General features: G+C 36.4%; 4 protein-coding genes, 1 long non-coding RNA gene and 1 pseudogene across 5 annotated transcripts; 5 read left to right on the top strand and 1 right to left on the bottom strand.

The window, feature by feature from the left end:
- The first annotated feature begins 5,235 nt into the window (after positions 1–5,235).
- Positions 5,236–19,358, top strand: LOC127634536 (leucine-rich repeat-containing protein 74B-like). The gene is made up of 10 exons (XM_052114142.1): positions 5,236–5,573; positions 7,868–8,066; positions 9,257–9,399; positions 11,277–11,409; positions 11,873–12,079; positions 15,261–15,370; positions 17,760–17,875; positions 18,274–18,352; positions 18,534–18,629; positions 18,714–19,358. Exons 1-10 carry the CDS (start codon positions 5,424–5,426, stop codon positions 18,825–18,827), a joined length of 1,347 nt encoding a protein of 448 aa, XP_051970102.1. The 5' UTR covers positions 5,236–5,423; the 3' UTR covers positions 18,828–19,358.
- Positions 19,359–20,612: 1,254 nt separating this feature from the next.
- Positions 20,613–27,133, top strand: LOC127634544 (protein NipSnap homolog 1-like). Its single transcript, XM_052114153.1, has 10 exons — positions 20,613–20,753; positions 21,928–22,055; positions 22,781–22,826; positions 24,206–24,300; positions 24,480–24,550; positions 24,988–25,128; positions 25,444–25,475; positions 25,568–25,662; positions 25,882–25,965; positions 26,793–27,133. Exons 1-10 carry the CDS (start codon positions 20,674–20,676, stop codon positions 26,855–26,857), a joined length of 837 nt encoding a protein of 278 aa, XP_051970113.1. The 5' UTR covers positions 20,613–20,673; the 3' UTR covers positions 26,858–27,133.
- Positions 27,134–29,581: 2,448 nt separating this feature from the next.
- LOC127643224 (cytosolic arginine sensor for mTORC1 subunit 1-like) lies at positions 29,582–59,906 on the top strand. Its single transcript, XM_052125863.1, has 9 exons — positions 29,582–29,860; positions 42,783–42,853; positions 47,529–47,722; positions 51,454–51,589; positions 51,884–52,007; positions 52,390–52,500; positions 52,586–52,668; positions 53,790–53,884; positions 56,331–59,906. Exons 1-9 carry the CDS (start codon positions 29,745–29,747, stop codon positions 56,397–56,399), a joined length of 999 nt encoding a protein of 332 aa, XP_051981823.1. The 5' UTR covers positions 29,582–29,744; the 3' UTR covers positions 56,400–59,906.
- Positions 59,907–72,839: 12,933 nt separating this feature from the next.
- LOC127640869 (SREBP regulating gene protein) lies at positions 72,840–84,105 on the bottom strand. Its single transcript, XM_052123563.1, has 5 exons — positions 83,568–84,105; positions 79,641–79,797; positions 78,942–79,093; positions 77,072–77,185; positions 72,840–74,070 (listed from the first exon to the last, which is right to left on the bottom strand). Exons 1-5 carry the CDS (start codon positions 83,658–83,660, stop codon positions 73,987–73,989), a joined length of 600 nt encoding a protein of 199 aa, XP_051979523.1. The 5' UTR covers positions 83,661–84,105; the 3' UTR covers positions 72,840–73,986.
- Positions 84,106–85,163: 1,058 nt separating this feature from the next.
- On the top strand, positions 85,164–86,235 carry LOC127637110 (RING finger and transmembrane domain-containing protein 2-like; annotated as a pseudogene).
- Positions 86,236–107,226: 20,991 nt separating this feature from the next.
- On the top strand, positions 107,227–109,978 carry LOC127643149 (uncharacterized). The gene is made up of 3 exons (XR_007970461.1): positions 107,227–107,656; positions 107,750–107,856; positions 109,523–109,978. It is a non-coding gene; the product is annotated as an uncharacterized LOC127643149 (long non-coding RNA).
- The last annotated feature ends 13,618 nt before the right edge of the window (positions 109,979–123,596 follow it).

Genomic DNA, 123,596 nt, shown 5'->3' with positions numbered 1-123,596 from the left:
TTTCGCCTCTAAATGAATCTTTTTAGCTCTGTTACATCTTATAACGACTTAACAAATATATGGCAATTTTATCAATGGAGTAGGTAAGTCTGTTAATGTATCTAAATTAGGGCTGTCAATCGATTACATTTTTTTATCAAATTAATTACATGGTGTCCAGATTAATTAATTGCAATTAATCGCATATACAAATATCTGCTGAGAAAGCCCCTCATATAACAATAATTAAATATGTAGTTATCTTTAAATATTAAAATTGTATATAGATATATATATATATATATATATATATATATATATATATATATATATATATATATAAAATGTACACCTGCATCAGACATGCTTGTGTAGCGTCTCGGGTGTGTTGCGTCATAAACATAAAAGTTTTAGGTCACTGTGTCAACTTAAATATAGTTTAATACTTAGAACACATCTTGAGATCTCTTAGTTCGAATTTGCGCTCCTAGTGTTTTGAACGCAAGAACGTAACTCATGTTTTTGTTGTGCTATCTGCTGAAGTGTTTTTGTTCTCTGTATTATCTGCACGTTGCCCACACAGCTGAAGTTTCACTTACTGCCCTCTGGAGTAAACGGGTGGTACTACAAGATTGCATTTCTCAGGACTCTTCCTTATTACTGTCCGGGGGCATTCAGATTAATTGCATTAATTTTTTTAACACATTATTTAAAAAATTAAATTAATCACACTGAATTAACGCATTAAATCGACAGCCCTAATCTAAATATTAGGCTATATATTTAGTCATAAATTTAAATGTAATTATTTTGGAATGGTTAAAAATTATTTCAAATTATTTTAGGGATGTTATTGCAGGGATGTTTGGCACATGTGTGACTGGACATATAAATAACCCAAAAAATGATGCTAATGTTACATTAATTACTCAGCCAAAATGAAAAGGTCTGTCTGACTTGATGCAAACTAACAAATAGATGGTAAGTAGTCTGTTGAATATGCTTAATACATTATAATATAATCTCAGAGGAACTGCATTTAACCAATAATTGAAATATAAAGATATAAATATTTTTATATCAAGCAGGGTCACAGATTTAACAACTTAAAGTCATACGTCTATAACACGTGTTATGAACAAACATCTCGTGTAAAGGCACGTCACTGTACCTTTTCATGTGTATTCTCCAAAAATTCAATAATTTAGCTTTTTCATAAGCAAAGAACAACAGTGAGCTAACAGTATTTTGCTCATATGGGAGCGTGCAATTATGAATAATGATGCAGAAATTCGAACTCCGTAGCATAGACCTTCATATAGGCATATGCACACCCTGGCACACCAGGGGACAGTTTGCTTACAGTACATGCGACTTCTATTTACACGGTTTTGGTCCTTTTAAAATATTGCCTTGTGAAAGCAAACCAACCCAAGAAGATAATGCAATATTGTAGTAATTTTATCCCGTTTCGAAACAAATAAAAACAAGCTACATGTCTGAAAACGGTATAAAGAGGTACCCCAGTGACAGCCTTTGTACATTAAACAGTAGCACAGGTGTTATTCATCACATTCACCATGGACATGTTCCACTACTGTTTAGCATTCAGAAAGTGTATATTATATAACATCTAATATAATAATATATAATATGATGAATAAAATCTATTCTTGTTTGAAGCAAGTTCTTGTGTGGTTCTAAAAGTGTGACCTCTTTTATAATAAATGACACTTGACTTGATATTTTGTCAGCTATTCAATGGCATTCATTTTTAAGTGTGGCTTATGTGTACAAATACTTTACAAAGACCAGTTTATATTGAAGTACCTTAGAACAATAAAGGCAGCGTCATCTTATGTTTCAGTGGTGACATTTTTTCTCTTTAAAATCAATAAAAGTGTGATTTAAATAACTATAATTAAATTGATTTAACTTGATAAAATTTAGAAGAACCCACTCTCAAATGTTAAGTTCTGCACTTGTCAAGCTGACTGTATGAAAAGACTTTTGAGGGATCTGTAAGTCACAAAACTCTCGCTGGTTCTTGGGCTTTCAGGCAACGATCTTTTTATGAAACATCTTTGAAACTCTGAACGTCAGTATCCAGAATGTATTGACAAAAACGAGAGGTTGTACACCTGTTAGCTTCATTCACCTTTATTTGTGTTGTCTGTATTTTGTACTAAAGGGTAAACACTTGCAAATGTAATTGCTGATTCTTACAAAGAGCAAAAAAATGCTAAATAAAAAATTATAAATGCAACACATAGGTTATCTTTTGTATGCAATGCCTTTAAAAAGTCTTTCTGGGACTGAGTCATTTAAGAAGGGTCAGTTTTTTTGCTTCCTAGCTTGCTTTGGATTTGCTTTGAATCCTTTTAATGTTGAGTTTGTGTGGCCTCTGGCATGAATAATATTACGTAGAGTTATTCCATTTTGAGACTATGTATTTTCTGTTGGTTTTCTGTGGGAGAGTATTCTTGTATACTGTTAACACTGAATGTTGCCCTCCCCGGATTTGGGTTTTGCACCGTTTCAACTCAAAACATTTAAATAATCACACACATGCATATGTTTAAAGGTACAGTACATATCTAAATATTCTATGTATGACATTTTTTTTAAGAATGTATTTTGATTATGGATATTAAACTTGTTTCTTCCATCTGAGTTGCTTGTAATATATTACCGTGAATATAACGTCTGATCTTACCTATTGGTTCGGATTATACTGAATGCATGATGTCACCATGTCCGGTTTTGCTCTAAACATCCACTGTGTCGGTTTAACTCTTGTGATCACATCATTCCTCTGTGGCTGGATGGGGAAGAGTTTACAGAATTTTCTTTTCTTTTTATTTGTGTTTGTCCTTTGCTGCTGCTAACAGAAACTGTTCCGATCAATCTCCGCTGTTAGTCTTCTATTGTAGATCTTCGAAACATGAGAACATTTGCCACTTTAATGCATATACTGCGAAGACTTTGCATCTACTTAATAAAAAACATTTGTATGTCAAGACATTGAGTTCTTTGTGTGTGAAGAAGTTTATTTTTTTTATCTAATTACTGTCAAGTTCATTTAAAGCATTTATTATGGAGTAAAGCATGTATGTGAATACCCAGAGGAAACATGTATTGCTCAGAAGATGCTCTTTTATAGCTCAGAAGACATAATGGAGTTCTCAGTTAAATCTCATTAAAGTATCAAATTTTATGTTTCTTCTAAAATTACTTAATTTGATAAAAATAGACTGAAATGAGACCATTGTTGGCATACAGGGACAAAAATATATAGGATACAAATCTAAGCTCAGTTTGTGACATTGTTTAAATCTCTTCTTAAACTCAAGAGGAGTCACGTGATATAACTGGGGTATTTATTTATTTATTTTTTCGGGGAAGCGGATTTGATCAAAAATCTCCATTTGCTTTCCACTTTATCACACTCACTCAAAAAAATACCACTTTGTTTTCTTAAATTAAAATGACCATATAATTTCAATTTAAATACTTTAAGTAGAGGAACGTTACAGACAAAAGTATTTAACATTTCAAAATATCCCAAAAGAAACTCATTTTGTGAGATGCTACTCCAGCTTGTGACATGAAATGTTAGCATGCTAAATACATGCTAATGGCAAGCACTACTAATGCAACCTGGTCACTATGTAATGATTCTGCTATTGCTCAATGGATAGAGCAATATGTAGAATACATAACTGTATTGGTCTTCAACCTATGTTGATAACCCCCATAACAACAACAACAACATAAAACTCTTAACACAACAAAACATTAAACATTAATAAGTCTTCCACTTATAACTAACTGTAATTAAAATGTAATTAACAGGAACACACCATCAGTCCCATGCAAAGCATGCTGCAAACTAGAAATTCTCTGCCCAGTTTCAGTGAACACAATTTTTTTCCCAATGCAAATAGCTTACACAAGAGTCAAGACACTTATTTTAGTTGAATCAGCTCAGTTAATTTAAATTCCCTCGGTTACATTATTTTTATTTTTTTTTTTTTTTTATTAATATAAACACGTTAGGATTGAGTAAAACTATAGATAGTGAAAGTTATTTTGTGTGTGTGTGTGTGTGTGTGTGTGTGTGTGTGTGTGTGTGTGTGTGTGTGTGTGTGTGTGTGTGTGTGTGTGTGTGTGTGTGTGTGTGTGTGTGTGTGTGTGTGTGTGTGTGTGTGTGTGTGTGTGTGTGTGTGTGTTGCTGCCTTGGAAAAACAAATGAGATTTAAAAGAGATCACTTCTTGTGATTTTTCTTTTCTACTTTCTTTCCACTATAAAATAATATCTTAACTGTAAAATATGTAAGATACATATTGAAGTTAAGTTTTATTTTTCAAATGTGCAACAACAGTACACAGCAGTACTTGTTGACATTTGTATTTTATTCATGTTATTTATTGAAAGTATTAAAAAAAATTAAATCCATTTTTTAGATTTATTTATTTGAATGTATATAGTTATAAATAGTAAGTATAAAATAGGTGGTAAATATAAAGATTAAGTAACAAGTCAAAGAACAAGTGGTAATATTAAAAAAGAGATCACCTTTTGCGACTTTTCTACTATTTCTTCATTATAAATCAATAACTTATCTATAATAACAAATCAAGTCAAAGCTTTATTTGACATATGCAACAACAGCACACAGCACTTGTTGACAAATTTATTTTTCTACTTGTTCATCACTGAAATTAAATTGTTTAAGGTTAAAATAAATTATTTATAATATATTAATAATATAATATATATTAATATTATTTTATTTATATCATTATTAATAGTTAATACAAAAAATATGTGGTAAAATTAATGTGCAAAGTAAAGGAACAATTGGTATTTACATTTGTTTATATATGTATATATATATATATATATATATATATATATATATATATATATATATATATATACTTTATATAAGTAAATAAAAAAATTATTAAAACAAATATAGAATGTTATAAAAAAGATTTGAATGAACATTCAAATTATATGAAGAGAGTGGCTGATTATTTGACTTCTATGTTTCTTACACCGGTCACTGCAGGAAAGGATTGTGTGCAACATTATGAGAGGGACATGAAACCATGACAACCAGTCAACAAAACAAATGAGTTAAACAATAAGCCACCCTCGCTGTTCAGCCTCCCCTGCTTATTGGATAATCTGTGCTAAAATGCAGCTGAGTGAATGTCATTCAAAGATGATCCTCCCACAGAGCAGGTTAGTCTGGGGCAGCAGCAGCAGGCGACACCACAGCACTGATTTTCTTTCTATTTGATTTTATGAAAGGATATTGATTCTGTCTGGCTTGGGGAAAACAAAACAAAACGACAACAATAACAAAACAGATGTGATTTACTTGGATTACAACACAGTCCTACATTAGGTTTAACAAACACACGAATACAATATGGTTGTGGGCAAAAAAGAGACAGAAGAATGTATTCTACCATCAGTGTGTGAAGATGAAGGTGAAAAAGAAGAGGATTTGGGAGGAATCCCAAGCAGGCCTGTCAGCAGACCAAGAAGTCTATACAGTAGAGGGAGTGTGAATGGCAAAGTGAGTGTCACTGCTTATAGTGTTGATGACTTAAAGGAAAAGGAAAATTCTGTCTTCATTTATGCACCTTGTGTTCTTCCAAACTGACTTTCTTTTGGGTATCATGAATCCCATTTAAATTTTTTTGGTCATGCTTTGAGAATATGAGGTGACTGGGCTTAAAGATCCTATTAAATGGCTTCACGATTGCAATTTCCTGTGTTGATATATTTCCTATTGAAACAGGGGGGTAGAGTGGGACATTCTCATTCTAGGCTTAAACAAAAATCATTACACACTCCTGAGAAAAGACGTACATTGTTGTTCAGTTTTCATGGAAGAGAAAAACATTTTTTATGCATATATGGGTGTGTCTTCAACTTTGGGCAACTTCATGTCCCAGGGCTTGATTTCTCCTAAAACCAACATATTTACACTTTCCTTTTTGTTATATGAATGCTTTCAAATGCCTTTAAATGTACAGATTTGACTGATTTAGCCTTGTCCCAGACCCAGACTTTCAATGGTAAACTATGAAAATACAAATACAAATTATTAAATGTTTAAAACAATAATTATTAGGCCAGTTCCCCAAAAATAATTTTTTAACAATTTTGTGAACTTGTGGAGTCTTGGTGAAGAGCATGCTTGACATGTAATATGAGACTTCAAGTGATATGTGGAGAAAATATGGAAAAATAAAACTAGCATTGTGCATCATTTCCACTCTAGCTGCAATTTTGCCAAATTTAGCAAAAAGTGTTAAAATATAATTTTTTATTTGTGTGTATTTAGGATAAATAAAACATTAGCAATACAATTAGCCATAGCAAGACAAATGAGTCTGCAATTTTATTCCAAAAATGTAAAAAATGTCATTTCCATCACTGTCATTTCCACCACTGAATTCCACTAAACACAATACAGAATTTGAGATGTGCGTTAAATGTCGGTTTTCAGACAAAAATGACATTCTGTAAATCTCCTGTGGTGCATGTACATGCAGTACTCTGTTGGATATTGTTGGTAGACAAATTACAAAAACAAATTGTGAGAGTGTGACTTTTTTTTTTTAAAGAATTTGCAGTCTAGAATCTACAGAGCTAAAAGTACCAGAAGTTAAAGAAACATCTATATATAAGTTTTGTCAACTTTAAAGGAATATTCTGGTTTCAATACAAGTTATAATTTCACCACATCCCACCTTTTCTTTTAAAAAAGCAAAAATCGAAGTTGAGGCGCTTAAAGTGGAAGTGAATGGGGCCATTTTTTAGAGGGATAAAGGCAGAAATATGAAGCTTATAATGTATAAAAAGCACTTTCATGAATTCTTCTGTTAAAACTCATGTATTATTTTGTCATGTTCTCTGTTGTCTTTTGTTTTTGTGCTGTTATTTTGAAGTTTAGTTTAGTTCCTGTTTCCTGTTTGGTTTTTGTAGTCCTTTGTAGTTTCATTTTATGATTGGTTTTCCCCTGATTAGTTCTCATTCCCTGATTATTTCACCCAGGTGTTCCTTATTCCCTTGTTTGTTCCTTTCTGTATTTAAGTCCTTGGTTTCCCTGTCTCCTGTGTTAGTTCTTGCATGTTTTGATGCTCTGTGCCAGGTCTCCCCTGTTTGCTTGTTTCTGAGTTTTTCTTTATGTTTTTGAATAAACCGCTGCGTCTAGATCCTCATTCTCCGCCTGTCTCGTCACATATTTGAGCAGTAAACTTGTTTAAAAGATCATTTTTACAGTCGTTTTAGTGTTTTGTTGACATTACATCGTCATGCCAACGAAGTTGTAAAACTGGCTATAACTTTACACAGAAAAGGTTAATAAGTGATTTTATCACACAAAAATAAAGTTAACACATATATTGTTTACATCTTTTGGCTATGCATTTGAAACAACAGTATAGAGTATTTTAATGTTTAAAATTTTAAAAAAGTTATTTTTGTGGTAATCAACGTTATGCCACACATGCTGTCGATTTGGCATAACTTGTATTGAACCCGGAATATTCCTTTAAAGAGTTTTGTCTGTGTTGTAAACTTGTACATAGACACTCATATAAACATAAATTAAAAGCCAACATTTTGAAGTAATGGGGTCTTTAATGTTGTTTATCCAAGACATGTTCCCAGATCAACAACCTTATTGGTCCTGGAGCAACCATTAGATTTGGATTAGGATAAGGAGCCTGTGTTTGAATGAAGTAATTAAGTAACCCCAATGGTTGCTTGTAATGAGCTTAGCTATAGCAAGAGTATACAGCATGTCTATTCTTATTTGAGTATAAGTGCACCCCTGAAATTTTGTATCCTTTCTCTTAGAGAGTGCCAGTGGGTGAGAGATCACCCAGCCAGCATCGAACCAGAGTGGGGCTTCAGAATGACGATTATACAAATGAGGAGAATGATGAGCTAGGGGAATGTAGAACTAGCCGCCCAGCTGACAAACCACGGAAGGTGGCAGAGTGTGTCATCAGTGCTGAAGACTATGACATAGACCTGGAATTCGACTGCTTTCACAGTGAGAGTTCTTCTTAAAAGTGAGAGTGCGAACCTAAGCACATAGAGAGAGCGTGGGCAGCCGGGGCTTCGTGGGTGATGCACCTTCTGATAGAGGGTGTCAAACCGCTAAGGGCCACAGAATATGATGTTGCCACTCAACAGGGAATAAAATAGGCAAACGGCCATGAGTCATGCTTGTAATTTCAGACAAACCTCTCTCTCTTTCTCATTTTTCACCTGCTTGTTCTGCAGATAGCGAAACACCTACACACTCTCCTGCATATACATAAATCATGACTCTATCCATCTCTCACTGTCTCTCTATTTATTCAGCCTATTAGAGGTGGCCATCTGCTAGATTACTGCTGTGTGCCTCCGCATAGCTTAATGAATGGCTTGGGAATTTTCCACATTCATGATAATTGCGTATCTCAACGAGAAATGATGTATTGTTGTTGCATTTGGTTTACAAAGTGACACCAGCTCATTTCAATTGAGGTGAGGGGTTGCATGTGTGACTATACATTGGTAATCTTCTGTACTGACTGTGGTGTTTGCCAATGTATGCGTCATTATTACTGTTGTGCATACTCAGGATTATGGATTTGAACAAACCCCTGAACCTTAAGTATTAAACCCTGGAGCATTGCTCCCACACCATTTGTGCTACCTCAAAATGTGTTCCTTGTTTAGGAGAGGGGTGCCATCTAAGCGATCAGACTTACGATTTTCTCCTGCTAAATGATAAAATGGGCAGAAAACTCTCTTAAAAATATTATGGAGGTGGGAATCCGAGGTAGGGCTGTGCCAGCTGTATGAAAGGTCTCACATAAGTTGGGATGGTAAGTAACTTACTACTAGTTAATGTGTCAATGCTTTACTTGGTTGCAATAACACATAACTGAAGTCTAGCAACCACCCAGAATATCCTAGCAATTATATAACAATGCACTAAAAACATCCAGAACACTAAGCAACTGAATGGCAATGCCCTGGCAACTACCAACAATGCCGTAGTATCATGTTGGTAAGTTCTGCACAGGCAAGCACCATTCACAGTTTCTGCAGAAAATGTAAAGATCTAGTTGGTTTTACCACTTGACTGTATAGGCTTATAGATTTACCTATTGTGTATATATTTTAACAATTTGCATTGTTGGTACAAGGGACATTCTATTAAACTAAAGAGGTATTCTGATTGTGTTGTAGATGAAAGGCCACTATACGACCCTACAGGCCAGACTCACTACAGAGAGGCTTGTAAGATGCTGAACGTTATTCCAGTGTCCCACTTCCTTCGAAATATAAACCAGAGTGAGCTCAACATGATGCATTGTGGGTTGGGTCCACAGGTAATTGCAATGAAATGGAAATTCATTAACAAATGTACCTGATTTCATACTTAAAGGTGAAGTGTGTAATTTCTGCAACACTTGTGGCACCAAACGTAATTGCAAAAATTGTGCATTTCCCTTTTCTGCCACTGGTTGGAAAAAAGATAGTCCCCCCCAAACTCACACCATAGGTTGAGCTACTGTTGCTGTTATGGGCTGGACAGGTTGCTCAAACTGCTAGAGCAATGTTTTGAAAGTGCCACAGAGCCACAGCGTTTAAAGGGGTCATGACATGAGAAACCAAATTTGCCTTGATCTTTTGGTATATAAGAGGTCTTTGTATCATTAAAACGTCCTGCAAGTTTAATATTTTAAGACGTCCTCCCCATTCTAAACGAATCATTTATTTAATCAAGCTCAAAATACAGCTCGTTCTGGATTCATGGTTAGAAGTGACGTGTCGGTTAGAAGTGACGTACCAGCGTTTGCATATGACCGCCTCCAGCACAAGATAACTACGCTTTAAGCGCAAGACAACTACGCTCATTTCAGTATCGCCGTCGCCTCACAAGTGTTCAGTCGATGGACAGCGAGCTCTGACAGAGACTACTTGTGCACAGGAAAATTACGATGCCACACAGATGTGCTGTTCCTGGCTGTGGTCAAACAAAACCTCTGAATAAGCTGCCGAAAGATCCAGACGTCAGGGAAAAATGGATGCAGTTTATTTTTTCGGACGTCCCAGTCACGGCAGTGTTAACTTAAGCGTTTGTTCTGTACATTTTAAGGATGACTGTTTTGAGAACAAATCTCAATATGATGCTGGCTTTGCCAGAAAACTGTTGCTCAAAGATAAGTCCGTGCCGACTATTCTGGGAACAACGACGACGCAAACTGTAAGTAATCTATTTTAAACTTTAAACTACTTTTTAAAGCGCAATTTCATTCATTATGAATAATCACAGTGTTTTTACTTAGTTTACTTGCATATTGTTCTGGCTGGGGGCGTCAATAATTGATACATAGGCACTGACGTTAGCCAATCATAACAGTGGGCGTTAACACTGAAGTCTTAAATGGAAAACGCCCCAAAACAGACTGTTTGAATCAGAGGATGAGAAACAGGGTGGGAAAAGGTCATAAATCACTAGATTTTAAAAGTTTTTCTTAAAAAAAAATATATTAATACTATAATTGCACCTAAGGGAACATAATAATACAATAAAAAAAACCATGTCATGACCCCTTTAAGGACTTTTTTTTTTGCATAAATCGGCATAAATCTTTGCTTACCGAATTGCGAAACACTGCCCTAGTTGCCAAAGTGGTAACTGTTGTTGAGCGTATGAGCATGTGCGAATGCCATTTTCCAGTTGAAATGTCCACGAAGGGGCACCCAAAGTGAGTTGTTTTCAGCTGTACATGGTGTAATACAGTAAAGAGGAATGCATATTTTAAAAACTGTACCCCTCAACCCAAACCTGCACAATCGGTGGAGTAAAAATTAAATGCTAGGGGGAAAATGCAACGTCTGAATCGTGCTCGTCACTGATGCTAACGCAATTACTTCCTGATTTCAAATTCGGATCTGAACCTAGGTCTCCCATGCTGCTGTCATGACGTGCTTCCAGCTGTGCCATAAGGGAAGGTAAATGTGGTGGAGCCAATGCAAAAATGTATGATTGGGTACTGGAACTCTTGGAAACAATATGCTGACTTTTTGGGGAAATCAATCTACAATGACTTAGTTGTCTCTGCATATTTAACTGGGATAGAAGTAGGCATTTAAACACACACACGTACACAAACAAAACACACTTCACCTTTGAGAACAGAAATTAAATAAAGAGAGAAATAAAACAAATATTACACATTTTAACAAGTCTCCTCTATAGGGCACCAAAGCTCTGGCCATTTCCTTGGTAAACAACACCTCTATCCTGAAGCTGAATTTGCGAGATAATTGGATGGAAGGAATGGGCGGGGCTGCCATTGCTGACATGCTCAAAGAGAACTGCTACATCACAGGTGGCTTTCTACAACGGGTGCCTCACCGTCCCATAATAATGTCTTGTTTGGTACTTGTCTTTGAGGTTTAGAAGTGTTGTGAACTTCAAGTCTGTTTGATCCAGTATGTGAGGCATGGTTGTCATAGTTTTGTAGCCATGCCTTGGCCAGACTTCAATGTACTTTCAATGGGTTTTCTTGTACTACCGCCATTGTGAAATCTGCTAACATGTGTTCCAACAGTCAGAGAACACAAGTGAAACACAAGAGATAATGCTTCAATTTTGTATTATTTTATCATTTCATATTTTCGTTTATTATTACAAAGTGTATTAACAGCATTAAGTTTTGAATGTAAAGTAGAAAAGGTTTATGTTACTTACAGAATGTCTTATTAAGCCTATTTGTTTTGTGGCCCTTTTGCTTTTATTATGCATGCTGTGAAAATAATCCAAATGCAAACTTTGACCTTATTTCCATTCAGAAATTGATCTGTCAGAAAACCGGATTGGTGAGGATGGATCCAGGGCATTGGCCAGCATGCTGCTGGAAAACACTGTCCTGCTTTCTTTCAACCTCTCAGGAAACCATCTGGATGATCGGGCGGCCAGACACCTGGCTCCAGCTCTGACCGGCAACCAGAAGCTTCAGCACCTCGACTTGAGCCACAACAGATTCGGAGATACGGCAGGTGTGAAATGATGTTAAAGGCTTCCAATAAATGTCAATCCTTTGATACAATTGCTGCTGACATAACAATAACTAAAGTGGTATTTACATAATTTGGAGCATTTTCCTACCACATGTTGAATGGTTCCACAAAACACTTGCACTAAGAGCATCAAATCTTTGGATGACTTTTCTGAAGTACTGTCAATTATAGATTGAATAACAAAAAATAACATTAGCCTTGACTGAAATATTCCATAATGTAAATGAAACAAAAATATGTGACTTTTGCTTAAAATGTATTGATCTGTTCACTTGATAGTCTCTATTATCAAAAGTAATTTTTTTTAGTTTGTGTGTTCCCTGATTCAAACCCATGGCATTGTTAGCACCGCTCTCCACCAGTTTAGCAACAGGAACTATAAAAAATATATAATAATTATAATTATAATTTAGCCTTAATTTTCAGAACAAAATTGAAAAGAGTTCTATACTGAGGCCACATCAACACTGATATGTTTTTGTTTAAAAATAAAAATTAAAAAATAAAACATTAATTTGGCTACATTTATGCCTCCCATCCACACTAAAACGGCGAGTATTTTGAAAATGCTCGTCATTAGCATATACTTAGGAAAAGAAAAATGAAGAAATTTCCCAAGCTCAAACAGATTAGTAGGGATGTTGCCTGTGAGTCGATATAAAATGTATTTTTAAACAAACTTTTACTCACACTGTTCAACATTTTTGACAAAATACTTTTATTAAAGTAATTTTCTAAAAACGGATAGTTCGGACCCCAAACCTGTGACGCACATTCTATAATGCGCCAAGACACTACATTGCTTGGCAACCGCAAAATTCTTCAGTTATGATAAAGTAACAAGGAATGAGAGGCCATGTTTCAACAGTTCTCCTGAGCAACCACTGGGCGGCGACATGATGATTCTAATTCCCTGTTTTCAGTTCCTGATCTCAGGATGCGATGTAAACACTAACGAAAAGAACAATCCAGATGGAGAACAACAACCGTGTATGTTTTTAGTGAGTAAAATTTTATTTCAGGCTCAACTTGTGCAACTGTTGCCTGTCATAACAATTCAAAGTATTTAATGATATCAATGTAACTAACTCCGGACCATCACTTCATGAAATCTACTCTCTCAGCTGAGGCAATGTCAATAAAAATGGTCATCTCGAATCTGTGAAGTCTCGGGAATATACAGCCACATGTTTGTTGAAAATTTCTACAAATATAATACCTTAAACATTACATTACCCGTTATACGTCGATGTGAGTGAAAAACACTGGAGACCGGAAATTGAAAACAGTCGAATCATGGAACACTTCCGCGTTCTGGGATAAGTTGGATATTGTGAATATAGTCATGGCTGAAAGGTGTTGTGAGGCACAACGGGAACAGAGTGTCTGAAACACTCTCTGACGTGACGATATTCACAATATGGCACAGCCTTGAGTGCTTTAATAAAATGGTCACCACAAAAAGGACAGAAATGTTCATTAAACTTTTATAGGCCTACTGTATTTTGTAAGTAAAATCATGAAATGCCATCCTTCCGCCCGAAAACATCCCTGGCAATTAACAGTAAACTTAACTTAACTTGCTAAGTAACCTGAATAACTCTATATATTAAATATTTAGATGAGACGGGTCACTTCTATTAAAATGATTGGGAGAAATTGGAATGCCCAACGGTCAACGGATGTAGATAGGAAGTCCCAGGTTACAGGTTAAAGAGCCAATCACCTCTCAGACACAAATCACCTGTCAATTAACTCAAGAGTAAAGAGTTTTTAGTGTGATCTGAGGTGAAGATGCACAATTTATGATACCAGTGTTGTCAGATTTTACTGCTAATTTGAAAAATGTTCTTTGATCGTAATCTTGACCAACTGTTTGTGAGATTTCAGTCTATCCCCATTCAAGTATATCGGAGCTGCACTGGCATGCCACTTGTTTAACTGGAAAAATAGCTCCACATGAGTGTTACAAAGATGGTCGCCAATTGAACTGACTTGCTGAAAAGACTTTGGTGCTGCGGAATGATACAAATAGAAGTTCCATGAAGAGGTCAGAGCTGTGCTTTATCATGGATAAAGCACGGCGGTTGACCATTTAGCATCCAGGACCAGAACCATCCGTTTTGTAATTAACTATATTATGTGGCGCAACAGTTGTTTATTCTGATTACTATTGATTGATAGAACATCCCTAAAAAGTGGTAAAACACACTTGGTTTAATGCTTTATTAATAAATGATTAAACACATACCGGCCCCGAGTGGGATTCGAACCAGCGATCCCAGGCATGGCAGTTGAACGCACTAACAAGGGGGTTATAAAAGCCATGGCCCTAGCCTCAGTCACTAGTGCATCTCTTAAGGCCAGGAGAGTGAGGTTTTACACACTGCACAGCTATCACATACCAGCAGGCTACCATTACACAAACACACCTGCCTAACAAAAAGCATGTGGACAGAGTTTTTGTTTGTTTGTATTTATATCTTCCTTGGAGACCACATCGAAAAACAATACTGTAAAACTTTAACACAATTTTTGTATAGCTATATGCTCTCTTAATAACTACAATGCAAATCAGAAATGATACTTGGCTTCAACATTCAGGCACAACATCTTTATATTTGCAAGGCGTCTGAGATATCCAGAGGGCTGGATCTCATATCATCAGAAACTACAGCATGATGATGAGGGATATGGAATACAGTCCTCAGCCCCCACAGCTGTCAACATGAATGACAGAGTGTGAAAAAGGAAAATTGCTTCAATAATCCAAGAGGAAAATATTGCAAGAAATCATCAAGAGGAACTCCTTCATGACCCACTATGATTCATACACCCTTAACAGATTCTGTTGGCACATCTCCATTCATTTTACATATGGCAATGGCTTTCTTTCTGTAATCCTATGCAACTGATTATAATGCTTGGTATTGTATCCTGATGACCATTGAAAATGTGTTCAATAAGGCCTGAAAATGTTAACCTAAAAATGTGGTAACGTCTTAATTAACTGGTTTTATTCTAGTCAAAATGATCATTTAATATTACAACAAACAAATGAATAATACAAATAATTTTATATATATATATATATATATATATATATAAAACACAATCTCCCTTTCTCTTCCACTCTTTTCAATTTCTCTCCTTCCCTCAGGAGAAATCCTGGGTGCTGCTATTGCCGAGAACACAGCAATGAAGTCACTCAATCTGGCTTGGAATTATATTCGAGGAAAAGGAGCCATTGCATTTGGGAAAGGCCTGGGGGTAAGAGGGAAATGTTTTTCCTCTGCCAGAGTCAGTCACACATCCAAAAACTTTCTCTGATCAACTCTTAAACAATTCAGATGCCATAAGCAATTCATATTTTCCTTGATCATTTGAGATAAAAGAGTTCATTGTGCTCTTAAAACATACTGCAACGGTCCTAGAAAACCATTTATTGAAATTGAGCTTAATGTCATCTGTCAGATGAAGACATTTTAAAGCAAGAATTTTGACTTTTAAATATATATGAAATCAATTCGATATTCAAAAAAATTGTCACGGCCAGTCACTGTGAGCTAAGAAAGAGAAAATATGAGAGATACTCATAATAATTCATCCGAGATGGCAAAACCGTAAGATATCATGCGACTTAGCTCATAGGAAAAGGTAAAAATGTTTTACTTCCCATAGAGACCATCCAATCAACAAACAAATTTTCAATTTAGTTTTTATTTTTATTTTATTTTGCAAGGTTATTTGCTAGATTTTGCACTATTTTTAGAAATGAAAAGTCTATGAACACATTTGGTTTGCCATATTAATACAACTGACTGATAAATCGCCAATAACCTGTAATACGCTTCCCTCTTCATTTTACAAACCCCAATATTTTATTTTTTTCTGTGGTACACAAGTTTTTTTCCAATTAAAATCATGCAAATAATGGGCTAGGGTTAGGCTTTGGGTAGACTTTATGGTTATGTTTAGGTTTAGGGTAGGTTAGGTTAGAGATTAAAAAAATATTCCAGGTTCAATACAAGTTAATTTCAATCGACTGCATTTGTGGCATAATATTGATTACTACAAAAAGGTATATACTCTTTTTTTTTTTCTTGAACAAAAAGCTAAAATCTGGGTTACAAATGCTGTCAATTGAGCTTATCTTGTATTGAACCCGAAATATTAATTTAAACTTCAAAACCACGATGTTCTTTCTTCCGTTGTACTGTACACAACAATAATTTTCCTATGAAAATCATGGTTAAGTTGAAAGTTTTGCTAAAGGGTCAGACTTCATGGTTTGGATTAGGTTTCGGTTAGGGGTTAAATTATTAAATTAAGAGCCGACTCGCATATTTTCTTACAATTTCACCATTTCATGAGACTGGGTTGAAAATGATAATTAAACTAAACTGCAACTATTTTTGCCTTAAAAAATTTGTATATGGCCCCTTTAAATAATAGGAGCACTTCATTTCTGAATATACTCTGATCAGCCACAACATTAAAACCACTGACAGGTGAAGTGAATAACATTGAGTATCTCATTAGAATGACACCTGTCAAGGGGTGGGATATATTAGGCAGCAGGTGAGCAGTCAGTTCTTGAATTTCATGTGTTGGAACCAGGAAAAATGGACAACCATAAGGATCTGAGCAACTTTGACAAGGTCCAAAGTGTGTTGGCTAGACAACTGGGTCATAACATCTCCAAAACAGCAGCTCTTGTGGGGTGCTCCCAGTATGCAGTGGTTAGTACCTACCAAATGTTGTCCAAGGAAGGACAACCGGTCAACCGTTAACAGGGTCATGGGTGCCCAAGGCTCATTGATTCGCACAGAAGAGCTAATGTAGCACAAATTGCTGAAAAACGTAATGCTGGCCATGATAGAAAGGTGTCAGAACACACAGTGCATTGCAGCTTACTGCATATGGGGCTGTGTAGCCGCAGACTGGTCAGAGTGCCCACGCTGACCCCTGTCCACCAATAAAAGCTCCTACAATGGGCATGTGAGCGTCAGAACTGGACCATGGTACATTGGAAGAAGGTGACCTGGTCTGATGAATCACATTTTCTTTTAGATCATGTGGATGGCAGGTTGCATTATTTTCCTGGGAAAGAGATGGCAGCAGGATGCACTATGGGAAGAAGGCATGCCGGCGGAGGCAGTGTGATGCTCTGGGCAATGTTCTGCTGGGAATCCTTGGGTCCTGGCATTCATGAATACCACCTACCTAAAGAATGATGCAGACCATGTACACCTCTTCAGGGCAATGGTATTACCTGATGGCAGTGGCCTCTTTCAGCAGGATAATGCGCCCTTCCACTCTGCAAAAATTGTTCAGGAATGGTTTGAGGAACATGACAAAGAGTTCAAGGTGTTGACATGGCCTCCAAATTCCCCAGATCTCAATCAGATTGAGCATCTATGGGATGTGCTGGACCAAGTCCAATCCATGGAGGCCCCACCTTGCAACTTACAGGACTTAAAGGATCTGCTGATTTTATCTTGGTGTCAGATACCACAGAGGTCTTGTGGAGTCCGTGACTTGATGGGTCAGAGCTGTTTTGGTGGCACAAGGGGACACGATATAAGGCAGGTGGTTTTAATGTTGTGGCTGATCGGTGTATATTGCTGTAATCCAACTGCTGGGGTTGATTTTAAAGGGAAACATCTTCCTGCGGACCCTGGATTTGTCGTACAATGGCCTGGGCAAAGAGGGAGCCATTGCTTTAGAGGAAGCACTCAAACTCAACAACACACTTGAGGATCTGAATATTAGGTATTGTTGTCCTTACTGTTTTTATTGGCTACAGGACATGCTCACTTATGCATCAATGTTTTGAAGGCACAAACAGTCCTCACCTCTGTTTTTAAGACAACAGACAGTTTGATGTTTGTTTGTGAGAGTATGACAAATACTTTGAACATTTACACCATTTTAGGAAGCGTTGTCCTTAATGTATTGCAGCAATTATGAGGTGGCAGTCTGTTTGAATTGCTCAATGTTTGTCTCTTAAATTGGTTTGAATGTTCACAATGAATATGATTTATTTGCAATGGTGAAATTAACAAACACAAGCCTCTCAGCAAAGTAAAAAGAGCTGACATTTACAGTAAAAGTGCTTACTTTTGATGTTTCTTAAAATACTTACACATTGTCCTTGTCTATTTCTCTAGCAATAATCGCATGCCTCTTGAAGGTGCCATACATGTTGCGCTGGGCCTCAAAGAGAACACAACTCTACGAATTCTCAAAGTATGGCTCTTTAGACAAAACATCAATATGGTAGCAGCAGGGAGTTATTAGATCACGTAATACAAGTATTAAAGTGCCTTTTCAAGCTATTTTTAAGCTAAACTTTCAAGTTGGTGTCATAGATTTATGGCATTTCTTTGTTTTTATATCACTAATTGTATTGGTTTTCTGTGGGATCCAGATGTCTCGGAATCCGATGCAGTCAGCAGGGTGCTTCGCCATTCTAAAATCAGTACAAGCAAACCCAGAATCTGCAATAGAGTTCTTGGACTTCTCTGTAAGTGCCTCTTCATCATTCATTTCTTATTTTTCCTTCCTTCCTTTTCTAATTTCAGTATCTCTAACCTGAGCTTTCTTGTAGGACATTGACGTGGACCGAGAGTTTGAAGACTTGTTTAACACCATGAAAGGCCAACTCCCAAACCTTCAAGTGAAACATGGTGGAAAAATTAAGACTGCACTAAAAAAGAGCTGAACTTTCAGTTACATTTTCTGATGTTCAGAAACATCTGGACAATCTACTTGTAATCATGTGGTCAGTTAAAGGGTTAGTTCACCCCCCCAAAAATGTAATTCTAACATTGTTTACACACCCTCAAACCCTTATGACTTTCTTTCTTAAGTGGAACACAAGAAGAGACATTTTGAATAAAGTTGACGCTGCTCTTTCCCTTACAATGAAAGTGAATGGTGACTGAGGCTGTAAGTCCCAGACTTTCTCCCTAACATTTCCTTTTGTGTTACACATAGTCATACAGGTTTTGAGTGACATGAGGGTAAGTCAATATAATGTCAGAAGTTTTATTTTAGAGTGAACTATGTCTTTAACTGAATTGCAAATATATTTTTAAACTTGTCAAAAAACGATAAATAAAAATAGACTTATCCCAGAACCTTCCACATGGTATTTACTTTAGTGGTTAAGCACAATTAGAACTGATGACAGCTTTAGTAACCTCATGTATAGTACAATCTGCACTTCTTATTTAACTCTACATGATTTTCATGAAAGGATGATGGCTGAAAATTAAAAAACAAACAAAAGTTGACTTTTGATTGCACAGTTATTAAAGACTGCATGCATTGTCTTGACTACATAAGCGATATAATTTCATAGACTATATAATTTATGAAATACCCTTCTCCATTCATATTCCACACAAACACAGGAGTGTATTATATCCCAGCATTTCTGTTATTAATTGATCATTCAAATAACTGCATGTAGGCCTAGGTTTGACATCAAGGTTTGAACTTTTAAAAATGTTAAACTCGTAATACAATACGAGTTGATATTCGTATAATGAATACGAAAATAAGATTTTCAGAAGAATATCTCAACTCTGTAGGTCCATACAATGCCAGTGAACGGTACCAAAAGGTTTATGCTCCAAAAAGCACATAAAGGCAGCATAAAAGTAATCCATAAGACTCCAGTGGTTAAATCTACAATGAATTCTCCTCCCTGTCATGTTGGTTGCGATATGCACGAAGAATGTTGTTATCGCCAATAACAAAAAAAGAAAGTGAATATGGAGATTTATAGTATAAAACACCCACATCTATCATATCTCTTCTGAAGACATTGATTTAATCACTGGAGTCTTATGGATTACTTCTATGATGCCTTTATGTGCTTTTGGAGCTTAAAAATTTTCATACCCATTAACTTGCATAATGAGGACCTATAGAGCTGAGATATTCTTCAAAAATTTCTTAGTTTGTGTTCGTGAGAAGACAAAGTCATACATATCTGGGATGGCATGAAGGTGAGTAAATGATGAGAGATCATTTTCATTTTAGGGTGATCAGTTCCTGTATAAATGCTCAGATTTCCTTGATTCTATTGATGCACATAAGATGCTCTTTGGAACATTCTCTAATAATGCTGGAATAACATAGATCATCAAGTATTGCAAACTTGTGGAGTCCAAGCTATCTGGAGTGCATGCTGTCATTTAAGTAATTTTTTTATTATTTATTTTTGTATCTTTTTTATGATGACTGTGTTGTTTAAAAGCACCAGTTTGGTGTGTTTGTTTCTTTGATTTTTTTTTTGGCCGAAGTTTTGTCATAATGGTTTTATAAGGGTTATCTGTTTTGACTCTACTTTAATTAAATCAGCAGCCAAACCAACAGATAAATCATTGTGATTAATCAGTTTGTAAACTTCAGAGCGCTTGAGACAACTGAAGCTGCACATGGACCTGCAGTCCAACAGTTCACGCGCGTCAAACATTAACCCAGCGGGAGAGTTGCAACTCCAGGAACAACATAACATACAGCATAAGTCTCAATTCTATGAACATCGAGCGAAAATAATGGCGACAGCGCGCTCTCTGCAAATCCTCAAGAGACAGCAGCAGTTATTTAACAAGGTGCATTCAGCATGGGCACCCAGGTAATTTTCATTAACAAACTTTTTGAAAACCATTACATGATCAAACTGGCAAATGCACGTGGGTTAACTAAACACATTTAGTTATAACAGAAGTTCAGCAATGAACTATATTCAAGTATGGGGGTAGTAAACAAATTGCATGGGCATGAACATTGAAAAAAAAATTCAGATATTTTTTTTAAGATTTTTAATTGCATAACAACGTTCTGCCAAATTGAAGTGAGTAACCTTTAACTAAATAAAATAACCATAATATCTTAACTTTTATAAATTAATTACATTTTGTTCAAAGTTACACAGTTCACACATAAATCTTATAATAGGCTAACATATGTTTTAGTCAACATTTTAGGTTTAAAATGCAGCCTATGTATAAGGGAAAGTGTAGGTTGAAGTTTAGATTTAGTAACTGTTCACCATTTCCTTTAACTTGTTTTTTATTACCATTTTTAAGCACTTAATTTTAATGATTAAAATTAAAATTAAGCTTGTCAAAGTATCTTTGACCATATGAACTAATTATTTTCACATTTAAAGTTAGAGTTATTTATTTTTATACATAGGCCTCAGAAATTTTTTATTGAGGTTGTGTGACACTTTAAATGAGTTTATACCCCTATATTTCTCATATGGGTCAATTATTTAATTTTTTATTTGTAATTTTCCATCTATTATCCATATATACATACACATAAGCAATGTTTAGTAGCAAAATGTTCATGCTCAGAATTATGAGTAATATATATATTAAGAATAATTATATCCATAGTGCTTTACAGTGTACTTATTACAGTGACAGTCACTTGAGAAACCTGAGGTATAAATTAATATTAAGATTACTTTTTTTTTCCATTGACAAAACAAGTAGTGTTATGAAATGTATGTGTGTTCATTTTAGGGATAAAAGGATAGCTATGCGTTATTGGGATGACATGATATGAGGAGTTTATCAAAACTGCATATATAATAAGTATACAAGAATTATAAAGTGCTGTTAAAAATATGTGTAGATGAAATATAGTATGTCACACTGCAGGGCAAAGCTTGAAATGTCATCTCAACTACCAACGTGCATGATATTGGCTTTTTTAATATTGTGCATGTCAGCCTGTGATGCATCATACTGTATATTTATGAAACACTTTCTGAAACAGTTTTTCTGGTGAAACTCTAGAGGTTTTGCAAATAAAACTGATGAAGGCTGGTTGAGTTCCATGTTTGCACACAATGTGGATGCCAGGAAAGATGCCCACTCCAATCTGCTCTCCAAGAAAGAAACCAGCAACCTCTACAAGATACAATGTGAGCCAGTCCATATAAAAGCTTTAAGGATGTGCTGAAATATTTTGCCCTTGAGACAAATTGTGCATGCACTATAATTGATAGGAATTGCCTAAAATATTCCACTACCTATAAATGGTTTTTTCTTGTGGATTTGCTCCAATCAAACAGCTCAAAACTGTTTATTTTGTACTAATTGCTTTAATAAATCAGGCATGTGTATTTGTAGATTTCTTTGTTTTCACAAGACCAGCTGTGCAGAGTATTGTAATGAAAATTGCGTTTAGAAAAATGAGGGTGATTTTTCTTAAAAAATCTGGTATAAGTGAAAAAAGGGAATTTAGATGATTGAAAACTCTTCGAAATATAAGGTTCTAAATGTTAACATCAGTAAATGCAATCATGCATTATAAACTAACAATGAACAATCGTTTTTACAACATTCATTCATCTTGGTTAAGGTTCATTCATAAATATGTTCATTGTTAATTCAGGTTAGTTCATTATGCATTGACTAATGTTAACATATACAACTTATATTGTTAAAATGTATTAGTATATGTAGAAAAAAAACATTTGCAAAGGTTAATAAATGTTGTAAATATATTGTTATGTATAGGCTAAATAACCGTTTACCTTATATACAAAGTTAAGATTAAATTCTGTTTTTAACACATTACGATGCCACTGAACTGGGACCATTTGTCTTTCCTGACATCTTCAAATATTTTTTTTTTCTCTTTCAGTTCACAATATCAAGCCAGAATGCCTAGAGGCATACAACAAACTGTCGTAAGCTCCCTTTTGATTTTGCAATAATGTATTGCTGATTAAGTCTTTCAGCTCACTTGTCACCTGCTTCTCAGAATATTTGCTTTGTATGTTGTTGTTGTTTCTAGTGTGACACTAGCCGGCCTGCATTGCCTTGATTCATCTTATCCCCTTTTTAGGGATAGTTCACCCAGAAAAGAACATTCTCTCATTGTTTACTCACCCTCATGATATCCCAGGTGTGTATGACTTTCTTCATCAGAACACATTTGAAGAAAAACAGAAATATTATCTTAGCTCATTAGGTCCTTAAAATACAAGTGAATGGAGATTACTCATTTGAAGCTCGATTGGATTGGATGTGAAAAAGCTTAATATGAAAGTACTTTTTTCCCCTCTAAATCATGCTTCCGGTCCGCTGCAGTATGCATGTGTGACGTAATCACACTGGTATTTGAAACACACGAGAACTGCTGTAGAGCAGCGCTGTTTACAAGTGAGAAGGAGGAACACTGTACAGTAGCTTGGTTGGTTTCGGTTTAGATCTTTATTTATCTGTTTCTTTACTCACGATGGTGCATTTGTGTGCTCATCCTGGATGTCTCAACCGAGTGGAGAATGTGATGTTACGTCGGTATCATTGCAACGTGAATACGTCACACAAGCGATCACTTGGACTCCACTCTCTCGTGAAGCGTTGGATTATATAAAAAAAATACATAAATATTGATCTTTTTCTATTTTATTTTTTTTCGAATGTGTTCTGATGAAAAAAGAAACACACACACATCTGGAATATCATGAGGGTGTGTAAATAATGAGAGAGTTTACATTTTTGGATGAACTATCCCTTTAATAAGGTTTGTTGATTGTCGCCGTTATTGAAGTTTGTGTGTTAAGGGTTGAGGTCTATTGTGTGTCTGTGTCAAACAATTGTACTTTCTGTCTTGCCTTGGAAGACAAACCTTTTTTCATTGGCAAAAATTGCATTAACTTCATGTAAACGTAATTTAAAACTAAGCATAGATTGGAATGGTGACAAAATTAAAGTTCTCGTATTGCTAATTGATAGTTGGCTGAACAAGAAATGAGTAGATCTCTAGACAAGAATTTTTGCATTTAGTGAACAAACATTTTCAAATTGACTAAAAGCAATGGTAATCTGGACATTTAGGACCATTGTGGAGAGAACTAAAACATTGTACTGCATCATATTATCTTGATTTATTTATTTTGTAACTTTTTTAACTCAACAACCTTTTTTTTTTTTTTTTTACAGTGTTTTTCTCTTTGTGATGCGAGCGATAATGTTAAAGGTTTCCTCTGTTCCACTAATTCAACACAAAAACACATTAAGTTAACGAACAAGACAAAAACATTTCTAAACTGTCTTATTTTAGAGCTGAGGTGCAGAAAGAGCTTCATCGTGATGCGGACTATCCATGTGAAGTCGTGGGAAGCTGGAACACTTGGTATGGTGAACAAGATCAGGCAGGTGAGATAGGAATGTAAAGAAAAACATGTTAAAAATCTCGCACCTTGGGTTCAATGTACCAGTTCTGCTCTGATGTTTTTGCATGCAGAAAAATACACGTATACTTGTATTTCTGAATTGTCAGAGCACTAGATTCTTTGCACGGTACTTGAGTGACACATGCTGTTTTGTTGTTGTAGTGCATCTCTGGAGATACTCTGGTGGCTATCCTGCTCTGACGGAGTGTTTACGCAAACTGAACCTCAATACGGTATTCAGCACATTTCATTTTAGGAACAGTTTGGATTTAAGGGGCCATTCGCACAGCATGTATCACATCCATCTGTGTTATTTATTTAATTGGTTGGTCTATTCAAACATCCATCAGACAGATGACAGTATCAACCACTCTAGATATTTGCCATGAACGCCATGTTTCTTAAGATGCTGTGACAAGTTGAAGATTTAAAATGAGTCTTGAGGCCCCTGTGTTCTTTTCGATCCTGCTGCTCTGCATCTAGCTGTTGTGTGAACGGCCCTTAAGTGTGTCAGAATCCATATACATAGCAAACAAGGAACGTTAGTATACAGTTCCCGATTGGTATTTTATTGGGGGGTTCATTTTTTTTAACATTCCCAGTACATTCTGGAAACCAAAGATTGTTAGCTAGGTATTGCATGCCTTTTATCCAAATGTTTCCTGTGCAGGCATATCTTGCATTTCGAAAAGAGAGGAGTAAAATGCTGATCTCTCGACGGAACCAACTTCTTCTGGAGTTCAGTTTTTGGAACGAGCCGGCACCAAGAAGTGGACCCAACATTTATGAATTGAGATCATATAAACTAAAAGTAAAGGCCATTGCATTGCTCTTTTTTTTATATACATTACATTTTACATATCTTACCATTCACTCCAAAGGAGTGGTGGTGGCATAGTGGGCTAATGCACATAACGGTTAATCAGAAGGCCGCTGGTTCGATCCCCACTGCCACCACCATTGTGTCCTTGAGCAAGGCACTTAACTCCAGGTTGCTCCGGGGGGATTGTCCCTGTAATAAGTGCACTGTAAGTCGCTTTGGATAAAAGCATCTGCCAAATGCATAAATGTAAATGTAAATGTTCTGGTTTGTATGTCCTGAAATGTTTGTGTTTCCTCCATTCAGCCTGGCACGATGATCGAATGGGGAAATCATTGGTAAGTTTTGAGTGTGATTTGAGCAGTTTAACATGGGAACTCATGTTTTAATACATCTTGTTGCATATTTGAGCTGTTTTGTCATTTCACAGGGCCCGAGCAATTAAATACAGACAGGAAAACAATGAAGCAGTGGGCGGCTTCTTCACTCAGATTGGTGATTTGTACGTTGTTCATCATTTATGGGGTGAGCAAATAACGTTTTCTTCATCTAAATTTGCTTATACCTTTCACATTTACACTTAAATGTATTCATTTACACTTACAGATAAAGTAATCAACAACATAAGTGATTGTCTTGAGGATATAGTAACCTAAGAGCAAATTAACTTCTCCTGGTTTTAGTGTATTATTGATCACGAGCACTTTAAAATCTATAAATCATGTTGAATATGTTTGATTGTAGCTTATAAAGACTTGCAGACCAGAGAAGACACAAGGAATGCTGCATGGTTAAAAGAGGGCTGGGATGCCAATGTGCACTATACAAGTGAGGAAATACAATATTTTTTCTGTTTTATTTCGCCATCTGGTGGATCTCAATAGAACTTTTCACATATGTCACATTAGTAAAGATCAGTGGTTCTCAAACGTTTTAGGGTCCCAGATTTACATTGGACAGTGTATGGAAACCCAGCACAGTACCAATCAAATTGCTTATTGTAGAAATGTAACAAAATGTACCTTAAAATAAAACAGGAAAGTTGATACTGCATATTAGCAATAGCATAGGCAAAATAGGAATTTTGAATCTTTTGTAAATGCATAAATGAGAGATTTTACTAGTCTAACACATGGAGCAAACACTGCTTAAAATATTGTATTAGCCATATTACCAACTAACAGATGAATTGTCCTCAAAATAACAGGATTTGTTACGACACACCCGGACCGTTAGCTATAAGCGGTCAAATCGGCCGCTTAGGTCCGCTTAGCCACCAGGGGGCCCCGCTAAAGAAAGTAATTTTTTTAATGTATTTTTAAATATACAAAAAGCTGTGAGTAAGACTCAGGCAGCTGTTATGGCTCAAGTAGACAGTTGTAGGGTGGCCCCTTGTGGCCAGAGAGGGAAGGGAGTATGTAACTACAAGGATAGAGTTGTAGTTAGATGTGACGCTCAAAGGGCTTTTTGTCATTATAAAGTGCACCTACAAGTTGGAAGTGGAAAAAACTAAAAGGAAGCAGAGGTAATGCAGCCTGACCACTTGTAAGAAATGAATGTATGCCAGCAACCTGGCTCACAAGTTCAGACCCACTGGTATAGAACAATATTGATGTATTGTTCAGAATCTCACAGCTTAAGTTATGTTTTCACAGTGCCTCTGATCCAGAGAATGGAATCAAGAATTATGATCCCTATGGAGCATTCACCTCTGCTGTGAATTCAGCACTGTTGCAGCCGTGATGATACCAGAAGATCACAATCCTCTCACGTAACCTGTCAAGAAGGCCCAGGTCACATTTCACCCAATAACCAGAAGAAAAAAGAAGAAGAAAAGAAATCATATTTTGCATATAAAGAACATAGTCAACTAAGACCCTTAGAATGTTTTGCATTGTTATAATTACTGTAATGAAGTCATTTGTTTTACTGTATTAATTTATAATATAATATATAATCATATATTGTAAAAATCAATAAATTAATTAACAATTAATTAATCAATTGGTTATTTTTTTGTCATTTCCTGTAATAGGAATTGGGGGGATAAAATGTAATTTAAACAATAACATAATGCATCAAATCTTAAGGGTCCTAATAGTAGATTTTTTTTTTTTTTAATTACGCAAAATATAATTAATTGTTTTCAGTGATTTTTGGGGTGAATTGTAACCTAGACACTTCTTTGTGTGATTCACCCACTATCTATTTTCCTGCAGTGCTTTGTTCTTCTACTCTCCAATCTTTAGGTATATTGAATAATCACAGACAGTTGTGTTTGAGCAGGGCTAGAACTGCATGAAAGAAAAGAAAAACTTTGCCAATGTTGATGCCCAAACGGGGCTTCAAATTACAATGACTGACAAACTGACTTTATACGTGACTAAGTGTAATAGTAGAACAAGGAGAATTTTATATATATATAATAATTCCTTGCATTTATGTAGCGCTTTTCTAGGCACTCAAAGTGCTTTACATAGTATAGGGAGAATCTCCTCAACCACCACCAGTGTGCAGCATCCACCTGGATGATGCGACGGCAGCCATAGTGCGCCAGAACGCCCACCACACACCAGATATTGGTGGAGAGGAGAGGGTAGAGTGATGTAGCCAATTCAGGGATGGAGATTAATACAAGGCCATGATAGATAGGGGCCAATGTGGGGTATTTGGCCAGGACACCGGGGTTACACCCCTACTCTTTACGAGAAGTGTCCTGGGATTTTTAATGACCACAGAGAGTCATATATATATATATATATATATATTTAAGGAATTACAATGTTGTTTTAGTCATTTTAATCTCAGATGATCTATAATTTTTTTATTTTTTTTTTGTATTCAATTGTATGCGATTGTGACAATATTTTATTTAAATGTGTCTTTAGTTGGAGCACAGATGTTAGAAAGGCAATTTTAGGTGAATAATAATAAATTAATATTTAGTTTGAAATAATGAAATGTATTTAACTAATGTTTTAATATTGCTTAGTTGTATGCTAATAATACGGTACCATAAGCAAGAAAATATGTGAACAATATTAGGAACACTGGTGAAAAAATTGTACCATATAGGCCTACTGTGATTTTACATGCCGGGTGATAACGTACTTTATGAAGAGAGGTTTTTAAATGGGTGCACTTAGTCACTAGATAAAAATATAGTTTTGAACAATGAGCACAGTATAGAGTATTTGATAAAATACTCTATATTTATTTAAAATTATTTATTTTAATACAGTGATGTTTTTAATGAAATATTTGAATGGAACATACAGTATTGACTTAGTTTAGGCCTCTGGTACACTCCAAAAAATATTTAAGCCTATTGTTAGGATTTACGCATTTCAATTTAATAACGATATTCAATTGTGTATTTTTTTTTTTTTACTAAATTTCATTAATACAATTTTTTATTACTCTTTTATTTTGTTAAAGTTTACTCAATTCCATTTGATGGAATTTTGTTAAGAAATTTAAATGCGATGTCTAAATCTTAAGATAATTATTATTATTACTACAGTATTTTAGTACAGTGACGATCAGCAGCACCTGTTTATGGGGAAAGCTGAGCTCATCCTGCATGCAGCTGTCCCTTTAAGAACAAGGGGGCGTGTGACACAACTAGGACGTCTTCAGTTCGAACCATGAGTTGAACAGAATAAGCGGGTAGAATGGCAATTCGTATGAAACGTTGGGTCTTAAAACAGGCGGGGTTTAGCGTCCTCGACGTTACCTCATATTGGGCAGATTCAATGTGTTTAAATAGTACTATATTTTCCTATTACAACTCTTGTTTTTATTCAATAGATTTGTATGTCCTATTCAATCGCTAAAGGATTATATTGTTTCATTAATTGGGTGTAAAAAGTTATTCAGAACGCTGCACCAAATTGTCACATGGTACCTGTTACTTTTCTCTTCGCTTGTCAGTATGGACTAATCACAGTCGTTTAAGATGACTAAATAAGGTCTGTCCGCGCTGTTTTCAATTTTTTACTATATAAACCTGCTCTAGACGGACGTCTTTTAATGAGCTGTTTTATAACGTCTCGTGCAGTAGCGCCGCGTTTTTTAGACGCCATTTCGAGTTAAAAAAAAAAAAAAAAAAACTTTAACAATGAAAACGCGTCTCGAGACAGTGCGTTTAGCTCTATTCTTGGCAAGGACGCGTTCTGTGTGAACAAGGCTATTATGTAATAATTGTATAGAGGGTTCTGCGGCGGATTTCCATACGCATGTCAGGTGTCAATCCTTGTAATAAAGATATGTATATGTTTATAGTATATAAATGTTTCCAATAACGCGCCTCAATGGAGGATTAGACGTCTGAGCCGCCAAGCGCCCTCTGGAGGAAGACATCTTTACGTCTGATTAGAAACAGCTATTAAATCTTAACTCTTGCCCCCCAACAATTACCATTCTTGAATTGAATTACATAGAATGTGTCTGTCCCACCAGCAGCCAGAGTGCCCAATGCATGAGGATGACACGCGTTTCGCGAGCGCTGGGGTATGTGAAATCTAAAAGGCGGACCTCGGTTTGCGTTATTTAGCCTGCTTTGCCAAAAAAATAAATAAATAACGGCGTCTTCCGGGGTGACTCAAATGATGGATCTGCACATATTGGACCACAGATTAAGGGTGACATGTGTCAGCAAACTTGGACTGGAGCTTTACACACACCCCCTGATCAAACTGATATTTTTAAGAAAAAGGACGAGGTAAGAGAATTGTAAATATGTTTAAACGCTTTTGTTTGATGGTACATCTCCTTATTCATGTTATGAATGCCTGTTAAAATTGCATCATGCATCCGAATGCTAGTGAAACGAGTGATTGGGAGCCTCACCCTGTTTTGGTTAGTTTGAAGAGGTGAAAAATGGCAAAAGAATGTCATATCATGTACAGACCAACGGGCCCTTTTACACTAATTTATGATAATCTCATGACGGCACATTGCAAGTGGTCGTGAAAGGAAGCGGTTGCACTATGATGTCTATAATATAGTTTTGTTATTGATGTGCCTTAAAACCTTGTAATCTGCCTACCTAGGCAGTATTTTTGTGATTCATTGGCAAAAATGCAGTCAAGGTACTAAGGTAGGCAGCTCACTAGGCTTTAAAACAGATAATAATTTACTTTTCCTCTAAACTTCTTTGCACTAGACTGCACTATAACCCATAGTTAATTTTAACTCACAATAAGACAAAATGGTCATTAAAATGAACAAGTAAATAATATAGAGTAAAGTCCATCTAAACATTTGAAATGGCTTATTTAGTGTTTGTAATTAAAGGAATATTTCACCCAACAATGAAAAATCTCTAATTTATTCACCCTCATGCCATCCGAGATGTGTATGGCTTTCTTTCAACTACTGAACACAATTGAAGATTTTTCAAAGAATATCTCAGCTCTGTAGGTCCTCACAATGCAACTTAATGGTGGCTGGAACTTTGAAGCGCCACAAAGCACATAAATGCAGCATAAAAGTACTCCATACAACTCCAGTGGCTAAATCCATGTCTTCAGAAGCGATATGATAGATGTGGGCGAGAAACAGATATATGTTTTAAGTCCTTTTTTACTATAAATCTCCACCTTAAACCAGCTCCGACCAGTAGATGGCAGTAGGCACAAAGAATGTGAATTGACAAAAAAACAAAAGAAGAAGAAGGTAAAAGTGGAGATTTATAGACCTAAATATTAATCTGTTTCTCACCCACACTGTTCATATTGCTTCTGAAGACATGGATTTAACTTCTGGAGTCTTCAAAGTTCTGGTCACCATTCACTTGCATTTTATGGACCTACAGAGCTGAGAAACTCCTCAACAAATCTTTATTTGCGTTCTGCAGAAGAAAGAAAGTCATGCACATTTGGGCTGGCATGAAGGTGAGTAAATGATAAGAGACTTTTCATTTTTGGGTAAATTATCCTTATAAGGTAGACTTTTTTCAATGCACATATATGCAGTGGCTTGCAAAAGAAGCAATGTCACTGAATTAAATAACTAAATTTCAAGCCAAACGGACATTTATTTAAAGAAAGATTACACAAGCACACTTTTTAAGCAAAACATTACTCATTAAGGACACCTGTTTGAACTTGAGGGGAACTGACTTCATACATCCACTAAAATGACCCTGCTACCAGTTGTTTAATTGCAGAAATGTGTTAGAAAAAAAAGGTCTAGCATTGTTTGTTTGTAGATGCCACCTACTTTTATGTTTTGTAATCTAATTCAATGACATTACTGTATTCGGTGTGGCTTAAGTGTTCAAATACATTTTGGAGGCCACTGTACCTCAACACATTTTTAGTAATGTCATGTTAAAGCAAGGACAATAGGCTTGACATACAATAAACCACTTCATTAAACATTTAGATGTAATGACACACGTGCAGTATTGTACTTTTGTTAATAAATATGACAGACATGTCCCAACAGCACTCTTGAACAGTGTTCCTCAACCCTAGTTTTTAACTGGAATGTTCTCAAGCTGTTATAAATAATGCGAGGGCTAGAATCTTCTCGAACAGTTTTATTTTTAAGAAATTTTCCAGGTTCAATACAATTTGAGCTCAACTGAGAGCATTTGTAGCATAATGTTGAATACCACTGAAAATGTATGTTTATTTAAAAATAAAAGAATCAAGGTTGCAGTAAGACACTCGCAGTAGAAGTGAATGAACATACGTCCATAAACATTCAAATACACACTGTTTCAAAAGTATAGACACAAGGCGTAACCATTATACTTGTTCACATGATTTTAATGTGGTAAAATTGCTAGCAGGGTTTACAGGCACTTTGTCGTCATGGGAACAAAGTTGTAACATTCCATATAACTTCACACTGATAGGATTAGTAAGTCATTTTACCACACTAAAATCATGTTAATACTTATAATGTTTTATATCTTTAGTTCAAATTTCTTTTGAAACAACGCATATTTTAAAGTTTAAAGACTGGCCCCATTCACTTCCATTGTAAGTGAATTGTGACAACAATTTTGAGTTTTTATAGAGTAAATGAGGGTCAAGTTGAAATTGGTAATATTTGGGTTGTCAACATTATGCCACAAATACTGTTGATTGAGCTTAACTTGTATTGAACCTTGAACATCCTTGTAAAGACTTCCCAGCTGTCCACACTGTCAGCTGTCAGATGGTTTTGGATTTTAACCAACTGTTGAGAATTTCATTGTAGAATGAAGGCTGCAAACTCTTTTGAGGTCTTTTCTGTTCTATTTAAATGAAGATGTATGTTTCACTCTTCATATCCTGTGTCTAACAGTGGGATATTGGGCAATTAAATGTCCTGGAAATTAAAATGTGTCTGATTTGAGTGGTTTGTTGGGCTTAATGAGAAAATTTAAAGTGGTGCTTTTTTCTCATGCACATTAGTGTGTCATAATATGCAATGAAGACAGTGATGCTTTCTGCTTAGTTGGTTGATGGTCTATGAAAATGTTCTACAAAGCAAAGGGAAATGTTTTCAGAGGTTTTGTCTTTTGGGCAAGTGCTCGTCGTACATGCATATAAAAAAAAAATTAAAAATACTCTTTCATGCCTGATCTCAGATCTCTGGTTAGTTCAGCCATATCTTGTTGAACTTTCTTGAACCTTGAATCCTCCAGATTAGTTTCATTATGATGTTCCAGAATCCAGATTCTAGCATAATGAGTGTTTTGTTGAATTCTATTAGAATGTAGCTATATAAAGGCCGGGAGTGTCTCAAGTCTTCTTTGGCCATACAATAGCTTTGTGTGCGAAACTGAAATTTAGGATTGGGCATTTTGGTCATTTTGTGTACTCAAAGTAATTACTTGAGTACTCGGACGGAAGGGGGTGGGGTGCATAGATGTTATACACCTTTGGCTGCTGCATTGCCTGTCATTGTTCCAATGTATATACATTATCATTAGTGATGTGTACGAGTAATCAAATATTCGTTATGCAATAATTATTCGAATAGTAAAAATACTATTAGAATTTCGCAAAGTTTTGCTTTGCTGGCCATATATACAGTGAGATCCATGTTAAGTCCTGAACACACAAACTAAAACTGGCAGTTATAACAGAATGCACTAGGTGGCGCTGTTGAGTTTGGACAAGTTTATTATAGTTGTTGAGCAAACGGTTCTGTCAGTACGTTCAGATGGACACCAAAAAAGCGGCTATTGTGAGAATGTGGCTTACTATGAGAAACCTGGGTTCCTGTTTAAATGTACAGGATAAGTGGTGTACACTTTACTCTCGTATATGTGCAGCTCCTCAGAAAGCAGCATCCCCATAGCAACGTAATCCCTGCAATGCTTCTGTAAACAACAAACATGGCATCCAAGAAAGACTTTGCTAGCTGAGGTAAGGGACATCCTATCATTATACTGGTGTGTGTATTAATGAGTGTAGTTTACTGAGCACGTGGATATGCTTGTTTTTCTCAACAAAAACATTATATGAGATACAATATAAACACGATAAACTATTATATGCCGAGTGTTTATATTCGTCCTGGATGTTAACTGTATCGGTCTACTTCATTAGCAGTTTCTTTTTCTTCGATTTGAATGAGCTATACATTTATACTTTTTTGGATTTCATGCATTACTTGTTTATATATATGTATGTATAAACACAGGACATGATATAAGCTTGTTTTGAATATAATTAAAGCTAGAACTAAAAAATATATATATATTTTTAATCTTTCTCATACATTCATTTAAATAATAGAATATAATTTTTTTTATGTGCTTAAATATTCAAATACCAAATTATTGATGAATGCCCATCCCTAAATATTATAGGCTGTTATAATGTAGTGTTTTTACAATAAGTACAAAAGAGGGCATAATCAAAATGTAATGCATGATATTTTGCCATTATGTAAATACTTGCTGGCCAATTCATTGAAACAATGCTTAGAACGCGTGTCTGTTCTCCCTCAGATTACCGTAATAAGCTTAGTAGGTGTGCACCACTGTTTCTGAACCATGTATCTACAAACCGCGGTTGGCGTGACTGGAGATGTCATAACCATCGCGTTTTAAAATTTTCTATCCCTTTTTCGGCCAATTTGGAATGCCCAATTCCCACTACTTAGTTGGTCCTTTTGGTGGCGCGGTTACTCGCCTCAATCCGGGTGGCAGAGGACAAGTCTCAGTTGCCTCCACTTCTGAGAACTTCAATCTGCCCATCTTGTCATGTGGCTCATTGTGCATGACACCACGGAGGATCTGCATGTGGAGGCTCATGCTACCCTGCGCAATCCAAGGCCAACTTTGCTGCATTGAGAGTAAGAACCACTAATCGCGACCACGAGGATGTTACCCCATGTGACTCTTACCCTCCTAGCAACCGGGCCAATTTGGTTGCTTATGGGACCTGGCTGGTGTCCCTCGGCACACCCTGGATTCGAACTAGGGACTTCAGGGGTGGTAGTCAGTGTCAATACTCGCTGAGCTACCCAGACCCCAACCATCGTGTTTTTTAAAACACTAAAATGTGTTCCGTTACATTCAGCTGTGCTTCATCTAAATGTTTGAAGGAAAGATTTCGCGTGTGTGTGTGTGTGTGCGTGTGCATTTCTGTAGAGCAGTGGTTCCCAACCCTGTTTCTGGAGGCCCACCAACACTGCACATTTTGTATATCTCCCTTTTCTGACACACCCATTTCAGGTCTTGGAGTCTCCACTAACGAGTTGATGAGTTGAATCAGGTATGATTGATTAGGGAGATATCCAAAATGTGTATTGTTTGGGAGCCTCCAGGAACAGGGTTGGGAACCACTGCCCTAGAGGTTAGAGCGCTGTCTTTGCCCCGGATAGAAAGTCACACTGCTCTCTTTTGCAGTTTGTTGCTGTGATGATTCATGCTTCCTCCCACTTAACTCAGAATTTTAAACTTCATGCAGTGGAATGCCACTTTATGTTAGACTAGGTACTTCATGCCACTGCACACACTCAAGTACACGCACACTTTTTTAGTGATTTTAAATACTTGAAAGATCGGACTATGAGTTTATTATGCCTGAATCCATTTACTTATACTACAATCAAACTATATAGTATGTGAATTAATTGTCGATATCAATTGGTAAATGCTGCTTGGATTTGTTGACAATGCTGATATATATCTGTCTATTTATTTTTTAACATATAAGGTTATCTTTATCTTTATTTGTACTAATCTACGGGTCTCGCAATTGCCCCATGGGCATAAAGTTTTTGAAATGAAATGAAATGATTGCAGCATTGTTTGTCAGTTTGGTTGCTATGAGACATCTCTGTTGACTGTCAAGTTACCTCTGAAAACCACAACGTAATCAATCTAAAAAAAGGCCTGTCTTTGACACATTTGTGTATAGTTGTCAGTTATTTGTCAATGTCAAACATATACATTATCGATCATCATTTTCATGATTGATCATTGCTGTCACTTCGGAGTATACATGGGTATTCGTGTACTTGTGCCCATCGCTACTGAAAGTCATTATTTGCAGAAAATCTTCCTGAAATCTCATTCATGTATCCGTATTTTCAAACATGCCTTGTAATGATTGGTTACAAGTAGCGACATTAATAAATAATTGATAATTGATTAATTTGATCGATTAAGCGGATCGATCGCAGATTAAACAATTTCAGAACAAATGCATTGAAGTTCTTAAAGAGAGCATCAGTAGACTGATTTCACAATCCTACAGGGCTTCACAATTTATCAAAGTAACATCAAAATGATGATATGGTCATATGTGATTATTAAAGGGATAGGTCACCCCAAAATTAAAATGCTCTATATTTTTTTTTACTCACCCTCATGATATCTCAGGTGTGTATGACTTTTTTCTTAACCAGAACACATTTAAAGAAAAAATATCTCCGCTCAATTGGTCCTTAAAATGCAAGTGGATGGTGAACTGACTTTTGAAGCTCCAAAAATCACAGGTAGTTAGCATAAACGTCTTCCATACGACTCCAGCGGTTAAATGAACATCTTCTAAAGCATTACGATTGCTTTTGATTCGAAAAAATATAAATATTTAAGTACTTTTGAACTATAATCCAATGCTTCGGTAAGCTTGACGAGAGGGTGGAGATCACGCAGTCTCTCCAGTGACATATTCGCGTTGCCATGTTACAGATGTAATCTCACGTTCTCCTCTTGGTTGAGACATCCAGCATGAGCACACAAATGCTCCATTGTGAGTAAAGAAACGGATAAATACAGATCTAAACCAAAATCAACAAAGCTTCTGTACACCGTTCCTCCTACTCGGCTGTAAACAGCGCTGCTTTTCCAGGTTTGTTGCACGTGTGTCAGTTATCGCGTGTCTCACGGGCCAACAGGATTATATTACACGCATACCGCTGCTAACAGGATGCGATAATTTAAGCTGCGTTCACACTGCCAGCTACTTTGTCGCAGCATGTCGCCAATGGCTGGCGGTTAGGTCAGTAGTGGTGTGTATGGAGAGTCTAAACAGCACTGTTTCTTTGCAAATAATATTATTATTAAAATATTAGGATCAGGTGAGCTCTACCATCTTTTCTCGTATTGGCTCTCGTTCCCGAAAGTCGCTCTTCATTTGCATAAAGTTAAACATTTCTCATCTTTGTCGCATCACTGGACATGCCCACATCTGGTCTCCAATGGTCGCTTGTGTTGCTGTAAGTGATGCAGTGATGCAGTCAAGTAAGGCTCTTTATTTCTCTGCCTTCAACACTCTGTGTGCACTCTTCTCGGTGCTTTTCTCAGTTTAATCAGATCAGTGTAACAAACAAAACTTTGTCAACATGATCTTCTCTGATTCTTCAGAGAAATAAAGAGCCTTACTTGACTGCATCGCTGCTCTCTGTCTCCTCCCTTCCATCTCTGAGCTTGAACTTGTTACACACGTGTTCCAAGAGACACAAAAGCGCAAATTAACTTCTGAACAGAAAAGAAAATCAGATACTCATTGCTGGCATTTCTTTTGTCTGTTCTTCAAAATATAATCACATGTGTTTCCTCAGGCATGCATCTTTGTGTCTAGCAGCATTTCTTGTCAACAGTGGCGGGTAAATGTGCAAAATGACCCACAACTGCATATGAATACCCTGGCTGTTAGATTATACATTTTGCAGGGGTGCGACTTGTACAACATCCAACAGTTTGATAAGCCTTTTTACAGCTAAGCTATTTATTAAAGCAGTGTCAGACAGAAATTACATCTGACAAATACTCTCCACAACACCTCTCAAATAAACTTCTGGATTATGCATAATAACAGGAACATTGATAAAAGCAGAGGTTTTGAGGTCCGATAGTGAACAAACTGCACTTTGATGACTGTAGCAAAACTTTGAAAACATGTTAGTGTGGAACTCTGCACAAATACAGCTTCCTGTATTTATCTATTAATAACTGTAGCATTCAGATAACATTTTCCTTATATATATATATGAATGATGTTTTTTTTTTTTTTTTATAAAATAAAAATATTAAATTTTCATCAGGGAGATGATTTTCCAGCCCTACAATATATTAATAGCAACTAACCTGAATAATAACATCCAGTTTAATGGCAGACTTTCGAAGGTAACTATATCACCCCTTTGAGTACTGAGGATTGTTACCGCCACGGTAACGCAAGAAAGCACAATAGTATGTTCAACCAGACCATTTGCAGCGCATTTGCCAAAAGCTCGCATCTGGATGTACTTGCGTAAAGTATGTTTCTGGCCTGAATCATACAGGTTTGTAACGATATGAGGGTGAATAAATGATGACAGAGTTTTCATTTTTGGGTAAACCATTGCTTTAATGTGTTATCTGAACCACATGCGGCTTTGTATTTTTATTCTGTAGCTTTTGAATAGATCATTGAATAGTTTGAAATGGATAAAAACACGATGCTGTATTTAAAGGTTTGAGTGAGTGAGTGAGTGAGTGAGTGAGTGAGTGAGTGAGTGAGTGAGTGAGTGAGCAAGAGAGATCGATCCCTCTGTTAATGGTTAATGCACCTACGAAAAAAACATGAAGTTCTTGTATTGTATACTTTTCAAAAGCTGTGTAAGAACAATTTGGCACAGATGGTTAAGTGCCTATTTATCATCAGTTTTTTTTTTTACCGTCTCACAATTTGTTTCTCACTCTTATTGTGTAATTTCCCCTTCTATTTCACCTTTTTTGAGTCTTTCCCTCCCTTCTCTCTTTTCTCACCATTCTGTAGGATGTTAGTTTAACAACACTCCTATATCTCTATGTTATCCAGAGGGCCTTGGAGCGTTCACAGGAAGTTGAACCCTGGGAGCTCTCGATGTTGTTAGGAAGTGTGAGACTAGCTATCACAATGCTGCTGTGCTGAGTTAGTCCAGAGGGTGGGGATGTATTATTTCCCCTCTGTTTTGCCCTACATTGATTGGCTGATTCTTCAGGGTCTGGGTTGTATTCAGCTGAGTTGGAGACAGCTCAGGATTCAGCTGCACTTGCCTGCTGTGTAACTGAAGACCTGTGGATGACTGCCAGTACAATATCACAGATCTTCCTAAAGATAATACTTTTGGCCCTTTTGTCAACTGCTAGAGCATGGCGCTAGCAATGCCAGGATCATGGGTTTGATTCCCAGGGAACACAAAATGATAAAATGTATACATTATGAGTGGGTAAAAATATAGATTTTCTGATTAATTGCATTAATCTAAAATGTATATATTTAGCAACTGGCTGGTAAATGTTTAGATTTCACTCCCCAGTTATGTGGTGCAGTATTCATCAGCGAGATCCTTTTGACAGCGTGTTGAGAGGAAAGGTTTTTCTGTGTAATGTGTCCAAAGACAAGATCCACGCAACCCATTTGTCATTGAATAAAGTCTCTTTTAATACCCTTTCTGTTCTTTACAGTCAGTTGTTGATCAAAAACAACTAAAAATAAACATTTAATTCTAATCATGCATCGCACAGATGAAGAAAAGCCATTCGAGTCCTCTCTAGTTAACATGTGCTCATTTAAAGGCGCTGTTTACAGAAATACCAATTTTGTTAAAGAGACAGTACTGGTTTTAGCACGTGTTCAACAAATCAATATAAATGCTTGTAAATTTACAAATTGTGCAATTAAACAATAAATATGTAACAAAAAAATAATAAATGAAATTTAATATCTTATTTATTCATTGAATATGTTGATTTGTTCATTTTTAAAAAGCCAAAATGATGAAAAGGCAATTAGTAAAATTAATATTTAAAATGTATAATGTACCTGCTGTAGTTAGAAGGTCCCCTGTAAAACAGCATTGGTTGGTAGAGAATATGAGAAAATTCATTCAAAAAGCTGAAATAATATTATAACTGAAATAATCCCATATGAACGGATATCGAATCGAAATAGGATCGAGAGCTTGTGAATCAGAATCACATTGAATCAGGAAATCTATATATCCAGCCCTAGCATACATGTAATACACTGTAATCACTTTGAATAAAGAACATCATGCCAAATGCATAAATGTAAATGTAAATAAATTAGGGTTGGGCGATGTCCTCTAAATTGGCAGTTGACGATGTTGACAGTAAAACATCACGATGGACGATGATATCGTCGGTGGGGGGTGTTATATAATTTCATATAATTTTCAAAAATTATATGACAAATTATAATTTCGTTATTTTACTAACCCAACTAATGACTCGTCGGTGCTTTATCAGTAGGTTGCACGACACGTGAAGCATTTTTTTTTTAGCTTTCACTTAAGAAGAGTTGTGCACTTTTTATTTTAATATATATCTTTACATAAATACTATTTTCCACTTAAAAACTATAATTTCGTTATTTTACTATCCCAACTGACTCATCCGCGCTTTCCAATAGGTTGCACGTAAGGGGGAAAAATATTTCTTCCACTTAAGAAGAGTTGTGCACTTTTAAGCACTTTTTATTTTAATATATCTCTTTACATAGATATTGTTTTTCTACTGAAAAACTATAATTTCGTTATTTTACTAGCCCAACTAATTAGTACTCATCCGGGCTTTTTAATATATTGCGCCTAAGAAAAAATTCGTCTTTGGGCAGCCTTCTTGCGAAGAGAGCAGCCACAGCCATGCTCACTGATGAGCAAAAGGTCGAGGCAGAAATGACCATGTACCTGCAGGAAATGGCCATCGATGGGGAAGAGGACCCGCTGACTTGGTGGAAAACGAACGACAAAAGGTTTCCGTTCATGGCAAGATTAGCACGGAAATATCTGTGCATATGTGCTACCAGTACTCCATCAGAGCGGGTCTTCAGCACAGCGGGTAGTGAAGTTACTCCAATCCGCAGCTTATTAAAACCAGATAAAGTGAATATGTTGGTATTTCTGGCCAGAAACATAGAAATTTAAACATGGTCTATGGTGAAAGATATATTAGACTTCTTTACGCATTTTTCGCCATCCGTTGCGGAGCTATTCGATTTTGAATATTATTTTTTAAACATTCATTGTGTAGTTCATATGACCACTTTACAATATTTCAATAACATAATTTATTTTGTAGCCTGTGCTGAAGTTAATTGTGCTGCTAATTATAAGTGAAATGTTAATGCCGATTTTCGGTCTGAGTGTTGTTCCCGTTTTCTTGTTCTTTATTTGTTGTTCTTCTATGTTTTAATAAATGTGTGTTATTCATATTCACCTTGTTTCTTTCATTTGATTTGACATTATGGATTTATGGCCAAGGAAATTTTCTTTAAAAGTATTAACCAGACAAAAGTTATTTGACGTTCGCTGGTCTGGGTTTATCTTAAACTTCCGCTTCAGTGTATACAAGAGCTTTGTGACAATGAGCAAGATTTTCTGAGACACTACAACTACTAATAATTAATTAATAAAGGCTATTTTCTTGTAGCCTACAACATAAAATATTTTAATCTAAATGTACAGTGTAAGACATGTAAAAAAAAGACAAGAAGCTAACAATGTCAAGATCAATATTTGTGTAGCCTGCTTGACACGGTATTTTCACAGACTAACACATCACGTCTCTGGCATATACTACAGTATTTAAAATAGCATATATGCATTAGTTATATTCTCAATTTAATTTACAGAGCAATTCCTGCAAAGTTTTTAGGTTAACTATAGAAGAGATTAGGATTAGTGAGTCACACTAGCAAGACTCGCAAAAGAGGGCGTGGCATCACGACGGTGGCTCTACATCGTGATGTTGGTCAGCCATCACGATGGACGATGATATCGTCCATCGGCACAACCCTAAAATAAATGCATAGGGTTTACATATCTGTAGTATCTATACTTTACTGTCACCAAGCAATCTTGCGTGAGATGCTGCACAGAAGGTCCGCCTTGTGGATGTTCACATAGAAAAACGTGTTTGGTGTGAAAGTCCCTTTACTATTGAGGTGCCAAATTTTACAGGGGCAAGCGCCTCATGTTTTCTGCTGAAAATGTAAAAATGTAGCTTAAGGCTAAAGTCTTCATTTTGGTTATCGAGATATGTGATATGCGTATTTTACCTTTTAAATTGTTTGATAATTGAGAACTTAATGCAATGCAAACAATTGAGTCTGAGTCATTAGACCATGTGATGCTATTCATAACTAATCGCTATTGAGCTTTAGTCAAATTGATGTAGGTGGAGACTTGTATGGGTGTCTTTGTGCAGAAGAAGGCATGACATGGTTCTTTTTCCCATGATTCCCTCTTGCTGTTGCCCCCTCAGTACTGTGGCCTGTACACAAAAGATCAGACTGAATGAAGTGGAGCATGTTGTTCTGGGTTCCTGGACTGGCACCTTAAGAATTTGTGTCCAAGCCCATCACAATTCACACAAACACGCACTTCCTTGTGTTCTTACTTTCACATGTACATTAACCATTTGAGCATCCCTAACTTTTTAATGAACAACCAAAACAGCCTACTAAATCTCTCCCTCTCTCCCTCTGGAGCACTCTCTCTTTACAACAATCTGCATTGTTTTTGTTCATTATAGGGGTGGGTAAAAAATATCGTTTTTCCGATGCATCGCGATCTTCATTTGAACGATCTCAATATCGATTCTTTAATCCTATGATCGATCTTTCACTCAATGTGCATTATTATTCTGTCTCTCATCGCAAAGATGAGGTAAAGCCATTCGAGTCATCTCTAGTTAACATGCGCTTATTTAAAGGCGCTGTTTACAGAAATGCATTTTTTTGTTAGACAGTACCGATTTTAGCACGTGTTCAACAAATTAATGCAAATACCTGTAAATAGTACAAATTATGCAATTTAATAATAAATATGTAACAAAAATAATATATGAAATATATCTTATTTATTGATTGAATACATCGATTTGGTCATTTTTAAAAAGTCAAAATGTGACCAAAATGATGAAAAGGTAATAAAATATAATTAGTAAAATGTATATTTTCCTAATGAACGTAGTTAAAAGGTCCTCTGTATAATTAACAGCATTAGCTGGGAGATCATTTCTTTTATATGTAAGCAAAATGGACATTATAACTGAAATAAACTTCTATGAATCGATTTTGAATCAGGAAATCTGTATCAAGCCCCAGACCTAGTTAATTAAACAATGTCTAATTTGTCAATTTTTTTTCTGTATTTATTTTCGGCTCTCTCACTTTGCTCTCTCTTTCACACAGATGCAAATTTTTCAGTCTGACGGAAACTCCGGAAAATTACACGGTTGTCCTCGATGAAGAGGGATTTAAAGGTAACACACAAACACACTACTCTCCAAAGCGCTTGTGTTCAAAGTCCATTGACTGTCTGCGTTGCCATGGAATAAACGGCGAATATGGCATCAGTTTATGCTGTTCTCAGGATTAACTGCTCGTCCGTTGTTGTTAGGTTTGCATAGGTGTAGATAAAGGGGCCATATTTAACACTTTTGTAGCTCCCCTTCCCCTGAAGTCCGCTTATAATATTAGTGAAGGCTTCTTCTGTTTCAGCACATCTCTGCTCTTTGATGACCTTCCAAAAAAAGATGAGGGAATCCCAAAAATAGGACCTGTCAGCTTGCGCATAATTCAGATTAGTTTACCTGTCTGGTTTAATGTTCTGGTTGTAAATATCTGAGCTATTTCTGATGTAAGTGATATTGGCTGGATGCAGCACATATGGTTAATGGAGGCGATCAGCTGGGAGTCGTTTCATTGCATGATTTACCAAAATGGATTTAATTCAGATGTGAATGTGACTGTTTAGTTGCATTCTGATTCCTGTATCAAATTACAAATATTTCCTGTAGTGCAAATACAACAATGTTATATCTTCCAGTTTCAATCAAAGATCTTCAAAGGAACAAAAATGGGCCTCATTCATGATACATGAGCAGAATTTTGTTTTTGTTAGTCATTCTTAGTCATGGTGGTGGTGTAGTGGGTTAAAGCACATAAGTGGTAATCAGAAGGTTGTTGGTTCAATCCCCACATCCACCACCATTGTGGCCTTGAGCAAGGCACTTAACTCCAGGTTGCTCCGGGGGGATTGTCCCTGTAATAAGTGCACTGTAAGTCGCTTTGGATAAAAGCATTTGCCAAATACGTAAATGTAATTCTTAAAACCATGCTTCCATAAGAATGCTATTGTTAACAATTGATTGAGGCCCAATGAGTTTAGTTGTTTTACTTGATTGACCTGTAAAACAAAAGGTTCCCTTTCCCATAAGAGGTCTTAGAATGTTTTTAACATTCTCAGTTTACTTGAAGCATTTATTAACACATTGACCACATTTACATGCACTTAAGATATCGGTTTTATTCCATGGCTATTGCAGAAAGCGGCATTCTGAAACCTCACGTAGACAAGAATGCCATTTTCCTAATGCTGTTTAAGGAATAACGAGAAAGCGGTTTAACACACCCAGGATTCTCCCAGAGACACTGTGGCTTATATGGTCATGTAAACACATAAGGGCCTTTCTTACAGGTTTTTGAAGAGTGTGCATGTGCGTGAACAGACTGGATAATGAACATCATATGGTGGAGCCCAACAACAAGTCAAAGAAATGGAGAATAACATAGCAGTATCTTCCTCGGATGCCATGTTTGTTATATACACATGCGTTGCGTGGAAATTATGTTGCTGTGGAGAAAGCTGCTACTGACCGAGCATTGAGCACTATACAGCAGAGAACTACATCTTTGCTTTAAACTGAACATTCTGTACTTGATAACTTTAAACAATGTAAATCCATATAGAATCGAATGTGTGGAAGATTTCACTGCGTAAATGGATTTGTGAAATGCTTGGATAAGACCAATAGTACTCTTGTGTATAATGTTTTTTTAAAAGGTGTACTCATTTATTTAAATGTTTTTGTCATCTTGGACACTGACACCTAGGGGCATGGATTCAGAGTTTTTAGTTACTGATTCCATTGGAGAAATTCACTAATCACAATCGGTCATGATAGATTTATTTCATGGGTGGAAGTGTCCAATAAAAGGCCAGTTACTATGATTAAATGAGTAGCATTTGGCTGGTCATGTGATACTAACATGGCAGCCCCCGTGAGGAGACCCTCCCCATGTAGAAAAAAACAACACATTTTTCAAAATTACAAAGTTGTAATTAATTAAAATTACAATTAATGTCTTAAGGAGTAATGAATGAGGGGAAAAATGACTAAATTATTGATAAAATATTCCTGCACCTTTTAATTGGGCCATATCCACACTAATACGTTTTTGATTTAAACATATTAACATAAAAACTTTTTCCGTTTTCTAATGGCATTTTTTATTTATTTTTTTTTTTACTTTTTCAAATTGTGCAGTACTAATAATGTGTTTTCGAAAGTCTCCATTTTCAGTTGAAGAAAACATAATTCCAGTGTGGGTGAGAGCTGTGAACGTAGCAAAATCAATGCAGTTTCAACCAATGGCATAATAATGTGGATCTGATTTAGTCAGCACAGAAAAGTTTTTCCAGTGTCAATTATCTTTTGAATTTGAAGTAAAATTATTATATATATATATATATATATATATATATTAGTATAAATATTATATACATAAAGTGCTAAAATTGTATTAAGATGTATCTAAATCATTAGATTTATACAGCATAGAGGGAAATAGATGGACAGGTGCGAAGGTACATGGTCACAAGAGTTCATGGCTGTTATTGTCGAACTTGCCTGTACGGCTGTCCTCCACCTCTGACCCACACAGCAGTTTCCTTTATGCTGAGAAACTCCTGCACCTCTACAGCAAAAGCTCTTTCCCCATCTCATGACTCTCAGGAAGGCAAAACCCACAAAGCGAAAGGAGAAACTATTTAGATGTTCCGATTCTGAAATGAGAACAAGTTGTTTTCTCTATGTTTGAAAGAGATATAATGGGTTAACAAAACATTTAAAACAAATAAATGTTTTGATGCAAAATAAATAAGAAATATTTTGCACTCGTTCAAAAAAAAAAAACACTATTTGGCTGAACATTGTTCGATCGTGGACAGTGCTTCTACGCGTTTAAAATGCTTAAATTCCGCTTAAATTAAATAAAAACATGTAATCTCAACTTAAATACTTCATTCAATTGTTTCCTCTAGCACCCAAATCTCTTTGAAGTAAACTCAACTAAATTAGACATGTTAAATGAACTCAAATGAGTCTTTCCATGATTAACTAGCTACTACAGTGTATTCTATCATGCTAAATACATGCTAATGGGAAACACAATGCTATGCTATGCTTAGCATAGCAATTCTATGCTTTGTACCTGTCCTCAACCTAGCTCAAGCTACATTTTTCACCATGCTGGTAACCCCCAAAACTCTAACATACCAAACTCTTCTAAATCTCAATTCAACATTTCATTAAACAATAACAAGTGTCCCGCTTTACATTCGTTTTGCACAAAGACACATTATTTAACACTTCATTTTAACATTTTCTCTCATTATGGAGTGCCCCAGTTTCAGTTTACAAAATAAAATATTCATGTTGTCCCAACGCAAATAGATTTAGTAAAGCTTGAAAGCATATAAACAACTTGTTAAGTTCAATTTTTTACATTCATTTCTTGAGTAAAATGAACAAGAGAGGATTCATTAAAACTGACAATTGTGAGGTTGTGTTAACTCTTTAGGACAAAATGTCAGATTTTCTTGCTTTCATTGAAGCACACAAGATGGTCTTTGAAACATTCTAAAATCATGCTGGAAAACATGGATCATATCGGGTTTTGTTTATGCCTGCTTGAGTGCATGCTGTCATTGAGTGAAAAGTTGAACTATTCATTAACATGCATTTTTTAGAGTTATGCTGATAGTATAGTTTATAAGGGAAAAAACTATAACAAATCTGACATGAATCAGTTTTACAAGAGGACTCTTAAAGCCCACTGTATGTCAAATTGATCAGATCTTCTTTTCTAAAATTGTTTAATTTGGTTCTTTCATAGAGAGCAGCTGCTTGAATGGCTGGTGCTGATAAGTTCAGTGATCATGTACAGAATGACCCAGTTAACTTTTTAACTTTTATATTGTCAAGTTGTTTATGCAGAAGGCCTGTCCTCTTAAGATGCAGTTGGTGCAGATGTGTGACTTCCTGTGTCATCTCTGTGAATAATTATAGACTCAGGATTGGAAAACAACGTTCTCAAGTGCTCTTTTGGCTAGTTTCTTTAAAAAATAAATAAATAATAATTTCTTTGAATGCCATAATGCAACTAGTTTTTTTTACATTTTCTGAGGAAAATGTGAGTGGTGCTTGCTCGTTCAAAACTCAATGCCACAATGCTATGGTGTTTTGGGCGATTGCAAGGCCCAGATGCAATCTGCATTCCCAGAACTCACCAGGTTTTCACAGAATTGCGACATATGTCATTTATAAAAGTTCTAGGCATTGCCCACCCATATTTTCCCTCAAAATCTGCACAGATAATGTAAAAAGTGAGCGTATTCCGTTTTGGCAACTGCTAGGTGTTTGCTCCCTGGCCCAAGTCACAGGAGCACACCTCCAAGTCTCTATGATAGTCTTGTCACTAGATATATCTCAAGCCCCTCCTTCATTTTAAGTGCGTTTTGTTTGTTTTTGCCCTCCAGAGAAAATATGAAAATTCAATTGATTTCTCATAAACAATCTGCACTTTCATATCATATAATTAATATCTGCTGTACAAACTGTGTGGAATGAGTTACTCACTAAAATATAATACTTGGTATTAGAGATTTGAACAAACCCCTAACTCTAAGTGTGAGCAATAGTAATAATGCCTTGTCAAGCTAAAATATGCTGGAGTCTCTTGGAATGTTATTAAATGTCTTTGGGTTGTGAAGGAAACATGTTGTTTAAATTTGATTGTGTTGATATGCGATATGTTTGATATATGCCATGCCTATATTTGGTGACCATCTTCTCCATCTTTTTCTGTGTCCAGAGCTACAGCCGTCAGAGCACTTACAGGTGGAGGGGTCCATTTGGCTCCCTCTCAACGTTGTCTCCAATGGCAATGCTTCCAGTAGCTCGCAGGCTGTGGGGGTCACCAAGATCGCCAAATCTGTTATCGCTCCATTGGCCGAGCAGCACGTGTCCGTCTTCATGCTCTCCACGTATCAGACAGACTTTATTCTGGTAAGCATGTGTGTCTATTTGTATGATCTTATTAAATAAAAAATTTAAACTGTCCTGTATTATTAACCCTATAAAGCCTGAAATATAGTTGGAAAATATTTTTTTAATTGAGCTTTAGTTTTAACCATTAAACAAAAAATAAACTGTGTAGATATATAGATGTATATAATGTATGTACGGCTATATATACACTCACCTAAAGGATTATTAGGAACACCTGTTCAATTTCTCATTAATGCAATTATCTAATCAACCAATCACATGGCAGTTGCTTCAATGCATTTAGGGGTGTGGTCCTGGTCAAGACAATCTCCTGAACTCCAAACTGAATGTCAGAATGGGAAAGAAAGGTGATTTAAGCAATTTTGAGCGTGGCATGGTTGTTGGTGCAGACGGGCCGGTCTGAGTATTTCACAATCTGCTCAGTTACTGGGATTTTCACGCACAACCATTTCTAGGGTTTACAAAGAATGGTGTGAAAAGGAAAAACATCCAGTATGCAGCAGTCCTGTGGGCTGAAAATGCCTTGTTGATGCTAGAGGTCAGAGGAGAATGGGCCGACTGATTCAAGCTGATAGAAGAGCAACTTTGCCTGAAATAACCACTTGTTACAACCGAGGTATGCAACAAAGCATTTGTGAAGCCACAACACGCACAACCTTGAGGCGGATGGGCTACAACAGCAGAAGACCCCACCGGGTACCACTCATCTCCACTGCAAATAGGAAAAAGAGGCTACAATTTGCAAGAGCTCACCAAAATTGGACAGTTGAAGACTGGAAAAATGTTGTCTGGTCTGATGAGTCTCGATTTCTGTTGAGACATTCAGATGGTAGAGTCAGAATTTGGCGTAAACAGAATGAGAACATGGATCCATCATGCCTTGTTACCACTGTGCAGGCTGGTGGTGGTGGTGTAATGGTGTTGGGGATGTTTTCTTGGCACACTTGAGGCCCCTTAGTGCCAATTGGGCATCGTTTAAATCCCACGGCCTACCTGAGCGTTGTTTCTGACCATGTCCATCCCTTTATGGCCACCGCGTACCCATCCTCTGATGGCTACTTCCAGCAGGATAATGCACCATGTCACAAAGCTCGAATCATTTCAATTTGGTTTCTTGAACATGACAATGAGTTCACTGTACTAAAATGGCCCCCACAGTCACCAGATCTCAACCCAATAGAGCATCTTTGGGATGTGGTGGAACGGGAGCTTCGTGCCCTGGATGTGCATCCCACAAATCTCCATCAACTGCAAGATGCTATCCTATCAATATGGGCCAACATTTCTAAAGAATGCTTTCAGCACCTTGTTGAATCAATGCCACGTAGAATTAAGGCAGTTCTGAAGGCTGAAAGGGGGTCAAACACAGTATTAGTATGGTGTTCCTAATAATCCTTTGTGTGTGTGTGTGTATGTATGTATATATATATATATATATATATATATATATATATATATATATATATATATATATATATATATATATATATATATATATATATATATTGCTACATACAGTTGAAGTCAGAAGTTTACATACACTTGGGTTGATTATTAAAATATTATAATATAATTATAGTCATTAAAGCTATTTTTTTAACCACTCCACAGGTTTCATATTTGCAAACTATAGTTTGTGCATTACACAAGTAATTTTTCCAACAATTTTTTGCAGACAGATTGTTTCCCTTTTAATTTACTGTATCATAATTCCAGTTAACTGGAATTATGAAAAACTGTGTGTGTGTAATAATTATATATATATATATCACAGTATATGTATGTATGATGTGTGTGTGTGTGTGTGTGTGTGTGTGTGTGTGTGTGTGTGATACATTAGGTTTTAAAGGTTGTTATTGTCCTGTTTTACGAGGGCTTCATGAGAGGGTGGAGACGTGGTCTCTCGTGAGACATATTACCGTTGCCGTGATACAGACATAATCTCACGTTCTCCACTCGGTGCAGACATCCAGATTAAGCACACAAACGCACCATTTTGAGTGAGTAAACAGATAAATACAAATCTAAACCAAGCTACCGTACGGTGTTCCTCCTCCTCACTTGTAAACAGCGCTGCTCTTCTTGCTGTGACGCACGTGCCTCAGTTCTTCAATTGCCAATTCGTGTTTCAAATGCCAATGCGATTATGTCACACTTGCATACCGCTGCTGACCGGAAGCATGATTTAGAGTTGATCTTTTTTGCACCAAAAGCAATCCTGTCACTTTAGAAGACATTCATTTAACAGCTGGTGTCATATGGATTACTTTTAAGCTGACTGTCTGTGATTTTTGAAGTTCAAAAGCGAAATCTCCATTCACTTGCATTTTAAGGACCTACTGAGCTAAAATATATTTTCTTCAAATGTGTTCTGGCGAAAAAAAAGAAAGTCATACACACCTGGAATATCATCAGGGTGAATAAATAATGAGAGAATATTCATTTTTGGGTGAACTAACCCTTTTTTTTTTTTTTTGGTGGGCACTAGGCATGAATGTAATGGTGATTGAGAGATATACCTCAAAAGCCTTTTGTATCATATTTGATATGTATGGATTTCAACATGTTTTTTTTTAATAAAATAATGTACAAAATTTTAAACAAGCACAAGTTGCTTATAAGCAACAAATACTCATTTTAAAATATCAGTAACTGTATAGTGTTTGCCAATTTTACTATATCAAAATCAGCAAAGATTACACATCAAAAAGATGAGTGCTTCGCAATATGAAGGCGAAGAGTTTTAATAAAAAAAAAAAAAAAAAGTATTTCTACTTTAAGAAATGCATGGAAACGTTCACCATGGTAGCAGTAGATATATAGTACATTGCATATAACAACATTTTCTGCAAAATTTTGATTAATGATGCCGAGGCTTTAGAAAATCCTGTATCAAATTTGATTCAGGATACCTTTACAAGGTTAAGACATTATCAACCATAAACTTACCTGTTGAAGCATCTGCAGTTTTGGTGTTTTATATGATGTCACATTGGTCAAGTTGGAGAAGTGTTATGACCCGTCTAGGGTCAGGTCGCGTCAGAAAAACTATGAGACTAAAGTAGTAAATGATTATCAGTTTGTTGAGAAGAAAAGAAAAAGAACACGTGGGGTTAAACTTCAGGAGCCGACAAGGCCAAAATAACACAAAAAATCCAAGTTCCCCGTCGTCTTACTGACCTAAACAATAAGTAAAATAAAAGATCTCATCAAATTTTGAGTTTCCAACTTGTTGTTGTTGTTATTATTATTATTATTATTTGGCTGGAATAGCTTTGTGCAGTGGTTTACCAACCAAAGGAAGCAACAGTGGGCTGAACCCATAGACAAAGGTATTTTGTAAATAAATAAAGTATTAAGGAAATGCTGGCGTGGCATAAATACGAGACATCAAACACCTATTGTAAATTTTTCACAAAGTAATGGCACTTTTTTTTTGTTGATGTGTAAAGGAAGTTGTGTAATGTTAGATGATCTTATGTTTTTATGCCCCTACTGACAAAGGTTGTCAAAATAATTTTGATTATTCATTTTGCAGACCCAATTTAATGAATTGATTAATTGACCTATATACTGTATATGTGTGTAAGAGCTTTTTCGAATTTATGCTTGCGGCCAATTCTTTGTGTGTGACTTTGTTGTACTTTAGAAAGTGCTGGTAGGTGTTTTAGGTACAAAAATGATACCATATTGTATATAGTAAAGTGTTGATTTTTCTTTTGTCGTAGGTGCGAGAGAAAGACTTGCCAGTGGTGATGGAGACTCTAGAGGTGGAGTTTAATATTTTCAGAGAGGAGGGGGGTGAGCCTGTACCAATTCACAGTCAGGACGACTGGAACAGCCTCCAGGGGAACGGCAGAGAGGGTGAGACTGAAGTTAAAGAGGGACATATTCTGACTTATCCACAAAGACATACGCTGCAAGAAGATTTATTGGGTTGTGTCTTTAAAATTCTGAAACTGCATTATTATATATTTTTTTACTTTACTACATTTTCAGAATTCTTTGTTTTCTGAGACAGGCCCATTTTTTTTGTTGTGGTTTCATAAAAAAAAAATGGTTGTGGACACATTAACAGTGTGTACATTATACAAGTGATAGTGCCCTACTATGCTTGTTAATTTGTGACATTAAAGAGTTGTGTGTGTGTGTGGTCAGTACTGCATGCAAAGGTTCATCCGGTCTTGATCCCAGAAAATCAGTTCTGTGTAATGAGTCTAGATCCAGACACTCTGCCAGCGATTGCCACCACCCTCATAGACGTTCTGTTCTACTCTAACAGGTAAGAATCATTCTGCCACAAACTCATGCAGAAATCTTGTCTGCGTGTGAAAAACTCTGCAACATTAGCAGACCAATATTGGTCTACTATTTCAATGTCACAGGTGGTTCTTAAATCATATCACAATTTACATACTTTTGACTGTGCTAAAAACCTGCTGATATTACTGTATACAAGACATTGTTTAGATCAAAAAACATGGATGCGTCCTTATAAACAGAATCAAAATGGTAAATATTGGCTAGGCCTTCTTTGCCTTACATTTTAAAATAAAATAGTATGCAGACGTATTTGAAGTTGTAAATCAAGTCAAGGTTTTTTTGTATTGTTTTTTTTATTTTTTTTATTTCTGACATTGTTTTTCTTGCAATATCTCCTACAGTCCAAAAGAGGGCGCCAGTGTGGATCAGAAAATTGAAGGCATCAAGTTCTTCTCATTCTCTCTGATTGATGGATACATTTCATTGGTGATGGACACGGAAGCACAGAAACAGTAAGACCCTCATATAGAGATGGTTCAGATGTATCAAGTCTTTATTATGGCCACATTTGCATCTGAGAAAATGTGTCTCTTTTAGATTTCCTGCTGATCTTCTTTTCACCAGTAGTTCTGGTGAGCTCTGGAAGATGGTGAGGATAGGAGGGCAGCCTCTTGGATTCGGTGAGCTGCATTCTCTTGCAGTTTTATTACAAATGAGATTTATCTTGGTCTTTTAAAATAAAAGTTGTATCTATTATGTTGACATACTCTATAGTTCACAACACATAGCACCTTCCTCAATCTACCCAGACCATTAATGAAATATAAGCTGCAAAAACCGCATTCATTTGCCAATCAGAACAAATGTCATTTAGATATGCCAGGTTCCAATTACCTGCTTAGTACCCATGTAGGTAGTAGATTGCAGGGCACCTCACTGGGTTGAGCATGTCATGGATATGGTGCCTGTGTGATCCAATCATTTAAAGGGATAGTTCACTCAAAAATGAAAATTCTCATGATTTACTCACCCTTCTGGCATCCCAGATGTGTGTTTTTCAAAAATGAAGATTTTTTAGAAGAATATTTCCAATCTGTAGGTCCTCACAATACAAGTGAATGGGTGCCAAAATTTCGAGCTCCAAAATCCATATAAAGAGAGCATAAAAATAATCCATAAAACTATTAATAATAGTCCATGCATTCAAACATGATATGGTAGGTGTGGGTGAGACATGGATCAAATTTTAAGTAATTTATTTTCAATTGTCCCTCTAAATTGTCCTCCCTGCCTAGTGAAGGAAAAATAAATTAAATATTGATCTGTTTCTCACCCACACCTGTCATATCACTTCAGAAGATATGGATTTAACCACCAGAGTTGTCTGGAGTACTTTTATGTTGCCCTTATGTGGATTTTGGAGCTTAAAAATGTTGGCACCCATTCACTTGCATTGTATGGACCTTCAGAGCGGAGATATTCTTCTAAAAAACTTTGCATGTGTTCTGCAGAGATAGAAAGTCATACACATCTGGGAAGGCATCAGGGTGAGTAAATGATGAGAGAATTTTCATTTTTGGGTGAACTATCTATTTAAGGCTTTACATTTTTAAAGGCAAATATTTGTTGCAGTCAACATTTTGAATCTAAAAAGTAGATTCCAACGAGCCATTCACACCTGGAGCAATAGTCCTGACAATAGCAGGTGCTCTATAAGTGATAGATGAACATACTGTACACAATAGATTAAATCGGAAAAATGCACGAATCCCAATTATTGACTTACCTCTGTCTTTTTCAGATGAATGTGGAATAGTGGCTCAAATCTCTCAGCCCCTTGCAGACAGTGATATATCAGCTTATTACATCAGTACCTTCAGTTTTGATCATGCTCTGGTATGTCTCTCTTTTTCCTAAAATATTATGGAATGTTGACTCTTTGACACACATGCTTGTGGCTAAACCACAGGGCTGTTAATCAGAAGGTCACAGGTTCTAACCTCACGGCCACCACCATTGTGTCCTTGAGCAAGGCACAAAGACATTTTGAAATGTACCAAAAAGGAATGCTGAAGGTCTGGTAAAAAGTTTCTAAGTCAGCTTTAATGTGACTATGTAACAAAAAGAAACAAATTTAATCTGTTAATTTGAATAAAAATCAACCCCTGGGACATGAAAGAGCCCAAGTTGAAACACCCATTTAAAACAAGATTATGAAATGTATATCTTGTAATCTTAGTAACCGATCTGTGAAAATTGATTACTTGCATTTAAAAGCATTAAGAAATGAAGCAACAAGAAAACAAATGACAAAGGAGCAGTATTTTCCTTTCTATGTGTTAACATGTACAGTGTAGCAGCAATTTTGTGACAGCATTACACGTGTGTAGGCGCAAGAAAAACATCCTAGTTTATGAATTATGCAATTAGGAGAGATTCTTTCCAGAGCTATCACTTACACAGAAAATGGGGATCAGTCATCAGAGTTTTTCATGCAAGCATAGATATGCCATTCAAGGAAATGCTATATATAGTGCAATGTTGATGATGTAAACCATCAGTACAAGTCATCAACACTGAACTCCCCACCATCATAATCATACTCCCATATTTCACTGTACAGTCATGAGGAAAGTGGAATGCAAAGGACCTGGCTTGGGCATGACTTTTGCTCATCAATGTTATTGTTGCCTAGAAACACATTTGTTTTGTCAGCTTGTCCATTATGCAATTAATGAGGGATGAGAATCCTAAGAAATTAAACTATTCTAGATACGATTTTGATTCCGTATTTAACTATTTATTTTTTTGAGACTTAATGACTTTCACAAACATTTTAGAGGCGGCATGATTGCATTATGATAATTTGTCCTAACTATATATTAAATAAAAATGGTAAACAAATGAAAAAAGCGGTAGCCTATATAATTTCATTTAATTAATACAAAACTATTTTTTGTACCTTTTTTAACTACACATTGTCATATGAATAACCAGTTAGTAACTACTCCCAATTAAAAAAAAATTAGTTCCCAGAACGTTCTAGATACGTTCTTGCAATTTTAGGAATTTTTAATGTGTTTTTGCATTTATATTTACAAAATGTTTTCTTAGTTGTGAAGGTTAAAATATTGATGTTGAGTTTATGGTTACAATTTTAATTCAAATTCTTAAACGGATTCATTCGGACTCTGCCTGTTATGGACTCAGTCTTCAGTCCGACTCAGCCAATTTTGGACTAACGGACATAGTCACTAGTATTTGATTCATTAAAAAAAAAGATTGCCCATAAAATTCCTCCTGGAATCATAATTTATTGGTTGCATGTGTGCTTTTGACTTACTAAAATGTACCAGAGTCAATTGTAAGGAATTGTGCAACACTGGTCACTCTAAATACTTTTGACTCACTGAAAAGAATCATTCGTTCAGGAATCGGACAACACTGGTCACTCTGTATGCTTTTGACTCACTGAAAAGAATCATTCGTTCAGGAATCGGACAACACTGGTCATCCTGTAAGCTTTTGACTCACTTAAAAGAACCAGCTGAAAAGATGAATTGTTTTGGGAATCGAACAACACTGGTCACTCTGTATGCATTTGACTCACTGATAAAACGGTCTCATTGGTGTAATTTGTTTGGGAATCAGACTATATTGGTTGTGTGCTTTTGACTCACTGAAAAGAACCGGCTGAAAAGATTAATTTGTTCGTGAATCGAACAACACTGGTCACTCTGTATGCTTTTGACTCGCTGAAAAGATTCATTCATTCAGGAATCAGACTACACTGATTACCCTGTATACTTTTGACTCCCTGTAAAGAACCGGCACATAGGAGTAATTTGTTTGGGAATCGGACTATATTAGTTGTGTGTAAGCTTTTGACTCGCTGAAAAGATCCATTCATTCAGGAATCGGTCAATGCTGGTCACTCTGTATGCTTTTGACTCACTTAAAAGAACCGGCTGAAAAGATTCATTTGTTTGGTAATCGGACCACACTGGCCATTCTGTATGCTTTTGCGCTGAAATGAACCGGCTGAAAAGATCCATTAGTTCGGGAATAGGACAAAACTGGTCACGCTGTATTATTTTGACTCACTGAAAAGAACCAGCTGAAAATAATTATTTGTTTGGGAATCGGACTACACTGATCATGCTGTATTCTTTTGACTCACTGAAAAGAACTGGCTCATAGGAGTCATTTGTTTGGGAGTTGTTCAGGGATTGAATAAAAATGATCGTGCCGGATGCTCACTCAAAAGAATTGTCTCTCCCCTAACACTTCGCCTAAATCTTTATATCGCTCACTCTTTCACAATTTTTGTTTTCTTTCTCAGGTGCCAGAAGAAGACATTGTGAGTGTGACCGAGATGCTTCAAGCTCAGAGGAAGGATGTGCCTCTCTGAAGCCCTTCTGAAGTTAATTGCCTCTTTAGTGTGAGGAGGGTTGAAAAATGCCCGTGTGGTGGATGGTAGATCTTCTCAGTGCCACTAACACAGTATTGCCATCTTATCATCTAGCCATAACCACACAGGTGCTAAAATCACATGCACTGATCATATCATACCCCATTAGAGAGAATTTTAGTATTTATACATGCTGATTTAAATGACAGTGTCATAGCATATATCGTTGCTGAAGTCAGACAGTTTTAAGCACTTTTCTTTTTTTTTTTTTTTAGTGAATTAGAAATTATGGTGCATGTCATTAGATCTGCAGCCTTTATTACTTCAATGCAATGGAAATAAGCAAATATTGTTGTGATGTTTCTTCCTGAAATATAACGGTGTAAAATCCATGTTGGGGGTTTATTTGCTGGCATTTATGTTCTGCCCTTTTGCAGTGCAAAAACACTTACTAGTGTGAGTATTGTGCACAGGCGGGTCTTCCAGTATTGTTAGTTTTTCTTTTCTTAACTAACCTTGTTTAAAGGGATAGTTCACCCCAAAATCTGTCATCATTTAATCGCCCCCATGTCATTCCAAAACCCATATGACTTTTTCTTTCATAGGATGCAAAAAGAGACGTTAGGCCGAATGTCAACCTTAGTAACCATTCACTTTCATTGCATTTTTTTTTCTCTAGATCTAATGAAAGATTGAAAGACATGGGCTTTGGAACCACATTAGTGTAAGTTTGAGAGAGAATGTTCATTTTGGGGTGACTGTCCCTTTAAGAGCAAGGACCAGGAGTTTTACTATTGTAGCAACCTTTAGTGTCATTTAAATATTGCACATAGATAAGCAGTTACTGATGATTGAACTAGAGCAAGTATCTTTTTATATATATATATATATATATATATATATATATATATATATATATATATATATATATATATGAGCATTTCAAATACCTAAATCGTTCTGTTATTAGTGATTATTTTGTGTAAAATCGCAAATAATCAAACCGCAAATGTTTACAGCAAAGTTATTCAGGTGAATCTCATGAAGAACATGTCCGAGTCATCTTTCATGCCAAAGTCAAATAGAAGAAATTATATTTTCCGTAAAGAAAATGAAGCCTGGTGTTTTATTGGTTTGGACTATTATGTATTTTTGCATTTTGACCTTAATTTAATGGCAGTTAACACCCCCTACCCCTTCAATTCTCATTACCATAAATGCATGAAATTCACATTGCTGTATTGTGAAAGAAATATATATTATATGGAGTGGTGGTGGTGTAGTGGTCTAAAGCACATAACTGGTAATCTGGTAATTAGAAGGACGCTAGTTCGAGCCCCACAGCCACCACCATTGTGTCCTTGAGCAAGGCACTTAACTCCAGGTTGCTCTGGGGGGGATTGTCCCTGTAATAAGGTCTCTGTAAGTCGCTTTGGATAAAAGCATCTGCCAAATGCATAAATGTAAATGTAAATATATATTATTTATATTGGAACATTTTTATACATCATGGGAGTATTTGTTGGACTGCCTTTATCTTAATCAATTTATGTTGATTTAAAAGACCTTAAAGTAATAGTTTTATTTGTCATGCAGTAAAAAAAAAAAAAAAGATCATTTTGATTCTAAAAATTGTTTTCTTGCTAAATATAATATAGTTTTCTTTCTTTCTTTTTCTTTATCATGGAGTGCAATGTACCCAGGACACTTTTTGTGAGATTCATGCATTTATTGAGAACTTAAACTCCCCTTTTTGACAGAGATGGGAATTTTTAGTCTGTACATCTTAAAAGGCCATCAATCAACAAATACATTAATGTAGGATTAATCTGCATATATTTAGTCTCAAATCATTGAAATCACTGGGTCACGCCAGTACCACTTTGTCAGTTGATCTTCTTTTGAGATAAAGGAAATCTTTTTGCACAACTGTCTGTTTGAATGACAGCACATTGACTCTGCTCGTGACATTTCTGCCTTTGCTGCCTTTTAAAGAGGCTCAGCATCAGTGTGGCCTTACAGTCTCTTATAATATTTGCTTCATGTCAGAGCAGGCTGTTATTTTCTACTTTTGTTCACTTTGTGTGAACCAAGCACATGCTCTTAAAGAGAGATTTCTCCACATGTATATGCAAATTTGACAACAATTGTTTTGGAAAGGTTGTTTAGAACATTTATCCTGAAAAGTGCTTTTGATTATTAAAGGAGTCACAAAAAAGGCTTTTAAAATGATGTATGGAGATCTTTCTCATTCCAGGCTTTGAATTAACGAGTTGCTTGTGTAACACTTTACAATAAAGTTCTGTATGTTAATATTAGTTTGTGTGTTAGGTATCATAAACTAAAAATATTTGTATCCACACTTAATAATTGTGGTTAATGTTAATGAATAAAAACACAGTTGTTCATCATTAGGTTCATAATGCAATAACTAATGTTAACCTATACAACCTTTCATTTGATAAATGTATTAGTTCATGTTCAAATGAACATTTTAAAGGGTTAGTTCACACAAACATGAAAATTCTCTCATCATTCACTAGCCCTCATGCCATCCCAGATGTGTATGACTGACTGTCTTCTGCAGAACACAAATTAAGATTTTAAAGTAATATTTCAACTCTCTAGGTCCTCACAATGGAAGTGAATCGGTGCCAAATCTTTGAAGCTCCAAAATCAAGGGCTGCAAGGGAGCATAAAAGTAATCCATATGACTCCAGTGATTAAATCCATGTGTTCAGACACAATATAATAGGTGTGGGTGAGAAACAGATCAATATTTAAGTCATTTTTATCATAAAATCTCCTCTATGCCCAGTAGGGGGCAATATGCTTTAAGACTGTGAATCACCAAAAACAGAAGAAGAAGAAGAAGAAGAAGAAGAATGGGAACATGAAACTGAAATGGAGATTGACTGAGCAGGGAGGAGAACTTCAGAAGATATGGATTTAACCACCAGAGTTGTCTGGAGTACTTTTATGTTGCCCTTATGTGGAATTTGGAGCTTCAAAATGATGGCACCCATTCACTTGCATTGTATGGACCTTCAGAGCGGAGATATTCTTCTAAAAATCTTCATTTGTGAATTTTGTTGGAGAAAGAAAGTCATACACATCTGGGATGGCATGAGGGTGAGTAAATTATGAGAGTATTTTCATCTTCAACCAAGGGTTAATAAATGCTGTGAAAGTGTTGTTCATTGGTACTTCATGTTAACTTATGTAGTTGAGTAATATTAACAAATAAATACTTATTGTAAAGTGTTACTCTTATCACAGCTCTTCAGAATTTATAATTGCACTTGGGTATAATTTCATAGCTGCAGGGGTAGTTTGATTTAATAAAAACAAATAAAAAACTTGTAAAGCTTCAAGTATAAGAAGTCTTTGTTACTATAAAGCTCAAGATTTTTTGAAGAGCTGCTGATATAAAAACAAGTACAGAACATTAGATTACTATTTAGCGTCACTTTTTGCGTGTCTTTTATGCAACTGATTCGTTTTTTTTGGGGGAATTTGGGTTTACTTATCAGTTGGAATGTCAATATTTTCTTTTTCTTTTTTTTTCTTTAAATGGCCACTTTTTAGGTCTCCAATGGATATATTTTATCTCATACTCTACCGTCTGGTCTACAATTTCAGCACAGGCTTCATTGTGTGCAAAAATTCATTTATAAAGGTCAATACTAATAATTCTAAGCATTTGTTATTCTTTCCTGCTTTTTGTAGACTATGCTATGGACATTTGTCTAGATAAGTCATTTTTGGTCAATTTTATACAGCGTCAATATAATTGCATACCCTGTTTGTGTGCTGCTTATTAAATAAACAACTATAAAATACTTTGTGTTATTTCTAAAAATCATAAATGGCACATAGTGGCCATGCACAATACTAAACTACACTTTTTTGATCCTTGAGAAATGACACCATGTTTTGGTTTTGTAGCAATATTTGAAATACATATGACTATGGTTAAAAAGTGCAAAATAGTATTGGCTAGCTACTGCGAACTTGTTAAAAATTATGAATTATTAATATAAAGCTATTTATAAAAAACCTTAAACACATGTTTTTTAATAGATATCGATAGGCCTAATAATGCATAATAACATAAAACAATTTAACACGTGAAATTTGGTGTTGGTCATATATTTTGTTTGCATTATACTCTTATTATTATTATATAGATATAATAATGAATAGTTATGTATTATAATGTACTGTAACTGTGGTTACAGTTTTCCATGAGAACATACAATTAATATATGGTGTATTATAAGACATGAAAGCATTGTAATGCATTTAAGTACTTTTATAATGCAATATATATACAGATTTCATAGAAAGTATGAAAAATATTTGTAATAAAATAGCATATGATGTATTTGTACATCCCCGCTTTATCTTCCCTTTTCTAAAAAAAAAAAAAAAAAATGTTTTGGTGTTTAACAGTGTTCTAGTCATGGGACAAATATTCTCTGAATTTCAAGAACTAAATAGTCTCTGGAAAGGGAGGAGACGAGGGAGTTAAAATTTAAGACACAAAACAATCACCATCGTCACAAGTTACACCCAGAAAAAGGCTAAAACATACATAAGAAAATGATTATTTTCCAACTCCATCATTTAAAATTCCTTTGGTGAATAACATCAACAATAGTACACCTTCAATCAAATCAAAGCCATAGATGAATTTTAATAAATTGGGACTGATATCAAGAGCAACGTTTGACATTGCAGGATTGTAAGCTATATTTTTATATAGGCACAAAAATCAAAAGGAAAATGTGTGTGTATTTAGACACATCATCAAAGAGCTAATCAACAGGTTTTTATCACTTATTTTGTAACTTACATCTTATGTATAATTTTATCCATTTTAAAAGATTAGATTTGGCAATTGCTCATTCATTAAAACACATTTTATTAGCAAAACATCTATAAAATCCATGCTGCTTTCTAATAAACTCTGGCTGTATCTCTCTACTCTCTCCTCTACCCCAACAGCTGGTGTGCGGTGAGCATGTGCACCATTGCTGCCGTCGCATGTGGATGCTGCACACTAGTTGTGGTTGAGGAGAGTCCCCCGTTCATTATGTAAAGCACTTTGAGTGTAGTGTCAGAAAACCGCTTGTAAAGGGATTAAAGGAAAGGAGGCGGCGAGAACAGGCTTGACAATATAAATTATATTTTAATTATAAACTTAAAAAGACAAACACACAAAGGTGTCAGACAGCTAGGCAGGTTTGTAAATCTCTCTCTCTGTCCCACTGCAGTATCCAGTCGGCCTTTATCCCTCTCTGAGGCTTGATTAGGGGCCCGGTGTGTGGAATCACAACCCAGCCCCGCCCTCCGCCCTGCCACACCGCTTTATAAGTATTAATCTATAAGTCATTCATTCATTCAATTTTCCCAAGCACTATTAATGTGTTTTCCCACTGGAGTGATTTCAATTTAAAATCACTTAAAAAGCTTAAAAGGGCCCTGGCTGGATCTTCCAGCAGGACAATGATCCAAAACAAACATCAACATCAACACAAAAATGGTTCACTGACCACAAAATCAAGGTTCTGCCATGGCCATCCCAGTCCCCTGACCTAAACCCCATTGAAAATGTGTGGGGTGAACTGAACACCAACATGGATCTCTGAATTTGAAGGATTTGTAGAGATTCTGTATGAACGAATGGCCTCAGATCCCTTTCCAGGTGTTCTCCAACCTTATTAGGTATTATACGAGAAGACTCAAAGCTGTTATCTTGGCAAAGGGAGGTTGCAAAAAGTATTGAATAAAAGAGTGCCAATAATTATGGCCAATGCATTTTGTTTGTTTTACTTCAATTAAAGGTCAGATTTTTGTGAATTTTTGGAATGAAAGATCAAAAGGCTAAACAATGCAGATTTTCATAGCCTTTTGCCCATATTTACCAAATGTGCCAATATTTTTGGCCACTATATATATATATATATATATATATATATATATATATTTGGCAAATTATATTAACATGTACATTATACAGAACTTAAACTGCACAATTAAATTATAGAGTCAATAAATAAAGAAAATGCCAAAATACTTACAGATTGCTGCATGCTCAATTCCTAATATCAAATTTAACCCTCCCCTTCTAGTTTTCATTAATGCCAAATCAACAATGACTGTCAAATCTGCCCAGCAATCACATGGTTGATACTTATTTTCTCAAGACCACGGAGTCGATCTATAATCCTAACAATTTAGAGATTTTAGGCTGAATAGCCTTATAGGAACAACTTGGGGCACCTTTCTCCCATCGCGATCTTGAACATAAAACCAACATTACTCAAAATGCAAATATGCAAAGTATACTAAACAAGTACAAATAACACAAAGTGTATTCAAAAGCAATCAAAATCCAGAGGCAAATACTTCAGGTTAAGATAACATCATAATACCATCAGGACATGGGGCAAAGGAAAAGTCACATTGAAATATTAACTAAAGGTGAAAACCCAGTCAATGCACAAATGAACGTCCTTGTACATAGACAACTCTACTGCAGACTGTTTTTATTACAGCTAGTCTATATTGCACAGAAAAATTACATTGTGTGGACCTTGCATTAAGAATATTTAGTGGTTTATGAGCCATCTGAAGGTAAAGTCTGAACGAGATATTGTTCATTAAAAAAAATGAAATTTATGACAAATTTCCATCAAACTAAATTGAGTAATTTTAAAATAATGCACATATTTTGAATTCATAATATATATATATGATCCATATAACAGTTTAGTAAATGTCAAAGCAACTACATTTACTTTGGCATTAATTTTAACTAGTTTTATACATGGCAGAGTTAAACCTGTGTAAATAATTCTAATTCATACCATTTATTGAAATCTACTATTGCCAGGAATCTTTTGTCTTATTATTTTATTGAATTCTTTCTATAAAGTTTGAGAGGTTGAAGTTTGTATAGCTAAGTTAGTAGTTTTGTTTTTGCTTTAAAGTGTTACATTTCTTTAAATAGAAAAATATATGATCAACATTTTGAAAGGGACAACCCGACACTTTAGATGAATTATCAAAAAGTATACAGTGTATAAGCATATGAGCAAACATACAATCTAATTCATAGAGTTAATTGAAATAAGTTAACTGATAGTGCACAAATGAATAGAATTATCAACAAACAAAAAGAAAATAAATACTTTTTTCAAACAAAATAACAATCTTGTTAAAGCTACAGGCAGATGAAAAATGCATGAAACACACACACACACACACACACACATATATATATATATATATATAAATATAAATAAAAATTCCACTTCAGAAGATAAATATATACTGTATATATATATACTGTGAAAAGAAACTTCCTTTAGTTTAACAGAAAGTCTGAGCATGATGCAATTGTGGGCAGGAAGAGATGACAATCTCAATCTACATGAGCACATCAATCACTAGAGAGCTTCCAAACATAGTGGGCAGTTTGTTTTTGTGCCAATGATATAGTGCCATGCCATTAAAAAAGGGAAACCAATCACACTTCTGTTTAAGTCTATTATCCTCTATAAATCTGCAGATCAGTGATTCAGATGAAATACATGTGAATTACCTCGTCTGCATATTGACGTTGTACTTACTCAAAACTCTTCTTAGGCAGAAAGGAATAGGTTATCTCTAAGCAAAAAGTGTTCCTTTTGTGAAAAGACTCTACCCACCAATGGAATATGAATTGATTCATTAGTGAAGTTTGTTCTAAGAAAATCTCCAGCATCATTTGTTTACAGATGCAACCTGGTCAGATATTATTAAAGTAAAATGTAAGTATAGAGCATGCCTATGAATTCCTCTGTGAATACTTTGCATAACGTCACAGCAGTTTGCTGTGTCTGTGAAATAGGCTTTTCAAACTTTGACTGTGTTTACTTGCAGGTTCTTCCCTCAATTAATGCTTAGTCAGCTTCAGAGGCATTTCCAGCATTGAAGGGCAACCGAGGCTTAGCCCAGACAATTTTATTTTCATACTAACAACCACTTCTCTGTAGTCCAAAGCTGTTGAGAGGGTATTCTTTGAGTTTTGCTCTGGCTGGGCCTGTTTCTACAGTTCCTAAACCTTCCACTCTAGTTCTATCCTCGACTAACTCATCCTCTCTCCTCCCTGAATCATCTGTGATGCAAAAGAACAGATACAGCACATAACTTATTGCAAATCAGCTTCACAAAACTAATTCATCAAGTGCTACATATGTCAAATTGTAGACCAATACTATTGAAGTAAATGTATTGGGAAGAGCAGATCAGTGGGATTGCCCTAAGATCTATCATGATTCTTGAATTTTCATGTACATTATCATAAAGTCATCACAAAAGAGTTATATTATAGTGAGTCCCCATAGCCTCATTTGCTTCATTTTTACTTGCCACTATGTAACGTTAGTTGATGTCAACTCCTCCCCTACCTGCTGCATATTCAACAGAGAGGAAGAAACGGAGTAGCCCATAGGCTACCGACAGCAAAGAAACTTATTCTATAGGCTAGATTATTTTTAAGACCTATGTCTATTTTTACAGGCTGTATGCAGTATGTGCAAAGCCAAAGCACAATGAAATAAGGCAACTTATGATTTCGGGGGTTTACATTGGCTATTGTCTGGTTTCATATTTGTCAGTCAACATTTCAAAATACATTTGGGGCTACACTCAAAACATTCAGGGCTGAAGCCCCGGCAAAATCGGCTTGCGCCGCATCTGGTCAGTTTCTTTCATGCTGATTTTTGTCTCCCTAGTATGGTTAGGTTTAGGGGTGGGCTTTAGGGATAGGGGCAGAATTCATGCTGCCCACCCATGTTGTTTCTGAGAGTTCCGGTACTCTAGGTTCGGCCACATTATGCTGACTCACCAACAAGCAGCATCTCCTTTCAGACATTTATTCATCAGCTCCAATGTGTTAACCTTCAGATGTGGCATCACTGGAAGCATATTGTGTCAGCCGCATGGGAAACCTATGTAGAAATCCCGTGTTTAAACCAGAAAGTAATCGTGTTTTCATAATCAGTGACGAGCGTGATTGAGAGGTTGCATTTTTTCCTCTAGAATTACATTTTTACTCCACTGATGTTTAGGTTTGGGTAGGTTAGTATAGTTTATAATAAGCATTCTTCTTAACTGTATTACAGCCTGTACAGCTGAAAACTCAAAAATAACGTACACAACTCAGATGCCTTTAATGGAAAACATGTATTTGTTTATTTTTCGACTCGACTCGCTTTTTGGGGGTTTTTCACTGTGAATAGTACCTGGTACTTTTTTTTTAGCACCACCTCGGTGGAGGTTCCAAGCGAGCCGAGCCGATACTAAATGTGACGTCAAAACCCTGCAGATCCCTGATTGGTGAGAGCGAATCGTCACTACGAGCGTAACTGGATTTTCGACACGGGATATTAAACCGCTAGTTTTAAAGTTAGCTACAGCAATAGCAGTATTATTTGTTCACGTGCCTTTCGAATTGTAAAAAGAAATGGCTGTGTGCAAAACCTTGCCTTGGTCAATAGACGAGGTGCAGACGGTCCTCTTGTTATATATATATATATATATATATATATATATCCATCCATCCATCCATCTTCAACCGCTTATCCGAAGTCGGGTCGCGGGGGCAGCTGCTCCAGCAGGGGGCCCCAAACTTCCCTATCTCGAGCCACATTAACCAACTCTGACTGGGGGACCCCGAGGCGTTCCCAGGCCAGTGTGGAGATGTAATCTCTCCACCTAGTCCTGGGTCTTCCCCGAGGCCTCCTCCCAAATAATATGATACTATCTTTGATTAGTTTGATCTTTCAATATTGATTTATATATTCGGAGTGACTATTTACACCCTAGAGTAAATGGCATCTGCCACACAATAGTCTGTTGAAACTACAGGAACATGCAACAACCTAGACAATAGGTGTTGTGCAGTGGCGTGGGGTGTATAGACATTGTGAAAGTGTAGTTGTCCTAGTGACCATGGTTCGATTCCAAATTTTGTCCCACTTTTTTACCCATCTGATTTCCTGTTTCCACTCTTAATATTTCCTTTAATACTACTTAATGCATTAGATTAAAATGAATATAAATGTTGATTTCATCACAGTGATTTGGTCATAATCAATGTCGAGGAGTGCAGAGAAGGGTTTGATCCGGAGTTGGGGTCTGTCGATCACACTCATTCCCACGGCTTAGTATCGATTGTGTGTAGATTGCAATTAACCATGGTGTTCATACAGTAAATATGGTGGTAATATAGTAAACATGGTTAATGTTGTGGTTAATGCAAATTTACAACAAAATAAAAAAAATTCTAAGGTAAGATTAAGGTTAGGTGTAGGGGTTAATGTAGTCTATGGGACTCTAAATAAAAACAATAAATACACTGCAGTGATGCCCATTTACTGTATGTTAGTATTTAAATATGGGTGTAAATAATATGTAAGTAAATACCAATATTTGCACCAGGGTGTAAACAGCATCTGCCTTATATATTTGTCTCCCCAGAAAAATCTGTCACGGACCGCCACTGTTCGCTTCATGACTCGCTTTTGGGGCTTTGGCCACTGGGGGCAGTGTTTCACATTTCCGCAATCACAGAACGATCTCAGTTAAAGGAAAGTCAACCTACTGTTTACGGTTTCACTGTGAGATTAGATTAGAAATACTGCCAACAAAGGAAAATGCATGATAATGTTAAAAGATATCAAACATTAGATACTGAAAAGTATATAGACCAATATATACAGTGAGGGAAAAAAGTATTTGATCCCTGCTGATATTGTACTTTTTCCCACTGACAACCAAATGATCATTCTATAATTTTAATGGTAGGTTAATTTGAACAGTGAGAGACAGAATAACAACAAAAAAATCCAGAAAAACTTTATAAATTGAATTGCATTTTAATGAGGGAAATAAGTATTCGACCCCTCTGTAAAACATGACTTAGTACTTGGTGGCAAAACCCTTGTTGGCAATCACAGAGGTCAGATGTTTCTTGTAGTTGGCCACCAGGTTTGCACACATCTCAGGAGGGATTTTGTCCCACTCCTCTTTGCAGATCTTCTCCAAGTCATTAAGGTTTCGAGGCTGATGTTTGGCAACTCTAACCTTCAGCTCCCTCCACAGATTTTCTATGGGATTAAGGTCTGGAGACTGGCTAGGCCACTCTTCTTGAGCCACTCCTTTGTTGCCTTGGCCATGTGTTTTGGGTCATTGTCATGTTGGAATACCCATCCACGACCCATTTTTAATGCCCTGGCTGAGGGAAGGAGGTTCTCACCCAAGATTTGATGGTACATGGCCCCGTGAATGTGTCTTGTCCCCTTAGCAGAAAAACACCCCCAAAGCATAATGTTTCCACCTCCATGTTTGACGGTGGGGATAGTGTTCTTGGGGTCATAGGCAGCATTCCTCCTCCTCCAAACACGGCGAGTTGAGTTGATGCCAAAGAGCTCGATTTTGGTCTCATCTGACCACAACACTTTCACCCAGTTCTCCTCTGAATCATTCAGATGTTCATTGGCAAACTTCAGACGGGCCTGTACATGTGCTTTCTTGAGCAGGGGGACCGTACGGGCGCTGCAGGATTTCAGTCCTTCACGGCGTAGGGTGTTACCTATTGTTTTCTTGGTGACTATGGTCCCAGCTGCCTTGAGATCATTGACAAGATCCTCCCGTGTAGTTCTGGGCTGATTCCTCACCGTTCTCATGATCATTGCAAATCCACATGGTGAGATCTTACATGGAGCCCCAGACCGAGGGAGATTGACAGTCCTTTTGTGTTTCTTCCATTTGCGAATAATCGCGCCAACTGTTGTCACCTTCTCACCAAGCTGCTTGGCGATGGTCTTGTAGCCCATTCCAGGCTTGTGTAGATCTACAATCTTGTCCCTGACATCCTTGGACAGCTCTTTGGTCTTGGCCATGGTGGAGAGTTTGGGATCTGATGAACAGGTGTCTATTATACAGGTAACAAGATGAGATTAGGAGCACTCCCTTTAAGAGTGTGCTCCAAATCTCAGCTCGGTACCAGTATAAAAGACACCTGGGAGCCAGAAATCTCTGATTGAGAGGGGGTCGAATACATATTTCCCTCATTAAAATGCAATTCAATTTATAACATTTTTGACATGCATTTTTCTGGATTTTTTGTTGTTATTCTGTCTCTCACTGTTCAAATTAACCTACCATTAAAATGATAGACTGATCATTTCTTTGCCTATATTAAGAATAATTAAGTAATAAAAAATGTTCAAAATATTTGGCAAACCAGTAGAAATTATAGGAAGTGCTATTTGTCATCCATTTCTATTTTTAAGTTATGTATTAAAAGGGAGTGTCTAAAGTTGGTCAGCTGAACAGAATGAAATTATGCAAGTAGGCCAACATCCCAACATGACAACAACTGCATGATGATTGATCTAGTCGGATCTAGCAAGACCCCACATTTAAAAAAGCGAATGGACTGGCGTGCAACCTAAAATTAAATGTTCTTTGATTTGCTGCAATATGACAAAACAACTCATGAATATAGTAAAAATTCCCCTATAAAGTAACTACAGATTATTACAAGTTAAATTAGGGATTTCACAAGGTTTGATCACCCACCACATGATCAGATCTTGCATGTAGATTTATTAAGGGACAAACTGTGATTATGCCGATTAGCATCTGAAACACTTCATATCTACCATTCAGCATGTCATGTTAGGCCTATCAGCACAAAACATCATCCACAAAGTAGTATGTGAAGGTTTCTTCTCACTCTCTCTTTTCCACTAATACAGCTTATGTTTAATTTCAAACTGTGTGAGATAACAGATATATCAGTGGTTATCTTACGACTAAGCAGTCACAGGCATAAAAAGGGGTTTTGACTGATTCAACAAAGAAAAGTTATCATACTCCGAAGAACGAAGACTCAGTCGCAAAGAGTAAAATACTGTGAATTTTCTTCATGGAGCCAAAGACAGGTAAGACTTGAAGTTCCTCGTCATCTTTGGTTTGAATTAATTAGTTGTTTATTTTCAATAAGCTCTAGCTGTGCATGACATTTTAATCAACACCAAAGATGCCTCTTACTAACCATTGAAACATTCGTTATAGGATTTCTGAGACTGTGGATTTCTATGGCGGTTTTGAGCTTGACCATGGCGAACAAAACAACACACAAATGCAAAGAAGCACGCATTCAATACACCAGACATGAAATTGAAAAGCTATTAAAAACATATGTAAGTATTGATCTTTTCCTGGATTTAACTGATGAGTTTGCTCAAGAAATGCATTAATTAAAGCACAGTTTGTCCTGGTATTTGGGCACTTAAGACATTCTTAGAAAAACATGAATGTCGTTGCATTGCATTGCATAAAATATCGAACCAAGTGGCATCAGCAAATAATTGATGCTAGAGCTTTTTCTCAAAACAAATTCACTTTTCTGAGATTGCTTTAACATGATTTTTTGTGGATGTGTCAGGTCAATCAGTTTGGCAACCAGAAAGTTCATTAGAAGAGTTACTCTACTGTTTTATCATTTCACACTAATGCATTTTTGTGATTACTGGGTTATCTAACAGAATGACCTTCATTCATTCATTTTTAATTGTTGCCAAAGTGTCCAAATACTTTTTTGGGGTCGTTATAATGTTTCAGAGGTTTGTAAATGTAGTTGTTGATATGACAAAAAAAATTGACATTTTTTTAGAAATTTAAATCAGCACTTCAATTGGTAACTAAACTTTTGATATGGCATTTATTTGGCAGCAGTTTATAAGAAGGTTTGACATTACTAATGTTAGTTAATAGTTACTAACTCATTACTTTGTTATTAATTATTTATTAGTTAGTAATAACAGTTACAATTATTACTGCTAACAGTAGTAATAGTTGACATGAAATAACAACAATGGACAGAGGTTTAACAGGATCTATTAAACTTGGTTCATTTGATCATTTATTATTTCTAAAAATTAAAATTTGTATATTTCAACATTACAATACAAACGTTAACAGAACATTATGAACTAACATGAATAACAATGACCAACAGGTTGTTGAGGGCACAAATGTAATAAATGGTCCTAGTAATAAAAGCCCTATATGTAGTACAATTTTGTGCTAAATATAACAAAGGGCCTATATGTAATAAAATAAAGGCCCTAAATATCTACCATAACTAAAATATATCAAACACCCTTGTGGCGCATTCGAAGACAATAAGTGTCTTTATTACATATGTGCCCTCACATAATAGCTCTATATTTATAAATGGACATTAAACAAGGTTAATAAATTATATCTATGATACCTAATTCATTAACTCTATGCTAAGATATAAAACCTTAATACAATAAGTGTCACCATTTACTGCCATAGAAAGTACAAGTAGCTGTCACAGAAATCTAGATACATTTCTTGGCCATCATGACTTTTTTTAGGTTTTTAGAATGAGCATTTCATCTTGTGAATTAACTGCTGCACTTATAGCGGAGTCTGTAAATGTCACTTGAAAGGTGTTTGTTTTCATTGTTTGCCAATCTCTGTCCTTTTCTTTTCAGCGCAAATACAACAGTAACCTCACTGGTTGGCATGAAGAAATTACAGAGCTCAATATAAATGACTTTGTTTCATTAAATGTGACATGGCAGAGAGCAGGCTGCGGACTTCACTACATGTATGATGCATTTGAGTTAATAATTCAACACCAAACCGATCTACATACTCAACACGAATTCATGAATGAAACTCAAAAAGTTCTGCCGGTGTTAAATCATACCAAGCTCTGTTTTCAAAACTGCACATATTTAACAAAGCCTCACTTCCCTCATACAAAAACATACAGCAGAAAACAGTGGTGCTTGTCTATTCTAGAGGCTTCTGTAAAATTTCTGGATCACTTGCAGGTCATGTTATATGGGCATAAAAACAAAAGAAATGAAAGCCAGACCTCGACCACAGCCTCAAACCACAATTTTCAACACGCTAAAAACCACTCTGGGGGAAAAAATGAAATTAAATTTAACTTCAAGCAGTGACAACAACGTGCCATGATGCATTTTAATTGAAAGGCTACATGGAATATTTATACTTTTAAAAATGTATCACTGTAAAAAGCTCAACATTAAACAATACCTAAAAACCTAAAAAAAAAACGTTTTTGGTTTTAAGAAAAATCAATGTGGCTTTACAAATCATTTCAACTCAATATTTTACATGTAGTCTATTTTTAGAAATTACCTTGATTTGTGTGTGTTACAATGTAGAACTTTTTAAATGAACTACAAAAAAAGCAAAAAATTGTTTTAATGTGATATTGAAGCACCTAAAATATACTGTACATGTTCATTTAAAATCTTGATGATGAATTAAAAAACTATGTTTATGTCCATATTATTTCTCAACTACCCTGATAGTCATTAATGAAAACTAATAAGGTCCTGTTATTAACAGAATTTGCTATATGTTCTCATGTTCTTACAATGTTTATAATATTTATTGTACTATTTCACTTTTGTACTTCTCAATATTTTGTATTTTGATATTTGGAGTAAACATATACTACTCTATTTAACATGAAAATAAAAACTTTATCCATCTTGTATTCTGAGAATGTTAATTGTGTAAATGGGGAAGCAGGTGGCCGGCTCATTCTGATTGCTAAGTCTGCAATGTAATACTGTAGTCTCAAGTGACTGTAATTAATCAAACTGTCATATATGGCCATGAAAACTTGAGCATGTTAATTTTCTAATTTCTTTGCAGATGTCTTTTTTTTCTTTTGGAATAATCAGGATGATAAATTGATTAATAGTAGTCATGTATCCCCAAGTGACTGTTTTACAAATTTGCACATTCAATAGAAAAGTTAACACTTTTACACTAAACAGTACACTGGCCATTGGAGGTATATACATATATATATATATATATATATATATATATATATATATATATATATATATATATATATATATATATATATATATATATATATATTAACTGGTTTTATTCTAGTAAATAAATATGATCTTTGACAATATTTGCTTATTCTATTCCACAAGTTGTTTTATATAAATGCGAAATGACAAAATGTAAATATTATTCAATAAGGCCAAATCAACCTGACCTCACTAGGTTACACCAATATAATCATTTTTAAGGAGTCAGATTGAGTAGAAGTAAATCTTATAGAAACAAAAGTTGGTAGCGTTCGAATATTTTTCTTCTTCACATGAAATATGTTTTATATGACTGGAGGGTAACCCTGAGACCCATTCTGATGTAATCCAAGCTAAAGCATGATGCATTTATTGCTCATATTTTAAGATGTCCCAAACAAAGAAACTCCCCGTTGTTTAGTTATTGGTCATTTATTTATTAGAACCACAACTTGATAAGTGACCATTTTTAACCATTCAAATGTTACTCTTTGTACATGTACTTCCACTTTCTTTGTAATTTCTTTCACAATTCCTGTAACTCAGTTTTTACAGTGAAAAATTTCAACTGCATTCAAAACCTTATTTCATCATCAAATGAAAAGGAAGTGTAAAATATTTTAAGCCATTTGAGGAAGAAAACAACAAACTAAAAATAATTTTCAGATGGGCTTATAATTACTTGTCCTCTGTATTTCTTGCCAAAAAATACCTAAAACAGATGAGTGCATTTTTATTTTATTTTTTTAATACTTTTTTCTAGTTTAATGTGCAGAGCAACTATAAGCCATTCTTGGGAATGGTTGGGAAACCTATTTAATTTTTGCAATTCCATTGGATGCAGCTAATGGCACAAAAATTACCCACACTTTAAAAGGGATACTTGCCCCAAAACTTAAAATTGGGTCATCATTTACAGTACTCACCCTTCATGTTGTTCCAACCCCATATGATTTAAAGACTATGTTAAGAATGTTAACCTCAGACACCATTTACTTTCATTGCAGTCACAAAATGTCTACATAAACAACATGAGGGCAAATCATTGTAGACAGAATTTGTAGTTTTGGGGGAGCTATACCTTTAAGTTATATAAGTCTATAAAAGTTTAAAAACACTCAATTGTAAAGCCACTGAAAATCACATTTACTTTATTGAATTTACATATAGCAGTTCACATGCCAGTTGTTCACATAGATCTGAGCTCACATTGAATGTTCCAAGATCCCTGGGGGCGGAGGGCACTGTCAAATATTCTGAGGTGATGTCCATGAGTGCTTTCAATCATTTGGAACATGAATCAACACAAAGACTCTGGAATACCACCCACAAAATTCCTCCCACAATAAAACAGTCACAATAAACCTGGTGGGCTGCATGTCCATATTTCAACAGGACAAGCATAAAAATAAAAGGGCGGAATCTTCAACAAGATATTTGTCATTGATGAGGTAAAGACTGGTATTATGTACTTATGCAGTGTAAATTATACTGTATCTTTCAAGTCTTCATGATTGTGCGGCCTGATTTATGTTCATTTCGGTCCACTTGGATCGCAAAAAAAATCTCCCTTATTTTCTTGATCCCATTCTCGGGTAAACGAGTCGACGGCACGATCACATAGGCAGCAGTTCTGGTGGACTCTCGCCGTAGCAAAACTTTGCCTGCGGGTTCCTGTATGTGTTTTCATGTTGAACACTCTGAAAAAAGACAAGAGCAGTTAAAATCGCTGTGATTGACATGAATATCCGACAAGGAATAGTTTGCCACTAAAATAAAAATTCTGTCATCGTTTTACTCTTTCTCTTGTTGTTCCAAACCTGTAAAACTTTCTTTCTTATGTGTAGAAATTTTGAAGTATGTACTGGTCCATGAAATTACAAAGAATCGAGTCAGAAGTTTATATACACCTTAGCCAAATACATTTAAACTCAGTTTTTCACAATTCCTGACATTTAATCGTAGAAAACATTCCCTGTCTTAGGTCAGTTAGGATCACTACTTTATTTTAAGAATGTGAAATGTACATACACTTTGTTAGTATTTTATAGAATTGCCTTTAAATTGTTTAACTGGGGTAAAACATTTTGGGTAGCCTTCCACAAGCTTCTCACAATAATTATGGCCCATTCCTCCAGACAGAACTGGTGTAACGGAGTCAGGTTTGTAGGCCTCCTTGCTCGCACAAGCTTTTTCAGTTCTGCCCACAAATTTTCTATTGTATTGTGGTCATGGCTTTGTGATGGCCATTCCAATACCTTGACTTTGTTGTCCTTAAGCCATTTTGCTGCAACTTTGGAGGTATGCTTGGGGTCATACCTCCAAACCTTACGATGAGCTTTAACTTCCTGGCTGATGTCTTGAGATGTTGCTTCAATATATCCACATAATTTTCCTTCCTCATTATGCCATCTATTTTGTGAAGGCCACCAGTCCCTCCTGCAGCAAACCACCCCCGCAACATGATGCTGCCACCCCCATGCTTCATGGTTGGGTTGGTGATCTTCGGCTTGCAAGCCTCACCCTTTTTCCTTCAAACATAACAACTGTCATTATGGCCAAACAGTTACATTTTTGTTTCATCAGACCAGAGGATATTTCACCATGTGCACTTGCAAACTGTAGTCTGGCTCTTTTATGGCAGTTTTGGAGCAGTGGCTTCTTCCTTTCTGAGCAGCCTTTCAGGTTATGTTGATAGCAATCTAGTTTTACTGTGGATATAGATACATGTCTACCTGTTTCCTCCAGCATCTTCACAAGGTCCTTTGCTGTTCTGGGATTGATTTGCACTTTTCGCACTAAACTATGTAATCTCCAGGAGACTCCTTCCTAAGCGGTATGATGGATGCATGGTCTTATGGTGTTCATACTTACAAATTATTGTTTGTACAGATGAATATGGTGCCTTCAGGCATTTGGAAATTGCTTCCAAGGATGAACCAGACTTGTGGAGGTCCACAATAAAAAAAAATTTCGGAGGTCTTGGCTGATTTCTTTTGATTTTCCCATGTCAAGCAAAGAGGCACCGAGTTTGAAGGTTGGACTTAAAATACATCCACAGGTACACCTCCAACTGACTCCAATTAGCCTATCAGAAGCTAAAATAGGCTTGACATACTTTTCTGGAATTTTTCAAGCTGCTTAAAGGCACAGTTAACTTAGTGTATGTAAATTTCTGACCCACTGGAATTATGATCTAGTCAATTAAAAATGAAACTATCGGTCAGTAAACAATTGTTTGAAAAATAGCTTAAAGTGTAACTTAGTGTGTGTAAACTTCTGACTTCAAATGTGTATATATACATATACACACACACATATATATAAATTGGAACAATGTACAGATTTTACTGTTTCAAAAGGAAATTTCATTGAAAGCATATCATTGGAAAAGAGTGCAATGGATTGTAACAAAGTTAAGATGGTCAAGGAGGAGGCGGAAATCAGACGAAGCATCAAAATAATATTTTAATGAAAACTTAAACAAAAAGACACAAATACAACATGTAACTGCTCGCTCTCTCTCGCTCTCGCTCTCCCAAAGTGCCCCATCCAGCTCGGCCTTATCCCTCTCCTCGGCTGATTAGCAAGATTATCCCTGCTCCTCGTCACAATCCTCTGCTCTTTGGATGGACGACAGTGGCGAGGACTCCACGACAGTGCATCCCACCTCCTTTCTGGGCTTCGGCAACAATGTAACAGCATAAAGGACGGGCAAGGAGGAGGCGGGGTAATATCTTAATGAAAACGTAAACAGAAAGACACAAATGCACAAGCTGCGTGTGGCTCTCTCTCTGCCGAACTGCCACATCAGACTCAGCCTTATCCCTCTCCTCGGCTGATTAGCCCGATTGGGGCCGGCCCTGTGAGGACTCACGGCCCGGCCCTGCCCTCCTCCTCGTCACATGGATCTTAACCCCATTGAGCTTTTGTGGGATCAGTCAGACTGTAAGGTTTGTTAGAAGCACCCAAGACAGCCACAGCTATGGCAAATGCTACAGGAAGTGTGGGGTGAAATGTCACCTGAGACAAACTGACAGCTAGAATGCCAAGGATCTGCAAAGCTGTCATTTGCTGCACTTGGAGGATTTTTTGATGAGAACTCTTTGAAATGTTTAAGAAGTTCTGAATTTTTTTTCCAAATTGTACTAATAATCTTTCACGTTATTAATGTCCTGAATATACATTGTGATCAGTTGAATGCCACTGTGGTGAATAAATCTACCAATTTCTTTCCATAGGAGCAAAATCTCTACATTATTCCAAACATTTGACCACCAGTGTGCGTGAGTGTGTATATATATATAAGTATATAGACAATACATTCACTAAGTAGCCATGTCTGTGTTTGTGAATAGTACTTTCTTTGACTTACTCACCGAACCACAAGTCATTACTTTCATTATTCATAACTTTCATCAACCAATTACTAACTGGATGCTCAAATGACAATATGTATTTAAATATACACATTCATTTGTAATAAACAACACTTAAATGAAAAGAAATACATTAAAATTTAATTTTTTATTAAATATATATGTAGGACCAAATAAAATGCCGGGAGGGGCTTTTTTAAAAATATTCAACTAATCGTTAACGGAATCGTTAATGAACCGCAAATGGAACTAGATATATTTGAATTGATATATTCAGAGGTACACCAGCAGTAAAAATAATAAATTAAAAAATGACTCTCACCTGTGAAGAAGTGCGACATTTAGCCAGACACAACTCAAAATGATCTTCCACTGCAGTGAAGAGATTCTGGAACCCTTCTGCGGCTCGATTTAAAAATCGCTCCAGAAGAGGTTGCTGTTGGGAACAAAGCAGGAGAGAGTTTATTTTGAGTCTGAGGGGAGTTTCCAATGGGGATGTTTTTTCTTTTCTGATCCGATTCCAATAACTGAAATCTAAGCATCAGCCGAAACCAATCCTGATCTGATACCGGTGTTGTTTGTTTTTCATAATCAGTTTAAAATATCTATATCACGCTGTGTGATACTAATTGGGGGTAATATGTAATATGTATATGTAGCCTATTAAGAAAAACTGTATTGTTAACCAGTCTGCTGGATAATGTAGCAGTACATTTAACAGCAATTCTAGTGAAAGTCTTCAGTAGAAAATAAGCTCGCTTTCTTCGCACCATTTTTTCAAAATGTATCTAAACTTTAAAGGATTCAGATCGGTTTCTTTTTTTGCTCACTTTAGTTATCAATCCATTTTTCCTTCACACAGTTATTTTTTCAGAATTGTTGTAATTTGTAAATGAATAATAATGATAATATTAACAAATGTTCATTATTATTATTACTGACTTTTACCATTTTATAATACAAGAGTAATATATGTTTTAGTCTAAATTTCTTACATCTAAAACCCTCTGGCTTTTATTTTGACAGTCGGAACATTCCAGCAACTCCTGTCAGTGTCAGTATGAGGGCTAGTCACAGCAGTTTAATTTGCTTCTTATTCAAAAGCTGGTAAATTGCTTGTCAGTAGCTATCGCATATCTTCAAGTGGCTTTGAATAAAATGCACAAGTAGTATAGACTACTTTAATGGTCATTTTATGGCTCTTTTATGTTCATTTTTGGAGCTTGACAGCAACGAACATGACTAACAAACAGTATAGGAATGATACAGAATGTGAGCATCCAGTTAGTCTAAAAACGTCAGTATCAGAGCCGATACCGATCCAGGTATTGGATTGGTGCATCCCTAGTTTCCAATGTTGATGGCCTAATTTGTTTTCCACAAACTGTGTGATCATGAAATCTGAATATTTCAAAATAAAATACAGCTTTCATTTATAGCACTATTAATAACAGATATTTAAACAATACAATTGTCGCATATTATCAACAACAACCAGGGTCCAAAATTAACACTCAACAAGCACCAAATGCAGTGAGTAATGAGTAAAAACTGGCCAGTTTTTTTAATTATTATTATTGTTATTCTCTGCAAATTAATGGATGGTTTAAAGGAATTGTTCACCCAGAAATGAAAATTCTGTCATTGTTAACTCGCTTGCAAGCCGTGAGTGAATGAAAGTGACTGTCAAAATTAATTCTAAGAATTTTAAGCTGTGACATACTTGACACTGAGCTTACTTAACGGAAAAGAAAAACCACAATGAGTGTTTATGTTCTTGAAAGCAGTGGCATTTCACAGAGGGACTGGACAGTGTATGATACTTTATAAGTTACTCAATGACCCAGGGGCAGACTGGCCATTGGGAGAACTTTTCCCGGTGGGCCGGCAGCGAAACGGGGCCACAATAAGCTGAAATGGGCTGCCGCATTATGCAGAACAGGCCACAAAATGACGAAAGTGGCAGTGAAATGCAGAACGTTAGGCAAGATCCCCCCCAACTTCCAAACTATGCAATGGAAAAACAGCTAAATATTTCCATTGACATAAGGGCAAAAAAAGAAATATGGATTTTATTCTTAAATAATGCAAGTTCATTTATGACCCAGTTTACATCTTCATTATCATTTGCTGGATTTTCAAATGTATTTAAAGTACTTGTAATTCAATGTAAAACATATTGTCTGAAGTACCTTATCAGGCTGAAGGCAGCAGGAGACGCAGTACTCGTAGGCACTACAGCAGCCATTGGCCAGACAGCTTTTACAGATATACTGACTTGAGCTGGGAGCATTGACATTACAACATCCATTCACCAACAAATCCTTCCTCTCACACACATAACCTGAGGATAAAGAAACACATGTCAGTATACCGTAATGTGAACATATTATATAAGCATAAGCAGTGGTGAGGAAGCATATTGAAAACTGGGGTGGAGGGACACATTAAAACATGGATTTTGGAAATGAATGATGGTGCAGTGGCCAGGGCATGTTAAGCCATGGTGCTTTCATGGTGATACAGGTTTGAATTCAACCAGCGTCATTTCCCGACCCCGTCTGTCTCTTTTTATCCCAATCATTTCGTTTTATTCTCCACTGTGCTGTTGTATAAAAAGGCAAAATGTCCCAAAAAATTAAAGAAAAAGTTAATTATTTAATAAATTATATTATTAATTATTTTTGTCATGAAGAAAATAAATCCTATTTTTGTACTGTTAATTCTTTCCTCTTTTTTGCATTGTGACATTATTTTCATAACAATTAAGCACCCCCCCACAGCACATAATTTAAAGATGGCAATGATAGTCTCAACAACGAAAAAAGCAGCGCACTCTCTTTAAAGCACGGCAGCTTTATTTCGGAATATTTGGCATAGACATCATTTACCCAGTTCATCAGCGAGAAGGCTCTTTCCCTGAATTGAGTTTCTGCACAGTGAGATCTGCCTGCTGCTGTTGCCCAAGTTGAACTTCACCTTCCACTGGATGTGATGATCCAAGTCCCTCACCTCCAGGAGGGTCCGATCATGGATGGTTCGCTCCTCCTGTGCACATCATGTCACATGCAAAACATTGTGTCTTAGCAACTGCACATTTCACCACATTAAACCTGTTAAAATAATAGTCCAGCCAAAAATGTAAATTCTGTCATAATTTACTAACTCTAATGTTGTTTCAAACCCTTATGAATTTCCTTATTCCGTGCACATTTTCTGTTTTCAAATTGTGTTATTTTTTGGTGAATTTCTGAGTAAATATTGTATAAAGTGAGGGTTCATTTAAATATTGTGTACATCTAATTAGGGCTGGGCGATAAAACAATATCGATATATATCACGATAAAGAAAATCCACGATAAGCTTTTGAGGAATTTTTGATATTTACTGAGTGTCGTTAAAACACAAGCAGTTCGGCTTTCTCAGGCTGCGTTTCCACTGGGGCGGACGAAATCTGCTCAAAGGCGCTCACAGCTCTAGGAGAGTACAGTTTTGTAAAGACTATTTTGACTGTTTAGAATTTATTATTTCTTCTTTTCTTCCATCAACTTTGAAATAAAAAAAGAAAGTGCAATGTGTAAATGTATATTGAGATAAATATCGATATCGAACAATATGAAAAAGATTATCGTGATAATAATTTTTGGCCATATCACCCAGCCCTACATCTAATTTTCTATCATTAAATTGAATAGTATTTTACCAATCTCAGCCAACGTCCATCCTGCTCTTTAGATATCGGTATCTTGGCCAATAAATGAAAAACCATATTTTAATGTTTAATGCTTTATTGACTGATTTCACAGTATATATACAGTAACTCTTACAGTATGCCTTAAAGTCTAATATTCAGTACATATATATATATATATATATATATATATATATATAGTATATATATATATATATATATATATATATATAGATTTATATATATACACACACACACACACATTTAAATTTTAATTGATTTATTGGCATGACTGTATGTTACAATGTTGCCAAAGCACAAGTTATACAAACAGAGTAGAAACGTGTATAACATGCGTGAGTTGGGGTTAGATAATAAGGGATATTTGTCCCTTGCTCTAGAATTCAGGAAAGTGGCCAGTTTGTAAAAATAAGGTTGAATAACTTAAGTAAAGCAATTGGTAAGTCAGGTGAGCTGTTTTTGAGCATTTCTGTTCTAATTAAGTCAGGGCCACATGCTTAGCTACTTTTGTATTTTTTTAGTGTACGTGTCAGTTATTTTAGTGTGAGGATGTAATCTAGAGGGTTCTGGCTGTCTTTGATGGCTGATTCTAGTGTTTCAAGCTTGCTCATGTTCAGCAATTGTTGGGGTGATAGACTAGTTGATGGGAGTTCTGATGATCTTTCCAGATATTTCCGTTTCCGTTCCTAAGTTTTGGTTGTACTTAAATTACTAAATATCTTCCAGAAGACATTTGTATTAATAGACTCTTCAATGCTACTTAAAGTTTGATTGTAATATAGGTCTTGTCCACACATATTTTTCTCTCCGTTTTGGCCTTCCGTACACACTGAGACTGCGTTTTTCTCAGCGAAAACTGAGCTTTTTGAAAACGCACTACAAAGTGAATAAATCTGAGAACGCAGTTTTCGCATTGTAGTGTGGACTGTGAAAACAGATATTGTTGTCATGTGACGCAGTCATGTGATCTATCCAACCAAAACAATCAAGATGGTGGACCGTGTTATAGCGGCGCTGTTGTACATGATTCTCACTTCGATAGCGTTGTTAAAAAATAAATGTTACTTTGTACAACCATCTCATGCGTTCCTTCAAAAGCGAAGGGAAGTTTACACAGAATTGGTGTCCGGCAACGGAACACAAGGACAATTGTGTTTCAGACCATACATGCAACGAGGATTTTCCGCATGCGCAGTAACATGATTTAATCGTTTTCATACGTTTCAGTGTGGAAGAGCAACTTTTGGAAAATGCTAGTGTGGACGGAGAGCGTTTTGAAAGGAAAATGCCGTTTTCAAATGTATCCGGATTAATGTAGATGTAGCCATAGTAGCTTTTTGTTGTTGATCGTTCTTTTATTTTAAGTGTTTCACTGTATTTCTCTCTTAATTCAAAGTTGTGAGGTTGATTGTGTTTTCTAATAGAATTACATTCATCATCAAACCAGTTTTGTTTATTTGTTTATTTATTTTGTTTATTATAAATATAAAGCCTGGCAGCCAAAAGTTCAGAAGGAAATTAGTACTTTAAGTGACATTCAACTGATCACAGAGTATAGTCAGGACATTACTGATGTAATAAACAGCACCATCACTATTTGAAAAAGTAATTTTTGATCAAATCTAGACAGGCCCCATTTCCAGCAGCCATCACTCCAACACCTTATCCTTGAGTAATCATGCTAAATTGCTAATTTTGAACTAGAAAATCACTTGCCATTATGGCAGAAACAGCTTTATTGCTAAGTATGCTTACACATACAAGGAATTTGTCTCAGTGACAGGAGCTGCCAGTGCACAACAATACAAAAACAGCAAGACATAAATAATAATAATAATACAAAAATAATTATACACCTATGTATACACACACACACTGACACACACATACATAGATACACACATACATAGTGCAATTCTAATACAAATCTGCTATCTGTTATGTACAGTGCAAAAACAGTTGAAGGCAATTTGGTTCATTAAATGAAGCTTGACATTGTCTTTGTGTTTGTTTTTGAGTTGCCACATATGCAATAGACTGGCACGTTTTAAGGACAATATTAGGTCAAAAAAGAAACAACTTTCTCTAGAAACTTGTCAGTCAATCATTGTTTTGAAGAATGAAGGCTATACAATGCTTGAAATTGCCTAAAAAATGAACATTTCATACAAAGGTGTACACCACAGTAGTCTTCAAAGACAAAGGACAACAAGGACAGAAAGAGATGTGGAAGGCCCAGATGTACAACTAAACAAGAGGATAAATACATCAGAGTCTCTAGTTTGAGAAATAGACACCTCACATGTTCTCAACTGACAGCTTCATTGAATTCTAGCTGCTCAACACCAGTTTCATGTACAACAGTAAAGAGAAGACTCAGGAGTGCAGGCCTTATGGGAAGAATTGCAAATAAAAAGCAACTTTTGAAACAGAAAAAAAGGAGAAAATGTTAGATTGGAAAAGAGTGTTATGGATCTTAACAGCATTGAGATTTTGTGGGATCAGCTGCTAGACTGTAAGGTGTGTAAGAAGTACCCGACAAGATGGCCACATCTATGGCAAGTGCTACAGGAAGTGTGGGGTGAAATGTCACCTGAGTATCTGGACAAACTGACAGCTAGAATGCCAAGGATCTGCAAAGCTGTCATTGCTGCATGACACATGGAGGATTTTTTTGATGAGAAATCTTTGAATTAGTTTAAGTTCTGAATATTTTTCCAAATTGTAATAGTAATTTTTCACGATATTAATGTCCTGACTATACATTGTGATCAGTTGAATGCCACTTTGGTGAATAAAAGTACCACTTTCTTTTCATAAGAGCAAAATTCCAAACTATTGGCTGCCAGTGTACCTATATAGAGAGTAATATCACACACACACACACACACACACACACACACACACACACACACACACACACACACACACACACACGTAAGCTCTATATAACATATCAAATGTATATATACATACAGTATACATACTGTACATACATGCATTTATATATATATACACACGATTTCTATATCGGTTCATTACTAGTTGCTAGGCAACACTATGCCTGCATCCCAGGTTGGCTACCAGCATCCAAAACCCAACATACCTGTTTGAGAGTGCTGGTGAGAAAGTAGATGAGGGACAATCCGAACACGACTCCCAGGACCCAACGCTTGCGTAAGAGCCGCCGCAGCACCATGAAGGCGTTCTTCTACTAGATGTGTAGCAGATCCAGATAGATGCGATCGAGCTATATCAACACCACTATTGATCTCAGATAGAGAGGTCTACTTAACACAACATTCCTTACATTTCTAACACCCACTGCACGGCAATAACAGTGAAGTACAGATATTGCGGGCTACCTAAAAATAGGTCGACAATAGATTAGATGGAAAACAGAGATTTTTTAGCATAATTTAACCCATTTTATGGGTAAAATGTCACGATATCTGGTTATGCATACATATAACGTCTCATACCGACAGATGCTGTGTAAACCAAAGCAGACTAATGGAGTGATTAACCCTACCAGAATGTGCGCGGTCACGGGGAATTTTTATTTTATATCTTTATAACGTATTAATGAAATTAAAACAGTTGCAGAAAGCAGGCAACACAACAACATATCTCTCCATGCGGAAATGCGAAGCAGCGGCGCGTCGTGATTGGCTGTCTGGCGTGTGTACTTCCGGAAACAAACCAGGTCGCTTCCGCTCTGCGCCAACATAATCCGTTTATTATGGTGGTCTTTTAGTTGAATAAGCACCGATAAAAGCGCCAATTAAATATTGAGTTTTGACTGTGTATTGTATGCCATGATAAAGTTAACACGATCTTGTCAATGTATTTTTTTTTTGCACAATATTTTTGCACAATATTTGTCACTGAATGGCTTATTTATTTTACAAGGGGTTGTTTATGTGTCTCATTTGTTTGTGTTCTTTTGCACAATTTGTAAATTAATTGGTTATAATCTGCACGACTGTCAAACGTTTTCATATTTTATTATGACTGTTGACCACAGAACAATATTAGAGTCATCAACATTTTTAATTAACACAAATGCTAGAGAGGGAATTCTGTAGTGACCAAAAATGTTGAATGAAACTCTTACATTTTAGCCTCTTCAAAGTAGCTTTTGTCTAGATTATAGCTTTGCATTTAAAACATTATCAACCCTTTAATACATTTATCAGGTCTTTGGTGACCCGAGACCTCATTCCACCCCCTGGACCTTGATCCATTTTTTGGAGTTGCCCAGACCTCTTTTATATATATATATATATATATATATATATATATATATATATATATATATATATATATATATATTTATACAGCTTAGTTACCAAAAGTCTATTAGGTCATGAAAGACCTGATATATGTAACTTCTTTGCAGCTCTTCCTTTACTATTCATTCATCAATTTGTAAATTAAATAAATATATAATATTATTTTTGTCAAGAATTTGTAAATTTCACATTGAACATGTTTATATTAGTTTATAAGTAAAATATATTAAAAAAATTAAGATCATGAGAAACATTAATTTAGTTGTTTTCCAAATAATTTAACTGGTAATGTTGCAGTATGCTGTGAGCAATTTCACAAAGGGGATTTCAGGAAGCATGCATTGAACAAGGGCAGGGATACAAGTGTTTCTTATTTGCATCTGACATCCTGCTTTCTACAGTTTTGGAGCTCCTGGGAAAAATGCAGAGACGCCATTGCAACACAGAGGGCATGCCACCTGAAAGGTTTGACTTAACACTTATTGTCATAGGCATATATGATTAAATTCACAGTCCTGTTTTCTTCTAACCTGACTGAAAGCTGGTCGCCAGTGTATGTTGTGTTTTGGATGCTGGTGTGCTGTTGTCCCCTGCTGGCTTTATAAACATCACCACTCATGCTGTGCTGGTCCTCCAGCTAGACCAGCGCCAAACCAGTGTAAACTAGCCAAGACCATGCATGTCTTTTCAGCTGGGCAGGAGTTATTAAAGTGAATCTTGATTTGAGTTTGGGCCTGGAGTTTGGGAATTGCTCAACACTAACAAACACTTTGTTTATGCAGGAATAGAAGTCCGACTCTCAGATCAGAGAGCAGTCTTGATGAAGGAGTGCTGTTCGACTGTCTGAAGCCAGACTCCCCTACATCCCTGCAGCAGATCTTTTCTGGTCTGGTGGGGGTCTCTGCTGGGAATGTATCCTCAGATCCCTTTCAGGCTGCAGGACTTGTTCTGGGTTCTCCCCCTGACATCTTCATCCAGATTTGTGTCCTCGTCGAGGGATGAAAGCTCTCACTTAATGGAGAGCCAGCCTTACCTTCCTCGCCCTCCTCAGCCCCATTATCATCATCATTTTCACCATCATCATCACTCGGGCCAGCATCGCATGTGGTCACCTGCACATGGTCACTTCAGCTGAGAGACACAGGAGAAGAGATGATGAAGGTTAGAATTTCTGTGTGCAAAATGCATGACAACTTGACTAATTATAATCATTTGTCTGAGGGATTGTCCCTGAAAGGTTCATAATATACTAATTTTCTCTGCTTTTTAGTAGTGTAACCACAGAATTTCTCAGACAGTAATGGATATTGCACAAAAAAATGGCAAGAAGTTAAAATTGCAAACTTTTGCAATATTTGGTAATGTTGTCCTTTGGCCTTTGGTAATGTTGTCTCTTCACCAGCTCCTGCTCTTTCTGAGCTCAAAGCTGTGGTCACATGGCTGCAGAGAGGATTCCTTATTATATGCCACTTTTATTGATTGAGACAGTAGAGAGAGGACAGGAGATTACAGGGAGAGCATGTGGTATGGGATTGGGACTAGACTCAGGCCCTGTTCAAACTCCCAAATGAGTACCAATGTGCACTAACTGCTACCCCGTAGCTCTGAATCATTGTTTGGTATTATACATTGCACTAATATGGTTTTAGAAAGCTATCTTTGCAACAACTGTGTTTGTCTCATTGTGCATGGGTGTATTTTATCAGGAGGAGAGGACTGTGTTTACTACCCTCTGGATTATGATCTTTCTAGCAGGCAACATTTTGTATCTGTACTATAATTTCAGTGCTGAAGAACTACACAACAGGAACATTGACATTCAATAGTAACTATGATTACACACATCAAACATTCATTATTTTTATGCTATCTTGTTTGTTCCTCTTAGGGTCATTCATTTGGGGCTGGTCTCGTTCGACGGGGCTCGTCCGGACCTTTCCAACGACACATCCCCCGCCTCTCTAGCCCACTGGGATCCGGAGTTACGGCACAGAAACCACCCAGCCGCAGCACGGGCCCAGCACCTCTTCGCACCCTGGCCTGACCGGCTCAGCCCTTAGAGCCAATTCTTATCCCGAAGTTACAGATCTGACTTGCCGACTGCCCTTACCTCCCTTGTTCCAACACGCCAGAGACTGTTCAAAAAAATAAATTTTCAGGGTTATTCATTTGAACATTTTTCTGATTTCAGTATTTCAGAATTTATGCCATTTTGTAGAGTGATCACCATTTTTCGTTTGCATATATCAGCATTTGAAAAAGATATTGCTTAAAGGAATATTCTGGGTTAAATACAAGTTACGCTGAATCGAGTGCATTTGTGGCATAATATTGATTGCCACAAAAATTTATTTTGACCTACCCCTCCTTTTCTTTAATAAAAGCAAAAATCTGGGTTACAGTGAGGCACTTACAATGGAAGTGAATGGGGCCAATTTATTAATGGTAAAATATTCACTTTTTGCAAAAGTATAGCCACAAGATATAAACAATATAAAATCACTTACTAACTTTTTCTGTGTAACATTATGGCCAATTTTACAACTTCTTTGCCATGACAACGTCATGCCATGTCAACAAACCCTAAAATTACAAAGGGTAAAAATGCTTATTTAAACAACTTTACAGCTCAAATAATACATTAGTTTTAACAGAAGAATTAATTTAAGTGCATTTATAAAATCATAAGCTTCACATTCCTGCCTTTGAACCCTAAAAAAATTGGCCCCATTCACTTCCATTGTAAGTGCCTCACTTTAACCATGATTTTTAATTGTTTTAAAGAAAAGGAGGGATGAGTCGAAATCAACATTATGCCACAAATGCTGTTGATTGATCTTAATTTGTATCGATCCCGGAACTTTCCTTTAATTGCAGATAATGTTACAATTCTTAAAAAGGATTCGTATTCATCATGCAAAATATATCACATTTTATCCTTTTCGATTTTGAGGTGAAATGTGACCTAGACATGTTCTAGACAGGCTTTGTGAAATTCAACCAACCAAAAAGCAGCTGTTTATGCCCACTATCTAATTAAAAAGTCCATAGAGTGTCATTAGATTGCCCTTCCTTCAAAAACATCTAGTCAAACAAACCAAAAGACATTGTATGCAAAACGTTATTCATATTTATATTATGCTGATGTGTTTCATGGTTGTGATAAATAGTGGTTTGGTGAATGTAAAAAAGCAGAATAGGTGCAAAAAAGCAAGCATTTATGTGAAACATAGTCTTGTTGTCTTGGTAAATGTCCAAAGGGAAAGTTTGATTCTTCTATGTTTTTGATCTGTCTGTATTGACTCATATGCGGTCTTCACATTTTAGAGTTCTAATGTAATGAGATAATGTGAGCTTGGAGGAAATCCCTGGTAACTCCAATCAATTCTAAGGCACCAGTTCAAACCGGGTTTAACTGGCAATTAAAACCAAATAAGGAGGAAAAACAAAATATTGTGCCGGGTCACCCTTCCTGCGTGGTTGGCTGCTTGGAAGGCAGTGTGTGAGCTCACTGGCCCACTGGGGCTAGGATGAGGTCACCTCTCAGTGGAACACATGCACACACACTTACACAATCACACATTCACTGGAGTCACAGTGTTGCTTCACCTCAGTCTATTAGAACAGAAGCCACTTTGTAAACACAACACTCTGTCCAGTATTGGGCTGAATCAAATACAGGAGCCCAGGCACCATAAGCATTTATTTGAATCAAATATATACACTTTGCCTTTAAACCTACAAGGCTTACACACTGTTTATCTTCCTCAGAAGTTCTCTTCCAGGAACCTACTGTTGTTCCTCTTCACATACACTTCCAGCTATTAGCTTCAACCTCTAATTATTTCCATACCCAACCCCTTAAACCAAACACACACACAAACACACACTTTCCACCTCTTGCCCATAACTCACTCTTACAGGCAATGATGTCATGGTCAATGTGTCAGGCTTTCCGCTGACTCTCCATGCCCAGCATCTCCACATCTACAAAGACACAACATATACACGTGCATACATACATGTCAGTATAACAGCACACCCATACTGTATAAAGACTGCAAATTCAAGGAGCCATAGATTCAATACTGTAACTCTGTTCCAAAGTGAACAGCTACCTTGCTGTCTAATTCAGTTTTTTTGCAGGCCACTATATGCAGTCCTAGTGTGTATGCGTTTAATATGTCCATGTCTGCTTGCAATCATATAGCATAAATACAAATACTATACTTAAGTAATAAGTAGATAGATAAACAGACAGACAGACAGACAGACAGACAGACAGATAGATAGATAGATAGATAGATAGATAGATAGATAGATAGATAGATAGATAGATAGATAGATAGATAGATAGATAGATGTAGGCAGACAGACAGATAGATAGATAGATAGATAGATGTAGGCAGGCAGACAGACAGACAGATAGATAGATGCAGGCAGACAGATAGATGTAGGCAGGCAGATAGACAGGCAGGCAGGCAGGCAGGCAGGCAGGCAGGCAGGCAGATAGATAGATAGATAGATAGATAGATAGATAGATAGATAGATAGATAGATAGATAGATAGATAGATAGATAGATGGATAGATAGATGGATGGATGGATGGATGGATGGATGGATGGATGGATGGATGGATGGATGGATGGATGGATGGATGGATGTAGGCAGGCAGACAGACAGACAGGCAGGTAGACAGACAGACATGCAGAAAAGAGAAGTATGCCCTAGCCTTGAGAGTCAGAATAAGAGACATAAGGTATAGAAGCCCTCGTGGGAAATTCTTTCAAGCTCGGAGTCGCAATTATGATCTGATGTGGGTTAAAAAATGGTGCAATGGACACGTTGGACAATTTATTTTCTCTTTTTTCACATAGGAACAAAGACCAGAAGCTTTTATAGTGCGGAGGGATGGGATCATTACATAAAAAGGGCCGGAAACGGACCTACATTTTCCATATGAACGCCATATCTCAATAAATGTGACGCATACGCGGTAACTGCTAAGCCACAATTCCAACAAAAAACTGTTTTGATCAGATATTGCCTTTAAATAAATTAAATACCATCTCCCACCTCATAGACCTCACGTGTTTTTTTTAAATTGTTATTTTGAAGTTGGGGACATGGCTGTTAAGACCAAAAGGAAATATACCCTCTCCCATTACGCAGCTGGCCTAACTTTTCAGTAGTTGGATGAATTCCAGCTCCAGTTTGTCTAATCACTAAGTGTGAGCGAGTACAGGGCTGCAGGGACTCTGGCTAAGATGAATTGCTTGCATACAGAGGTTACAGATCTCTGTCAGTTAGCTTGCAAGCTTACCAACAGGGTGATTAATCACTGTCAGGTGGAGTCCAACAAGTCATTATGCATCCTGCTCCGTGACTCGAGTCAGGCAGTCAACACTTGATGTGGGTGATTACAACTTCATTTGGAGTTTCACAACATCATTGTGGACCTAGGATGAGATATGAGCGATAACTGACTCAGATAAAGGCAGTCCTTTGTAAACAGTAATAATAACAATAACAATAGTAATACACTTTATTTATTGAGCATGCATCATGCCAATGTAGGTCCAAGTAGGTCCAAGTGCTTTGCAAATGAAACTATGCAACTTTTGGCCCCCTAGCGGTTAAAAACAAAACTGTTTTTTTTGTTGCGGAAGAACATTGTTTTGGTAATGACATAAGTCATGCTTCGGCTCTGCTCCAGAGCGAATGGACAAATAAATAATGAAAGAAAGGAAAATATACCCAAAAACGTCATCTGAGCAGGTAAGTGCCACATCTTATGCTGTTGTTTTGACATATTGGAAAAATTTATGTTTTGAAATAAATGACGTTACAAAAGTTTGGCAACGTTTGTTAACATTAGACACAATTATTGCTAGTCTGATAAGGTCAAACGTTGTAAAGTTTTTATAACTGCAAGATATTCTGGCCAAATAGACCATTAGAGTAACTAATTTATAGATTGTCATTGTTACCAACCAGTGGTCAACATCATTTCAAGACTCACATGTCCTTGGCAAGCCTAGGACTAAAGGATTTATTTATAGAAATTATTGCCGTTTTAAAGAAAAATACACACGTGTGCTAGCAAGTGAACAGTTCTGCACCGATTACAGTATAAATATTGTATTTCACTTCACACACACACACACACATATTGGTCTACCTATCATTATGAGGACTTTCCATAGACATAATGACTTTTATTCTGTACAAACTATAGATTCTATCCTCTAAACCTAACACAACCCCTAAACCTAATCATCACAGAAAACTTTCTGCATTTTTACATTTTCAATAAAACATTGTTTAGTATGATTTTTAAGCGATTTGAATTATGGGGACACTAGAAATGTCCTCATAAATCACATTTATAGCATAATACCCTTGTAATTACTAATTTGTAACTTACAAAATTGTCCTCGTAAATCACAAAAACACGCGCATACACACACACACACACACACACACACACACAGAGATATGTGTGTGTGTGTGTGTGTGTTGTGTGTGTGTGTGTGTGTGTGTGTGTGTGATTACACAGCTATACATAAACCATATCAATAAAATATCCTACCTGTTGAGTAAGAAGAAAGCTATCTCTGGGTCGCTTTTAAATCCTTTCAGAGCTTGAGTTGTCACCTCCTCTGAAAAGCTAAGACGATGTTGATTATCGGTTTTATTACGGACTCTGTCACTTTCCCTTTTTGCTTGTAGACTCTGCTCTGTTTGGGGTTTGTTTGTTTTTACAAACAGCGATTCCCAGAGATTTTCCGTTTAGAATGTTCCATTGTCAATTTTTCTCATTCGTTGAGACAACAAACTTTTTCTTTGATAAAACCTGCACAATACATAGGGGATCACGTGGGATTGCCTTACACTCAGAAAAATAAAAACCATTAATGAACAAAATGGCATCGAGGAAACCTTTGGTGAAATGGATTTTATGTAGTCTTGTTGTACGAACTTAAACGCGTATTATCATATCTACTAAATAAAAATGTCAAAGTCATAATTTCAATAATGTTGAGAATATTTGACATACTCAAAACCTAGTGTGACCGCGGCTTAAGTTAACTTCCATTTTACCAATGTAAATTTGAATAAGTAAATAAGTTGGGACAGAAAAGTTCAAGAATTGTCTTATATTAGCTCATTTTAATTAACTAAATTCAACAAGGACCAAAATATTTTTTTTTTATTTTTTTTTGGGGCGTACTTGACTTACATGCACATACAAGTATCAATATACCATAAATGTAATACATTTACATTTATGCATTTGGCAGACGCTTTTATCCAAAGCGACTTACAGTGCACTTATTACAGGGACAATCCCCCAGGAGCAACCTGGAGTTAAGTGCCTTGCTCAAGGACACAATGGTGGTGGCCGTGGGGATCGAACTGGCGACCTTCTGATTAACAGTTATGTGTTGTAGCCCACTACTCCACCACTCCATATTATACATCATAGTAATTTATATTTTACAAGATTTAATTTATGCTGATTTTGATTATAAAGCCATTGTGTCTGGATAGAATGATTTTAAGTACTGTAATACATTTGTGAATGAGATTTCTTTTTTCGCATTACAGCAATGAGAATTTGGGGGTAATTTCACAATGGCAAAAAATGTTTTATGGTCCAGTAGGTTTTAATTTCTCTATGCAAATCTATATATATATTTTTTCTTTCTTTTTTGGAGTGATCTGGGCATGTCTTCTCCTTCAGAACTTTGTTGATTATAATAGAAACTTTCTAGTTTTGTTACATGATGTATCTAAGTATGAAATCTGCAAGTGTTGTCCTTTGACACCGAAATCAGAGATTTGCAGCCACCTGCTACTTTTGTAATGTTATGATTAGGTTTTGGGTAGGATGATCTTGTTACGTTTCATGTGGGTAGCAGATGTACTGTGTTTCTGCCAGTTTTGTCTACTGTGCAGTAAAATTGCTATGAATGTGCTGAGCGTTGGACTGAAGCCGTATTTTAGCAGAAGAACCCCCTTTCCCCTTCCCATGTCACAGTCTCTTTAAAGCTTAAGGCTAAGATGTTCACAGTTAATGAATGAACAGATGAGATGCGACTGGGATCTTGTTCAAATTCGGGGACAGATATGTAGTTTGTTTCAGTGTTGTCGTCTCATCTGTGCCTGAGTGTATGTCTTTTCATAAAGATATTATTAAATGGTTGGCATCACTGTTGAAGAACATACACACATAGTGATATGAATGCACATGTGGACTCATTTCATAGTAGAAATAATAATAAAAAACAAAAAACAAGCAGGGAAACAATTTTTTTTTAATTGTAATCATTTAATACTTTTGTCCATCAAATCTAAGGGTTATGTAACCTATATGCAACAAGCCAAGACAAGCAGCAAGACTCTTTTAAACCATCATGATTGTGTGTAAAAAATAACTAAAAATAATTTGGTTCAGGTCAAAGGAATGAACATGATATATATGGTTTACACTGGATTTGTTACAGATTTCTCTCTTTTTTCATCTTATACCAAAAACCTTATGAACATGATGGGTGTTTCATATTAAGGAAATATGTAGTATCAAATTATACATTTTTACTATTACAACTTTCGTTTTTAAAATTTTGGTTTGTAAACAAAAATGCATTTTTTTTTTAAACTCTGTTTTAACAAACATTATACAATGTTTAAAAGTTTTAGGTGCATAATTTTACCCTGAGGACTTATTGTGTACCTTTAAATGTACATTTATATGTTTTGTTCGTCTGGGAAAAAAATGATAAAATACTTTTTTGACTCCTTAAAGGGATAGTTCACCCAAAAATGTACTCAACCTCCTGGCATCCCAGATGTGTGTGACTGTTTCTGTGTAGGTCCATACAAGGAGTGGTGGTGGCTAAGTAGTGGGCTAAAGCACTAAAGTGGTAATCAGAAGGTTGCTGGTTCGATTCCCACAGCCACCACCATTTTGTCCTTGAGCAAGGCACTTAACTCCAGGTTGCTCCGGGGGGATTGTCCCTGTAATAAGTGCACTGTAAGTCGCTTTGGATAAAAGCATCTGCCGAATGCATAAATGTAATGCACGTGAATGGGTGCCAACATTTTGAAGCTCAAAAATTCACATAAAGGGAGCATAAGTGCAATCCATGTGACTCCAGTGATTAAATCCATAACTTCCAAAGCAATATGACAGGTGTGGGTGAGAAACAGATCACTATTTATGTCATTTTTTATCCTAAATTGTCCTCCCTGCCCAGTAGGGGGCGATATAGGTGAAGTATGTGAATCACCAAAATCAGAGGAATGAGAAAGAGAAGGTGAATGGACTTAAATGTTTCTTACCCACACATATCATATCGCATTGCTGAATATATGGATTTAACCACTAGAGTTGCCTGAAGTACTTTTATGTGGCCCTGTTGTGTATATTGAAGCTTCAAATTTTTGGCACCCATTCACTTGCATTATTTGGAACTACAGAGCTGAGATAGTCTTCTACTATATATCGTCATTCTTTAATGATGAGACAATTTTCATTTAATCCCTTTAAGAGTGCAAATATGTAACCAAAACAAGGGTACAACCCCAGTGATGGCTTTGTACCTTTAATGGGTGCCTTTTGTTTCTAAAAGTGTAGGAGCAGAAAATGGCCAGTTGTCAGACTGCAAAGTTGTCACAAAGGCTTTGTCTCATTGAGAGTTGAATCATGGAACATTGGGACACTGACGATTTGGTTACCTATGACATTACATGGTTGGGGAATAAAACAGCTAGTATTTATCAAGAGCATTAATATGTAACATGCCATTGTGCATCTTCGTTGTCGATATTGAACAGTACATTGTTATTAAGAAAGAGAACATGCAAAAATGAACAACAACAACAAAAAAAAAGTAAAACAAAGTGTTTTTTTTTGTTGTTTTTTTTCTTCATCTTCTAACAACTTTTTTTTTTTTTTTTATCAGTGATGAAAAGTAATTGCAAAGAGAATATTTTTAAGGATAGAAAATAAGGCTTTGACTTTTGAAATTCATACATCCGGTGGACTTGAGAGACTATAGAAGACATGACGACATTTCTGGCCATTTCTGCCATTGCTCACAAATTTTTACTGTGCATTCTGGGAATTTTTAGGGAGCAAAAGTTTCAGTGCACTGGAATAGTTTTGAGAATGGGACTGCTTAGGAATGTATGACTATCTGGCTAGTGCACTGACTACTGAACAAGGCAGTTGGATGAAACTCATCCTCATTAAATGGTTAATGTCCTCATTAAAAGTCCAAATGTAATTTTCTAATTTTCCCTAGCTTTGCTTTTGTATGTTGGTTTCAGACTAGTTCAAAACTGTCTTAACTTAGAATATTTATTTTTGTGAATTCTATTGTCCAAATTATACTATAATTTATACCAAATTATGTAAAACCACCCTTGGATACGACGTCTAGAATCATTTGTTTGCAGATGCTGCATGATTTGATATTTTCTTGTCTAATGCAATGACATTCTCACATTTTGTGAGTGGCTTAAGTGTCCAGATACTTTTTGAGGTGACTGTATAATTATAAATTCATATTTTATTATATACTTTTTCCATGCTTTTTTATTGTTTCGTCTTGTTTTCGAAAAAAATAAATCTAAACTTGTGTGCTTATCAAGCCTATACTTATCACAGTTTTGAATCAAGTTAATAAAAAGTGAATAAAAACCATACTGTGTCTTACACCACTGTGACCAAAGTCAACAGTTTGAGAAAAGCCATAAAGAAACGCTCTCATGATTTTTTTGATTGATGTAATCTCTTTCAATATTTTGATTGAAAAGAATAGATTTAACTGGTTGGGCCAGAGACCCTGAGTCAGTCTGAGAGGTTTAGGCTCAGATCTATATATGTGTGAGACTTTAAAGGGGAAGTTTTATCTGCTGATAGAAGAGCTGAGTCAACTCTTTAGAGCTTTGGTTCCCATCCAGCTGTGGTACAAGTATATCATGGTTAAAGATCCATCCAGCAACTACTTCCTGGGGAAACACTGATTATCATCTACAGTCTGTAGACTTAGAAGGTAGTTTATCTGATTTCTGTCTTATTTGAAACGGATGCTGAGGTTATTGCCTGCCATGTCTTTATAATTTATTTCATGGTTTGGAATGTTTTATCCATTTCATTTAGAGCATTAAATACATAATGTAATCTAGGGAGTCGCGTGGCGCCATGCGAGGTTTGAACATATGAACGGCGAGCTCTGTGCACTTTGCTAGTTTTAATACTTTTTGTGTCATAAACCGGTGAGATTCGATACACCCTGTTCCATAACTGTTCTATGAAGACAATATGCCAAGGAATTCAAAATCCTTGGGCTCTGGAGACATTAAAAGACACATACGTGTTCAAGCTGAAGCCCTTGAGCAGCTGGCCGCAAGCCCGGGACTCAATTTGTGAAGTGAGGTGAAAGAGATTCAGCGTGAACATGATGGCAATATGCTGACTTGGAGGATCTTGCTGTAATAGGTTGATCGATCACTGCCATGGAGACGAAATTCACTGAGATGGTTCCAAGAATGGCAAATGTTTAGAAAAGGATAAATTATCTGGAGTCATCAGAGGGGGCGTTAAAATATTGTAAGAAATTTTGGTTAAGCGATTAAGTAAAGTTATCTTACACATATAGATCAGGTGGGGTTTATTCGGAACCGTAGCTCTTCTGATAACATTAGGAGTTTCATCAATATCATGTGGTCAGTGGCGAATTATCAGATTTCGGTCACTGCCATCTTGATTATTTCAGATTATTTTACTCTGGATAGGGGCACCCAGCAGGGTTGCCCTCTTTTACCATTATTATTCTGTCTTGCCCTGGAATGATTAGCAGCCGCGATAAGAAAGGAGGATGATTTTACAGGGGTGGTGATGGGAGGTATGGCGCATAATCTTTTGCTTTATGCAGATGTTATATTATTATTTGTCTCCGACTCGATTAGATCTATGCCTTGCCTCTACAGAATTATTAATTCCTTTTCTAAGTTCTCAGGATACAGTTTATTGGCCAAATCTGAAACTTTGGCCTCCCTCGTTCTCTCAGGCAGGGGAGCCCCTGGCATGACGTACACCCCCCCCCCCCCTTTCCCTGGGAGAGGGTGTGCCCTAAGCCCCGTCTGCCAGCAGGTCATCCCCGTTTACCTGGATGAGGGAGGGGACAAGGGGAGGGAAGCAGAAATATAAAAAATGGGGGGGTACTTCTTGTAACAGTGTAGTACCCCCCGAAAAAACACTGTAAAATTTAAACGAGGCCAACGTGGATCGGCAGTGAGAGAGAGAGGAGAGAGATGTGAAAAAACACTTACTAGCCAGTTCTCTGATACGCCGTAGCTTGTTTCTCGGCCACTCCTCCACCCTCTAACGGACGACAGCCATGCCTCTCCGGGCAGTCGGTTAGGAGCCCCATCTCCCCTCGCGGTCGGCGGCCGTTCCTCCGCTTCCAGCGGCTGCTCCATTGGGGTGGATGGTAGTGGCGAGAACTCTACTACGGCATATCATTCCTCCTTCCCGTGTTTCGGCACCAGTGTAACGCAGTTCAATGGAAAGGAGGAGGCGTGAACCAGCCTGCCAATATAAACAATATTTTACTGATTAACTTAAACAAAAGACAAACACACACACACGACGGACATGTCCGTAAATGATCTCTCTCTCGTCACACCACCGTCCGCAATCGGCCTTTATCCCTCTCGGAGGTGTATAATCACGAAAAGGCCCCGCCCTCCGCCCTGTCACAGAGACCTTTCTACTGACTCTGAAAAACACCAAAAGAAAGATTCCCAGGGTCCCTGCTCATCTGCATGAACATGCCTTTGGCATGCTGCATGGAGGCATGAGGACTGCAGATGTGTCCAGGGCAATAAATTGTCAGTACTGTGAGAGGCCTCAGACAGCGCTACAGTGAGACATGAAGGACAGCTGATCGTCCTCACAGTGGCAGACCAAGTGTAACAACACCTGCACAGGATAAATATATCCAAATATCACACATCTGGGACAGGTACATGATGGCAACAACAATTGGACAAGTTACACCAGGAATGCACAATTCCTTAATCAGTGCTCAGACTGTCCGCAATAGGCTGAGAGAGCCTGGACTGAGGGTATGCAGGCCTGTTGTAATGCAGGTCATTACCAGACATCACCAGCAACTACGTCGCCTATGGGCACTAACCCACCTTCGCTGGACCAGACAGGACAGGCAAAAAGTGCTCTTCACTGACGAGTTGTGGTTTTGTCTCACCAGGGTTGATGGTCGGACTCGCGTTTATTGTCGAAGGAATGAGTGTTACTCTGAAGCCTGTACTCTGGAGCGGGATCGATTTGGAGGTGGAGGGTCCGTCATGGTCTGGGGCGGTGTGTCACAGCATCATAGGACTGAGCTTGTTTTTATTACAGGCAATCTCAATGCTGTGCATTACAGGGAAGACATCCTCCTCCCTCATGTGGTACCCTTCCTGCAGGCTCATCCTGACATGACCCTCCAGCATGACAACGCCACCAGCCATACTGCTCGTTCTGTGTGTGATTTCCTGCATGACAGAAATGTCAATGTTCTGCCATGGCCAGAGAAGAGCCCTGATCTCAATCCCATTGAGCACATCTGGGACCTGTTGGATCGGAGGGTGAGAGCTAGGGCCATTCCCCCCAGAAATGTCCTGGAACTTGCAAGTCCCTTGGTGGAAGAGTGGGGTAACATCTCATAGCAGGAACTGGCAAATCAGGTGCAGTCCATGAGGAGGAGATGCACTGCAGTTCTTAATGCAGCTGGTGTCCACAACCGATACTGACTGTTACTTTTGATTTGGACCCCTCCTTTGTTCAGAGACACATTATTCAATTTCTGTTTGTCACATGTCTGTGAAACTTGTTCACTTTGTCTTAGTTGTTGAATCTTTTTATGTTCATACAAATATTTCACATGTTAAGCTTGCTGAAAATAAAACCAGTTGAAAGTGAGAGGACATTTCTTTTTTGCTGAGTTATTAGCAAATCACTGTTCTTGCGTCAAAACACACTGGCAAAAGTGACACAGAAATTCAAAAGGGATGGACTTGTGGCAAGATTCCTGAAATGTTCAGACTATTGCTGTAGGCTTTCACCTCATGATGAGCCAAACTTGAGTGACTGTTTCATCTCACACAGTAAGACACATTCTGTAAAGATGTGGAAAACATAGTGTCATCCATGCATGAAGGGTTAGGATTAACCCTAACCCTAACCTAACCCAAAGCATAAAAAAAGCTTTTTTATCCTTTGCTAAGGCCTATACTGATAAAGTGATGTACCCACAGTGATGTACAGTGGTGGTAAAGTTCTTATATTGGGATATATATGAGTGCTGAAGTATTTTTGTACATCATCAGTGGCATCATGGATTCATAGATGTTCAGCAAAATGTTGAATGATGTGTGTGCAATCTGCCAGGTGGAGTTCAGAGAGCTACCTGTGTCAGGTGAGAGACCTTTCAACTAATAAATCATACAGGAAGATGCAAAGCACCCACTAACCCTAAACTACATAAAATAACCCATAAAATAGACATAATTAATTGATAAAACAATTACTGTTTTAAGGAATCATTTTAGGCTGTGATAACATTCATTATGAACAGTCATGTTGAACTTGAATAAGTAAGTAGTCATTTGTAGTCAGCAAACACTTTAATCTAAACCATTAAAGGTCACGATTCTGATCAATTAATGGATCAAACATTTGTAGCCCAAATCTTTACCCTCATCTTCCTCAACCCTCATCATCTTTAAAGGTTAGTTAACCAAAATTATGTACTTACACTCATGTCATTCCAAAACTGTATGACTACTTTATTTCTTCTTTTGAACAGAAACGTCATGGTTACTGTTGTAACTTCCGTTCCCCAATGGAAGGAATGAGACGTTGTGTTGATTGTAGTGACGCAAGGCTCTCAGAAGAGACCCCTTATGTCACTACAATCGATACACCATCGAGTGACTGACAGAAGGATTTTTTAAGAATATACTGGGTAGCTCAGCGACTATTGACGCTGAGTACCACCCCAGGAGTCACAAGTTCGAATCCAGGGCATGCTGAGTGACTCCAGCCAGGTCTCCTTAGCAACCAAATTGGCCCGATTGCAAGGGAGGGTAGAGTCACATGGGGTAACCTCCTCCTGGTCACGATTAGGGATTCTCGCTCTAAATGGGGTGTGTGGTAAATTGTGCGTGGATCACGGAGAGTAGCACAAGCCTCTATGTGCTGTGAGCTTCCACAGTGTCATGCACATCAAGCCACGTGATAAGATGCACAGATTGACTGTCTCAGAAGGGAGGCAACTGAGAATTGTCCTCCACCACCCAGATTGAGGTGAGTAACCACGCCAGCACGAGGACCTAATAAGTAGTGGGAATTGGGCATTCCGAAGTGGGAGAATAGGGATAATAAATAAATAAATACATTTAATTGTAATTAATCTCATAATTATTCATAGTTAATTGTGATTAAGCGCATAATTGTGCAGAGTTAAGCGTGATTAATCGCATATCTTTTCACAGGTAATCGTGATTAATCGCATAATTTTTCATAGTGAATCGCGATTAAGCAAAACATTTTCATAGTTAATCATGATTAATCGCATAAGTTTTCATAGCTAATCACGATCATAGTTCATAGTTCAAAGTTCATAGTGGAGTGGTGGTGGCGTAGTGGCTAAAGCACAGGGCTGTTAATCAGAAGGTCACTGGTTCGATCCCCACAACCACCACCATTGTGTCCTTGAGCAAGGCACTTAACTCCAGGTTGCTCTGGGGGGATTGTCCCTGTAATAATTGGACTGTAAGTCACTTTGGATAAAAGCGTCTGCCAAATGCATAAATGTAAATGTAGTCAAGCGTAATTAATCGCAAAATCTTTCATAGTTAATCGCGATTAAGCACAACATTTTCATAGCAAGCGGGATTAACCGCAAAATTTACATAGCTAATCGTGATTAATCGCATAATGTTCCATAGTTAATCGCGATTAATCACAGCATTTTTCAGAGTTAATCGTGATTAATCGCATAATTTTCATAGTTAATCACGATTAATTGCAGATTTTGACAGTGCTTACATTTTACTTTATGTACTTTTCCTGTCACAATGCATTTATTTACTTTTTTAGGGGGAAAAAACACGTTATTAACATAACATAAACATTTTCAAACAATGCTTTCCACAGTATAAAGATTAGGTAAAAATATAAAGTATAAGAAATTATTAAGCGTTTAATTAAATATTTCCCAAAGTCTATGTGAGAGGTTGGCCAATTGAAAGAACTATTTCCCTTAAATCCCCATTAATCTGTAATCCTACACAATTTGAATCAGCCACCAGACTGTAGCAATCCGCTATGCATTCACGATTCACGTCAGGATGTAAATGCCAGCAGCAAGCAGAGTCTCATTCTGCATTTTTGTGACTTGACATGCCTAAATTGTGCCTTACAGTGGCTGCAAAGTACTTGATTTCTGTCACAAGTCCCATCTGAGCATGTTTTGTAATCAAATAGCAATGCGGCACTTTCTCCATCACTTGATCATTGACAGTTAATTGCTGTTGTGTGTGTTTGTGGTGCAAGTATCAGTGTAATCCTGACGGACACATCGCAAAGTTTCCGCCCTACTCCAAGCAGTGTTTAGAACTCACACAGAGCTGAATAAAATGACAAAATTTTTGCGATAAAGAATATAAATGCTTTATCGCAAGCGTTATCTTTGACAGCTCTAATTTCAGTATATGTAAAAGTGTCACCAGGATATTCTACATAAAATCACCTTTTGTGTTCCGCAGAAAAAAGAAAGTAATACAGGTTTGAAACAACATGAGGGCAAGTAAATTACTTAAAAAAATGAATTTTCATCTTTTTTTATTTTCACACCCATCCTATTGTACTTCAATGTTTTCTTTCCAAAGCATGTGTTCTGTGAGGAGTGCTAGTGTCTGTGGTTTGACCGTGAACAAACACTGTTATGTTGGTCATCTGTGGTTGGGACCACCTCCACCCACTTTCAAATCTACTGATCAGAGTTGCATTTTTTTTACATTTACATTTTTATGCATTTGGCAGATGCTTTTATCCAAAGTGACTTACAGTGCACTTATTACAGGGACAATCCCCCCGGAACAACCTGGAGTTAAGTGTCATGCTCAAGGACACAATGGTGGTGGCTGTGGGAAATGAACCAACGACCTTCTGATTAACAGTTGTGTGCTTTAGCCCACTACGCCACCGCCACTCCTACATTGAGTTGCAGGTGAATGACAGAGATCCTTTGGTTGACTTAAATCATTGAAAGCATCAGTCCCATCAGTAATGCTGTAATATAAAACACGGCAGTGCAAGTTTGACAACTACACCTAATCAAATGTCTCTGTTTTGCCACAGTTTCCTGGTGAAATGAACACTAGAGGCGCTATAACAACTGTGCAATTTATTCACTTTCACACAAATCACCACTACAAAACTTGATTATAACTTATTTTTCCCTCTGTTACTCATACGCTGCTACATTATGATATCGAAACATTTTATTGTAATAGCTAGCTACGCCACTGGTTTTACTCATTAAAACCTAATCTAATTTTATGACATAATTTGTTGCCACGGTCACGTAATGTTTATGAGACCTTCAGCCTGATCCTACTGTGGTTACCGTAAGGCACTTACAATAGATCATGTTAACATGTATATATCTTTATGTATTGTGGCCGTTCTATTAAAACCATGTGCATTTTAATATTTATGGACTGGCCCCATTCACTTCCATTGTAAGTGTATACTGTTCACTATTGCCAGTTAACATGGCAACTTTTCGCATTAACATAGAATTCAACTGATGTGCGGTCACAGATGTGTGTGTATCTGCTTACAATCACTTCAAATGTGGCTAATCAGAATTTAGAGTCGGAACTATCCATTTTATAATCACAGCTAAAAGACTTCACAGCTTATCTAGGTATATATTTAAAGCTTTTTTTATTTCGGTAAGAGACAAAATGTACAATATCAAAATAGCAGAGGTAAAACATGTTTAAAACACATGGTAGTAATGTAAACTATAAAAGATTGTAGCTTATATAAACATCAGTAGCATGCCCTTTTATTCACATTTCGCATGAAATCCCATTCATGAAGAAAATTCTATTAACACTGACACAAACAATCAAGCCAAAAGCCCTTGATAAAAAGTTCTAAAAAATGATTTGTCTTCATTTGTAAACATCAAAAACACCTCAAATATTTCTACAGTACAAATATGCTTTCCATACAGATAGTAGAGAATTGAGAATATCTCATAAAAACAACAAACAAACAAAATCACAGCTCAGATATTGAATGGCATAATCACATACAGTACAGTAGCTTATAACTAAATGTTACAGTGCATTATGCTGAGGAGAGGATTTGGTAACAGTGTTTTTGGTAGTTCTCCTCAGAAGATTGACCCTGGGGAACCGTGCTCCTGGAGGGCCACTGTCCTGCAGAGTTTAGCTCCAACCCTAATCACACAAACCTGAGGACACTTATCATGGTCTTGATTAATTGAAACATTTAAGGGCAGGTTTGTCTGATTAGGGTTGGAGATAAACTCTGCAGGACAGTGGCCCTCCAGGAGCAGGGTTCCCACTCCTGCTTTAAGGGATGGTTCACCCAAAAATGAAAATGATGTTATTATTTATTCACTCTCATGTTGTTCCAAACAGGTATGAGTTTCTTTCTTTCATGGAACACAAAAGGAAACTTTTCACTTTCATTGTATAGACAAAAGGTTAATGAAAGTGAATGGCGAATGAGGCTGTTAGTCCATAATTCTGCTTAACGTCTCCTTTTGTGTTCCACGGAAGACAGAAAGTTAAACAGGTTTGGAACAACATGAAGGTGAATAAATGACAGAACTATCCCTTTAATCCTATTTGAACAATTTACTATTTTTAACTTTAGCATATCCTGTCATATATATAAAACATTTTTTTTTTTTTTAAAAAACACCACTTTACTATCATTGGCGAAAAACAACAAGAAAAATTCTAAAGTCATCAAAGTTGAGATAAGGCTCCTATTGCCATAGTGGTTAAAAAAAGGTTTCCTGCATTGCCAAGGGACAATGACATCAGCTTTGTATTTATTAAATGTTTTCCCCCAGGTGACACCACTGGGTTTGATTACACTGACCCTCTACACTGAGAGCTCTACAAAACAAACGTGTACCACATGACATCGTCTTGTAGAGCTTCAGTGATCAAGAAGACTACGGGATGGAGAATAGGTCATAAAAGTTATCAAAGTGATCAGCACGCTTGTAATGTACAGCACAGATGGTTCCATTACAACACTATTGCAGCAGTTGTGATTTACATTGATGAGAAACATTGACCCACTGTTTGCATGGCAAGTTTCTACATAGTGCAGAGACTTCTGGCACCTTCTTCTCTTTCCTAAAGCTCGAGCAGATCATCCTAGGAGAATCTGAAGATTCATCTAATGGAGGAAAAAATAGGAATTAAGACGACACTCAGTCAAATATCATTGCACATCTGTCAATCTTGATAATGGCATATCTGTACATATACATACAAACACTTTTATACTTGATATTTATAAGTAAAAATTTACTGGTGTAGGCCCTACTTAAGGGGATTGTGGAAGAATGAAAAAAACATGACTTTACACAATATTTTGCAACTTAAAGTACTAAAAAAATTATAATAATAACTAAAGCCAACAGAGTTATTAACGTTTAGGTATATCGTGATTATATACACTTTCAGCTCTTAATCTTATTTCTCTTGGTTGAATTCTTTCAAATGCCATTTTCTTTTAGTTTTACTAATATACATGTAATATTTAATGAATCACAATAGGTAGAGACCTTTATTTTGATCTTAAACGATATGGCTGTAATTGTCAGAATGGTTGTTGATTTATTTATTTATTTTTTAGCATTTCATTGGTTATCTTATTTCAAAACAAGGTGGGAAACATGTTTTATTTTACAAGCACACACATTTAAAAGTTTATTAAATAGATTTTTGACAAAAAAAGCATCTGACAATTATTTTTGATCACATTAAAACAAACGTGACATTTTGGACTCTATAGTACTTTTGATGTAATATGAAATTGTGTGCATATTTTATAAATGTATACCTAATTTGCATATTTAAATATAATTTGATGTGGTATTTTATTTCAAAACAGATGGGAAATTGTTTCATTTGCATGCACAATGTTTTTCAGTTTTTTTGGCTGAATTTTTTTTTATCACAATAAAAGAAATGTTGTGACCACTTTTAATATAATAGGAAACATTGCACATATTTCATAAGATGATATCTAATAAAAAAAAAAATATTTTTTTTAAATGGGTACAAGTTATGGGTTTAAAAGTCATGGTAGCTACACATTTTTTTTTATTTTTATGTGTATTTTATATGGCAAAGTTTCATTTTGAAAAAGGAGAGGAACCCCGATTCTCCAGTAGGTTCTTCCCTTCTATACATTACACATTGTTACTGTTATTACATTTACATTTATGCATTTGGCAGACGCTTTTATCCAAAGCGACATACAATGCACTTATTACAGGGACAATCCCCCCGGAGCAACCTGGAGTTAAGTGCCTTGCTCAAGGACACAATGGTGGTGGCTGTGGGGCTCGAACCAACGACCTTCTGTTACTATATTATTTAATTATATTTCCATGATATGATTTACATTGACACTGTTATGTAAAGTTTTAGCAAGGATTCCATTGCACACATAAAAATAAAGTCTAATGGCATTTACCTCACTGTTCATTCTTACCTGTTGCTGCTGTTTCTCCAGATCAGGAGAGCGTCATCTCACCTACAGATGTCGCTTTTTGACTAAAAACACGAGAAGCGTTACGTGAATGACCGCGCACATTATTTGGAAGCTTCTGATTATGTTTTCCCCTCCGCTTCTTTTCCCATTCTCTGAGCTTTTATCGTTTGCAGCCCATCGTTTCTCCAGCTGGTCCCCGATCCAGCGGAGTCGGTGCGCAAACGGCATCAGCGCGCATCGGTGCGCGCACACGGAGTCGCCAAACGCGCATAAAGTCTGCTCTTCCGGCAGACAGCACATCCTCTCGCTTACCCTCTATCTGTTATTTTTTTCCTTCTTTGGAATATTGTTTTATATATATCTGGACAATATCGTTTTGTTCGCCTGTCAATGGAACAGTGTGTGTTTGTTTCTGTCGGCTGTATTATTTATTAAAGTGTCACATGGTTTAGGGTTTACATCACCATCTCCCCAAAGAGAGCGGTAATGGTTAACTCTTCAATGTCCATTTCTCTGATAACGCGCTTTTGTCTCTCTCGCAGCAAGGACGTGCAATTCAGAGCAGTATAAAATATTAGTGTCTCAAAACCTAGTGAGCTGTAAATAATATATAAATATACATTCACAGTGAATCTAAATAATATTGAAAAAAATATTGTATACACACACACACACACACACACACACACACACAATATGAAATCTAAGACTAAACAATATCCAATCTTGTAATATATGCTATATATATATATATATATATATGTATATATATATATATATATATATATATATATATATATATATATATATATATATATATATAAGCATATATTACAAGATTGATATTATCTTAGATTATTATTTGGTATATGTTCAATTTTGGGCATCATATGCACGTGCACAATAGAATAGAACCAATGTATTATCATGACTTTTCCAGCCATTTGTCATATTATGGAGATTAAACTGATGAATTCATAGAACAGAACATAAAGTAGTTAGAAAAAATAACTCATATATTAGAATTTAAAATAATTTGATATTTATTATTATAAATGCAAAACATTTTGTGTGCAGAAAATAATAAAATAGAAAGTGTGGTTAGTATAAACATAGCAAATACTGTATATTACAATGTTGGGGATTTTTATTCATGTTTATTCATATGTCTGTGCAGAATAGAATAAAACGATTAGAATACAGAAATAATTGGCATGTGTAGAGCAGATTGGAATAGTATAGAGAAAGCAGAATAAGACATATCAGAATAATAGAACAGGAAAAGTATGTCTTACAACTTTGGGGGATTTGGGGCATCATTTGTGCAAGCCGAATGTAATGTATCTTAAATTGTTGTCATACACGTCCATTTATTGGCATCATAGGTGCGGCTAGATGAGCTGCAAAACTGCTAGCCACACCTATGATGCCAATAAATGGACATGTATGACAACAATTTAAGATATATACATTCTATTCTGCATGCACATAGCCATTGTCTTTTGTTTTGAATGACTGTACATTTGGGTGGGTGACGCGGAACAATGTCGCGTGAGTAGGCCTACAATGTTCCAGCCGAGGCGATAACGCTGTCGGACCGCTGTGTTTTTGGACGGTAACATGCTGGTATCCACAAGACTGTCTACTGTATTAGACATTTACGATCACGAATGAAAAGACAGCGTGACCATCGTTTAAACAAGGATGGAAGAGGACGTGCTGTCGACCTTTCGAGAGCGCTGGAAACCGGAGTTAGAGACCAATACAGACAAAAACAAAGAGGGATATTTTCGGCATCCCAGTTAAAGGTAATCTTGTCCTCTAAGCAGTAGATTTTGAGAGAAGCAAAATAACGCAGCACAGCAGACTCAGCCCATACCAAAAGAGCAGCCGCAGTACGTGTCTATGGTGGAGGGTTTTGAACTGTAGGACGAATCGAGCAGGAGAGAACGCGCAGTAAGCGCGCACCCGAGAGCGAGGCGCTTAACACAGGCGCGCTGCCGAGAAGTCAGCACACGCCATAAACTGCAGGACCTGGTAAGCGGCTGATGATGGCGTACTGCTACTTGAGGTGTTTACTTATGGTTCTCTTAATATTGAAGGAACCGCTGTTGTGTTTAATGCGTTTAGAATTATGTGAATGACATCCCATTCTTTGATGTGGAGTTGCACATTATGTGCTGGCACTGAAGATTTTCCACATCCTGAGCAGAACAGATCTGGGACGGTGTACTCAGGTAAATAAAAAGTGCATAAATTCTATTCTATTCTATTATATTGGTTCCCCATATTCATGGTAAACCTGGAAATGTAAAATTATTTTTAAGAAGGAATGGAAATGTAAACGTCTTAAAAAGTTATTGAGTAATGTAAGGTTACAATATAAACATAAACTCATGAGTGTAATCTCTTAGAAGGTAAACTAATGAAAAGTAATTTGATGACAGTTGTGGGAACCCTTATTCTATTCTATTCTATTCTACAGAGTTACCATGGTTATGATAAACCTGGAAATTACAGGGATTTGTAATGGAATTTTGAACTCAAATAAACTCCTGTGTGCAATCATGTGTGCGATCCAGTATTCTATTCTGTTCTATTCTATTCTATAGGATCCCCTCCCAAATTCACGGTAAACCTGAACATTTCAAAGAATTTTTAAGAAGGAATGGCAATGTAAAATCTTCAAAAAGTTATTAAGTATTGTAAGGTAACAATATAAACATAAACTCGTGAGTGCAATCTCTTAAAATTATTTGTGCAAAGTTTTGACAGTGGTGGCGTAGTGGGCTAAAGCACATAACTGGTAATCAGAAGGTTACTGGTTTGAACCTCACAGCCACCACCATTGTGTCCTTGAGCAAGGCACTTAACTCCAGGTTGCTCCAGGGGGATTGTCCCTGTAATAAGTGCACTGTAAGTCGCTTTGGATATAAGCGTCTGCCAAATGCATAAATGTAAATGTAAACATTAAAACCACCTGCCTAATATTGTATAGGTCCCGCTTGTGACGTTAAAACAGTGGCAACCCGAATCTCAGAATTGCATTAGCATTTTTCCCCATTCTGATGGTTGATGTGAATATTAACTGAAACTCCTGATCCGTATCTTCATGATTTTATGTACTGCACTGCTGTCACTGGATTGGCTGATTAGATAATAGCATGGATGATTGTTGGTGCCAGACGGGCTGGTCTGAGTATTTCTTTAACTGCTGATCTCCTGGGATTTTCACGCAAAACAGTCTCTAGAATTTACTCCAAATGGTTCCAAAAACAAAAAACATCCAGAGAAGGGCAGTTCTGTGGATGGAAATACCTTGTTGATGAGAGAGGTCAACAGAGAATGTCCAGACTGGTTCAAACTGAAAAAGTCTACAGTAACTCAGATAACCACTTTGTACAGTTGTGGTGAGAATAATCTCAGAATGCTATTCTGAGATGCGGGTTGGCGGTGATTCGGCACCTTGAGGGGGACCTGCACAATATTAGGCTGGTGGTTTTAATGTTGTGGCTGATCGGTGTATGTCTGTCTAATTAATACAGTGCTATATTTTTTGTAGGACTATTCAGTGGTATATAAATAAAACATATTACTTAATTTTATGGATAAGTATATTTTCAGTGCAAACTATTATTCTATTCCTATTCTCTGCAGATACACCATCATAGCAAACTGCTTATCTGGAGGTGACACACTGCCGTGAAAAACACAGAAACCGCAAACAACAAGCTCGATTGAAATGGAAGCATGTGCTTCTGATGAAATATTACACTTTTTGGGTGCATAAAATGTCATGCAAAATCGTGCCTTGAAAAGAGTGGGAACCCTGTAAAATGTCACATGGTCATATGCCTCAAATTTGTGGCATAATGTTCATTACCAAAGCACTGTGTCTTTCAGGTAGATGGAGTATTGGTGGTGCCAGGGAGGTGGGACTTCGTTTTGGTCACATCATAGGAATCTGAGAGTGTGTACCTGCTGAATTCCAGAAGGAAAAAAGAACAGGAGCCGAAACTTCTTAACTCTGTATACAGCCATCCAGTGACCTGTGAAAACGTTACAGCCAGCAGAGCTACCCTGGGTGTCCAAGAGCTGCGGATGGGGCATGAATGATGTGGCAACACAGGCCTGACTTTGGTCTGTCTCAAACATCTTGCGTATGCGTGAGTGTGTAAAACAGGCCATACGTTTTCATTTCGGCCTGTTTCACACAGCTTATGCAGTGCGCTGTTAGAGGCATCTAGTGGAGCATTTAATTTGAGGATGCACAAATGTACAATGTAAAACCTTAACTAATGTGACATTAAAATGTGTTATCAATGACTTCAAAATGGCTCATTCTATGAATAAAATTCACATGAGATCAGTAAAAGTGTTTGTTTTTTAACCACTCAATGATGATAGATGAAAGAATGATGATATATTAATTTGGACAGATGTGTGAATGTCTTTTGCTGCAGAAGGCACATGAGTGAAGCAGCATATCAAACAACAGAATGAATGGGCACTTAAGAGCATTCGAGTAGATTGTTTATTCACTTTGTAGACTAATTTAACCAAAAATATTCATCGCACTGATTGATGCATGTATGATTATTATTATTAGCTCGGTAATTACTATTTTCGAATGTTTGAAATTCACAAAAAAATCTGGGCTGTACACAGCGTTTGTGAATCTGGAGCAAAGTTTTCAGGGAGGTTCATTTATGTGGGAATTACCTCTCATGTTTTTATGAACGTTTTATGAAAGAGACCCATTGTATGGAAAAGATGACCATGTACATTCTTCAAAATGTCACCTTATTTGCTCCACAAAAATAATAACAGCATGAAGGTTTGGAATGACATAAAAGTGAGTACATAATGACAGAATTTTAGTTTGTGGTTGAACTATTCCTTTGAATGAACATGGTAGTAACATGGTACTTTTTTGTCAGTGAAGACATATTTTATTATTACTATTATCCATTAAAGAGTAAAATAAGAGTGTTGTTTCCCACCCTGGTGCACAATCTACTGAAGGCTGACTTTGACAAACTGTCCTGTCATTTAAACTCTAAACAGTCACTCCAGTGCCCATTAGGTTAATGAGAGTGTTTAAATAGGGGTGATGTCAGGGGTGGAGGAGAGCCAAATCATTGTGTGCTGCCACACAACACCATCTGAATCCATCTATCATCCACTCATCTGATTACTGTCAACATTTACGCCTGATGCTTTACTGAAAAATACAACTCTCCCTGGAGGAGCCGATCTGCCACACTCATGGGCTGAGCTCCCCCCAGGTATGAACGCTGTCTATTTAAATGGTTGAATAAACACTTTGGGGAATTGTGGAGAATATGACATTGAGACTGCTCTGGCTCAGACTCAAAGCTCTGGGGAAACATTGCATCGTCTCCATTGGTCTCCAAATGAATCTCTGAGCTTTACGTACCAAAGTTAGAAACAAACTAGGGACTCTTAGGAGAGCTGTTGGGACCAAATTTTGAGTTAATTAACAAGTCTATCTCTAAGATAAAAATATGAACAGAACAACGTTTTATTTACTGCTATCTTTGGGAATACGTTTATATAAAACTCCACTGGTGGGCTTAATTATGTAAACATCAGGATTCAGCACAGAGTAGAGATCAGCATTCCCCAGTTGTTGTCATCATGCTTTGGTGCTGTGACTTGGTGGTAAAAGATCTCCACTGAGTAAGCCAAAGGTTGTAGGTTCAAACCCCACAAGGGATGATCCATAAAATTTCAAATGGATGCCCTTGTGCGGTGTCAAGTCGTTTTTATTTGTATAGCGCATTGTAGAACACATCATTTCAAAGAAGCTTTACAAAATCATACATTACCAAAAAAATTTAACTGTAATATCTGTTGAAGTCACCAACAATTAAAGCTCTATCTACATTAGATAGTGTTCTAACTACATCTAACTACTAGAGCTGATAGAAAATTTGCTAATTCACAAGGGAAAATAGAGTACTGCCTGGATTATCTGTATACTGTAGCAAGGGCAAAAGATGACAGAGATTTGAATTTATATCTGATGGTGTCACATTAAGCATTATTAGACTTCAAAAGACTTATCTCTTGTCCTCTGAGTAACACCAAAAACTTCACTGCAAATTGTAGCAACACCTCCTCCTCGACCATTCAGACGAGGCTCATGTTTATAACTATAACCTGGGGGAGTAGATTAATTTAAACTAATATATTAATTCGGTTTAAGCCATGTTTCAGTCCAACAGAGCACAACCAAATAATTATCTATAATAATTTAATTTACAATTAGTGCTTTGGTAGAAAGAGATCTAATGTTTAGTAGCCCTACCTTTATATGGTGTTTATCATAATTATTATTATTTATTTATTTATTTTCAAGTTTGACCATAATTATATTTGTTGTGTTTGGTAGATCAGGGAACAGACACAGTTTCTATGTGTTGTAGTTTATGTGAGCATTGTAACTTCTCAAGGCAGCCAGCAGACTTTCGGATTAGCCAGTATGTCTGCTTCCTGACCTGGGTCCCAGTTAGTCAAATGCTATCACTATTAAGACTATGAGCCTAATGACTAGAGAGGAGAGCGGCACCTACCCTGGAGGGATGGAGTCAGTCTCTCTTTAGCTGGTCAGGTCTACACCAAAATCTCTTCCAATTGTCTATAAATCCTATGCTGTTCTCCAGACAACACTCAGACATCCAGCCATTCAGTGACACTAATCTACTATAAACCTCATCACCACGATGAGCAGGGAGGGGGCCAGAGCATATTACAGTGTCTGACATCATTTTCGCAAGTTCACACACATCTTTAACATTATCTTTAGTGACCTCCAACTGACGAAGCCGGACATCATTAGTGCCGACAGTAATACAAATTTTAGAAAATCTATATTTAGCATTAGCCAGCACTTGTAAATTTGATCTGATGTCAGACGGTCGAGCCCCAGAAATGCATTTAACAGTGGTGGCTGGAGTCTTTATTTCCATGTTCCTTACAATAGAATTATCGATTATTAAGGCTCTTTCAACATGATTCTAAGTGGGTGTATCACTGAATGGGGAGAATCGATTGGAAACCCTAACAGGAATGGGAGAGTGGTGTCACTTTGTTGAGCGAGTATGCCACATAGACGTCACCCAAATGCCCTGCTGCGGGGGCTCTAGAGTCAGAACCAAATTGTGTGCTTTGCTCGCTGTTCTACCCGCATATCGACTTCACAGTCTCACTTACCTCCACTAGTGTTCGGATGCATGTCTCTAACTCATTTTCTGTCTCTGTCAGCCTGAATTATTCCTTACATTTTCACATGTGAATCCTTCACTGCTGATGGAAGAAGCTATAGTAAACTTGTGGCATGCAGTGCAGGAAGAAATAACATGAGCGGATCTTACCGCAGTTGTTTGTTGTTGTTGTTGTTATGGTTGTTCTAGAGCGGAGTGGTTTTGAGATCGATGTGGTCCCTAATCAGCACAGGATTGAGATTGATGAAATAATCCATGTAAAAGGCAGTGGAGAAAACGAAACACATGCAGTCGAGAAGTGAGATGTAGACAAGTGGAAAAATGAAAAGAAAAAAAGAGAAATGGGTGCTCGTGGTAAAATACACACAGTTAAATCAGTAGAAAAGCGGAAAAACCCAAAGCACGTGGTAAAATTGCAAAGGATGCCATGATGAATGTGCATAAGCAAGAATAAGTAATGCTAAGCATGTTATCAGACTAGTGTTGCATCCATGTTATTAGTTGCTTTACATAAAAGTATCTGCAATTGTTTTTCGTATGGTTGTAATGAACCAGTTCAAATAAATGATTCACTGATTCACTTCAGCCATGTGTAAAAGTCATTATGTCTTCTTATTTGAGGAAAAACATTTAATTGCAGCTGTTTATCACTATGTTTTCAACTCAGTAGTATAAACTACTGTTTTAATAGTTTTATTCACTATAAATTAATTTGTTTAATGTTCAATTTAGAATATTTTTAGTGTGAATTTAATCGTTCAACTTAATATTGCCACCCTAGTTGTTTAATGTCACCCTAATTGAGATCGCCATTGTTTAACTGCTGATTAGTTTATTATAAAATTTAAAGCAGAAATGTATATTGTTTGATAGTTATTTTATGACAAAGATTTTCTTCCTGTAGTAGCTTCAATTAAGTCTTTAGGTCTGCTAGAAGCCAGTACAGGCTTAGTTAATTCACAAAATAAAATGTGACCCTTTAATTATTTAATATAATAGTACAGGTTGGTATATTTTACTATTACATTTTTGTATTAATTTATGTGGGGTGCGGGCGGCTCATGACTGTAAAATGCGAAATGTCACGGAATTTGACATATTTGGGACCAAAAAAAATTTTTGAATGCACATTTAATCAAATAAAATCTTGATGTGTCCAAGTGTCATTAATAAACCATAAAGGCTTTTACTTAATTAACTAAATATATAATCTGCATGTGCTGTGTGCTTCAAAATTAATTTGTGAAACCGGCTGAAAACACTTCATCATGAGAATCACGTATGTTCTGGGTGTGTGTATGTGTGTAGTAGATGACGGAGAGCCGAGCGCTCAAAAGCGTGCAGCACATACAGACTATATTTATTTTAATTATATCATAGCTTTATGGGGTTTAATTATTACACTGGGACATGAAGCAAACTGCTTATCCAGAGGTGAGAAACTAACAGAAAAACACACAGAAATGCCAAAATAAAAGCTTGATTAAAATGAATGATTGGTGAAATGGGAAAAAAAAGATAATGTTTAATGCAATTAAATAATAATAATGAATAATAATAATAATAGTAACAATAACAAATTAAATTAATATTTCACATCTGTGATGTTCTGTTGTGCAGCACTTCATTTGACAAAAGTATCTCCAGTGTTGTTTCGGATTGATCAGTGAGGATTTTGTAGAAAAGCACTTCATTTGATAAAAATAATACAATGTTATTTTGAAAAAATTAATATTATAAAATTATATTTTCATTTAAATAAAGTCTATCAAATTAGACAACATTTTGATGATGAAATTTAATTAAACTGTCAAATACAGAATTAAAAAAAAAAAATTGGAATGGCCAAATTTTTTGCTTAAATATTGCACATAAAATGACCTGGAACATTGTGCCTTGAAAGAGTGGGAACCCTGTGTGAGTCAGGACTGCCAATGGAACAGACCAGAATTTAAATTCACTGATAATGTTACCCTCTTCTGGGTTTGGTTAACTAAATAATTAAATGATTCATTTTTGGGTGAAATATACCTTTAAGTCCTCAAACCTCTTGTTTAACTTGTGTAACAACAAACTTCTAGTTATATAGTGTTCTTCCACAGACATTTTGTAACGCCTAACTTTAGGAGTTTAATGTCTCCAGTAGGGAAGGGCATTTCAAGTAATTTTGTAGTCGCATACTTTAACACATAAAAAAAATGAGTAATCGATTATTTGACATTTTGAATTTGAGTTCAACCTGTGAACCTGCTCTTTTGAAAAAAGAGAGCACTATGCATAAACATAGTTAAAAAAAAAATATTGGCTCTCACACAGAAACATTTATTTCAATTCTTCTGAAGCAATGCAATCACTTTAAAAAATTAACAATGTGTTTTTGGGTTTCCTTTAACAACGTCCACAGTGCCAACCACTGCACTGATTTATAATGGTAAGATTTAGGTGAGAGAAGTAGTTTCATTGTTGCCCACAACATGCAAAGGCGCAAAGGAAAATCTAATAGCAATATTTGAGGATTGTTTTTACTAATCAGATATTTAAAGCTGAACGAATATTCTAACTTTCCATTCTGCCAATTCGTGATTAGCACCTTTTCCATCTGTGTGATGTCATGTCTCTAAGCCTCATTCAATGTTGACAGAATTCTCATACTGCGAGAGGGAAGACATGCCAGCGCACACATCTAAATCCAAGATGTTTGTATGATATTAAATGACAAGAAATATACCTCATTAAAACGTACTAAAAAAAGAGGAGGTGAACGGATTTCACTCTACTGTGAGGTAACAGAATGAGTTATCTATTGTTTTTTGCACTATTCATTTAGAGCTTTCGTTTAACACCATCTGATACACTTTTGTAGTATTTTGTGTTCCTTCACGTGCAGTTGAGGTGAGCCGAGTTGATTAATACTGAATTGGTGTTCAGTTGGTAATGTGGACAGTCTGTTCTCATGGTTGTGATGTCGTAACCTTGACAACTTTTGAATCACATGCAGCTCATTTTTGTTTTAAGTGTCTGGATGGGAGGGAGCTTTGCGTTGAAAACACAAGTGTAGGCCTAATGTATGTCTACAGTGTTAGGGAAACTATTTTGAAACTGTAGCTTTCCAAGCTATTTACCATTAAATGGTAAATGGTCTGCACTTATATAGCACTTTTTCTTTTATCCTTAGAGGTTACCAAAGTGCTTTACACTGTGTCTCATTCATACACGGCCGCAGAGCTGCCATGCAAGGCACTAGCCTGCCATTGGGAGTGACTTGGGGTTCAGTGTCTTGCCCAAGGACACTTCGGCATGTGGAGTCATTTGGGCCAGGAATCAAACTGCCAAGCCTGCGATTGGCAGCCAACCCGCTCTACCACCTGAGCCACATCCCTCCATTTAAAGCTGCTAAATCAGATCAGATGTTCTAATTTATTTTGGCATTCAGACCAATATTTACACTGCAAAAAAATAATTAAGAATATTCATTAGTATTTATTGTGTAATCTAAATATTCTTAAAAGAAAAAAAAATTACTTGACAAGCAAAATGTCCTAATAAGTCTTGTTTTCAGTGAAAGCTGACAAAATTTTGAATTTTGTGCTTAAAACAAGAAAAAAAAATCTACCAATGGTGTAAAAATAATAAACGTATTTTCCCTTTCAAATAAGTTTATTTTCTCACCCCATTTGCAAATAGTGCAAAGGTTTTTTTTTTTTTCTTTTTTTTTCTTCTTGTTTTAGGGATTAGCCTCACAAAATTCTGTTTGATTTTCTGAAAACAAGACAAAAATACTGATTAGGAAAATGTGTTTGTGTAGTATTGCATAAAACCTTAAGATTTTTCCTCTTTTTTCATTGTTCAATCTGCCAGAGCAGCTTGAATGGAGGTTGCGACACAGTTTGTGTGCCTGAAGTGTGATCCAGACACAGGCACACTCTTGGTACAGTAGATCTTGCTGGTACACCCTGAGGTGCCACTTTTGCATTTAACAGCCAGCTAGTCTGGTGATGGTGAAATGTGGCACTCTGCTGCTCCTCCAGGTGCTGATATTCAGAGACATAGAGCAGTGCCTTATGAGATCTGATTAACATATCCATGTTCCCTTAAGAGACTCTGGAAGATATAAGTGCTGAAAGGGAAGAATTATTGGATAAGTAGGTTCTATCGTGGCGGGTTTGTGTGGAACTTTCTTTTAGATTACAAACTGGTCATTACAATGGTATTATGCTATACATGTAGTTTATGAGGACATATATTGTTACCACAAAATGTATAGTTTTAATAGATTTTATATTTTTAATGTGAATTTTAAAAATAGTAAAAACTAATAATTGTTATTGTTTAATAATGTTTTTAATACATTGTAGTATATTTTTTGTGTATTTTCCTATGGCAAATGTTCATGCTGATAAAAGGAAACATTTTTAGTCTTTTCATCTGTAGTGCCTCCTCATACGTACAATGCTTACTATGATGGGGCCAGTGGTAGCTCAGCGGTTTAGGCTCTGGGTTACTGACTGAAAGGTTGGGGGTTCAAGCCCCAGCACTGTCAAGATACCACTGTTGGGCCGTTGAGCAAGGCCCTTGACCCTATCTGCTCCAGGGGTGCTGTTTCATGGCTGACCCTGTGCTCTGACCCCAACTTAGTTGGGATATGCAAAAACAACTGCATTTCATTGACTCTGTACCTGTACTCTGCACAATGACAATAAATTTGAATCTTAATGATGATGATAATACGTATAACTCATTTTCCATATCGGTTTTGCTGTGATGCATGAAAGTACTATATATATATATGATGAGCTGAACTACAAGGGAACAGCAAAAGCATTAAGTTAGTTGTGTAAATATCCCCCCAAAAATTTGATATCCTGATTTCTTTGATTATAAATAATTAGGAGTATATCCTACACATAATCCCAATAGTCTTTCTTATCGCCGGTGACATATACACATATCATGTCTGCATTCTAATCAGCTTCTCTCTTAAAGTCTTCACGTATTGCAGCTTTACATATTGGAAACTTTCTTTTGTCTTAATGACAAATCTTAAGTTTTTTTTTAGGGTCCTCTCAAGGATTTTGGCTGGCAGCCCGGGAGTGTGTCTGGCCCAAACTGCAGGCACTAAACAGCTGGCATGGGCTCAATTGTGACATCACATGGTTTCTTTTCCTCTTCTCTCTCACTTTTGTTTAACATCTTTATCTGTTGCCTAAATCATTTGTGTCCAAATTGGCTGTGTCCATGTCTTTGCTTTACTCACTGTTTAGATGGCAGCTGATACAATTGGTTAATAAATCTCTCTTGGGATTGAATTTCCTCAGAGATGGCTTTTAATGTGAAGGGATTAGTCGAGAGCTTCAGATGTTTAAAGCACCTGGCAGAGATTGTTGGTACTCTGAGTCATACTGCGCATGTACTTAATTGATTATTGAATGTGCTCTCTCTTTCTCTGTGGTCTTCACAAAAGTTTGAATGATGATGTAAGGTCAAAGTGTGTGCTGGGCCTGCCGGCCTAGAGGTTAGGGTATACTTCGATTTTCTGCATGCACAGTCTAGCTCTCTAGCCTCTTAAAGTGTACTCCTTTGAACATGAACCCGGATGGACGGGTGCAACATCTATGCACTACGACTGCTTTGTGATACTTTTTAGTACTGGCAACAACAGGCACAAATGGAATCAACATACAAAGGTGCGGACTGTCGTTCTTAACTGCTGAATCAAGTTTTTTGTCTTACAACACTATGCCAGTATTCCCCACACTCTGTGATGCCATGACGGTGCTGCTGAAGTCGGTGTGTTCACATACAACTCGAAGAAAATTTTAAAGTAGTTCATCAGGAGGCATGACTGAATTCAATAGTTATTGATTAGCTAATTGTTACTTAACACAACTATAAAATGCTATTACATACTGATTAGTTAACGCATCTTCCTTAGTGACTTAAGTGTTAATGAAGAATTACCTATTAGTTCTGCAGTAATTCCTTATTAGTTATGCATTAAGTAAGATACAGTATTCTAAAGTGTTACCCGTTTTTGTTTCATTTGAATTACATTATCAAAAACTGGTGTATTTATTTACTTTCATAGGGCACTTATTATATATTTTTTTCTTTGTTTATTTTTGAGGGAGGTAATTTTGAAATCTGTCAGATTTTTATTTATTTATTTATTTGTTACCCTAATGTCCATCCATCCATCCATCCATCGTCAACCGCTTATCCTGTGTACAGGGTCGCGGGGGGCTGGAGCCTATCCCAGCTAACATTGGGCGAAAGGCGGGGGACACCCTGGACAGGTCGCCAGTCCATCGCAGGGCCTTACCCTAATGTATCATTTTAAAACCTCTCAAAAAGCCTGACCATGAAATATTCCACCCAAATTCTTTATTTATTTATAATTTTTACATTTATACAATGTTTATGAAACGTAAAATTGTAATTTTTTTTTTAAAGAAATACAAATATGATATACATTTATAAATCCTATTTTGATTTATCACTTTAATTTATCACATTTAAAACATCTCATGAATCTCTCGTGAATCTCATAAAGCCTGTCCACGTCATATTTGACCCCCAATATATATATTTCTTTATATATATTATTTATGAATTCATATTTTATTTATTATTTATTTTTTATATTTATTTATCTAATCTAAAACATATTTAAAACCTAATGCAAAATATACATTTTAAAGAAGTACATATATAAATAAAATAAAGCAATTTTTTGTTTTATTGTGAATTTGGGACATTATTTTGATGATAATCAAGCCCCCTTCCTATAAGGAAGATATACTTTTAGTATGTTTGTAATTCTCATTATTCACTACGGTGATTCCTCAGATTTAATAAAGTAATGAAAATCATCATATCTGGACACAATAGCTTTTTTTATTATTATCAACAAATGGAACCTTAATGTATAAATAAAATATTTAGATTTTCAGATTTCTTTATGATAATTATGGTACTGACAATGGGGGTATGTGCTTTTTTAATGAAAAAATTATCAAAATTGTAACAATTTCTTATTTTTTCCTTTTGATTTCGAGGTTATATATGACCTGGACACGTTATCGACAGGCTTATTAAGATTCACCCAGAGAGTGGACAAAAAAGTTTGGGAATATGGGATTAGGACATGATGTGAGCCAGAATGTGTCTGGAGCACATGCACTACCACTAGGCCATGGCTCCAGCAGGAATTAGTTTTAAATAAACAAGCTACTTTTTTTGTTATGTACTTCCACCAGTTTTAAACAGACATTAATAGATGCCAATAAACAAAGTACTTCAGATAACCAAGATCAAAGCACTTAATATAAAACACACCTAATTATTTCCAAAGTGGAAAAACTTTTTCTTCACAGCTGCGGTCCTTTCAAAGGATCTGAGCACTCTTGCTTTCAACTATTTTTGGCTTACCTTGAAAATCATTTTACGGAAAGCTTTTGAAAAGCTCCAGCACTTATAGATGTGGGAATGGGAATAATGAAAGCTCTTGGTTTGAAAGGCTTGTGTTATTGTCAGCGGTGCATCAGCGATGGCTATTGATTTAGTGGACAAAGAGATGTTGGAGACGAGGAGAGGAGCGGTGCATCTGCCCAGCACACTCAATACAGAGCCACGAGCACGGTCAACATTTGGTGCCTGCGTCTCAATTAGTCTTCTCCAAATAAAGAGCCATTTCATTGACACTTGTGACAGTGGGACCACTACTTTGGCAGGTGGACAGTTACTTGGCAGGTCTTTGTAAATAAATCCTAACTGCATCTTCGCTCAGACACTACATTGAGTGCCAAGAGTGAGGACATGATGGCGCTATGGCCAGCTGCGGTCTCTTTTAAAGCATCCCTCTTTCCTTTTCTTTCTTTTTCATCCATCTATCCATGAGTCTCACCTTTTGTTCGTCTTTGATGAATGGGCGAAACGAAACTCTTCTTGGAGTGTCATTTTGGCTGTAATTATCTGACCCCAACTGATCCATCTGCTGGCAAAACACTAGACGGCCAAGAGGAAATGGGGACTTGGGTCTTGCCCTTTATTAGCATGGCCAAAGGCCAGGTCCTAATGCATCAGTTCTGTCCTCTTCCCAATTTGTTCAACCTCAGTGCTGGGGAGAGTGACAAGGGAATGTGACCAGTAAGTTCTGGCTTTGTTTTTGTGTACATACTTATATATATATATATATCAAAGTATAAAAAAAATATTTCCCCTAAAAATGCAGAAAGTTTTATTTACCTGATTGGATCTTGCTGTAAGGACGAGAGAAATCTGCCTGGTTAGACATCTGAACATAATGTGTACAGGAAATTTCAGGAAACCTGTCAAGAACATGTCCAAGCCATATTTCACCACATAAAATATATAAAAAAAATGGATATTCTATTTTATTTTTTATTTTTTTTACAAAAAACATCTATTTGCAGGATCATTCAATGAATGTTCCAGGTGCAATATATGTAAAACTGGCATAATGTTAATTAGAACATAAAATAACATAAACATTAAACATCCCTCGTTTGTAAAAAAACAAATATTTAATAATAAAAAAAAGAAAATGCAGTTCCAATAATGCACTCGTAATGTAAGTGAATGGGGCCAGTCCATAAACATTATCATTAACGTGATTTTAGTGTGAAAAAAATCTGGGATTTACTGGCATAAAACAGTTGTAAAATTGGATAGAACTGTACAGAGAAGATTGGTGAGCGAGTACCATTCACTTCCATTGTAATTACCTTTCTGTAACTGTAATTTTTGCTATTTGTGAAATAAACGAGGGCCGATTAAAATACTTTTTTGTGTTAATAAATATTATGCCTCAAATGCTGTCGATTTAGCTTAACATGTATTTAACCTATCATTGTAATATTTTATGATAATTAAGCATATTTTCCTCCAATAATCTCTTTACTGTGATGGAAAAAAAACGATACACTATCAGTAAAAGTTTTCAAAAAAGGGCATTCTTTATTATACTCATTTGATGCAATTCATTTAGTAAAAAAAAAAAAAAGAGTAATCATATTTTAATTATATAAATTAAAGCAATTTTTGTGACCATTAATATTGTTTTGCAATGTGACATTATTTTATGACAATCAAGCACATTTCCCCCCAATATTATTTTTCCTGTAATGTAAACAATCTCCTTTTCTCCTTTTGTGATGCAAAAAAATTATGACAGACCAAAAAAGGTATTCTTCACTATACTAATTCTGTGCAACACACACACACACACACACACACACACACACACACACACACACACACACACACACACACACACACACACATGTTGTGTTTCCATGTTTTATGGGGACTTTCCATAGACATAATGGTTTTTATACTGTACAAACTTTATATTCTATCCCCTAAACCTAACCCTACCCCTAAACCTAACCCTCACAGAAAACATTCTGCATTTTTACATTTTCAAAAAACATAATTTAGTATGAGTTATAAGCTGTTTTCCTCATGGGGACCGACAAAATGTCCCCACAAGGTCAAAGATTTCGGGTTTTACTATCCTTATGGGGACATTTGGTCCCCACAAAGTGATAAATACACGCTCACACATACACACACACACACACACACACACACACACACACACACACACACACACACACACACGTGTTTCAATGTTTTATGGGGACTTTCCATAGACATGATGTTTTTTATACTGAACAAACTATATATTCTATCCCATAACCCATACCCTACCCCTAAACCTAACCCTCACAGAAAACCTTCAGCATTTATACAAAAAAACATGACTTATAAGCTGTTTTCGTCATGGGGACCGACAAAATGTCCCCACAAGGTCAAACATTTTGGGTTTTACTATCCTTATGGGGACATTTGGTCCCACAAAGTGATACATACATACACAACATTTCATTCATACAAAAGTGCAATGTATATATGTCTACAAAACTAATTTCAAGCATTTAACAATAAGCCTTTTAGATCAAAAGGTTTTTAAGATCATGAGAAACATAAATCCAGTCCCTAAACATTAAATGAACCACTGTATCAAAAGTATAGCTAAAGGATGTAAACATTATATGTGTTACAATACAATTGCTTATTTAGTGTAATACAATTGCTTACTAACCTTATCAGTGTAAAGTTATATCTAATAATGCTACTTTATTGTCATACAAATCCCTGATTTTATCACTATAAAACAATGTTAGCATATACTATAATAAATACATATTTAAGTTTTGTGGCTATACTTTTGAAACAGTGTGTATTTTACTGTTTATGAACTGGCCCCTATTCACTTACATAGTAAGTGTCTTAACTATTATTTTTGCTCTCTTTTTTTGTAAAAATATGAGCCTTGAGTCTAAAATATTTTAAACTTTATATGCCGCATATGCTGTTGATTGAGCACAACTTGTATTAAACCCCGCAACAAATTTTAAGTATTTATGCATAATGATAGCATTTGCTGTACAGCTTTTTTTAGTGCTGATTTCAATCAAAAGTGGCAGAAAACAATATCCTTGATTAAATGAGAGCTCGGTGCAACTAGATCTTGTTTTAGCTTTAGATTTCTAACCACTGCAAACTGCCAGTAAATATATTACACCCGCTTACAAGAGTGAGAATAAAACAGGACAAAAGTCCGGCACTTCCAAATAATTACTCGCAACATTAAATCCTGCTTGGATATGCATTTACTAATCATTGTAACTAATATCTTTTCT

This window comes from Xyrauchen texanus, chromosome 4, assembly GCF_025860055.1.
Source record: "Xyrauchen texanus isolate HMW12.3.18 chromosome 4, RBS_HiC_50CHRs, whole genome shotgun sequence".
NCBI lineage: Eukaryota > Metazoa > Chordata > Actinopteri > Cypriniformes > Catostomidae > Xyrauchen > Xyrauchen texanus.
This window is presented reverse-complemented; position numbering and strand designations above follow the sequence as displayed.

Bases quoted from the DNA above. Each gene is read 5' to 3' on its own strand.
- LOC127634536 (XM_052114142.1), top strand. From the start codon at position 5,424: ATGGTTGTGGGCAAAAAAGAGACAGAAGAATGTATTCTACCATCAGTG. The intron at 18,353-18,533 runs GTATGGCTCTTT...TGTGGGATCCAG, and splicing joins CAACTCTACGAATTCTCAAA to ATGTCTCGGAATCCGATGCA. The intron at 18,630-18,713 runs GTAAGTGCCTCT...GCTTTCTTGTAG, and splicing joins TAGAGTTCTTGGACTTCTCT to GACATTGACGTGGACCGAGA.
- LOC127634544 (XM_052114153.1), top strand. From the start codon at position 20,674: ATGGCGACAGCGCGCTCTCTGCAAATCCTCAAGAGACAGCAGCAGTTA. The intron at 22,827-24,205 runs GTAAGCTCCCTT...GTCTTATTTTAG, and splicing joins GAGGCATACAACAAACTGTC to AGCTGAGGTGCAGAAAGAGC. The intron at 24,551-24,987 runs GTATTCAGCACA...TTTCCTGTGCAG, and splicing joins GCAAACTGAACCTCAATACG to GCATATCTTGCATTTCGAAA.
- LOC127643224 (XM_052125863.1), top strand. From the start codon at position 29,745: ATGATGGATCTGCACATATTGGACCACAGATTAAGGGTGACATGTGTC. The intron at 52,669-53,789 runs GTGAGCTGCATT...TGTCTTTTTCAG, and splicing joins AGGGCAGCCTCTTGGATTCG to ATGAATGTGGAATAGTGGCT. The intron at 53,885-56,330 runs GTATGTCTCTCT...TTTCTTTCTCAG, and splicing joins TCAGTTTTGATCATGCTCTG to GTGCCAGAAGAAGACATTGT.
- LOC127640869 (XM_052123563.1), bottom strand. From the start codon at position 83,660: ATGGTGCTGCGGCGGCTCTTACGCAAGCGTTGGGTCCTGGGAGTCGTG. The intron at 79,094-79,640 runs GTAAATGATGTC...CTTTATCCTCAG, and splicing joins CCTTCTCGCTGATGAACTGG to GTTATGTGTGTGAGAGGAAG. The intron at 77,186-78,941 runs GTACTTCAGACA...TGTTCCCAACAG, and splicing joins GCTGCCTTCAGCCTGATAAG to CAACCTCTTCTGGAGCGATT.